We start from the raw sequence: 119,929 nt of genomic DNA, 5'->3' as shown, positions 1-119,929 counted from the left end.
ATGAAAGACCTAATTGACGCAGTCTGGCTGGCGCCTAAAGGGTTCTGTAAGTCAGTCTCACTTGGATAGCGTTGAACTGATGTTAACCTTAAATTGTGTGGTCCATATCAATGGCCACTTTTTCCTTTGGAAAAGAGTTCTGGTTTTATATACTTCATAACCCCTCCCACTTATGCTGCGTTTTTTGTTCAAGCGTGGAAAAGCTGGGTCTTAGAGTACTATAGACATTTGATACCACTTGATCGTCTTGGCCTTTGACAGCATTAGAGGACAATCCGTTCATCATGGCTGTCAGGCTAGATGAGGTCCACCTTGAATTTACTGTGGGTGAGTTAATTTGAAAACACACTAACTTTATGTACAGGGTGAACGACAAACAACTAATGAAGAAAACAATATGTTAGTTTAATAAATGTGTAAAGTTGTAGGAAGCAACCAGTGAAGTATCTGTCAAACGCTTCCCATATCAAACTAGAGCCTTCTGAAATCTCACATTTGAGATCATGCTGTAGGTTTAACTCGGATCACAAAAATAAGCATAAGCCTTGGGGAAATAGTCAAAAATCTGCATAGTGAATTCCTGAAGAGCCCTATAGCTGGAAGCCAGCGTCAGACCTTAGAGACAGACGTTCCAAAGAAGCGTGTGTAGAGATCAGTGCTGGTGAAAGTGTCCAATAATCCCAGAATAGTTTAACAAATACTAGTCTTTTGCCACTGATTTTGCGGTCATCTCTGTTAGCGGTCAGACAGGGCCGGATTAGGGATAAGGGGAACCAAAGGACACTTTACGCTGTTGTCACAACTCACGTCCATGACACCGATGGCAGCCACGCTTATTCCTTTGCTGTGAACTTTCTCTTTTCATTGCTTTTAGCTTGATATATTGTCTACACATTCAGGTAGCTGTAAATTGGTCGTTCACCCAAATTGCCTTTTCTGTTACTTCAAGCACATACTCTTCTAAGAGGAAGGAGTCTGATTCACCTTTGCAACCAACCATTTACCCATTTATATACCCATGTAACATATTATTGTTTATTATATCATACTAACTAATTCATCTACTCACCCATTTATCAACCTCTCACCGACTCACACATTCATCAATCCACTCACTCATTTATTAATCAATTCGTCCGTTTAAACACCCACGCACCCATGTTGCTTTGTTTATCTTTAAAGCGCAAAACTTTTCAAGGTATGAACAAATAGTACAAATAATATAAAAAAATACAAAATGGGTGAAAGACAGACAGAACCCATCCATCTAAACAGTCTAAAATAAGCTAACCAATCTGGATACTCGGTGTTTTGATAATTAAGTTCCTCTCAAAACAAATGTTTAAACAATGTTTAGAAACATGAAATCATGCAAAGTACTGGTTTAAGCAATACTAAGAGGGTCACTTCCAACTCTCAAAGGTTTACCTTCAAATGTTAAACGAGAATAACATGGAAAGCACAAGTTGGCATCAGAATAGACACCTAGACATCTAGTTGGGGCACTAAAACTCTGTCCCAGCTAGTTGCTAAACCAAGCACTCTCTCTTCTATTTGAACCCTTATTTGAAACCTTGTACTATTGAGACAAAGATGGGTAAAGGTGATCATTTCTGCCTATCCCCGAAGCTTTAAGAAAGGCCCAGGTAGGATGACGTGGTACTGTGTAAAAGCTAGAGCTGTGGCCTGAACTAGCAGCTGTCAATGTACCACAGATGACAGCTCTTGGAGTGAATAGGACTGGAAGCATGATGCTTGTGTCAAGAGATAGATCTGAGGTTCAAAGACGGGGTTTCTGTCAAATATTACACCTAGATTTCTTACAGACTTTCCCAGGGTTGGAGTACCCCAAAGCCTATCAAGCAAGAGAAAGAAAGGTGTGCCCGGAGACGTACAACCCAAGAGCAGGACTTTAGAATCTGTACGGTGTCAGGATGACTCCGAAGACACGTAATGTGATGACCCAGGCAGTGGGGAGAGCACGGATTTGGAAAAAATGCTGCGGACATAGTGGATCTATGCAGGATGCACTTCACAGGTGTGTGATAAATGCGGTTTGCTCTGCATAAACGCGTAACTAATGCAACCTGTAAACTGATATGTCTAACGCCTGGTAACTGGAAGTTCCTGTTCGCAGATACGCCGAGGAGCAATTTTTGCATCTCAATGCATGAATTTTGAAAAATGCTGTACTTGTAAAAAGGTCGTGTACTTGTAGATACATTAGAAGGCCATCTGTGTTCCCATGAGCTCACCCCTGCACCTGCTTATACTAACATCAAAACGTAGAGATATGCAACTGTTTCAGAACTTTCTGAAATGTGGTATAATGTGTATGCTGCTTTTCCCAGGGGCCCTCGAAACCAATACAATGCATGGGGGACGCCCTGCTCGTTTTTTATGGGACCACAGTTTTTTAAAATAAATCCATTACAGACTCTACCAGAAACAGAATTCTGAAGTTGTATTCAACACTGGACCCAAGAACAAATCATGCATGAGTTTCAGCATTGTCATTCCTAGTGGCACTAAGTAAATTGTGCAACCTCGACACCCCCTTTTTAAACTGGCCGTGGTATACCTCTGTTTTTATAATCTCTCTTTGGGCTTGAAACCACGCCCATGCCACGTCAGTCACTTTCATTGGTTCGTGGGCTTGCCTTTTAAAATCTGCTTGCTTTCATTTGTGAAAGGCATGCATACGTCATGCCTCTTCCGGTGTTTAGCCCACCTACACAGCACCGGTAAACTACTAGCAACATACGAGGCTCGATGTTTTCAGCCTGGAGTCCGGACTACTTTATCTGTTTATTTTCCACGCATCGCGATCGCATTGCATTTTACATAGCGCGATCTCACTGCATTTTTTTTTGCTTTAAAACGCTAATAGCTCTAACTCGAACAAATGCGAGACCCGTTGCATTGAAAATGCTTGTTTCTTTTGGCCATTCAGTGAGGTGGTGAAGCGGTAAATAGTCTTCCAAGATTCAGTGCTATGGACTTTTCTTAAAATGGGTTCAAAATGGCACTGTTCCATACTGCAGGCAGTGTAGAAGGATGCATGTCTCAACCAGTGAGTTCATTACTGTTGCCCACCACCACTGATAAGCTTCTAGTGACACAACAGACAAACAAACTGGTGGTGCCTCAATTTAATGGACTCCCTAGTATTTACGCCAAGAACTAAAGAGAAGCATTCTCACATGGGAGGGATACACTGAAAGTGCTGCATATATGCCACCACCTCCTGAGTCCGAGATAGCCCACAACATATTTAATCCAGATATTATTGCTGATTACCATCACTTAAATATGTACTGCTCCCCTATTTGCTGTGGTAAAAAGCACCACCAGCTAACACCATGCTTCATTCCTTTTTATGATTACCATCAGTGCCCCATTGCCAGTACCATCCAAATTAGCACTGTCTGCATTGCAGACAGTGCACATTTCGAGGGTGCTGTTGGGCCACAGCATTGGCCTTGCTCCCTTCAGAGACCCGGGGCTGATGCCATGGCACTGTTTCCACCGGTCTGACCGGCAGAAACATCATAATAGGATGTTTCCACTGGTCAGCCCAGTGAAAACACCGTAATACGACTGGGGGAGCCCGCTGGTATGACGGCAGCCTCCTCCCCGCTGCTTTGGAGGTCCACTCATTCTGACAGCCAAAGTCGTAATGAGGCCCTAAATCCATTTTGCTTAGCTTGGCATTTCCAGCTTACAAGCTCCATACTCATGTGTTTCAGCTGATCCTTAATTATACAAACAAATGTGACCATCAGCATACTTAGTTCATTATTTTCCTCGCTAAAGCAGTATACAAGCACTTCCGCCCTTCATTTAATATCACCTATTACAAAATCTGGCTTTAGCAGCTTGAAGCAGGACTTGGTCTATTCGTACTAAGTGTGTCATTTTTTTTTTGTTTTGTTACAGACTTAACAACATTGAGGCAGGAATTGGCCTCATTTCCCAGTAAACCTGAATCCTGCAGTACCTAACTGCAGCAACCTGCATCATAGATGTCCATGGCTCATCTTCAGGGTAATTGGAACATTAAGATTTGTTTGAATTTCAAGAGCGCTATAGCTTCGGCTTACAACTCTATGCTTTCTTTTTTAACAGAGAGAGTGCATATCCTCTTTAAAAGACAATTATTGAGGTATCTTTTTAATAGGTTTCCTTCAAGATATGCTCATCAAGTAGTCATTCCAAACTGTAGTCATCACAAATCTAGGTAGCAGGAATTCCACATTGGTTGGTCAAGGATTGTCATTTTCTGCTGCCTGTGACCAATTTCGTGCAAATCAAACTTTCGGCAGACCACCTTCATCTCTGTTAGACTAAAGGAAATAATCCAATATGCTTTTTCGGCTATCAAGGATTGCTTTTCCAGCCCTTAATGTGTTTATGGAATGGATGCCTAATTTGAACCCAATAGGAAGGCAAACAGTAGCACTATTATCCATAAAACCATTATTATATCATGAAAGGGTATCACACCATAGATCATTGTATAATAATGTTTAGCCTCAAATACATTTAGAACAGGGACAGTGCTTGGCAAACTCTTCTAAAAGGCAGACACAATATTTCCAATGATAACTGTGTTTGTCTTCAGCTTCACTAACTGATCCTTGATTCCCAAAGGTCAGAAAACCCAACCTCTAAGTACTCAAGACTTTAATGAGGCTACGTCCTTGTCTTCCATAAAGATGTTTCACTTGGGTTCCTCCTTCTGATTTGGGTTTTGCTGAGAATGACAGTGTTTTGCAGACATTAAATTAAGCGAAATTGTTTAGAAGGCACTGTAATATGTCATGACATATACATAGCTGCTGAAAAGGTTTGGTGGGATTGAACAGATCACCTCCTTTCTAGTGTTGCATGCAGTTCTGCCATGTAGAAGTAAACCAAATGGGTGCTAATAAGTTTGTTTAAGAGGGCGCTTTAAGGGATACATACTTTCTGTCCTGTGTACCTATCTTCACCCAAGTCGGAGCGCAAACACTGCTGACTACCTCCAATAAAACTGGCTCAATGCACCTGCTTTTAAGTTTAAACTAGAGGATACCCTGGCCTATTCTATCAAATGCTGTGGAGTAGTGTAGAAAGCATTGATGAAGCATTGAGCACTGGTGCCTCACAGCTTCGTTGACCATAAATGACAAGCAAGGCTTCTGTTCAGAGTTTATCAGCCTGCCCTGAACCCCGTCTGTCTCACAGGTAACAGGTTCTTCCTCAGCAAGCCCTGCCTCTACATCTTAAAGCAAAGGATTAGAGAAGATCTTTGCACTGGGATCAATAAATGTTACTAGCCTATAGGTGGGCAGGTTCCAGTGGCGCCTTGTTTGTGAATTGGAACCAGCATTGAACCCCTTGCCATCCTCTACAGTGGTAACTGACCTGAACACCCCTCTACCATAGAGATGGGGTAAAATGTGAGCCCACAATGCTTCTGTGGCTTGATCATGCTCATCTATTAATCTCTAGTGGGTCTCTGTTCTTTTCATTATTTAGAAATATAGGTCCCAAACCTCTCAATTGTCTGCCGATCACTGACCCAATCTAACATTCCTTCTGTGAGACATCTGCTCTAGGAACAACTATTCCTGCTAGTTTACTTTGCACACAACTCTCCACATTTGCATCAAACCTAATTCCTACTTTTTTTTAGAAATATGAACCCGCCTTAACCGGGCAGCAATAAAGGCCTTGTTTCTTATATCCCTACCAACAGTCCAGTACACCTCACATTAATGTCACAACATGGAAAAATGTGCTCTTCTGGATAAAGTTTGTACTTGTTACTAGCTGTTTTGATTTACTTCAGGGGACAGAATTTCATTTAGTGGCAAAACCTGTGGGAGATGGCAATTGATTAGAACATATGTTTGCTGTGGAACTATTTCAGAATGTTATATTGGGGATGAAGCACCCCCTGAAGTACAGGCTAAGAATATTGCAAGTCACTGAGGACTTCCATAACCATATAGAGGAACAAGGCTGAAGGCTGAGTTCCTTTATACAGCTATGGAAATACTTATGTACAACAGGGTGTACTTTATCCCATATAATACATGTTCACACCATCATCTTTCCCACAAACCACCCAGAACCTTGGTGTGTAGCTCTTTCATATGAAAGAGAGAGCATGTTTGCAAATGTGAAGAATACAATAGAACCTCTAGTGCAGATATTAGAAACACTTCAATATGTCAGATTTGTTTTAACAAAAACTGAAGCAGCTCAGAATGTGTAGAAGCATGCAGAAAGATTTTAACGTTTCTATAATTATCTAAGAAATGCAAAAGAAAATCATGTTCAAACCTCTAATTCAATAATGCTGATTGACAGGCCGCACAATCAAATTTAAAACCATTTTAACTATTCAAAATGCAATACACAACAGAGCTCCTGAGTACCTTACAAAAGCTTTTTTAAAGTGTTGCCTAATTACCACCTGAAGCAATACTAGTGCCACCCTCTCAGTGTTGCCTCTCTTTACTCTCAATGAGATGTAGTGGTTCAAGGGGGGATCTATGCTTTCACAAGTTCCAGGCCCCCTGAATATGTGAACTCTAACCTAACCGACTCAAGGAAGACTTCAAAGGTGTCCACAAACAAATGAAGACACCACATTTTCTACCAAGCATATGGTTGCATTGTAGTTAAAGCCTTCTGCATTCTTTTCCTCCTCTCTTCTTCCCTGCCTGAGCATTTGAGAGCCCTCTTTTGACTGCCTTAGTACGTACAAACACAACAAATACAATGTAGGAAAGTGCCATCTTTCTAGCCTAGTTACCCCCACTTTTAGCCTGATGTCAGTGTGTTTTGACTGCAGTTCACTGGGATCCTGCTAACCAGGACCCCAGTGACTGCTCACTCCTCTAAATTTGGTTGCTGGTAACCATTTTACTCCCACAAAATGCATACTGGTGCCTCGGTACAAGTCCTTAGTATTCAGTACTTAGGTACCCAGGGCATTGATACACCAGGGGTCCCCCATGGGCTGCAACATGTATTGTGCCACCCATGGGAACCCATACAAACTGTGTCTGAAGGCCTGCCATTGCAGCCTGTGTGAAATGGTGCATGCAGCTGTTCACCACCAAACCTGGGAGCTGCACATTATAAGTCACCCCTCTGGTAGGCCCTTAAGACCAACGGCAGGGTGCATGTTAAGTGTGAGGATAGCCCTGCATGAGCAGGGTGCCCCTACAAACTCCAGGCCAATTCCTGGACTTTGTAAGTGTGGGGAAGCCATCTTAAGGTATTTAGTGGACACTGGTCAACACGAGTGGTCCAACTACATAATGGCTTCTCCGAACAAAGGCATGTTCGGTATCAAACATGTTGGAATCATGCAACTACACCTAATCCAGTGTTAGTTACACGATACCATGTACTCTGGTTCCTTAGAGGATCCCCCCAGTATTGCCTGTGCAGCCATAAAAGGTCTAGCTTCCAGTCCACGCTGCTACTGACCCCAGACACTGTTCTGCCCTCCTACTGGTGAGCCAGGCTCAGGCCAGAGAAGCAGAAAAAGTATTTAGTGCAAGGGAATGGTGTGACCACCACTCCCTGTGTATTAGGTGTCTAATGCCTGGCTGGGGTGGGCTGAGCACCACTAGACTGCTTTGAATGGCACATTTGGTGCCCTCCTTGCATAATCCAGATTGCACAATTTCAGGAACTTCCATTTCCCACTCTTGTGTGAAACTACACAAAGGGCAGGGGAGTGACCACCACCTTATACAGCTCATCCCCTAGAGAGCTGCACAGCGCTCTGCCACGAGGCTACTTTATTCTGCCATCTTCAAAATAAGATGTGCAGAGGCCCCTGAGAGCATCTGACTGGTTAGGCCAGGAAGATGACTTCCCTGACTCCCTCTGATGGGTGGGTCACTTCAGAGAGTTACCAGTCCCCTTTTAGGGTTACTTAAGGGCTTCCCCATGGATGGGTCCTCAGATTCATTACATAAGGCTCTCCAAGAAACTCTCTGCAAGACATCCTCTGCTCCTGGCCTCAGGAACTGCTGCTGGTCTGCCTTGGAACCAAAGCACGTCTGCTTCTGGTGTGAAGTCTCCCATTGCAACATTATTTCTCCGTATCCTCCAAGAATTCTGCAACATCTAAGGCTGAGCATTCTTCAGGGTCACATAGACATTGGTTGCACCTGTAATCGCAAAGGAATTTCTCTTGGAGTGAAGGAGTCACTCCCTTGCATCCAAGGCGCCTCAAGCCAGTGTCAACTGGCCGGTGGGGTCTGCTGTCCACGGACATCTGAAGATTCTTCCTCACAGTTTGTGAGACTGTGGCTTCCTCTGGGTCCTGCTTGTCTTTATAAAACCTTGGAAGGCTTTGGGCCTATGCCCCAGCCCCTGCCAGTGGACTGTAACCCCTGTGCACCACAACTGTTGCACTTGCCAAGGCTTGTTGGCACGTCCTCCAGGAGATCTTCAGGCACCAAGAAGCCCCAGGCTCCAGCACTGTCCTGCTTGAAGATCAGCCCCTGTCCTGCAACTCCTGCGAAGTGGGACTGCTGTTTTATCATGCTTGAAGGCCTGTGTCCTTTGCCTGTGGGTCACTTATGGGGGCTCCATCAACTTTCATTGGCCTTCCTGTTTGCTGAGAGCCAGTTCTGACTCGCCCTCAAGGGTAGAGTCTCCTGGACCTTGCTGGTCCCCAAAACTTTGCAAATAGTTTTTTTTACCTCCTGCTTGCATTTGCCAGTGCTTGTTGGTGACCTGGCTGGTCACTGACCCTCCTGCAATCCGTTGACCATCGAGGGACAACTCCTGGGTGACTCCTGGGATCTTCTGCAGCTCCTGGACCCTGCAGCTGGACTTCTTCCACCGATTGCAGAAGCTTCTTCAGGAAGGTGGGCATTGCCACCTGCACCACCCAGGCACCTCCAAGGGTGCTGGACTCCACTGGAATCCCTGAGTTTCACTGTCCTGGTCAACGGGTTGTGACATCAGCTGTACTGAGGCATCCACTGACTCCAGAGAGCGTCCCTTCTGCCCTCTGCATCCGGGTCCCTGGTGTAGGTACTCCTGTCTTCTGGGTATTCTGGGGTAGGGGCACACTCCATCCATCCTCTTGTCTGCTGGTTTCCTCGGGGTCCACCAGGAAGGGTCCTGAATTTCACCACTCCAACCACTAATCTCTGTTTTAGCCTATGGGACAACTGGATTGGCAACTACCTTGCACCTGGTTGCTTGGGACACTTACTGTCCTTAGCCCTGGTGTTTCTATCTGCCCCAGCCCCTAGCTAACTATCAAGCTTACCTTGGTTGGGATCACTATTTCTCATTCCATTTTTTTAGTATATGGTTTGGCTCTCCCATTGGGCCCTGTGTATTTTCTTATGCTATTTCTGATGGTTATTATGTGTACAAATTGTGTGTAGATATTGCCAAAGGGAGATATACCAATGCTAGTCTAATAGCAGTGCTGTAATAAAGCATCCTTTACTTTTGCAACACTTGAATGGTTCTTTCTTGTGAGTGAGTTACTGTCTGACTACTGTGGTATTGCAAGTGTTTTACATTCCTCCTGGATAAGTTTCAGCTGCTCACATCAGCTACCCCTAGAGAGCTTTTGCTATCTGGACACCTATTCACTATCACTAAGGATTACCTTGACTCAGTATAGGGTGTCACACCATATGTGTACACCATAAACCGAGCCAGCCTCCTACAACAATGATTTGTCTTTGGTATTAATTCTTTCTCATCTCTCACAGCCTCACTAGAGCTGCTATCAAAGGACCATTCCCCTACTTTATTAGCTCTCCATGTTCATCACAAGGCATTTTCGTGTTTTTTTGGCTTGTCCTCATAGTTTTAGATGCAAGGTGCTACTGAGTACTAGTGCCAGGATGTCCTTGTTGGGAGATACTGGATGTTGTAAGATAACACACCATTTATTCTTCTTCAGTTGGAATCATGAGTACAGTAAAAAGCATTCCTGTACATGTCTTTGGGGGCATTTGCAACATCTATATGCACTGGTTCGTATTGGGCTGTTGATAGCATGAAATACCTCAGCATGATATGTACCTGTGTAAGAATGGGAGCTGTTGACCCACTTACTCTTACAGTTCCAAATACTCTCTACCTAAGGAGGGGATGCTGTAGTAAGTACCCAGAGACCTACTGCACAACCTGAGCTGGTGTCTGCCTGACATCCAGCTTCCCAGAGGTCAGGGGGCATCACCTGGGGTATGATGGGGAGGAAAACCTGCCTGTCTGATTCTGAAACTCCTGGAGAGTCATGCCTGAGTGAAAAGGTAAGTAGCCAGACAAATCTGAAGGAGGAGATGACTGCTTGTGCATACAGAAGTGGTTGACCCTGATGCTAAGGTCTCTCCACCAGATTTATGAGAAAGCATGACTGATGCTCTCCCTTCTTGAAGCCAGTCATCGAGTTTTGAGGTAGAACTGCAGCACCTACGAAGTATTCCCAAGAGGATCCTGCTATAATCTCTACTGTGACCATGGCACTGATTCAAGTGTGCCCAATCTGCGTGCCTGAAGAAAGGCTTGATGTTGTCTTATGGCACCTGGTCGTGTGTCCGAGGGACAGTTTTTAGCATAAACATGGCAGTGGTTGATCTGTCCCAGAATGGTCTCGGTCACTGAAAAAGGATCTGGCAACCTGCTGCATCCAACCAGGTCCAGCCATTATTGTCCAAAGTGCCTCAAAGCTGCCAAGTTGCCACCCTAGGAACTATGCCTAGAAAGAGGACTACTTTATTGCTGTAACGCAGGGAGGCGCCAGTAATCGGTATTAAGACTCACAAGTTAAGAGGGAGTAGGCCACTGCACTCACAGGCCCTACCTGTTGCCAACCCTGTCAAGACTGGAAAAGCCCACTGTCTCAAGACAGATGCCTCTGCTGCTGCATCCAGGGCACAGCAGCAGGTATAAATCCTCTGAGCATAGACTGTGAGATGAAGGTCAACCCAAAGCCTACCACTTCTCACAGACAGGTGAGAAACTGAATTGTGAATAGACCTTATAGATACAAGAGGGGAAGCGCAAAACCTGCACTGGTTAATTTGCAACTAGGCCCCCAGATTTCAGGAAACAGAAAGGGGAGGGATTGAGTGAGCGGGGCCCTCCCTTCCTTGCTGCAATATCCTCACATCCTCCTAGCGGGTATCTGATACTCCTTTGATCTGTGGGGTATTGTGTTTGTAGTACAGTAAAGCACTTTTCTTTATTAAAGAAAAATATTGGACTGGACAATTATTTTATTGCATTGCTGGGTGTTTGTTTCTTTCTGAGCTTGTCATTCCTTGTCATGCTCCCACATTAACCTCCCTGAGCAACCTGACTACTCGCCATCTTTATCACTAAGACTCACGTTCTGAGGTGTTGACTTGGCCTAATTTTGTAGTGCTACAGAACAATCAACCCCGGGTTAGTAGAAGCAGATGTGGCCCAATTGATCCTGCCAGCAATTTGAACCACCAGTCATGATGACAGTGCCAACTTAGGTCTCAATTTACAAATCTTTTCTATTGGGTTGGCGTCACAAAAGGGATGCACACCCATGCAAAATGTTTTTGATTTATTTACTTTCCAGTGCAAAACATGTTTGCGCTAGAAAATTGCCTGAAAGTGACACAAAGCAGTGCAAAGCACTGTTTTGCGTTACTTTGCATCAAAGGGGTGTTCCAATCGGTGGTACATGGGTGTTCCCATGCAAACACCCATGGTTTGTCATGCAAAATCTACCTACCAACAATAGTGGACACAGTTTTGAAACAAAAAGTGACGCCACTTGATGCAAGTTTTAAAAAGGAGATATGCTTTTATTTATCTTAGTTTCTCCCATTTTGCATGTATGCTGCACTATGTAGGACATATCCAAAGTAAGAACAGTATTAAAGTTAGTCTAAGCGTAGTATTATGTACTAGAAGGGTACCCTTCCAGTACAAAACCTATGCTAAACTCATGAAGAAACCTCAATGGAGCACAGGTGTGTGTGTGGTGCTCTGCGGCTTGATTGTTCACCAGTGCTAAGGAGAGAGCAGGATAGTGCCATATCTCTGTAGACATGGTGCTTTCCTGCTTTCACTCTGTCTTGCAGTTCAGCACAGGAACTTTGATTGATGCACTGCGTTGTTTTACAGTTTGGTAAATTGGAGCCGCAGTCTCCAGTTTGACTGGATGCCATCTGCAACTGCAGTGGGTGTCCCAGGACTGTAGGCTCCCTCACCACTGCTTGTAGGTTCTGAGATACTGACTACTGATTTGGCCAGCACTTGAAAGGGGAATGCACATGAACTAGCTCCCTGATCAGGTACTGCCCCCAGCTAGTAGTCCAGTGGCTACTTGGTTGTTGGACTTCAATAGGCTGTTCTATCACAGCAAGAACTGGACACTGGGCACCAGTCCCCTACCAAACGACACCAAAAATATATAAAGCTTCTATTGGGAACTTCGTTCTTTCATAGGTGGGTTCATAGGGACTTCAGAGAGGCCAACATAGGTTTGTAGAGGTGCTTAAGAAACCAGCCCTTGTATAGCAACACAAATCTTTGGAACCCAACTCCAATGACAATTAATTTAGCCTTGAAATGTAGCTATGAAACTGTTATTTTTTTTTGTTCCCTTAACATTGGAAAAGATCTTTAATTTTGTCTTGCACTGCGGAATGTCACAGGAAATTCACAAATATTTTTCATAGAGCAACATGGACCATAGACCCCAGGGTTAAATGTAATTATAGTGTTTGGCAGATAGGAACTATATTCATGTTGGGGGACGGATCTCTGTCTAGGAAGGTGCTAGAGACTTCTGATGTTCGTTACATATAACTTGTGTGTGATATTAAATGCATAGTTGTATGAATGTCCTTTTCAAAAGTAAAGAAGCAATTGGACATTTTTTGGGTCATTATGACCCTGGTGGTCCTGCACCATCACGCCGGTGGTGGAAGCCAGACCGCCGACAGCGTGGCGGTGCAGGACCGGCAAATTATGAAAATGGAAATGAACTGGCTGTTCACCGCCTGTACCACCGGGGATAGGACCGCCTGGCTGAAGGTGGACCACCTTCGACCCGGCGGTCCACCTGACACCACCTGCAGTACTGTGAGCATCCTCACCACCAGGGATTCCGTGGCGGCAGCCCCACCACGGAATCCCTGGCAGTAACGATACTGGTGACAAGAATACTCATTCCTGTTGCTACTGCAGGACTCCCCAACCACCCCCCTTCATCTAGGACCCTGGCCCCACCCCCGACCCCATCAGAAGCCCCCCACCCTCCCCAAGCAGTGACACCCCCTCCCCGATCCCCATTCAGAACCCCCACCCCCTGTTCCCCAGTCAGAACCCCCTGCCCCAAATCCCCAGTCAGAACCCCCCACCCCTGTACATCCACACAGGCACACATCACACATACATACATGCACACTTATTCACACACACATGCACACACTGCCACCACACCCCCTGACCCCACACCCCTACATACACGCATTCACACACGCACACATACACTTGCATACACACAAACACACACAACATCCCCCTCCATTCACACAAACACTCCCCCATTCACGCACACAACACTCAACAGCCCCCTCCCACTCCCCATCCCCTGTCGTCGATGACCTTACCTGGTGGTCGCGGTGGTCGTCCGGGAGGGAACGGGGTCCATGGCGCTTGCTCTGCCGCCAGCGCCCTGCCAAGACAATACCACCATGCCTATTCCTAAGTCATAATAAACGTGACAGTGTTGTGTTGCACCGCCAGTATGGCTGCTGGCGGCTCTCCACCCAATTTATGGCGGAGAGCCGCCAGCAGTCATAATATGGTGGTCTGATGACCGTCATCACTGGCAGTCTTGTGGCTGGCAGTACAATGTAGACCGCCGAAGTCATAATGAGGGCCTTTGACTATTACTGTTGGTTTAAACTGCCTTCTGAATGTCTGACCTCAAACCACCTCATTGAGTAAGCGTTGGGTGCTCAAACTTACAACCCTATGAGAGTCCAGCGCTGAAGGGGTGTACTTGACCAGTCAGTGAGAGTGTATTAGCATTGTGGCCCCAAGTGACCAATGGAAACAGCCTGAGGTTCATTAACCCCTAGCACCCTTAAAATCCAAATTAAAGGTTTCACATTTACGGTAAAGTTGGTACCTTGACCATGGCCAACTTATCCATCCATCCTTAGACATCCCTAGACAACACAAAAAGATGAGATAATTATTGCATTGGAAATCATTTTCCAGGAAAACCTCAATGGATGCATGCATGACTGTTTAATAATGACAGGTGATTTTAATCTAAATGTGACATATAATCTATGAATATGGAGAACTAAGATACGCACTGGCCAAGGTTGGTACATTCTATTAAGTATGGACCAAATCAAATAAAAGATGATGAAATGATGAAAATGTCAGCATTTGTAAGTTAATTTAACCTATGCACACATAGTGGCAGTAGTGAAACAAGCATTTGCAATTCAATGGGTCTCGCATTTGCTCGAGTTAGAGCTATTAGTGTTGTAAATGCCTAACTGGACTTTTCTTGCCACATAAATTGAAAATGAAAAGTAAGACATTAGTTGACATAAGCGAGCCGATTCAAAGTGCCCAGGCCGCCATCAGCGTGAGCCTGATAGTTTTGGCTCCCTGCATGAATGTCTAGAAAGGATAGCAGCTGGGATAAAAAGGCAAACCGAAACTGGAGGAGGGGCCATCACACACTGTAACAGGAGGAAGCGTGACATAGTGTGATGGTCAACAGAAATGTTCACTTAGTTAAATCGCCTGGGGAGGGAACTCAGCACACAAAGGAAGGGAATTTCACAAAATGCACCTATTAAAAATCAAGCACTTAAGACAAGCACAACAAAGAATGAATATCAAGAGTGGGTGTGGTCAAAAGCCCACACAAAGAGATTACAACAGGCTAGAGAGCTTGTGCGCTCGACCCTAAAAACAGCACATACTTTCTCTTTATAATAATTGTGTACTACTATTCCATGAATATTCCAACTTTATTCCCATTGAAGATCATCTGTGACAATTCAGAATAGATTGTAAATCTTGTAAAAGAGTACTATAGGAGTACTACTTTACATAATCCTATGTGGCTTTATGAAGAGCCGTTTTGTTTTAGCTTAGAAAATGAGCTGATAACACGTTTCTTTGTTAAATTTATTGATTTAATTTCAAAATGCACTTCTTGTAAATGCTGGGTTGTTTCGACAATAATGGGCCTGGTGGGAAGGTGTTTTTAGTTTATGTATTATAGGCTTGGCAACCAGGGTGCTGCTTCTTTTATCTTTTCAATCCTATTTTACATCTATATGGTTAAGATTTTAGGCTATCCACAGCAATACAATTCTTCTTCCTTTTTCCGTACAAGAGCTGTTAGTACAGAACTGATGTAAATGGGGCAGCAGAGTGCTGTCTGAAGCACACTGCAGTACTGTACAGTCCTGGAAAGCAGACTCCAAATATCTTGATTTTAGGTTTTCTTGGTCCAGAGCAGCATTGACCGCAGTCCACTCTCCCTGCATCTTTGTAAGCATTGCCATCACATACACTGAAACGCCCGAGGAAAAGACCTGTGGTCTATAATGAAATGCTCAGGTGTGTTTTACTGCTGCCTTTGTTGTAATTGCAGTGCTATGTGAGCGGAAGGCACTGCTCCTGCTTATTATTGTATCGTTAACCTTTTGACTTCTGTGGACCCCCACTGAATCATTGCTGGAATCCGAGGACCTCAGCTGAGTCATTACTGGAAGGTGGGAATACCGGCCTAAGAATTTTCAATTATTTGAACCACAAAACAATAAACACCAACACAGAACTAGGCATTCATCAAACAAACATGCAAGTGATGAAACATATGCAAATGTTAAAAAAATCCAAGTTTTAATGGTAAGGTTGATGCTTTTCTAAATTCAATTGCTGCCACCCATCCATTCTATAGTCTGTTTGATGCACTGTTCCTATTAATTACCCTGTGTATAGTAGGGAAGCCAACTCTGCTGCCTGTACTGTTCATCTGTGCTGTGCTAGTGAAGCTTGGTAAAACATTTTCACTATACAAAATTATATTTTGACTTAGTTTGACTTAGTACCTTGCAACGAGTTGTGGGAAGTTCTCTCTGGCTTCACAATGCCTCCCTGCAGTCTTTCCTTACTAGTGCATCTTCATGAGGGCACCTTTGCACGTGTTAGGTGGGGCAGCTTACTGACAAACCCTCAGTGCAAAGGGGAGTACGACAAGGATGTTTCCTTGCTCCAACTTTATTTTCATTGGATACTGTCCATTTTTTAGCCAAGGTGAAGGCAGATGCACCATTTATAGGCACATGTAAAGTCCCTATATTGTTGTTTGCAGATGACACTCTTCTGATCTCTAAGACCCTGAGTGGCTTACAGAAACTCCTAAAGCATTTTGAGGAGCTCTGTTTCTCTTGAGGACTTGAGATCAGTACTTCCAAAACTAAACTGATGACGTTTAACCCCCACAGATCATTCAAAGGGAAGTTAGTACTTGGAGGTACACCACTCGAAAAGGTGAAATATTTTGGTTACCTTGGCTTAACCATATCAGAGAACCTGTCTTTGAAATCCCATATCACAAAGGTGTTGTTGAGGCAAAAACAGTGCACTGGGGTCCTAGTAAAGGACTTTGATGTTTCATATACTAAACCGATCTGCCCGGTACTTCAGATCTACAAGACTAAGGCTGTTAGTTCTGCCCTTTATGGTCCAGAGCTACGGCGTCACCTTAAAGCTCAAGAAATATAAATAGTTGAAAATACCTTTTTGAGGAAACTTGTTTCTCTTCCATTGAGCACCCCGTTGTTCCCTCTTTTTAAGGATCTGGGTATGAAGGGAATAGGCCCCAAAGCCGGCTTGCATCCTCTCTTGTACTGGAGACGGCTCTGGACTACTCCGGAGCTTGCCTCATATACTGAAGTCCTTCAGGCAGCAGTTGAAGTGGGTTACTTTCTTAGTGTCCCTTGGCTCAGATATGTTAAGGCACCATTGTATTCGCTTGGCTGGTGCGAGTTTTGGGTCAACCAGCTACTGCTGCCTTTCCTTTGAAGCTTGACTTTAAAAATATGTATCGGAGGATGGTCGATTCTGAGGAGTTGCATGTAGCAATTCATTCCAAGCTGTCTCATGATGCATGCAGATATGAGCCATTTCGAGATATAATTTTGACCCCTAAGGACAGGAAGCTGTACTTTCAGTTTCATGTAGGAACCCTAGCATTAAGATCATTCACTAGCAGTTGGTTATCTGATGGGACTACTGTGTGTCCAGCTTGTAATGTCCCTTTTGAAAATCTGACCCATTTATTATTTGTCTGTCCTGCCTATGCAATTCCTCACAGGAAGTAGCTTACTTCTGCCTGTAGACTGCTGGGCATCCACAGGAACCCAATAGCTCTTCGAATTCTTAGGTCAGACACCCACCATGTCTTGGTTACTGCTGTCACTAAATTTCTTGGAGCTATGTGGACCAACAGAGCAAAGGCTTTACCTTCACTTATGTGAAACTACCTTGTATGTATTGCTTCATATAATTGTAGGCTGCTCTTTCAATGATGAATGTAGTTCAGCCCATTCCCGTGAATTGAATTGTTAACTACCACTGCGCTGTTGTGTATTTTTACAGAGGGGGTCTGGGAGTGGGATATCATTTTAGTTCTTGTGGCTTTTGTCACGAAATTTTGACCTTCTGTTTAATCCTAAAAAGGGTGATAATGCAGCTGGTTCTTTCATCATAACTGTATCCCTTGTGGAAAGAGATCACTGTTTTTATTGCATTCGGGCCAAAGAACCTGTGCACTGATTATGTTGAATCTACGGCCTATACTGTGAAATTTTGTAATCGATTTCGTAAATTATCTGGGAAAGTGCTCGCTGCTTTTTCTCTAGTAATGTATTTGGCGTTGAACTCTGAAAAAACTATTACGGTTTGCACTGATTTATAACTTTTAATATTTTAGTTTTATGTGTATTGTGCTAGAGTCTTCTGTGCGCAAACCTCATGTCTTAGGACTTGGGCCCAGTGGTATTTGTTATTGCATGGATTTTATTTTTGTTTTAATTTATGTATATGTTTATGAAACGTGGTGTTTTTATGTCTATGTTCTGTGCTTTTATGGTACTAGTTACTGAAATTAAGTTTATTTGTATTGGGAATTAGGAAAAAAAGTGGATTTGTCAATGTGTGTTGCTTTAGCGTACACTAAGAACTGAATCATCTCCAAGCGCTAGTGTGAATCTATGTTGTGGAATGTAAGGGTGGAAAATGTGATGGTCAGGCACAACAGAATGTAATAACTTATTAAAAAGGCAAAACATTGTATCATTAATTTATCTCGTCATTTTAAAGCCTGGTCTTGTAGAAAGCAATTCTGCCTCTAGTTTTATTTTGTGGATTATAAAGTGTACAGAAAATGTATTGCACCATTAAAATCTACCAAATGAAAATGTAGCAAAACGTCAATGCTAGAGAAATACAGATTTTTGACAATTTTTAATTTTGACAATGAATAAAACCACCATTCCACAAATGCCACTAGTGATTCGAGATGCACAAACAGTGCTAAAATACAGCTTAATCTGTAAGGTGGGCTTTACACTTTATTGTCAATAAATTAAAATATATGGATGTTCCATTGTTCCCATCGAAACCTGCTTGCTAAAATAAATAAACTATGTTTCAGAAAATGGGATGCATGTGTTGTGTTGTTTTACTTGCTGGATTTGAAAGTGCTATATAAATGCCAATACAATACTGAAGGGCAAACATTTGCTTTTGCTTAGAAACATCAGTCCTTACTCATCCACCATCATTAATAACCCATCTGGGCATCACCCCACACCCCCCCAACCTTGTTGGATTGTTTATATAGACGGCATGAGGTCGTTCCATACCCTTTTAAACAGCATTTGAACTGCACTTTGAGTGTGAGCTAGGCCTGTATATAAATACATACATATACACACACATATATATATGTGCCCCTTCTGGCATGCTGCTACATATTCTACCATTGCTAGTCAATGAAAACAAATCCACTAAAGAATTCACATCAGTAGAGGTACCACCCAGGCATAACTCTACTAAAGTAAAATAGCAGGGCCACTAGAATTATTTGGCAGACCACAGTTTTTGACAGAGTTGACTAAATTATGCAGCAAGAAAAGGTAATTTATACAGCACATTTTGTTATAGTATTGCTTCCTCATATTCTCATTTTTACGCCAGTTAACACTGTCTGGGCAAAGGTTGCACCTAGTACCAGTTTAAGATCTAAATACAGCAATAGGCCACAGAAAGTGGAGCAGTTAAACTTACACTGCGCAGCAACACAATTTGCTGTGTTTTAGTAACTTTTCGTCTGTTGGAGCAATTAGTGAACAAGATAGCTAAAAAAAAGTAGCTCATATTTGCAAATCAGAATATTTTTTGAACCTGTAAAGACACACTATATGGGTATTTGTAAGGTTTGGGAGACTGCATGTATTTGTTTTTTATTGTAGGCAATGTTTGTGTTAATATCAGGGAAATCAACCGTAAAAACCGGCCTACCTGGTCATAAAATATACCCACAAACTGTTAAAAAACGCCCCACACACTTATTTGTCACACCAGCTCATCACACACCGCATGATTACCCTAAAGGCCAGTCTGACCCCGGGCAAATCCATAATTACCCAGAAAACACCGAGTCCGCATAACCGCATAATTCTAGTGGCCCTGCCCTGAAATTACTCTCCATCCAGTCACAGAGCTTTCAACAGAGCAATGAATGCGGCTGTGCGGGAATGTGAAAAAACAAGGAGGAGCCTAGATAAGTGACAACTGATAAATATAGCCACACCTTACCTCTTCAAAAGCCACAACTCGCAGCTTTGAACCGGCTTTCCTGCCTTGTTGGCGACATTGTCCGACGACAAATTTAGTTTTGAATTCAGGCTGCAAAGAGATACAGAGATAATCAAGGTCTGCACCTCCCAACCAGCAGCTACCAGCTTAAAACAGAATGGACAAATGGATTTTTCATTTCAGTGACTTTCCTCATCCAGCCCGAAATTTGTCGGTGCCAAAGACAGGAGAAGCTTTAAATGACTATTTTCAGAGTAATTCGTTTTTGTCAGTTCTTAGCCCCGCATGTATCAAGGAAGTGCTAAAATAAACCTTTAAAGGTGCAGCTGGGAAAAGAGTTTGTCTTGGGTTATTGTGGGTAATTTAGAGGTAAACACACAATCAAAAAGTAAACAATGCCGTCAGTTTACATGTGTGCACCACATCGCACTGCGAATTCAGTTGTTTTGGGGGAGGGCATGCACCGGTGTTTGTGGACTGAATTTGAATCCAGTCAGGCGAGTGGGGCTTAGAGCAGATCCGCCGAGGCGTGTTGTCAGAGGGGCTTATGACAGCTCAGCTGAAAAGTGCAGTAAACACGAGATGTTTGTTTTTCCCTAAAACGCAGCCTTCTTTGTTTGGCCAACTTATCAATGGACGAGAAGGAGAAATGGCTGCAGTCATATTTTCAGTGCCTAACATAATTTTTTTACAATTATTGGAAACGTATCTCATTATACCAAAAAGATCCACAGCATATAGTCATTAAACAACAACTTTTAGTAGGTTTGCATGAATGAAGAATTCCCATACAAATGAAAGCATACAACTAAGAATAAACGCCAAACGGTATTGTATTTCAAATACACCCAGCAATCTACAGACCTCAGAAACGTTTACATGTAAAATGTAGAACAGCCCATAACCTGGAAACGAACTGTAAAGCTCTGTAACTCAGACTCTGGTGGGTGGGTAGCTATCAATAGGGCAGTTGATACTAGGCTCACTTTAGCCCAATACTACCTCTCTTTTAGTGCCCATAAACGGTGGAAAGTCCCATTTCCCTTGCTTGAGCTAGGGCTCAGGGTACCCATTCTACCACTCTGACCACGGCGGCCAATGAGAGCCAGAGACGTAAAAAGTTTTCTGAATAATCACTGACTATGTCAATTACTTTTATTTTATTGTAATATGTAGCTAATACATTTGCTTTGGATGTACCGAAAATCTGGCTTGGTGGCAGCCTTCTCGCCCAGTTTATTTTCTTGTAGCTGAGATTAATCCGAGCATTAATACATCAACTTTTTTTTTGCATCTTGTCTATAGGCAGCTTTGTTGTCGAAGACTGATTGTCTACAATATTGTAAGAAATTGTTGTGCTCATCCTCCTGGTAGCCTGGCACAGAGCAGTCATGTTTAACTTAGAGACAATGTAGGAAGTATTTGTGCAACACTTTAAACAGTAAAACAGTGAAAACACCACTGACAAAGAATCACACACCAGGTTAGAAAAACAGAGCTTAATTTAATAAATAAAACAAGACCAATACAACAAAAATCCAAGCAGCTTGAAGTGGAGTTATGAATTTTTAAAGTATATAGTGTAAAATAGTACTTAAAAATAGCACCAACTGCTGCTATTTGGTCGTGTTAGACTGGGTCAAAGTCAAAGGTTCATGCTAACTGCGATCAGATACAGTCCCAGATTAGTCCCACTGAAGGTTTACCTTCTCAAGTTTTGGGCCAAGAGTCCCGTTTGCGTTGAAGAGGGTCACAGGGAGCAAGGGTAACGTTAAGAGCGGCGGGCGACGTGGCGCGAGGAGCAGGCCAGGTGTCGCAGATGGGTGTGCTGGTACTTTTCACTGGCAGTCCTCCATGGGTGGTTGATGCTTGCTGTGTGACGAGATGGACTGACGAAGGCTCATGCTGAATTTCAGTGTGAGCGGCAATGTCTCGGAGTAAACAGGCCTGTTCGCAGTTGCAAAGAGACCAAAAGGTTGATTTTAAGAGCCTATGAGTAACACCATGGGTCTTGGACCTGGGATTCAGGAACTTGCTGTAGACCGGTCCATGAGCTTTTAGGTCCCTTATGCTCTAATCAGGAGGCCAGTATACTATCTTTGGATTCACTCTGGGGTCCTGGGTTCAAGATGGGTTGCAGGTCCAGTTATTCCTCAACCAGGCAAGAGGGTATCAGGTCAGCCCAGAAGGATAGTAACTCCTTCAGAGTAGCAGTCCAGCAGAGTTGCAGCCCTTATGGCAGCACTGCAGTCCTTCCTCCTGGCAGAATATCACAGGTCCAGAAGTGTACTGAAGAGTTGGTGTCTGAAGTCCTGTATTTATACCTAGTTGTGCCTTTGAAGTGGGGAAGAAGCTTCTACAGGATTCCCTTTGAACTCCCCAGGCTTTTTGCCTTCCCTGTCCTGGCTCCAGACTAACAACAGGGGGTAGTTAATCTGGAGCCAGTTATGTGGAGGCAGGACATATCGTATTCAGGTGCAAGTGGGGCTGTGTCCAGCTCCTTCCTCTCATCCTGCCAGTGATGGCCCACCAAGGCACACCAAAGGTCCATATTGTGTTTCTGGCTGTCTAGGAGAAATACATGAAGCTCAGCTGTCAGCTACACCCAGTCATATGACCAGAGGCAGGCTACATTCACTAAATGGCTACGGTAAGAAAATGCCAACTTTCTAAAAGCGGCATTTTCAGAATTGAAATTTAAAATCTGACTTTACTGTATGTTTGGATTTTAAATTGTGATTCCAGAGAAGTGGTTATACCTTCCCATGTGAAAATTACAGTTATAGAATGTAATAAGGCAACTTCAATGTTATCCTATGGAAGAGCTAGACCTTGCAGTTGTGAAAAACACATTTAAGCGTTTTTCACTACCAGGACAAGTGAAACTTAAAAGTACATGCCCTACTTTTTAAATACACTGCAACATGTCCTCAGCGTTCTGCACGGCCTACTTAATGGGTGACATATATGCTAAAAAGGAAGGTTTGGATCAAGCAAAAGGTTTATTTTGCAAGGTCGAAATGGCAGTTTAAACTGCACACAGAGGCTCTGCAATGGTGGGTCTGGGACATGCTTAAAGGACTACTTAAGTGGGTGGCAGAATCAGTGAGGCAGGCCCACTAGTAGAATTTAAGTTACAGGACCTGGGTACATGTGGTACCACTGATGCACTTGCCATGCACTGCTAATCACCCCACACATTGCATCACTCATAGCATCTTCTATGACATCATTGATAATATCACTGCAAAATTTGCTGTAAAATTATTGTTGAGAAAACTGCATGGCATGGTCATGAGTTATTGTTACCTTAGGGCTCGAGTTATGGTTAGTTGAGCTAACTATAACTATAACTGCTGAATCTCTATGTTTTTTGCATGTAAAACAGGATCCTAGCTACAACGTCCTGGTAACCTTTGTTTTTCTAGTGAATTTCTAAGGTTTTTTAAATTATATTCTCTAACTATAATGCCCCTGTAACCTTTGTTTTTTTCAGTGAATATATAAACGTTTAAAATGTTATGTTGTTTCTGAACATTTCACCTAACTATAACCTTACTTGAACCTACATATATATATATGTATATATATATGTATGTACCTTTAACTTGTGCTCACATTTTTTATTACTTTTTGTCCATGCTCAGTCTGCCATAACGCATTTCAGCAGATTCCCACTGCCTTGATCACATAGCGTTGTGGCATCATTACTGGCCCCATAAGTATCGTACAAGTCTTAGACAGTGAAAACATACTTTAGCATCAACGTGTGTTTTATCTTTCTTTTACAAAATTTCAATTCTCTTCTTGTTTTCTTTAATTTTGTCACAATATTTGGTCTATTTACAAAACAATTCACAATTTGTGTAAATAACCATTGCATTTCTCCTAATTGACACATGATTGAAATTCCACATGTTATATCATTTTCACTAAATTACATTTTACATTGGTGGGCTATCTTCACCCTTCACATTTCATTCATTCAAAACTTCCTATCAGTCCAATAACTATCAAAGAATATTTTTCTTCAATAAAAAACTGAACAGTGAAAAAAATCATAATATATGTCAAATACCTAATTCATTCTGCATGTTATGACTTCATATTTAATCGCATAGCATGGTATTCATTCAGTTTTTCACTCCTGATACCAACCTGTACACTGGGGAAGGAGGATCAAATTACAGCTCAAAGCATATATACGTATGTAAATCTTCTTCTTCATTAAGACCATTTGAAATTTTACTGTACACATTTAATATAAATTTGGTCTCTAAGTGCCTAAGGGTTCTTTCTCGGTTACAGCCTCTGTATAGTCCTTGAACTGCATCTATTACAAAATACTGCAACTGTGTCACATCATTCTCAAGGTGTTCATCGAAGTGTCAGACCACTGGGTATGTGAAATACTTGTGTTTAATGGCCCTCATCTGCTGCAAGATTCTTTTGTGCACCTGGAGTGCTGTGCTACCCACATACATTAAGTTACAACTCCATATTAATACACAGACTGCATGATCCACTTTATAGTTGTACGCTCCCCTTATCTTGAATGATTTACTATAAAAGGGAGTTACATACTCTGTAGTGTTAATCCCAATTTGACAAGCCTGACATCTTCCACACCTGTTGAAGCCCTTGGCTTGTTACAGCCATGTGCTTTGCTGTTTCACTTCAGGACTGCCCTTCACTAAAGTTCCTCACATGGAGTATTGTTATGTTTTAATGGGTTTTGTCATGCAGCTGCGTGCTGCAGAATGTTATGTATTTGAGCAATACAGCCTTGCGCTGAGAATGTTACAGGGGATTCGAGAAGGAGACCTCAGCAGTTGTGGAGAGTCTCCCTCCCGTTCAGTCTTCAAATAAACTATTTCCTATTACCTGCGTTGTGCCTTGGAGATTACTTCAAGTATGCTCTTGTCTAAGTGATAAAGGGACTTTCTGGCATCAATCGGCCTATTACTGGATCTCCTTTTACCAAATGCCAGTGTTTACTGCTAAGTGATCTCAGTGCATTATCTAGAGTGTTATATAAAATGATCAACCTAATGGCTGAGTTCTTGCGATCATTTCTCTTATCTGCAAACAACGTGAGAGCCCTCTCTTTGTGGTTAACTGTTTCTTTTGCTGTTTCTAGGAGATCACTTGAATATTCCTGTTGTCTGAATCTCATTATCAAGTTTTTCCTGGCGTACTGATCTGTATTCTACGCAGCTACAATTGTGCTTAATATGCAATATCTCTCCAAAAGGGATACTCACCTTCAGAAGTTTAGGGCGGAAACTTGTAGCATTTAAGGTTGGTTGCCTGCTGTCTTCTTCCTGAATAATTGTGTTCCCATCCTACCCCCTTCTATGACCAACTCTGAATCTAGAAAACTGACACTGGTTTGACATATCTGACTTGTAAAATGTAAATTCAAAGCATTGTTCCTGATATGTTTTACAAATAAACTTGTGCTTTCAATTCAATTCAATTCATAAAACTTTATTCAGCACATATAAATGACCATAAAAGCATGAACAAAGAAGAAAAAAAAAAAAGACAACAGTACATATTTACAAAGACATTGCAATTAAAACTTACAGTTATTAATTATAGTTAATGGCTCATTGAGTAATACATATGGTCATTCATAAATATATAAAATGAATAATGAAATACATTAAAAACTCATACTTTTCCTGGAATTGATGCACTGATTTAAAAAGGTGGCAGTATAAAAACAAATATCTGCCGATTGCAGATTAAAAATTAAAGCCATGGCATGTTTAACTGTACGTGTTCCGTATTTAACAAACAGAGGTTTCAAAAATACTATACGAAAACATGTATACAGTTTACAGAACAGCAGAAGGTGCACAGTGCTCTGTGTAGATACATTATCGCACCTACATGGCCCAATCGGGTGTTTCTTAATGTTTGGATGGGCTACTAAACAATGTGCCATCCCAAATCTTAGTCTGGTTAGCACAAATTTATGTGAATTCCTAGTCACCATAGTTAGGTAAGATGGAAAACCCTCCATTAGATTGTATCTATTATAAAAAATGACGGAGGACAGTGATCCGGCTATGGTTGCTCGTTTCCTTTCTGCATAAGTTAGAAATATACTTTTCATTTCTGATTTGGAGATCGTGGTTGCTGCACTAGGATTATTTAAAATATTCAGATTAAAAATGTCTGAAAAACAGACAACAACATATTTAACCCAGGGAATATCTCGATATTTATCCAAACGTAGGCAATCCTCAACAATAGTTCTGTTAAGTAACTTCTCATCGCCAAGCCAAAAAGACCGCCAGATCATCAATGGTTTAAGTGATATCAGATCAGTTAAATAATTAATGGCTAATTCGCGATGGCTTAATTCAGTTGAGGCAGAGATGGGCAAAAACAGGAGCTTTTTTAAAAACATATTTTCCTCCAACTGTAAGTTGTAGGTACAACTATAACCCCATACTCCTGCCCCATACAGAGCAATAGTCACACATCTAGCTTGGTAAATCTTGAGCATATCCCTGGTTCGACGATCCCCAACTTTTGCAGCAAATCTATAAATACCATAAGCATTTTTTGCCATTTTATTCCGGATGTTATTAAATTCATTGTTCCATTTCCTGTCGTTAGAGAAGGTAATACCTAGGTAACAACATTTATCCACCTGTTGCACCTTTTCGCCGTCTATAAAAAAGGCATTTAATGTTTTGGCTTTAGCTCCGCAGGTCATGGTATGCGTTTTTCCCTTATTAATTACTAGTTTTCTATCTTTGATAAAGGAGGAAAAACTATCCATTAGTCGTTGTAGTCCGACAGGTGTTCGAGAGAGTAAAACAGCGTCGTCGGCATATAGTAATACCGGCACCGGAACACCCTTGATCTGAGGAGCATCAGCATTAACCTTTTTTAAAATATCATCAATTCCATTAATAAATAAAATAAATAAGAGAGGTGCCAAAACGCAACCCTGTCTAATTCCTCGTGTAACACAGATTTTTGGAGTACATTCTCCTCTGGTTCCAAAACGTACGTTGGTTTTCAATTTCTCGTATAACCTAGCGAGGAAAAAGATTATGCCTTCTGGGGCTCCTAAATTTAACAGAGTTGGCCATAAAATGGAATGATCTACCATATCGAATGCGCTGCTCAGGTCAGCAAAACAAAGATACAGGGAACCGGGTTTCGCTTCAGTATACTTCCCGATTAGTAGATCAAGATTGATGCACTGGTCGAGCGTACCTCGTCCCTTCCTAAAACCATACTGGCTATCAGCCAGTATGCTATCCTGCTCAGCCCATTCCTCTAATCTTACTAACATCACTCTACTCATAACCTTGACTGAAGAGTCAAGGAGAGAGATCGGGCGGTAATTCTTAGCATCAGATCTACTTCCCTTTTTATGAATTGACACAATGATTGATTCACCCCAAGTTACAGGGGCCTCGGCACACACGGCAACATTAAAAACAATGGTTAAAAGGGGGCCCCAGACATCTGGCGCAGCTTTGTAAACGTCTATAGGTACCCCGTCCGGGCCCTGAGCTTTCCCTCCTTTGCTAGCCCGTATACCATATTTGACCTCACTAACAGATATATCCAAAGGCAGAGTGGGCCACTTATTGGGACTAGGATCATTGTCTTTATCAGAGTCAAAAATGCTGGAGAAATGTGCAATCCAACCCTCGCTAGAAACATTAGAAGTCAACTGTGGTGTTTTTTCATCCCTTAGAAAAGGCGAGTTGACCGTGGCCCAAAATAATGTACAATTTGATAATTCAGCAGCTTGGTTGAGGGAATCCCAAGCCTGTTGCTGCAGTTCACCCTTCCTCTGTTTGAGCGCACATTTATATTCCATTCTTAATTTATTTACCAGTTTTTTTGTCCCTGGGCCTCGCTGCTAAAGCCTGCTTGAGGCCAGTTAGTGCGGAAGTGCAATGGTGATTAAACCATCTCGGTCCGTTCCTACTTTGCCTACTATTGCGACTGGTAAACTTGGCATCAATAGCTTTATTAATTTGGTTAAAACAATATAAAACCCTCTCAGAGTCAGAACTATTTTTTAAAATAGAAGCAATGTCCAACAGGCTCTCATTAATTATGGAGCTAGTTAAATCATCGGCTCTTTCACCAATCCATCTTAGCCTTACACCGTTAGTCCTATGTGGTTCTACATTAGAAATAATAATTCCCACATCCACCGAACTACCGGCCCAAAGGGTAGTGTCCAGAATAATACGGTTGTGGTCACTTTGGGTAGTTACTTCAATTCTTTCGGGATCACAGTAAGAAGTAATATTAGAAGATCTGATCACATGGTCAATGACCGAGCTGGTGTGCCAATTTTTAAAAGTGGGAATGGGTAAACCATTAACATCTTTACAGCACTCCACTATTTCCAGGTCATAGCAGCCCATGAACTTATGCAGTGCTTCCCCATAACTGTTATGTCCAAAATGCGGGACATCCCAGCCGGCACTGTTAGTAACCCCACAAACCCTTTGTGTAGACAAATCGCACAAAGTAGTATTGAAGTCCCCTACCCAGATGAAGTCAAATACAACATTCTGTTCCAGACATAAGTTTTCGACAGCGCCAGCTAAGTCTGTTACTACTTTGACCCGGGTAACATCAAAAATGTTATTATAATAGTTAATCAATAAAACATTATGGTCTTTGTCATCCACAAGCCAGAGGATCTGCACAAGGTCCCCTACAGGTATATACTTTTTAACCACAATAGGACGACAGATCATTACAAGTATAAGGAGACCGCCTTTCGCTCTACCTATACCACCTCCCAACGCCGGTAAATTGTAAGAAACGAATCCCTCATAGTTAACTTCATCTTTACACCATGTTTCTTGAAGACATAAAATGTCATGGGCATTAACAAACGTTAACCATCCCGGATCCCTCTCCTTCGATTTCAGCCCTGCCACATTCCAACAAACAATAGTAATAGTATCCTTACCCCTAACACAATTACTATCAGGCGCCATACCATTGTTTCGTCCCCAATTCGCATTCTGGTTTGAATTGCTTATGTCCCCACAATCGGGCGGTGCCCTTATATCCACCGCCAATTCAATTTCTGTGTTGTTGGGCATCTCTTGGGCCATGGTATTGTCTATACCGATATCCACACAGGGAATAATAATCACCTGGGGTAAGAACTGCCCTCCCTCATTAAGTCAATCATTTGCATCCAGAGAACTTAGGGGTTGAAACCGGTTTTGCATTAAAATATCAGGGTATAGCCTGTGTGTAGCAGGGCATAATCTACTTCCTCTACTCCCATAAGGGGCATTATTATGATGGCTGTAAAAGAAAGCAAGCGAGTGGGCACACACATTATTATCAGTAATTGGTAATGAGGCAGCTCTTAATAATACAGTGGCAGCATGTTCAGGGTGTTTAAAGTTTATAATGACACAGTCACCACTAAAACTTTTCTTAGAGCTCCCTATCCAATTTACCCTTCTGGTAGTCAGAACTTGATCTGAGAGTTCAGTTGGGAATCCACAATGCCTGTGCATCCAGGAAACGGTTTTATTTTTTAAAGACTCGTGGGTTTCCTGATGATTCCCCTTTGCAACAGGGGGAACATTAGCTAAAACTACCACATATGGTGCGCAATCAGGAGGGAGATTAATGGCGCGCCTTCGCCTTACCTCAGTCCAATCCTCTTTTCTATCAGGTATTAAAACAACCTGGCTATCATTACAGGCTAAGGACTGTGCTGTCGAGTAGTTCTGTACAACACTCCTACTAATATCTAAACCTGTAACATCACCGGGGGGAGCAACCTGAGTATCATGATTGCTCATTGTTATTGGGGCTGACACACTATCTGCTTCCACCAGTGTTTTTTTGAGGAGATCGCCTAATCTATTAACCTCCGCGGTTAGCTGATCAATTTTTACCATAAGGGGTTTGACAATACCCTTAATCTTTAAGTCAATAATACTTACTAAGTTTTTTGTTTTTTCTGCATCTAGTTTAACGTCGTCGATATTTGCCGTATTATCCTCATCCTTATCTGAATTCTTGAGGGGGCTAACTAATCTTTTTTTTGCGGGCCGAGCACCCCCACGTTTAGTCTGGGTCTTTCTACATGCTCTAACCACTCTAGGTAGTGGGGTGGGTGGATGTTGCACTATGGGATCAGTGGAAACCTCTAGATCGGCTAAAGTAGAAGTATTCTGCATAATCACTTCCCTATCAGGAACACCGGAATTAGTGCAGACACTACTACTGTCATCCACAGCCAATGGAGCAGGTGAAAGTTGCACACTAGATAATGGGGGAGAGCTGCTAAGCCCTAGGGATTGTCTCCTCTCGCAATTAATTTTACTAACAATCTTCACTAAATAATTATCCAATGTCTGGGGTATAGAGGGGACTTTTTGCTTTGACATGCTTAACAGTCACAAATTATCACTTTAAAATCGAATAAGGCTTTTCCAAGTTACACACAAATAATAAGATAATAAGGGCTGCTTGAAAACAAAATGTGATATACACAACCTACATACAGTCCCCTGGTCTCGGCAGTATACAAACACCGACAGAGCCCCTTGCTCTGCTCCGTCTTTGCTCTGTCTTTGCCTCCACACCTCGTCACTGTCTCGCTTCCCCTGCTCGGAGCCCGCGATCCTCGCAGCCAGCGTCGTGTATGCAGGTGCACTCAATTAATCCACCGACTTCCGGGGCACACCATTTGCCGGGGTCTCCGGGCTGGGGCTCCTCGGTGCCGCGCTGCCTGCCGGGATACTAACGGAAGCCGCAACTGATTTATGAATACCTTGGATAATATATTCCAGAAGCCGATAGGCCCTAATTGAAAGGTAGTGCGATATAGGTAAGGATGTTTATACTTAAATAAACCCAGACGCACTACTTTTAAGGGGCATCACATTTGAGCCTACCTAGTTTAAAACATTAGGGGGGTGGCCCTGCCCTGGCTCTTCCTGGCAATGACGGGCAAGGACGGGCCCGCCCTTGGCCCGGGCTTTGCCCGGGCGCCGCCCGCGCGCGTCCCGCGCAGCGGGAGCGCATTAATGTTTTTAAAGGGCTCCTTGCCCTAGCGTGTGGTGGATGGCCCCTCCTCCTGCTTCACAGAGCGCTACCCGCGGCAGCGGGAGCGCGTTAATGTTTTTAAAGGGCTCCTTGCCCTAGCGTGTGGCGGCTGGCCCCTCCTCCTGCTTCACAGAGCGCTACCTTGTGCTTTCAACTGGGCCCCTCCAAATAACAAATACATCATCAGCAAATTGTGTTCAGAGAATCACGTGTTCATTCCAATCTGCTTTGTGGTCATGGAGGAGCACTCGTTCCTCCTACCAGCCCATAAGCCAACAAACATAGCTGGGGGCAAAACAGGTACCCATCGCCGTGCCTTTTACTTGATGAAATATTTCCCTGTCAAACAGAAAGTAATTGCTTTCTAGACACCACTTAATAATTGAAAATAACATCTGGATATGTTCATACAATTTTAGAGGTCATCCCTTGAGGAAAAATGTATGTTCCAATATATATATATATATATATATATATATATATACTGTACACATGTATATACATATATATATATATATATATATATATATATATATATATATATATATATATATATATATATATATAATATATATACGCACAAAACCATAGAAATTCTTCTTGAGATAAGTATAGCTATAATAGCTGAATTTCTAGGGTTTGTAACAGGGAATTTCTAGGTTTCTATTTTAACGTTAAGTAAGATGCCCATTATAATGCATGGTGGGTGGTGTGTGGGACACAGAGCCTGGCCTGGCTTTCTGCTGCCCCCTCAATATTGCAGCTCCTTTCCCCCTCCTCTTTGGCATCCATTGTCCAAGTCCATTCCCCTGCCCCCCCATTAAAGTCCTGTGTGGCTGTTATTCTGCCACTGCCCTTCCTGCCTGTCCTGAACAGTTAGCCTGCTGCTCCATCTACCTCCTCCTTACCCGCTGTTATCCGAGTCCATGCACCAGCTCCCTCCCTCCTACCCTGTATGGTCCGTTGGGCTGCCACTGCCCCCCATTTACCCTGATGTCCCTGCTCATTCCTCCTGCCCTCCATTGTCCAATTCTATGCCCCATCATTGCCCTCCTGCTTACCTTCTGTGCATAGCTTACTGTCCCTACCATCCTTCCCCCAGCTGTCCGATGTCTGTGTGCATGCCCCTGTTCCTTCCTTTTTGAGCACCATGTTCCATGGACCTGCCACTGCCTCTCCTATCTAATCTGTTGAACTACCCTGCCTGTCCAAATTCCATGCCCCAATCTTCTCTCTCCTGTCCTCCATGGCCCATTTGCTGCCACTCCCCTCTGCCCTCCATGCTCTGTTGTGCTGCAACTGCTCCTCCTGCCTGTCCTGTGTGGTCTGTTGTCCAGCCCCTACCCTTCCCTTCTTTCTTCCATGGGCTTTTCACCATGGACTTACTCCCTCACTCTTGCCCCCGTGGCTGTTGTGCTGCCACTAATCTTCCTGCTTGCCATGCCTGGTTTTCTGTGCTGCCATAGCTCCTCCCACCTGTCATGTGTGGTCACCTTGCTGCCCGTAACCTCCTCCCACCTTCACTCCGTTGTCTGTTTGTATGCCATTATAGTCTCATTGTTGGCCCCATGGTGTGTTGTGCTTCCAGTGCCCATCCAGCCTGCCCTCCATGGTCAGCTTGCTGCTCCTGCCCTGTACCCTTGCCCCTGTCCTCTGTTTTCCATGTGCAGGCCCCTATCCCTTCCCTCATACATTGTCCAGTCCTTTGTCGTGCCCTTGCACTCGCCCTCCTGCTCTTCATGTTCTGGTATGCTGCAACTGTCCTGTCTGTCCAGTATGGTCAGCATGCTACCCTTGCCACTTTCCCCTCAGCTCTCTGTTACCTATGTGCATGGCCCTGTCCCCTCCATTATGCTTTCCAAGGTCCATTGTGCTGCACTGCCACCCCACTTGCCCTGTGTGGTGTACTGTGCGGCTGCAACACCTGACGCCTGTCCTGTAAGGTCAGTTGGGTGCCCCTGCCCATCTACCTCCTGCCCTCTGTTATCTGAGTCCAAGTCCCTACCCCATTCCTCCTGCCCTCCATGGTCCAATGCACCATACTTGCCAACATTTTAAACTTGGTAAGAGGGTAAGTTTGAAAAACAACTGGTGAATTGTTTTTCTCCATTTACTTATATTGAAAAAGAGGAGATTTTAGGCAGGAGACAGATAGGTGTGTGTGTGTGTGTGTATGTGTGTGTATAGCTCTCTGATTGGCTAGCCCTTGGAATGCTAGAAATGAAATTGCCCCCAATACTGTTTACTGTCAAAAATTGGAGGTGTTGTGGAAATGAAGTAAAACAGCTATAGGAGGAACAGCAAAAAGGCATGTTGCCCCCTTAAATTTAGAGAGGCGGTGTCTAGGGGAAGATGATAAATGTAAATTGTTTTTAACAAATATTTATAATCTTGCTGGCCTCTCATGGGATTGTGAATACTGAAAAGGAGTAGATGAGTTATCAATACACTGTATAAGGAGGAATGCATATTGTGGCTCTTAGTTTTGAGAGGAAGTGTGTAGGTGATAAGTACGGTGATGAGTAGATGGTTAATTTTTCTTGCGAGACACTCGTGTGATCATGAAAAGTAGAAAGGAGTAGGTGATCTTTGAATACACAGTAATATACACACTTGCTACTGTAGGAAGGACTTCCCACACACTACAACGCACACCTGTCACATAAGAGAGAGGTTTGAAAGGAGAAGCCAGTAAATCCACACAGGCTACTATGCGCACCTGTCATCTGAGAGAGATGTCTGACAGGAGAAGGCAGGTTCTCCCCACAGACTACTACACACACCCATCATCTGAGAGAGAGGTCTGAAAGGAGAAGCTAGTCTCTTCCTACACCATACTACACACAGCCATCACATGAAAGAGAATACTGATAAGAGAGGCCAGTTCCTCCCCACACACTACTACACACAGCTGTCATCTGAGACAGAGGTGTGAAAAGAAAGGTCTGTCACTCTCCACTCACTACTATGCGCACCCTTCATCTGAGACAGAGGTCTGAAAGGAAAAGCCAGTCCATCCACACACCCTATCATGCACAACCGTCATCTGAGAGAGAGGTCTGAAGGGAAAGGCCAGTCCATCCACACTCTGCACTAAACAGACCTGCCATCTGAGAGAGAGGTCTGAAAGGAGAGGCCTGTCACTCCACACAAACTACTATGCACACCTGTCAACTGAGAGAGAGGTCTCAGCGATGAGGCTAGTCTCTCTCCACACATGCTACCATACACACCCGTTATGTGAGAGAGAGGTCTGAAAGGAGAGGCCAGTCCTTCCCTACACCTTACAATGCACACCTGTCCTCTGAGAGAGAGAACAATACATAATTCATTTTTCTGCCTTAAACAACATGTCTAATGTTTTATTTTCTTCAAAATTACAGTAAAACACTGTAATTAACTTAATTCTAAATATACGATCTTGAAAGAGGTTTGCCAGAGCTGAACAGGAAGTAGACCCCCACGGAGTCCCCGCAGGGGATTGTGCATCTGACTCCGGTGAGGGTGTTGCGAGAGCCATCACTTAAAAAAAATATATATATCCAACAATCTCTTATTCAGTACCATATCATAGATTAGCATTTGGTAATAACTGAAAACACGATAAAGAACCATATACAACAGATGACAATGAAATTTAGGACTTTACGATCTTTCAAATCTCTCGCAAGCGTCTTGCGAGAGTCATGCTCCACACTACATTTTGGTTCTGCATAAAAAGTTTCCAGCAAGAGAAAGATTCACTATAGTAGATACCAACTTTTGTAAGCAACCCTGAGTTATTGGAGAGAATTGTGTCAGCATGATAATTTATAATTAACATAGAAAACTGTGTGCACCAGGTACTAACATATATATGTGGGTGCTTGTTTTGCTTCAGTAAATAGACATGGGAAAGTTTTCACTACAGTATGAAGGCTGCAGGTACTATCAACTTTAGGACCTTCCGATTTTTATTTTTGTTAGCAGCTAGTGTTTTTTGACAACTGTTGCATAGATTGTACACTGTTCTTAGTAGATTCTTTTTAATACTTTGTGGTGTATTTCTCATGAGATTTTCACTTGTTCCAAACAGTGTGAAACAGAGTAAACTCTCTCTTTAAAGTGAATACTGTTTACAGTACCTACTTCTTTAATCATATTAAGTTTACTTCTCAACATAGGTTTAATGAGTGTTATGGCTTTGATACAGATTAAAGGTGTATGTAATCGGCTATTTTTTGTTAACTGGCATTCACTATTTTGGCTTTCTCTCAACAATTGTATTGCTATTGAACACTGCAGTCAATGAGTGTTTCTCATATATCTGCGATTGATCATTAATTTGATCGATGCTACTTGTACAGTGTATGCTATAGACAAAAAGTGGTAATTGTGAGAAGGTAGCCTCTTTCTAGCCTTGTTACCCCCACTTTTGGCCTGTTTGTGAGTGTATGTCAGGGTGTTTGTCACTGTTTTCACTGTCTCACTGGGATCCTGATAGCCAGGCCTCAGTGCTCATAGTGAAAACACCATGTTTTCAGTATGGTTGTTATGTGTCACTGGGATCCTGCTAGTCAGGACCCCAGTGCTCATAGGTTTGTGGCCTATATGTATGTGTCACTGGGACCCTGTCACACAGGGCCCCAGTGCTCATAGGTGTGCATGTATATGTTCCCTGTGTGGTGCCTAACTGTCTCACTGAGGCTCTGCTAACCAGAACCTCAGTGGTTATGCTCTCTCATTACTTTCAAATTGTCACTAACAGGCTAGTGACCAATTTTACCAATTTACATTGGCTTACTGGAACACCCTTATAATTCCCTAGTATATGGTACTGAGGTACCCAGGGTATTGGGGTTCCAGGAGATCCCTATGGGCTGCAGCATTTCTTTTGCCACCCATAGGGAGCTCTGACAATTCTTACACAGGCCTGCCACTGCAGCCTGAGTGAAATAACGTCCACGTTATTTCACAGCCATTTTACACTGCACTTAAGTAACTTATAAGTCACCTATATGTCTAACCTTTACCTGGTAAAGGTTAGGTGCAAAGTTACTTAGTGTGAGGGCACCCTGGCACTAGCCAAGGTGCCCCCACATTGTTCAGAGCCAATTCACTGAACTTTGTGAGTGCGGGGACACCATTACACGCGTGCACTACATATAGGTCACTACCTATATGTAGCTTCACCATGGTAACTCCGAATATGGCCATGTAACATGTCTATGATCATGGAATTGCCCCCTCTATGCCATCCTGGCATTGTTGGTACAATTCCATAATCCCAGTGGTCTGTAGCACAGACCCTGGTACTGCCAGACTGCCCTTCCTGGGGTTTCTCTGCAGCTGCTGCTGCTGCTGCCAACCCCTCAGACAGGCATCTGCCCTCCTGGGGTCCAGCCAGGCCTGTCCCAGGATGGCAGAACAAAGAACTTCCTCTGAGAGAGGGTGTGACACCCTCTCCCTTTGGAAAATGGTGTGAAGGCAGGGGAGGAGTAGCCTCCCCCAGCCTCTGGAAATGCTTTGTTGGGCACAGAGGTGCCCAATTCTGCATAAGCCAGTCTACACCGGTTCAGGGACCCCTTAGCCCCTGCTCTGGTGCGAAACTGGACAAAGGAAAGGGGAGTGACCACTCCCCTGACCTGCACCTCCCCTGGGAGGTGTCCAGAGCTCCTCCAGTGTGCTCCAGACCTCTGCCATCTTGGAAACAGAGGTGCTGCTGGCACACTGGACTGCTCTGAGTGGCCAGTGCCACCAGGTGACGTCAGAGACTCCTGCTGATAGGCTCCTTCAGGTGTTAGTAGCCTATCCTCTCTCCTAGGTAGCCAAACCCTCTTTTCTGACTATTTAGGGTCTCTGTCTCTGGGGAAACTTTAGATAACGAATGCATGAGCTCAGCCGAGTTCCTCTGCATCTCCCTCTTCACCTTCTGATAAGGAATCGACCGCTGACCGCGCTGGAAGCCTGCAAACCTGCAACATAGTAGCAAAGACGACTACTGCAACTCTGTAACGCTGATCCTGCCGCCTTCTCGACTGTTTTCCTGCTTGTGCATGCTGTGGGGGTAGTCTGCCTCCTCTCTGCACCAGAAGCTCCGAAGAAATCTCCCGTGGGTCGACGGAATCTTCCCCCTGCAACCGCAGGCACCAAAAAGCTGCATCTCCGGTCCCTTGGGTCTCCTCTCAGCACGACGAGCGAGGTCCCTCGAATCCAGCCCCACAGTCCAGTGACTCTTCAGCCCAAGTTTGGTGGAGGTAAGTCCTTGCCTCACCTCGCTGGGCTGCATTGCTGGGAACCGCGACTTTGCAAGCTTCTCCGGCCCCTGTGCACTTCCGGCGGAAATCCTGTGTGCACAGCCAAGCCTGGGTCCACGGCACTCTAACCTGCATTGCACGACTTTCTAAGTTGGTCTCCGGCGACGTGGGACTCCTTTGTGCAACTTCGGCGAGCACCGTTTCACGCATCCTCGTAGTGCCTGTTTCTGGCACTTCTCCGGGTGCTACCTGCTTCAGTGAGGGCTCTTTGTCTTGCTCGACGTCCCCTCTCTCTTCAGGTCCAATTTGCGACCTTCTGGTCCCTCCTGGGCCCCAGCAGCGTCCAAAAACGTCAAACGCACGATTTGCGTGTAGCAAGGCTTGTTGGCGTCCATCCGGCGGGAAAACACTTCTGCACGACTCTCCAAGGCATGGGGAATCCATCTTCCAAAGGGGAAGTCTCTAGCCCTTGTCGTTCCTGCAGTATTCACAGTTCTTCAGCCTAGTAAGAGCTTCTTTGCACCAACTGCTGGCATTTCTTGGGCATCTGCCCATCTCCGAGCTGCTTGTGACTTTTGGACTTGGTCCCCTTGTTCCACAGGTACCTTCAGACAGGAATCCATCGTTGTTGCATTGCTGATTTGTGTTTTCCTTGCATTCTCCCTCTAACACGACTATTTTGTCCTTAGGGGAACTTTAGTGCACTTTGCACTCACTTTTCAGGGTCTTGGGGAGGGTTATTTTTCTAACTCTCACTATTTTCTAATAGTCCCAGCGACCCTCTACGAGGTCACATAGGTTTGGGGTCCATTCGTGGTTCGCATTCCACTTCTGGAGTATATGGTTTGTGTTGCCCCTATCCCTATGTTTCCCCATTGCATCCTATTGTAACTATACATTGTTTGCACTGTTTTCTAAGACTATACTGCATATTTTTGCTATTGTGTATATATATCTTGTGTATATTTCCTATCCTCTCACTGAGGGTACACTCTAAGATACTTTGGCATATTGTCATAAAAATAAAGTACCTTTATTTTTAGTATAACTGTGTATTGTGTTTTCTTATGATATTGTGCATATGACACTAAGTGGTACTGTAGTAGCTTCACACGTCTCCTAGTTCAGCCTGAGCTGCTTTGCTAAGCTACCATTATCTATCAGCCTAAGCTGCTAGACACCCTATACACTAATAAGGGATAACTGGGCCTGGTGCAAGGTGCAAGTACCCCTTGGTACTCACTACAAGCCAGTCCAGCCTCCTACATTGGTTGTGCAGTGGTGGGATAAGTGCTTGAGACTACTTACCACTCTTGTCATTGTACTTTTCATAAGAGAAAAATATACAAAACAAGGTCAGTGTATATACACATAGCCAAAAAGTTTTGCATTTCCTCTTTTCACTCTTTTCTAAGTGCTGAAAAGTACTTCTAAACTTTCAAAAAGTTCTTAAAAGTTTAAAAAGTTTTTTTCTGTCTTTCCAAAAAGTTCTGAAAACTTTTTTCTCTTTATCTATCACTTTAACTCTCTCTAAAAAATGTCTGGCACAGGCCAAAAAGTTGAACTGTCCAAACTTGCATATGATCACCTTAGCTGGAAAGGAGCAAGGAGTCTCTGCATAGAGAGAGGTTTGAGTGTAGGGAAGAATCCTTCCTTAGAACTGTTAATTAATATGCTTAGAGTACAGGATAAGGCCATAAGTGCCCAATCTGTGGAAAAAGTAGCTAATGGTTCTCAATCTGATCCAGGGACTCCCCCAGGAAAAGGTTCAGGAAAGAAACTTCTCAGCCTGCCCATTACTAGACAGTCTAGCATAGTTGGTACAGAGGTTGAATCACACCATACTGATGGTGTGCTCTCACATTATACTGGTAGCCAAGCTGTTAGGGTGCCCTCTGTAAGGGACAGGTCTCCTTCTGTTCATTCCCATCATACCTCTGTATCTAGAAATGTCCCTCCCACCCACCCTGATGACAGATTGTTAGAAAGGGAGCTCAATAGATTGAGAGTGGAGCAAACCAGACTGAAGCTCAAGAAGCAACAGCTGGATTTGGATAGACAGTCTTTAGAAATAGAGAGGGAAAGACAGAAAATGGGTTTAGATACCCATGGTGGCAGCAGCAGTATTCCCCATAGTCATCCTGCAAAAGAGCATGATTCCAGGAATCTGCACAAGATAGTTCCCCCTTATAAGGAGGGGGATGACATTAACAAGTGGTTTGCTGCACTTGAGAGGGCCTGTGCTGTACAGGATGTCCCTCAAAAGCAGTGGGCTGCTATCCTATGGCTATCATTTAGTGGAAAGGGTAGGGATAGACTCCTTACTGTGAAAGAAAATGATGCCAATAATTTTACAGTTCTTAAGAATGCACTCCTGGATGGTTATGGCTTAACCACTGAACAGTACAGGATAAAGTTCAGAGAGACCAAAAAGGAGTCTTCACAAGACTGGGTTGATTTCATTGACCATTCAGTGAAGGCCTTGGAGGGGTGGTTACATAGCAGTAAAGTTACTGATTATGAAAGCCTGTATAACACAATCCTGAGAGAGCATATACTTAATAATTGTGTGTCTGATTTGTTGCACCAGTACCTGGTAGACTCTGATCTGACCTCTCCCCAAGAATTGGGAAAGAAGGCAGACAAATGGGTCAGAACAAGGGTGAACAGAAAAGTTCATACAGGGGGTGACAAAGATGGCAATAAGAAGAAAGATGGTGAAAAATCTCAAGATAAGCATGGGGATAAGGGTAAAACCAAAGATCCCACTTCAAATCTTAAACACTCTTCAGAGGGTGGGGATAAAACAAATTCTTCCTCTTCTTCCCAACCTGCACACATTAAAAAGCCTTGGTGCTTTGTGTGTTAAAACAGAGGCCATAGGCCAGGGGATAAGTCCTGTCCAGGTAAACCCCCTGAGCCTACCACCACTAATACATCAAGCTCTAGTGCCCCTAGCAGTAGTGGTACTAGTGGTGGGACTGCTGGCAACAGTCAAGCAAAGGGTGTAGTTGGGTTCACTTATGGGTCCATAGTGGAAACTGATGTAATCAGTCCCAAGACAGTTTCTGTCACACCTAGTGGCATTGGCCTTGCCACACTGGCTGCTTGTCCCCTTACAATGGATAAGTACAGGCAGACAGTTTCAATAAATGGTGTTGAGGCCTTGGCCTACAGGGACACAGGTGCCAGTTTCACTTTGGTGACTGAAAACCTAGTGCCTCCCGAACAACACATCATTGGACAACAGTATAAGATTATTGATGTCCATAACTCCACTAAGTTTCTTCCCTTAGCTATAATTCAGTTTAGTTGGGGTGGAGTTACTGGCCCTAAGCAGGTGGTGGTATCACCTAGCTTACCTGTAGACTGTCTCTTAGGTAATGACCTAGAGGCCTCAGGTTGGGCTGATGTAGAGTTTTATGCCCATGCACCCATGCTGGGCATCCCTGAGGAATTGTTCCCTCTCATTTCAAGTGAAATGAAAAAGCAAAGGAGAGAAGGCCTGAAAACTCAGGATCCCTCTCCATCAACAGGTAAAAAGGGTATCACAGTATCCCCTAACCACCCTACCATTCAGGATACCATTCCTGTGGTGGGAGAAACCTCTCCTGGGGTGGCACCTGTTCCAAGGGAATCATCAGTTGGCAAAACTGTACTCCCTGAGGTGGAAGTACCTCTCTGTGGGATAACTAACATTGGTGAGAAAAAGAGCACCATTTTAGTTAACATGGAGCATCCCTCCAACCCTCCCAGAGAAACTTTAGTGCAGAAACTCTGCACTGCCTCACAACACTTAGGACAGCATCCCTGCCCTAGTGTGGAGCTGATAGGACAGCATCCCTGCCCTGCTCCAACTCAAGAGAAACAGCATCCCTGTTCTCTCTTCCAGCCAAATGGACAAAGTTTTTGTCCAGCTATGGCTTTACTGAGACAGCATCCCTGTCTGGCATTTCCATCATTACAAATAGGTTCAGTGGATAATTCCCACTGCTCTAAACTAAAACTTACTGATAGAAACTCTGAAAATACATCTTCACATTGTTGCTTAGCTAAAAAACTTCAAACAGGGTGGTTTACATCCCCACAGGGAAGTAACCATATAGTGGATGATAAAGGGAGTAACCAGTCTATTGCAGAGCTACTCTCTACTTATCACCACTTAGACAATAAAGTCTCAACTGGCCAAGGTTAGCCTTATTGTCCTTCGTTTGGGGGGGGGTTGTGTGAGAAGGTAGCCTCTTTCTAGCCTTGTTACCCCCACTTTTGGCCTGTTTGTGAGTGTATGTCAGGGTGTTTGTCACTGTTTTCACTGTCTCACTGGGATCCTGATAGCCAGGCCTCAGTGCTCATAGTGAAAACACCATGTTTTCAGTATGGTTGTTATGTGTCACTGGGATCCTGCTAGTCAGGACCCCAGTGCTCATAGGTTTGTGGCCTATATGTATGTGTCACTGGGACCCTGTCACACAGGGCCCCAGTGCTCATAGGTGTGCATGTATATGTTCCCTGTGTGGTGCCTAACTGTCTCACTGAGGCTCTGCTAACCAGAACCTCAGTGGTTATGCTCTCTCATTACTTTCAAATTGTCACTAACAGGCTAGTGACCAATTTTACCAATTTACATTGGCTTACTGGAACACCCTTATAATTCCCTAGTATATGGTACTGAGGTACCCAGGGTATTGGGGTTCCAGGAGATCCCTATGGGCTGCAGCATTTCTTTTGCCACCCATAGGGAGCTCTGACAATTCTTACACAGGCCTGCCACTGCAGCCTGAGTGAAATAACGTCCACGTTATTTCACAGCCATTTTACACTGCACTTAAGTAACTTATAAGTCACCTATATGTCTAACCTTTACCTGGTAAAGGTTAGGTGCAAAGTTACTTAGTGTGAGGGCACCCTGGCACTAGCCAAGGTGCCCCCACATTGTTCAGAGCCAATTCACTGAACTTTGTGAGTGCGGGGACACCATTACACGCGTGCACTACATATAGGTCACTACCTATATGTAGCTTCACCATGGTAACTCCGAATATGGCCATGTAACATGTCTATGATCATGGAATTGCCCCCTCTATGCCATCCTGGCATTGTTGGTACAATTCCATAATCCCAGTGGTCTGTAGCACAGACCCTGGTACTGCCAGACTGCCCTTCCTGGGGTTTCTCTGCAGCTGCTGCTGCTGCCAACCCCTCAGACAGGCATCTGCCCTCCTGGGGTCCAGCCAGGCCTGTCCCAGGATGGCAGAACAAAGAACTTCCTCTGAGAGAGGGTGTGACACCCTCTCCCTTTGGAAAATGGTGTGAAGGCAGGGGAGGAGTAGCCTCCCCCAGCCTCTGGAAATGCTTTGTTGGGCACAGAGGTGCCCAATTCTGCATAAGCCAGTCTACACCGGTTCAGGGACCCCTTAGCCCCTGCTCTGGTGCGAAACTGGACAAAGGAAAGGGGAGTGACCACTCCCCTGACCTGCACCTCCCCTGGGAGGTGTCCAGAGCTCCTCCAGTGTGCTCCAGACCTCTGCCATCTTGGAAACAGAGGTGCTGCTGGCACACTGGACTGCTCTGAGTGGCCAGTGCCACCAGGTGACGTCAGAGACTCCTGCTGATAGGCTCCTTCAGGTGTTAGTAGCCTATCCTCTCTCCTAGGTAGCCAAACCCTCTTTTCTGACTATTTAGGGTCTCTGTCTCTGGGGAAACTTTAGATAACGAATGCATGAGCTCAGCCGAGTTCCTCTGCATCTCCCTCTTCACCTTCTGATAAGGAATCGACCGCTGACCGCGCTGGAAGCCTGCAAACCTGCAACATAGTAGCAAAGACGACTACTGCAACTCTGTAACGCTGATCCTGCCGCCTTCTCGACTGTTTTCCTGCTTGTGCATGCTGTGGGGGTAGTCTGCCTCCTCTCTGCACCAGAAGCTCCGAAGAAATCTCCCGTGGGTCGACGGAATCTTCCCCCTGCAACCGCAGGCACCAAAAAGCTGCATCTCCGGTCCCTTGGGTCTCCTCTCAGCACGACGAGCGAGGTCCCTCGAATCCAGCCCCACAGTCCAGTGACTCTTCAGCCCAAGTTTGGTGGAGGTAAGTCCTTGCCTCACCTCGCTGGGCTGCATTGCTGGGAACCGCGACTTTGCAAGCTTCTCCGGCCCCTGTGCACTTCCGGCGGAAATCCTGTGTGCACAGCCAAGCCTGGGTCCACGGCACTCTAACCTGCATTGCACGACTTTCTAAGTTGGTCTCCGGCGACGTGGGACTCCTTTGTGCAACTTCGGCGAGCACCGTTTCACGCATCCTCGTAGTGCCTGTTTCTGGCACTTCTCCGGGTGCTACCTGCTTCAGTGAGGGCTCTTTGTCTTGCTCGACGTCCCCTCTCTCTTCAGGTCCAATTTGCGACCTTCTGGTCCCTCCTGGGCCCCAGCAGCGTCCAAAAACGTCAAACGCACGATTTGCGTGTAGCAAGGCTTGTTGGCGTCCATCCGGCGGGAAAACACTTCTGCACGACTCTCCAAGGCGTGGGGAATCCATCTTCCAAAGGGGAAGTCTCTAGCCCTTGTCGTTCCTGCAGTATTCACAGTTCTTCAGCCTAGTAAGAGCTTCTTTGCACCAACTGCTGGCATTTCTTGGGCATCTGCCCATCTCCGAGCTGCTTGTGACTTTTGGACTTGGTCCCCTTGTTCCACAGGTACCTTCAGACAGGAATCCATCGTTGTTGCATTGCTGATTTGTGTTTTCCTTGCATTCTCCCTCTAACACGACTATTTTGTCCTTAGGGGAACTTTAGTGCACTTTGCACTCACTTTTCAGGGTCTTGGGGAGGGTTATTTTTCTAACTCTCACTATTTTCTAATAGTCCCAGCGACCCTCTACGAGGTCACATAGGTTTGGGGTCCATTCGTGGTTCGCATTCCACTTCTGGAGTATATGGTTTGTGTTGCCCCTATCCCTATGTTTCCCCATTGCATCCTATTGTAACTATACATTGTTTGCACTGTTTTCTAAGACTATACTGCATATTTTTGCTATTGTGTATATATATCTTGTGTATATTTCCTATCCTCTCACTGAGGGTACACTCTAAGATACTTTGGCATATTGTCATAAAAATAAAGTACCTTTATTTTTAGTATAACTGTGTATTGTGTTTTCTTATGATATTGTGCATATGACACTAAGTGGTACTGTAGTAGCTTCACACGTCTCCTAGTTCAGCCTGAGCTGCTTTGCTAAGCTACCATTATCTATCAGCCTAAGCTGCTAGACACCCTATACACTAATAAGGGATAACTGGGCCTGGTGCAAGGTGCAAGTACCCCTTGGTACTCACTACAAGCCAGTCCAGCCTCCTACAGTAATGTACCTGCAATTTTCTTCAAGTTCCATTTGATGATACCCTTTGTTCAGATCAAAACTAGAGAGGACTTGCAATGTAATGCAAAGTGCGTACCTGGATGTCGTTCTCTTTCAATCACTTTGTTAGCTTGACACATACCAACACAAATGCATACAGCTCCTTCACGGTCTTATTTGAGCATTACTTCTATGGGTGAAACCAGTAGTTTGCTCAATGATACCATGCTTTAGTAAAGTCCCAAGTTCCTGTAAATGAAATACAATTCGACAATGTCTTTGAGCAACAGGACAAACACCCTCATTAATATGCAGCTGTACTTTCATGGTCTTATGTTTTCCTAATCTGTGAAACGATAGAAACTGACTCACTATTTCGTGACGAGCATTTATGTTATGGTTTACAGATATCAGTAACATTAGCAGCAGTACTGAAGCTGCTGAAACAGGCACTTGGCGCAATACCTTGAAGCATGTAAATAGGTGCTTGCACAATTGTCTTTTTGTGTGTCATAGTTGCTAAGAATGAACCTTGACTTGTTAATGGTGTTTATGCAGCCCACGTATACACTTTAGTCTTTGACGGTGTGAGACGGGGCATTGGAGTCAGTTTGTGGTACTTCTACTCAGGCATAATGTTTATCGACGCACCATGGTCTATAATAAAAGGTATCGCGCAACCGTTTACTTCTAATGTAATTTTAGGTAAATGTGTAAATTACTTTTGTGATTTGACTTGTCAACTTTTTTCACTTATCTTCTTCCGTTCATGCTGCCAGTCTTCATACACCACTTCATCAGCATGTGGTATTTTCTTTATTACTTCCTTTACTCCTTCACCTACAAGATTCTTGAGATTCTTGAGATACTTAATGATCTTTTTGTTATCCACTTCTTCGAGTGCATTGATGGAATCATTAAATGTTTCTATCCAGGCAATCCATCTGGCACCAATGTTCTGCTTCTTTGCAGTATTGAATGGAAGTGGTGGTTTCAAGAAAACAGTGGTGTTATAAGCTGTGGAGCTTTCTGCTATCGAGAGCAGAGCCGGCTCCAGCAATGCTGGCTGCCCGCTCGGACTCGTCCCATTTATGCCATCTCTAAGCCCCTGTGACGTGCTTGCATCAGGGTCATAGCAGCTGATCTGAGAATCTATGGCCTCTTTTGCAGTAAATACTTGTTTTGTCTCTTTCAGGTTTTCATCAACATTTTCAATCTTCTGCACTGTAACTGGTTTCTACTACCTTTAGTGCTTCTCTGTCTCTTCTAAAGCTTCCTTGCACATGGTTTTCGCTGGCTTTAATATTTAGCTTTTACTGGTTGTCCCTGCCTTTAGCTTTATTGTTCCATGTAGCTTATGACTCTGTGGTGCATTGTGGCACAGTACCTCTTTCACGATTTCACTAGCAGGTTTCTGACCAACAATACACAAATTTCTCTGTAAGGTGTTAGTCTCCTTCAGAAGGTTTGCACTAGCTGGAGTGCTGCTTTGACTACACATACGCAGATCTTCAATCTTTACTTTGACTGAGGTGCGTTTGGCACACACAAGCAGTTTGCTGGACCATGGCAAACTCTCTGGGAGAGCACTGTCAGTTCTTCACGGTATGTATCCCCTATCTTGTTGCCAGTAGTAGTGTCCTTCCCAGTCCCGGTACTTGTAAATTATTATGCCACACACGGAGTTTGGTATTACACATCTTTATTCCTCAGGGTGTTACTGCAAACTCAGCATTCTATCATGAATACTATTCACCACACCTGAATACTTACTTCACAGTTCTACGGAGTCCATCAGGAACCAAAAGGGTCCTGTCATCTCTAACTCACAAGACTCTAAACCCAGCTCAGGTTTTAGTGGAGAAATAAGGATCATAAGGCAATGGTGCTTCCTGTACCAGGTAATAGCTGGAACCACATTTAGAAAGTCCTAAGGTCAGACAGAAAACAGGAAGCATGGGGCTTGTGTTACTGTGCAGTCACCAGGTAAATTTGATGGGATTTTGTATTAATATCAACACACCGAGGACTCACTTCGATCCCCTCCCTATTCACTCCTGTAATGGAGAGCCAATTGTTCAATCCAGCAGTGGACCCACTATCTTTACAGGCATAGACATTAGCAAGATGTTAAGGGCCAGATTTAAGAAAAGTGGCGTTGGATTACATGTAGCGCCACTTTTCTTGCAGCCCCTTGCGCCCCCATACTGCCACCATGTGTGTGTGCTCCGTATTCAAACTACGGCACACCATGGTGCAGGGTAGGGGGCAATAGCGTCAGAATTTCTGACGCTATTGATGTACTGTTCAGGGTGAGCCCCAAAATGTTGGCGCTAACGCTGAACAGTACATAGGGGCCCACTGAAAACAATGGCATGCCCCTTCTTAACACCTGCTCTGAGGAGGAATTAAAAATGCCCAAAATAATGACACAAAGAAATCTTTAAGATTTATTTGTGCCATTTTACGGCCCCCCTAACGGGGGAACGCCCCCCCCTTGCTTACATTATGCCTGATGCAGGCATTATGTGGCTCAAGGGGTTCCAAAGTGGTGCAATGCATGCATTGCACTACTTTTTAAATATGGCGCAGCGACGTTGGCCACATTAGCGTCATTTATTTTTATGCTAATGTGGCTCAATGAGGCAAAAATGGGTGCGCCATATATACAAAGTGCTGCAATGCATGCGTTGTGCCACTTTGCGACCCCTTGTGCCACATTATGGCTGCACCAGGCATAATGTATGCAAGGGGGGCGTTCTGGCATTAGAAGGCCCGCAAAAATGATGCAATGAAATCTACAAGATTTTTAATGCTTGCTCAAAGCAGGCGTTAAAAGTACACACCCATTGAAGTCAATCGGCCTACTTTCACTTTGCTGCATTGGCTTCAAACGTTTTTACACTAGTGCAGCAACGCGCCACAATAGCATCAAGAATGTTGATGCTATTGGCCTAACGTGCACCATGGTGCACCATATTGTTACTATGGCACACCCATTGTGTCGTTCGGTGGCGGTGGGGGGGAACAAGAAATCTGGCGCATCAGTACAGATGCGTCAGATTATTGTAAATCTGGGCCTTAGTAGGTTGTTCAAATTCAACAGCTATTGTTGTCATAGCCCTGATAACTTAATGAATGGGATACTTATAAGTAGGATAGATGCTGGTAGGATTACAGGGCAAGGGTCACCAGAACTAATCTGCTGTCAGAATACCCAAAACTCCAGTCATACACAAAAGACGTCTTGAATGTGATGGACCTCATGTTTCACACAACCATACGTAGACTTCCTATATGTACATTGCTCGTTACACGGATCAGGCTCATATTTCTATTGTTTTCATTAGAAAACAAGCAGATGTCATTGGTATTGTACTCAGCATGGCAGGCCACCACGGCCCTATGGGCCAAAGCAGGACCATCAAATGTCTCAGAATGGCTACATTTATTATGAGATGTGCTTGGAATGGAGAAGTTAAACCTTGTGATTGCCAGTGATGACGATAAATTTGGATTTCTGAAATGGCTGCATAAATACATCTTAAGCAGACACGATTAATCCAGCTGTGATGATGGGGGGAGGTGAGGACTTGAGGGGACATAGCCAGGCATACAAGACTTAATCAGCGCTATTGTTTAGCAGAACTAACTCTGAGTGAAAAATCATTGGCAACTAGCATTACGGGTGACGGTAGGCTACATAAGGGATACATAATTAGTGTTTTCTTATGCTTTCAATTCAGCACTCTGGGTGGTAGGCTTCTCTTGTGATGTAGTCTAAATTTTAGTGGTGTCCCTCATTTCACAAAAGTCATCAATATGTGACAGTTTATGCCTTGTTAACCAAAGCACTAATGGTTGAATGTAGAAATTGCACTGACACGTTTTATTAATGTGCATTTGTTTACACTGTAGAGTTCGACATAGGTGGTATTTGAATGAAATAAAATGTTAGAAGGATTAAACTGATATTATGATGTAATTTAGACTCTAGACTGACAGAATGTATTGAAACGATATTGAATTTCTAGTGATTAATGAATAAAATATGCATGCACAAATGAGAGAAATGTACTCCTTTGTACTTAATGAGATGCATTAACAAAGTATTTTCTCATTTAAAGTGAATTTTACACACATATTAATGAATTATTATTAATCTTAAATTCATAAGTGTGCATAGTACATGTGTTTTATTAAAACTTAATAATCAAATGTATTGCTATAATTCTCTTGTGTAAGGCCTGCTAAGCTTGTAATTTGTGACTGTGTATGAAATGCTGATTCATTCCTTAGTGTGAGCTTGCTTGGAGACATCATTCCCACAAGAATACTATCTTTTGGTTATAGGCCCTATTGTTTAGATCTAGAAAGAAAGTGTAACAGTGTCCTTGACTACAGAACATCATAGAGCATGGACTGCCTTAGTATACAATTGTTCCTAACTTGCGTAGAGTCACGCAGATGGAAGATGTTCCCATGACAGACTTGGGAAAAGATGTGGATGTTTCAATTTGGAGTCTTGTGATTGATTTTTATTGGATGATACCCTTTCACTGTGGTATGGACTGCTACCTGTGGCGAATCAGAATTCCGTATGAACTTTGATATATCAATGACCAGTTGGACTTTGGTCAGATGCTTTCCAGATTCTTCACTCTGATGTTGTCAGAGATCTACAGATGCTTTGCTGATTAAGAATCCCATACTGTGTCCCATTGGAGAGGTATCTTCCTCCCTGCCGTTTGCCCCATTAAAATGCCCCATTGAGACTTAGAAACCTGTCTTCTAATTCCTTTCAGAAGACTCTTTAAAAAAAAATATTTGTATTGCCATATCAATCAAAAATAAACCAGGTGACTTTAGGTACAGACATAATAGTACCCAGTACACTGGTATTGTGCAATATGTATCCAGTAAACATTCACCCATCCCCTTCGCTCCCTCCCCCACCCATCGCCAGTGATCCTCACATTGACACTCATGTCCAACCACCCTCAGTCCCAATCATTGCAAGTGGTATCCAATATAGGAGAGTACAAGTGTCCCTGATACTCATTCCATATCCCTCACACTTTATTCCATTTGTGAAGACACCCTCTACTTTCAAAGACTGCCTTCTCTGTCTGGATACAACAGTCCATATCTTTCTTCCACTCTCCTAGTTGTAGTGTAGCATCAATTCCCCAAAGCTTGGCTATGTTCCGCTTGGCCACCATCAGTCCCAGGGTGACCCTTAGGCGGTCCATGTGGGTGAGATCTGTGTCTCCCGAGATGTTCAAGAGACATTATTTTGCCCCCAGTTCACCTTCACACACTCTCACCATACAGGCCACCACTCTCACCCCATATCTCTGCAGCACTGGACAGTGGTAGAATGTACCTGTAGAATGGTAGAATGTACCTGTTTGTCTACATTGTTTGTGGCAGAACACTGTGTCAGCTTTAACCATTTTCAGTAGTGTTGTAGCTGCATAGTAACTTCTGTGGAGGATCTTAAGCCATATAAGATGGAAGCGTGTGCATACTGCCACTTCGCACGGGGAAGCCAGGGCTTCTGGCCACTCATCCTCTTCCATGCCACCCAGGCCCCTCTACCAGGCCTCCCTCAGTCGAGTTAAAATGTCAGGAGAGTTATTTAATAATTTTTGGTATGTGAGGTCGATTGCCTTTATGGATAAGTAGTCAACAAGCAATTTATCCTCGTAGAGGGGAGGATTTAGCGATGTCCTTTCCCTTAGGTATTACTGTGTATAAGGCGTAATGGACCTGCAAGTATCTGTACACCTCCGTGGGTGCCAATTGATAATCTGTTTGAATTCTGGGAATGGGAACACCTCGCCATTCTTCCACAGATCACCCACTTGGGACAGGCTCACTAGGTCCCACTTATCAAATTCCTGTAGGAGAGCCAGGCTGCCTGGACGTGCTGTGTCCCATAGGGGAGTAGCCTGGGTCACCTTTCCCTCCCAGTCCATGGCCACCAATGCGACTCACCACATAGTAATAGTGATGGCTGTAGGGCCAAAAAGAGATTAATGGTTTGTCCACCCATAGAGGGCTCGCAAGTAGCCTACCATTGAAAGTTTCTCCTGTCCATCCTGTAGGTTAATTCATCTCCAGAAGGTGCCTCCAGTGATTGACAACAATCAGCGGGGACCCCCAGTAGTATTTCTGTATGTCATAGAAGGCTACTCCCCAATCATACCAACCCCTTGTTAGTTTCTGGAGCATTATGTGAGGGGGTTTTCAGAAGACTCTTGATTGAGCTTCTGAATACTGTTGCTTTCTCTTTTTACCTATCTTTTGCCCACCTTAGCTAGTATTTTGCAGTCCAAGATTATCTTTTTCCAAACTATTTTTGGTCTTTTTGTACTTTGCTTTTGCCCACATGTTTTCCGCCCCACCAATGTATTTTCCTGAATTGGCTAACTGTAAGGTTTTCCCTGCCCAGCTAAATTTTTACTCTGCAAAATTGAATTGATTGATGATTGCAAAACATGAGCAACACTTAATTGCTGTATTGCATATATTTCTTTTGATGATATGCGTCATTCTTCTTGGATGCTTAGTTTTCTTAATGTTAGTTAGCTTGAACATATTTCATTGTCTTGGGCAACCCCTAGTGATTATGTATCTTTATAACCTGGTCTTTCAAATTTCTACATAACTTTAAGGCCCGTATTTATACTTTTTTTAGCGCCGCATTTGCGCCGCTTTTTGACGCAAAACGGCGCAAACCTACAAAATACAATGGCATTGTGCAAGTTTGCGCCGTTTTTGCGTCAAAAAACGATGTAAATGCGGCGCAAAAAAAGTATAAATACGGGCCTAAGTTTATAATAAATCCCTTAACTCCACTTCCTTACTGGAGTTTTCCTTCTGTGGCCACATTGGTCATGGTGTGTAAATTAATTGGATTTGTATTGAAATTGTGTTCATTATTCTATTACACCCTGTCACAGGGTATAAAGATTAATTCACCTCCGATGGCATGAAACTTTGCAGTGCCGAACTAAGACAAAAGCCAGGCCCAGCAACAAAATCAAAATGGCCCCGTTAGTGAGCCAGATAGCTAAAAAAGTTGGCCACATTTGCAAATCAGGTCAGGTTTTCAACTGAAGACAGAGGCCTTCATTACGAGTCTGGCGGTCGTAGGACCACCAGACTCGCAGTGATGGTCACACTGCCGTCAATGCGGAGGTCCAGCCTCCATATTATGACTTTGGTGAACGCGCCACTGTCAGACCGGTGGTACCACCACTTTTTCACCATCCAACAGCCTGGCCGTGCCAGCGGTCTTAATCCACTAGGGCAGCGCTGCCCTGGGTTTATGAGTTCCCTCTCCGCTGGCTTTTACATGGAGGTTCCACGCTCATGTAAAAGCTGGCAGAGATAGGTGCAGGGGCCCCCATGTATAGCCTGTCACGCTTTTCACTGTCTGCTTAGTAGACAGTGAAAAGCGCGGCGGGTGCTGTTGCACCCTACCCAGCGCAACACTGCCGCCGGCTCAATTACGAGCCGGCGTCAATGTTGTGGGCTGTTTCACACTGGTCCAGGGGGAAACTCGTAATAGGCGCCGCAGGAAAGTCACTGCTCTGGCGGTGACCTGACCGCAGGAGTTTGGCGGGCAGCCTTTTCCGCCCGCCAAACTCGAAATAACGGCCACAGTGTATGAGTATTTTCAAGGTATGGGAGACTACATGTATTTGTGTTTGTTGCAGGTAATGTTTATGGTAATATGAGGGATATCAACAGTATAAACTGGGCCACCATACCATAAAACAGGCCCACAAACTGCTAAAAAAAAACAGCCCACAGACTGATCTGTATGGCCACCTGTTGGACCTGGCCCTTTCTACATGGTCATTCCCCAAACTTTTTGCCTTCTTGTTCTGATTTTTCTGACCCGTTTTGGCTGACGTTATGACTCTAGGCACTTTACAACTGCTAATAAGTGATAAAGTGCATGTGCTCTCCCTTGTAAATTGGGTATGATTGGCTTATACCTGACTGGAACATTTAATTTACCTGTAAGTCCCTTGTACAGTGGTATTCCTATACCCAGGGCCTGTAAATTAAATGCTACTAATGGGCCTGCAGTGCTGCTTACGCCACCCACTGAAGTAGGCTATCAAACATGTTTCAGGCCTGCACAGTTTGCTGCCACAAGGACCTGGCATCTAGATCTACTTGCCAGGCCCAGAACTCCCCTTTTACTACATGTAAGTCACCCATAAGGTAGGCCCTAGCTAGACCTACGGACAGGGTTCTATGTATGTAGAAGGCAGGACATGAGCCCAGTAGCATGGCCTGTCCTGGTAGTGACAAACAGCCTATTTGGTTTCTCACTGCTGAGAGTGCTGCCCTCTCATAGGATTGCATTGGAAATGCCCTGCCTTATGTCTAGGGGTATTGCCTGATTTATGAGGGTTAGTGTAGGCATGATTGGTATGGTTGTAATGGTAGTGAGAAATGCTGCTTACTGGTGTAAGTGGATTTTTTATTACTATTACAGAAACGTCACTTCTATAAAGTGAGCATTTCTCTGTGCTTATGACTCTGGTGTTTTGCAGCTTTACTCCAATCCACGTCTGGGAAGAGTGACAGTTGGGCCTTGTACATACTTCTCAGACAGCCTGTACACAGGGAGGGTGGGGGTGTCATAGAGGTGCATCTACATTTTGAATGGTCTTCCTGGGCTGTGAGAAGGGGAAGGCAGGGCACACATGCATCTGTAAAGGCTGTGCTCTGGCCTCACACAAAAGGGCCGCTTACTCCAAAATTTGGAGCCTGTGCTGGAGGAGAGAGGGGACAGTTGTAGTTGGTTAAAACCCCCTCTCCTCTTCATTGGAAATGCTTTGCAAAACTGAGTATAAGTACAGGGGATTTTTCCCCACATTTTAGAAAAGAAACATACTTGAAACTGGACACAGGACGCTGCTGGAAGGACCCCCCCAGGAACCGCCTTGGACTGCTGTTGTGCTGACCTGTGACCTGCTGGGTCACCAGGAGGACTTGCCACTGACTTTACCTTCCTTGCGCTGGCCTGTTGCTGGGCCCTGCCGCCTGTACTTCCATTTATTGTCTCCAGGGGTTGGGTGCTGTGGCCCCTGTTTCCCCTGCATCCCTGTTTCCCTGATCTGGAATAGTGCAGGAGCTTCATTTGCATTGCAGCTAGTGCCTGGAGAGCGCTCTACACATTGGGCCTCCAAGCACCATGAAAGCGTCTTACTCACTTTTATAGTGCCTGGGGGGCGATTTGTCATGTGGATGAGAGGGACCCAAGGGAGAACTCAACGCCACGACCCGGGCGTGTGTTAAACAGGAGTGCGGCGAAAGCACGCCGTGTCCGGCGCCTATGTATTAGGTGACACGCTAGGGTTCTTTGCATGGACTATACGAGTGGTTTTGGGAGAGTTCACCCCGTCTGAACCAGAGGACTGTGATGATGCGTTTTCCGCAGAGCCAAGATAGCTCAGCCACCTAGAATAATCGGTTTGAATTAAAAGACTTTTCGTCATGCTTTCCCTTTAAACAAATTCTGTGCAGAGCTGTTACTATCTAAAGATAGGCACATCGAAGTAGTATTACGGATTCTATGACTATATATTAAATAGATGCGAACTCTTTAAATAAACTATTTGAACCCATGTCTGCTGGTAACATCAAAGCTTAGTAAATATAATGAAATGTCTTTTAAAGATCAACATGTAAGTACCAGAAATTAAATACGAAATTAAAAGCGAAAGGCTCGAGTTCTGGTCAGCCGCCAGCTTCTTCACAACATCTGTACAGCTAAAGATAAATTAGCTTGCTAAGTAAAAAAAACACTGTATGCATGGAAAAATATCCGACATAATGCACTGTCGTCATTTTTAAAATGCTTTCCAAGATTCCATTTTACCTGACTTAAATGCACCTTTTCATGTATTTTATCAAAACGGGGGGTGTTCTGTCCCTAAACCAAAGTCGGCTCTCGGTGATGATTTTACTACATTCAACAACTAAGATGATTTGAAGTGCATGTCTCTTCAATTACCGTTGGTGAAGATGACATTTCTGTTTTTTTCCCTTTTTACATTCCTAAGCTCATGTTGTGAAGACGTGCTCACGACCAGTATTACTTGTTTCCTTTCCACAGAGAGCGCCCTCTGATTGGCTAATACTGTAGTTGGCGCAGTGAGAATGCCTGAAAGGGTCAGAAGGCATGAGGCCTGTAGGAGGTGGGTACAAGCTGGCCCCCTCCCCCACTCTCCTCTACTAAAGAACACAATCCAGATTTTTGCGTAACTGGCAAGAACAGCAAGCTTTATGCCTGGTGCAATAAAAACACTAAAATATTTAAGGTGCATAAAACCCAGACACGAAATTTGAACTGTGATTTTTATCAAGAGGCCTAGATACATTTTGAGGATCTGGTTACTCACCTCATCCTCATGTTTCCATCCCCAATTAAATTCCTGTGTTTTCAAGCTCAAAAGCGATGTTGAACCTACCAATTCACCCACACTTAGGGCCTGATTTAGTGTTTGGTGGACGGGTTACACCGTCACAAAGGTGACAGATATCCCATCCGCCATACTAAGATTCCCGTGGGATATAATAGTGATATCATGGATGGGATTCATCACGTTGGTGATGGAGTATTTCCCTCCACCAAGATCTAAATCAGGCCCTTAATTCTCTCTGATCGCCCCCAGATAATATTATACTGTACTAATAAGCATATGTTACTCTGATTTTCAGATCATGGCCAGAACCATTCATCAGTAGCCATAAAAAGTTTAACTACGCTGATCATTCCCTATTAGTATTCGGAGTCATAATTTCCCCGCCTTTTCCTGCAATACCATGCCACTGCCACCACCCATCACCATTGCTATGACATGTTACTAATTTGTCAAGCTCATGACTAGCACTGTATTGGACTACAGTGGCAAGCACAGGGGAGATAATAGAAGAGGGTAGAGTGATAAGGGAGGATTACCAGGGAAAAGCATGGATTTCATCTATAGTCTTTTATGTGTAGGAAAGTTTTTATTTTTTAATTAGCTCTTGTATCTTGTTGTTCGTGCCTTTTTAAAATCAATTTATTGGCATGCTGCTGCTTCCATCCTGTATATAGATTATATTGAAGCCCATCAAGTAGTACAATATCTCTTTCAGCATATCATTGGGGTATAAGCGGTCACAGGACATATGATACTAAACCAACAAACCCTATTATTTTGGTGGAAAAAATAACATTAGGCAAGAACTAGGTTAGCCAAACTCAGAGAGGTCAGAGAACCTCCTGTGCGCCCAACTGCTGTAGGTATTGAATTCAGTAATGCAGAATGACTGGTGGCCTGTACAACACCTTAGAATATTAGGCACAGGCAGTGGTCTTAACTTGCTACATGGCATCTTGAAGATCTGTTAATATGGAATATCAACGACACATATAAAAAACTATTTATTGACAGCTTTTGAGCACATTGCATACCCCCTTAAAATGAATATTTTTGGGTATCAGCTACCAGTGTAGATATGTCCACACTGGAGAGATGTCTTGATGCTTTTTAGAATATACACTCAGATGGGCGGACGCATTTTGGATGTGTTGCATGAAGAAAATTTAAAATTCTTGTTTATTCAGATCCAGGATGTTGCCTTAGCTTAGTAGGTTGCCATTGCTATAATAACTGATGAAAGCAGAGCAAGTTCTCCATAGAGAAGCAGCAGATTAGAAAAACCATGGCATTAACCTGACTAATAACCGCTGATTGTAAATGGTCATATCCCTTTCCAGTGCACAATGGCCTTGTGAGCCGTCTCAGAATTATGGACCACAAATGAGATTGGCACTCTAGCCTTCTCACTTAAAACCAAATCTACTGCGATCATGTGCAGTTAAGTCCTTTTACCTGCCATCGCAGGTGGATTGGATTGAGTTGCACCCTCTATTTTTATGTCAATGGCTTCCAATTGGTATGCAATGGATGGGTCTTTTGTATGACCTGTTTCATAAGTGACCTGTGAGAGAAAAGGCTGTTTATCCTATACAATGAACACGTTCAACAGACATACAAAGAGAATACATAGCAAGTGGAGGGGAAGACCCAAGCAGCACCCAAAAACAGAGTGCCACTGGCTGTGAAAGAAGAGCATCTGTGCCTCAAAAGCACCTGTTTTAGGTGGAGTAGAAGAACAGATTCCCCAATGGTATCAAAGGCAGCTGAAGAGTTAAAAAACAATGATGCACGGACCGCACCGCAATTCACTCTCCTGCAGTAATCAACGCTACATCCAGCAGCACAAGCGCTTTATAAGCTGTTACCTACTTACTTGGCTGAATATCTTTGAAAATTATCCTCTGTGTGTCCTTCACTTTAGCTTTAGTCACGCGTTCTTTTGGTGCACTTTTTCTATTTTTGTTTATTGATGTATAACTTTATCCCTTTGTTATCTTGTTACAGTTTATAGCCGTTGGCCCCTGACAAACAACATGTTTTTCTTTTCTTGTTACTGTTTGTAGGTAACTGGCCTTGAAAAACACCTTTATGCTCACTGGGGAAAACAACTCCCTTGAGAACCATCTCCAATCTGTAACCAATAATGTTTACGTTTTCTTAGCTGGAATTCGTATTGTCGATTTTTCCTTCAGGTCATCTTTGGTCAGTAAAACATAAAGTTTAAGAGGGGCCATTTAGAGTTCACTGGAGAAGGAGATCTGGTCATGCCCGCCAAACCTGTTGCGCCCCATCCAGATAGAAAGTTGAGAAATCCACTGGGTTTCAGATGGCGGGGCCTCAGCTTTCTCGGGCATTGGAAAGCCTTGACCCTTGACCCTGCAGTTCATCCCGGACACTGACTCACAGCGGCGATTGCCCCACGCTAATTAGATTGAGCCAACGCTGATTTTCCCTGCCAGGGGCACCAGGCATGTCGAACACGGGCAGTGGATAACATTAATGTGCCAACTCACAGAAAGAAAAGTATGTACTCTCAGGGCCACAGTTATTTTGTTTTTCAGAAACAACAAGCCACCCACTTGAAAGTTTGTTTCTAAAAAGCAACATAAAAGGCAGAGCGGGGCCAAAAAATGTGGGGCCCACTCAGCATTTCACTGATCCATCATATATAGAGGTCTCATTGTTTTTTTCTGCAGGCCATTTCTGGGAAGCAACCTATTTGAGTTACCCGCAGTCACAGAGATCTGGATTTCTGTGTCCCTGTAGCTCAGAACAGGAGACTAGTAAACTAGCCCTTGGAGTCACTCTGGTAGTTCTGGGATCAAGCAGCAAGTCAGGAATCAAGCAGCAAGACAGCCCTCTGAGGGTACAAGGCAGCCTTCAAGCAGCAGGGCAGTCCTCTGTCACAGCAGGGTAGTCCTCTGGGGAACAAAGCAGGCCTCAAGCAGCAGGGCAGTCCTCTGAAGTACAACACAGTCCTTCTAAGGGTCGTACGCAGGTCCAGGAGAGACCTGAAGACCTGAAGAATTGGTCTGAGGGTCAAATAGTTATATCTGATGGCAGTCTGTGAAGTGGGAGCAACTTCTAGAATTCTCCTCACATCAGGTTCTGGAATTTCCTTCCTTCCTTGTCCAGGTCTAGAGTGACAAAGGATTGATGTCAAGTTCTTTGTGAGTGTGCTAGAGGCAGCCCCTTTGAATTGTAATTGTCCCAGCCTGCTAATACATAGACCCCATGTGTCTCACTGTTTGGGAGGAATATACAAAGGCCAACCGCCAACTACTCAGTCATGTAACCCAGGACCCAGGCTGCAAGCACCAAATGGCTAGATCAAAAACACTTTCTAAAAGTAGCATTTTCATAATTGTGACTTAAAATATGATTTTACCATTAAAGGGGGTTTTAAATCACAATTTCTTTGAGACCACCATGACATTTTTACTTGTCCCCATTCAAAAGTTAGCACTTATTACATGTAATAAGGTAACTCAGTGTTTTCCTATAATAGATGTGGGCCTCACAGTAGTAAAAAACGAATTTGGGAGTTTTTCACTTCTGGAACATATAAAACTTAAAAGTACATGTCCAACCTCTTAAATACACTGCACGTTGTCCTATGGGATGTTTAGTGCCTGTTTTAGGAGTGACGGTTGTGTATTAAAAAGGGAGGTTTAGGCATTGTAAAAGGGTTATTTTACCAGGTTGATGTGGCAGCTTAAAACTGCCACAGACTGCAATGACAGACCTGAGACATGTTCTAAAGTGCTACCTAAGCAGTTGGCACCATAAGGGCTGCAGACCCCCAAGTATCATTTCATTTACAGGCCCTAGGTATATGTTGTACCACTTTACTAGGAACTTATAAGTAAGTTAAGTGTGCCAGTTGGGTTTAAGCCTATTTTACCATGTTTTAAGGATTGAGCACTATCGCCTTATCACTGTTAGCAGTGGCAAAGTGCACAGTATCCTAATACCAGTATCCTAAGGCCAACAGAAACACACTTCAGCAAGCAGGAGGTGCTACGTCAAAATGTTTTAGGGAAGACCACACCAAAGACTGTCAAGTCTCAAAATGGCCCATTGTCCAACATTTCCTCCAATAAGCACTTCCATCACTAAAGCATCCTGGGCTTTCATTCATGGACACCACCCTGACCCAAGCCCTGCAAGCAGAAAACCAATGACACAACATCAACTGACCCTGAGACTCAGAGTTCCAGGGATGCTGAATATTGGACTAGCTGGGAATTTGGGATTCCCTGCTGAGGAGAAAGGTCTCAACTGTTAATTCCATGCACCACTAGTAAGTAAATTACATTGAGTATACTCCTGGTTTGGGTGGACTTCCCTTGTGCAAGCACCTTTCAATGGGATAAACTAATTGTCTCAGTGACATGTCTGATTTCAGAGTTTAGAGTGAGGACATGTCTGTATTGAAGGTACATGGCCAGGGGCATCGGTAAGCCCCCCCCCCCTTCAGCAGCTATAGCTGTGGTGGTGTTCTTTATGGGGCTCTTCTGTCTGCAACTCGGCAAACAAAGGCTGATCAGTAACGCTGGAATACAGCCTCAACAGAAGAACAAACAGAAGGAAGAAAAAAATACAGAGTGAATGAGTGACTGAAAGGATGGTTAAATGATAGGTGGATGGACAAGTAAAAGGATGGCAAAGTACAGGGATGGGTGAATGGATGAGTGAATGAATGGATAGGTGAAGGTACAGATCAAAGGAAGGCAGAGTAAATGGACAGATGAGTGAATGGTTAGGTGCATGAACAGGCGAAAGGATGGGAGAGTAAATGGATTGATGGATAGCGGATGGACAGGTGAAAGGATGGTAGAGTGGATGGATGAGAGTGAATTGGTATGTGGTTGGACAGGCGAAAGGATACCAGTTTAAGGGGATGGATTACTAGGTGGATGAACAGGTGAAAGGATAACACAGTAAAGGGATGGATGGATGAGTGAGTGAAAAGATGAGTAAATAGATGGCAGAGTGGGTAGACGGAAGGCAGAGTGGATGGTTGGATGATGGATGGATGGCAGAGTGGATGGATGGACGGCAGAGTTAATGAATAAATGGTAGGGAGAGTGGATTGATGCATGGCAGTGTGGATGAGTTGATGGATGGATGACAGAGTGGAAGGATTGGTGGATGAATGGCAGAGTAGATGGATGGTAGAGTGGGTAGATGGCAGTATGGATGTGTGAAAGAGTGGATGGATGGATGAGTGATTGGCAGAGTGTATGGGTAGATGGAAGCATGGACGGATACAGTGGATGGATGGAAGCATGGATGGATACAGTGGATGGGTGGAAGCATGGATGATACAGTAGATGGATAGATAGCAGAGTGGATGGATAGATAGCAGAGTAAATGGGTGGCTGGTTGGATGGATGGTAAAGTGGAGTTATGAATCGCATGGTTGGATGGCAGAGTTGAGTGATGAGTGGATGGATGGAAGAGTAGATAGATGGATGGATGGCAGGGGGAATGGGTGATTGGATGGCAGAGTGGGTGGATGGGTGGCAGAGTGGTTTATAGATGGTAGATTGGATGGATGGTTGTATGGACAGATGTACAGATGTATGGATGGATGGTTGGGTGGATGATGGATGGGTGGATAGCTGAGTGGACAGATGATGAATGAATGGCAAAGTGGATTGATGTCAGAGTGGGTAGATCGATGGGTGACAGAGTGGATGGATAGATGACTGAGTGGATGGTAGAGTGGATGGATGGCAGAGTGTAAGGATGGATGGAAGAATATGTGATTGGATAGCACATTGGATGGATAGATGGATGGGCAGACAGATGGCAGGATGGATAGTTGGATGGAACTGGGATTGAATGATTGATGAAAGAATTAATGGATAACAGAATGTAATGGTGATTTAGTGGCTATCTGCAAGGTGAAGGATGAAAGAATGAATGGATAAATGCATTGATTGATGAGACAAGGAGGATGTTCTAGGGAAGGTTCGGTTCACTTGCTTTGGTTGCTTGGTGGCATCAGTGCTTTAGTTCAAACTGGGGTGATTTAAATTTTCTTGCTGCTCACTTGTGCATAACATTGTGTATCATTGGTTAGATCATTTACTTTACTTTACTTGGTGACTGATATAGCGGGTAAGATAGTGGTTGAACATCAAGAAACACTTTGGTTGGTGCTTTTCAAGACAGGAATGGTGAGAAATTCTAACAATATATTGTAGTTATAATGTGCTGCCACTGAAAATGTCAATCACTTTCAGTTAAAATCTTCCTTTTAAGGTCTTGCCTAGACATATTGCTGGCTTACAGTGGGCTTAGAGCCTGCCTATTGCTCACAATTGTTTAGCTTCCTTGTCACTCCCATTTGCTTGTTCTTATTCTTTGCTTGTGCAGGTTTGTCCCTCCTCTGGAGAATGGACTCATTACTGTAGCCTTCCAATTCTTGCTTTTTTAGGTGCTACTTTTTTTCGCTAAGCACTTTACAGAAGTACATATGTTTTCTAGCTTTCTCCCTAGTGTACTTCTCTCCCCCTGCTGTGCTCTGTTCCTCTCTTGTCTGTGTGCTTCTTGCCAATACTCCCTGCATTGATATCTCACCCGTGAGCTCCTCCTTGCTAGATCCACATTGCTCTTTCACCCCCTCATGTGCTCAACTTAGCTGTCTCTCTTTTGTATGCTTATCCCAACCAGCTTCTCTATGTCGCTTCCCCCACCCATGCCCTCCGTGTCCTTTCCTCCAGCAGCACCTGCAAATTTGTTTCCACACCCCACTTACACCACTCCATGTTGCTTCTGCTCCCTGTCTCTATGTGGCCTCTGCCCCCACCCGCACACCATGCTGTTTTTACCCTTCTTCTTTTCACCCCTTGTAGTGCTTCCTCCACCTCATAAAAACATGCATATGTGTGGTGCGTTCATCTATGAAACGATATGACTGGTCGCGTCAAAAGCTTTTTTCTTAAAATCTTTAGCTATGCTGCATTGGAGATGTTGTGTGGCATGGCTCAAAGACATTGGCAAAGTCAGTAGGTCCCAAAGACGAGACCTATTGACTTGACCAATGCTTGTTTAATGTTGCATGTTGTTTTTCTTACTCTTCCCCACTTCCAAGAGCTGTGCTGCTACCATTAAATCTTTCTTTGATCATGTGGTCCTCCTTTCAACATGCCTTAGGCTCAGAACACACAGATAGGGATTGTGCTTAAATGTCTCTGCAATCCTCTCTAATATACATCTTCTCTTGGACTTTCTTACCCTCACCTCTTCGTCTCCTTCCACTCCACTCTCTTTACATCTTACCTCTGCATCATCTGTAAGATTCAGGAGCATAATACAAATGGTTTTCAGCTAACTAATAACTTAAAACATTTCCACTCACAAAGTCTCATTCTCAGTCTCATCCACACCTCTGCCTTTATAGCTCTTTAGCCCCCATCTTTGCAATTGTTCCGCTGACCTCTATCTATGTTACATCTACTACCCCTTACACTTTATCAACCTTATTTTTCCTACTTACCCTCATCTACCAAGCTTCTCCCCCACCCCATTACCAAGAGCTCCATTCACCTCTACCTCTCATTTATACATCTCTCTCTCACACAGGTTTCCCAGTACTATTTCAATACCTGTCTTATTCCCTCACCTTTATTCTCTAATACTCATCCTTCTCACTTTCTTACACATTTTTCCCCATTTTCCCTCTTGCCTAAATCCTTCTCCCATTTTCTCCTCTGTTGCGCCGCGGCCCGCCGCAGTGCGTACGGGGAGACCGGATCGGGACACGGCTGGAGCCACAGTGCATCTCCTCGGCCCCGGGGCATGCAGTGCCCCTTTTTTCCAGCCTTACCTCGCACGAGGCCCTAGATTGGGCATTGGGCCTCGGCGAACTCGGGGCGCGGCGCGGCCTTGAGATTTGCAGTGGGCCCCATTCCCCCCACCCTCTCACTTACCTGGTCTTTTCTGTTCTGCTCTTTTCTGTTCTTCTTCTTCTCCCAGCATGTCTTCCTCTTCCCTGCATGCATCAGGATCCCTTTCCAATATGGTGTCTTCATCCATGTTCCCTATGGTAGTTTTCCCAATCTAACATGGCGTCTTCTTTCCTTCCTGAATGTCACTTCCTGTTCTTGGGTATAAAAGGAATGAGACTCTTGGTCTCATTGCGCTGCAACACTTCCTTTAGTGGTAATCACGCTCTGGCTATTTCCAGCCTTTTCCTTGCCTTTTTCTGGTCCTTCCAGTTATATTTTTGTTATTTGAAGGCTTATCTTTGCCTGTGCCCATTTTTTGTTCCAGGGAATTCCAGCCATTGAGGTTTTTTCCCCTTGGGTTTTTCCTCAGGGACTCCTTCTGGAGGGCACGGACTGCCTTGACATTCCCTTGTCAGCAGCACCTTGGCTACCAGAAAGGGTCGCCCATACCTCGGTCAAGGCAGGACCTACAAGAAGCAAGACCATCCTGCAGTTCCATCTGGTCCTCTCTGTAAGCGCTGAGTAAACCGTGACACTCTCTGTCTCTTTCACTCTGTTTGCTTCAGTCACTTCCAGTTTCACACTTACTCCTACCTCCAATTTTCCTCTTGTTGCCCCCAAGTGGATACACTTCTTGTAGTTCATCTATCTATGCTTCCACCTAGCGTTATGTAGCCCTTTATGCCCTGTATTCCTTTTATCTCTTCCTAATCTGTTTTCTCCCCATCACACTCATCTCTTTTCACAAATCTTATCTGACTTGCTGTGTACCCTGATTTCTTTTGCTGTTTTACATTTTTTGTTTTAGTTTCCTTTTTTATTACATCTTACTCTTTCTTTTCCCTTTTTCTTTCTTTCACTCATTCTCATGTTTTATGTCTTTCATTTCTTCTCTTTCTTTCTCTCTGTCTCTTATTGTTAATCTTCACCTTCCTTTTCCTAAATTACATTTCAAGTTTTTATTTTTCCTTTGTGTTTCTAATTTCTACTACCTCTCCAGTTCTATGCATTCATTTCTTTTTCTCATTCTTTTACCCCGTCAAAAATCATTTTACCAGCCAAAGTTTCTTTCCATTTCTCTTTTTCTTTCTTTTACCCTCTTCTACAATTGTTCTTACTTTCACTCTTTCTTTTGTGCACCATTTGTTTTTGTATTGTTGCTTCCTTTCTTTTCTCTCCACGTTTTTATGGCTTTTCTCCCATTTCACTCGTATTCATTCCACTTCTCTTGAACTGTCAGTTTCTGTATGTCCCCTTCCTTTCTGTTTTGCTCTACACCCAACATTTTTCCCTCCTAATCTTTGTTTTTCCCTTCACCCTTATTTTCCTTTTCACTTTTCCTCTTTATTTGGCTGTTCTTTCCCATATAATTTCCTTTGTAGGTCTTGCCTAAAATAGTGCATGTGTAACCAGTTGCAACTTGCAAGACACATTGTTAGCTTACAGTGGGATTAGAGGCTGCCCATTAGTTACCATTGGTTGGCTTTATTGTCACTCTCATTTGCTTGCTTCTTATTTGTTATTTTCTGTGGACTTTGCTTCCTCTTCTGGTGTTTGTCTCTCGCCTGGTCCAAGGACCCATTACTTGTGTCACTCCACTGCTCCCTTTTCAGGGAATATTTGTTTTGTTTTTGGATAAGCACTCTATGAGAATGCATTTTGTTTTTGTTAGAAATGGGGTTTCTGGTTGGCTGGGGTACACACCCAAGCCAGGCAGAGCCCACCACTCTAGTCAAGGGCAAGAAAGTTACACGCTAAAGATAACCTGTGCCCACCCTCTGGTAGCTTGGTGCAGTGCAGGCAGGCATATCATCAGAGGCAATGTGTGAAGTATTTGTGCAAAACACACACACAGAGCAATCACAATGGAAACACCACAAAAAAACTCCACAACAATTTAGGAAAAACAGAAGTTATTTATCTGTGTAAATCAAGATCAAAATGACAACAAATCCAATAAAAATCAATAGCAATTTGCATTTCGAGTTTGTCAAAACAAGAGCGCTTTATACAGTACTCGCTTTAGGCGATTTATGGGACTTGTGGAAACACAATGTTCTCCTGCGAGAAGACTTGTGAGGTTTGGTTGCAGCCATTCGGATCCGGCCCAAGTGTTGAGGTAAGAAAAAGTAGAATTGAGTTTGTAATCCAGTCAATACTGCTCGGGTCTAATTGGCCTGTAACTACACCGCTGCGGCTGTGGGCCATGAACAAGAGAATACCTGGGGCCGACGTGTGGCAGGGATCCTGGCATGTACAATGCGTCCCTGTTGCTGAGGCAACCAGTCGGGCACCACAGATGGCAGTGCCAGAGTGAGAAACAAAGGCTCCGTACACTTGGAGACATCCTCAGTGTGGGGCATGCAAATCAGATGGGCGTCGCACTCTGGCTGGGCGCACACAAAGTCTTTCCTCCAGTTGTGAGCAGGTCCTGTCTGATATGGCGAGCGTCAGTGGGGGCCCCTCACATAGCTGTTGGAAAGTGATGAGGCAGGTTAAGGTAAAGCCCTCACAGATCTTTGCATGTCAAGTCGTCAGGGAGGAACGAAGCCGTTCTCGGAGTTGTGGTTGAACAGGTGTGTCAGGTCCAGATGAAGCCGCTCCCAGGGGTTGCAAATGGTGCGGTAGTTCCACAGATTCTTTTACGAGGTCTTTGATGTCCCTGAGACCTCGGGGGAGAACAAGAGGCAAGCCAGCATGCCCTTGGAGTCACTCTGGGTGCAATCTGTATTCTCTCTTTACAGGGCAGAGGTCAGTCGGCATTAGGGCAGTGCAGCAAAGCAGCCAGCAGTCAGTCACAGCGCTGGGGCAATTCTTTTCAGCACAACAGCCACTTCTCTAGCAGATGTTCTTCCAGTTTCAGGAGTGATCTACTTAAGTGGGTCAAGAGACCCAGTGCTTATATTGACAATTAACTTTGATGTGCGGGGTGACTACAAAATAATTTTTGTGAAGTGCACAGGTCTCAATTTTAGGCCAGCCTCGGCTCCAGACAGCCAGCGGGAGGTAATCAACACATTTGTGGAGACGCTAGTCACTATCCTTTGAAAAGTGTGAGCCCTTCCCAAACTCCTCCCCAGGACAATCAATCAGTATGCAGATGAATGCAGATGTAGTTGAGTATCCTGTGTTGTGGGTATCTGAAGGGAATGCACAAGTGTATCTGTCACCCAGCCCAAGCCAGACATGTATTGGAGATAGGCTGTTGGCACACAGGGTAGAAAGTTCAGAGAAATGTCCACTTTCTAAAAGTGGCATTTCCAAAATAGTAATAATAAATCCGAATTTACTAGTAAAGAAGATTTATTATTACCATTCTAATGGTACTAATCATGATGCAGCTACTCCTCTCAGATCGGGAATTACAGATTAAAGAGTTTAGAAGGAATTCCAAATGCTGGCCATTGAGAGGAGCAGGCCTCACAGAAATGAAAAATGACTTGAGGAGTTTTCCATTACTAAGACATGAAAAACTTAAAGGTGCATGTCCTACCTTTTGCTTACATGGCACCCTGCCCTATGGGCTACCACTAGTAGCATTTAACTCACAGGCCCTGGGTATATGGTATACCACTCTACAAGAGATGTACAGGTACATTAAATATGCCAATTGTGGATACACCAATGTTATCATGTTGGGAAGAAGTACATGCACACTGTTCGTGTGCTTCCACATCTCTGCCCTCCATTGTGTGCTTTTCTGCCTGCCCTCCATTGTTCATATGCTTTCCCACCCCCACTCAAACTCCGTTGATAGTGTGCTTCCCTATCCCCCTCCTTCTGCCGACTCTGTGCTTCACAACTGTTTTATCTCACTTCTCCTTCTCTGCCCTTCCTGAATCCTTCTCCCCCACCCTCCTTCCCTCTATGCTGTCTTGTTCCCCTGCTCAGCCCCATCCACAATCCTCAATCCACATCCATTAAAAAAAAAAAAGCCTTACATTACCGTTATGGCATAAAAGCATATTTCGCTCAATGCATATCTTGGATTGAAATAATAAATGCTTGGCTCATAATGAAGGCATGCACATATGTGTTGATGTGCCTACAAAATGAGATGATAGCCTTATCATAGCACTTTTTTATATTATTTCAGCCATGATGCACAGAAGAAGAGCATGGCTAAAAATCATTGCCTAAACAAGATTCTAATAGGGGAGTCTTATTGGGTTTGCCAATGCTTGTTTCATAATTTTCTGTTTTACTACTTGCTCAGCCCCCACCCCTCTGACCTGCCATGCTATATCTTCTCTGTGCTATTCATTACCTTCTTCCTCTCCTGGAGACTTTGTAGGACTCAGGTTTAAGTGGGAGCATCTGTAAAGAGCACTTCAAGATTTAATGTTTCACCAAAGCACTGAATCGGGAGGGCGTAGTCCTCCCAAAGCCCTGTCTGTGTGGGTAAAGATAAAGTTATTATCATGGTTAGCGTAACTGCAGTGTTAAATCTGGGAATGATGTGTTACAATTAACCTACGGTTTGGTTCTGGAAAAAAGCTAGTGTCGTTGAGGACTAGTAACAATGTTTTTTGTTTCACCAATTGAATTTGCTATAGCCTGGTGATTAAAAAAACACTTCAAATTCCACTTTCTTAGATAGCACCATCTTAACCTTGCTAGTGAGGCGGTTTCAAAATGTGAATCAAATTGGAGTGGTATTTTGCTTTAAGCACAAGAATTCATTTTGGTAGGCAGAGGTTTAAGTAGGCTAGGCTCCTTCCCCGGGTCTCAGACCAGTTGGTGATTAAAAAAACAAATGGTCATTGAACCGGGTCTGAATCAGGCTATATAGTCATGACAAATAACACTGATCGATTTCTGAACAATTACATCCTGATTACTAGTGAATCGGTTAATTCTGACCCATGTGTGTACCCCTGCTTAAGCATGGGTCGAAATTGTGACTTTAACGTGTATTTAATATTTCTGATCATAATTTGGGGTGCGTTAAATCTCTCAAGCTTTGTTAAATTTGGGCAGTGTTCTTTATTTACTGGACTATGTAGAATTTGATGTGGTAAACTCCAAAAGCTGCATGTTATTCTCCACAAACTCATAATAGGTGCTATTTATCATACCCTATAAGCAACGTACTCACTACATAGCATTACCAGGGCCGGCTTTTGGGCTGTGCGAGCAGTGCGACCGCACCGAGCGCTGACCTCTGGGGGGTGGGGGGGGGGGCACTGTGTTTAGCAGTATCTTCTGAAACTCCAGACTTAAAAGCATCTGCTGAAAAGTTCCTTGTGCTTCAGCCTTCAAGAAACAATTAAAATGTCAAGATACCTCTTGTGATTAATGTTCCTGCTAGAGAGAGAGATGGGAGTTTTGCCCAGTGGCAGCTTTGACTCAACATAAAGTAGCATAGAGGGTTAATATTCCTGCTGCAAAAAACAGAACTATGGGGCATATTTAAGAAAAGTGGGCTGCACACAGTGCACCACTTAGCGCCCCCTAACGCCACCATGTATGTATCATATTCAAAATACAGTGCACAATGGCAATAGTTAGGGGACTAGCGTCAGAATGTTTTACGCTAGTCTGACACTTTGCAGGATTAGCATAAAAAATGTTGATGCTAATCTCGCAAAGCACCCAGAGGCCCATTGTAACCAATGGAAGCCTCCTTTTAATGCCTGTTCTGAGCAAGTGTTAAAAGTGCAGGGAAAAAAATGACGCAAAGAAATCTGACAGATTTCTTTGCATATTTGTTTTGGACTCCCTAACAGGGGGAAGCCCTGTTTGCATACATTATGCCTGGCGCAGGCATAATGTAGCGCAAAGGGTTACAAAGTAGCGCAATGCATGCATTGCACCTCTTTGTAAATATGGCACGGCGTTTTTGGCCTTCTTACGCCAAATTAGTGTAAAAAAATGACACTAATGTGGCGTTAGAGTGGCACTAGAGGCTCTTAAATATGCCCCTTTGGCAGTGCTTAATTTGTGCTTGATGTTTCTGGAACGGAGCACCAGCACTTATTTTTGAGGGCCAGCGCTTATTTTTCTGCCTCAAGCATTTACTGCGAGAAAAAGGCACATACGGAAAAGACGGAGGAAGAGAAAAACGAAAAAGTGTCACAATGGGAAAAAGCAGAAATCTGCAAGAGTGAGCTGAAGGGGCAGGGAGTGCCTGTAAATGGATTGAAGAGGCCAGAGATGGCTTCTGGGTTACGCTGCTCTGTATTTCGTGTTCACACATTTAATTGTAGCAGCCGCGTGTTTAAGAGGGAGGCTTTGGGCACGTCACCTTTTTATTTACAAATTAAGCACTGCCCTAAGGGGCATATTTGAAAAAAGTGGCGCTGCACACAGGGCTGTGCCACTTTTCTTGTGCCCCTTAGCACCCCACTAACGCCACCATGTGTGCGTCATAATTAAAATATGGCGCACCATGGTGGTAGTTAGGGGACTAGCATTAGAATTTTGTATGCTAGTCCGGAGCTTTGCAGGATTAGTATAAAAAATGTTGACGTTAATCCTGCAAAGTACCCAGAGGCCCATTGTAACCAATGGAAGCCTCCTTTTAATGCCTGCTCTGAGCAGGCATTAAAAGTGCCAGAATAAAATGACGCAAAGAAATCTGTCAGATTTCTTTGAAACATTTTTTTGCCCCCCCCCCCCCACCCCCCAGTGGGGGAAGGCCCCTTTCCATACATTATGACTGGCGCAGGCATACAGTAGCGCAAAGGGTCATAAAGTTGCGCAATGCATGCATTGCGCCACTTTGTAAATATGGCTCAGCGTTTTTGACCTTCCAACGCCACAGTGGCTTAAAATTATTTACACTAATGTGATGTTAGAATGCCACTAAGGGCTTTTAAATATGCCCCTATGGGGCATATTTGAAAAAAGTGGCACTGCACACAGTGCTGCACCACTTTTAATGCCCCCCCTTAGTGCTCTCCCATTGCCACCATGTGTGCGCTGTATTTTAAATACGGCGCACATGGCGGTAGTTAGGGGACTAGTGTCAGAATTTTTTACGTTAGTCTGGCACTTTGCAGGATTAGCGTAAAAAATGTTGATGCTAATCCTGCAAAGCACCCAGAGGCCCATTGTAACCAACAGAAGTCTCCTTTTAACGCCTGCTCTGAGCAGGCGATAAAAATGCCGGAAAAAAAGGACGCAAAGAAGTCTCTCTGATTTCTTTGCACCATTTGTTTGGCCCCCCCTAACAGGGGAAATGCCACCTTTGCATACATTATGCCTGGTGCAGGCATAATGTAGCGCAAAGGGATACAAAGTTTTAAATATGGCACAGCGTTTTTGTCCTTCTAACGCCACATTAGCATAAAAAAAATGATGCTAATGTGGCGTTAAAATGGCGCTAGGGGCTCTTAAATATGCCCTTATATTTTAAGTGGCTAGCTGAGTGGATTAATAAAGCCAGCCTTTACAAGTGCTTTGAAACACATGATTGTATGTGAAAGGGGAGCGATAGAGAGAGGAGGGGCACATTTGGTGGTAGTGAGTGAAACCGAGGAGGAGTTCATGGGGTGGGCAAGTGCCACAATAAACTGTAGCACAGGGCGCCACCAGTCCTAAAGCCGGCCCTGGCAGTTACACTTGGAATCAGTGCCTAAATGTAAAAAAAAGTTCACTTAATCATGTCACCAATTTAGTTCCTATTTATATTTAATGTTTTAGTTAATCTTGCACCAAAATACAGATCCAGTGGCACACTATAGGGAATTACAAAAGTTTAGTTTACATTTTTAAGCCATGCACTTAATTACATAGGGCATGCCCCTTTTAGAGCCCCCAACAATTTTTCATCCCACTTAAAGCCCTGTTAGTGAAACACAATGCAGAGAAAAGCTCCTTTCAAAGTTTTTCCGTGTGGAAAATCTGTGTTATGAAACGCGTAAATATGAAATCTTTTGCGCGTCAAGTCCAAATTTAAATATTTTATTTACATTTTCATATATTTTTAAGTTAAGTTTAATCTTTAACATATATTGATGTCACTATGGTGCAGCTTCCTGTCGGTGTTTGCGTAGCATGCCTTAGAAATTCTCAGCAGTAGACGAAATTGTAAGTCATTAAAAACCACTTCTCTGAATACAAAATCTGCCTTGTTCTTGCACCTGACTACATCTATTCGGGGATGTTTTGAGAACATCAGTCTTGAGGTTTCTGCTTTAAGTTAATTTTACATGTACATATCCTGACACTACTTCCATGCTGCATGCATCCAGTCACATCATTTGGACAATACGTTCAACGTAGATACGGTCCATACAACATTGTGAGAAAACTGTGCTCAAAGCCATTGTTTTTATGATTAGAAAGTTGTATGACTATAGTTTAACGGTAGAGGCCAACTAAGTACGGTCATAAATACTTTTCAATATATTTTAATGGTAAGTCAATGACTGAATTTAGAATTGACAATGCACACTTGGTTTCTATTGTATCCTGTTGGGATACATGGGTTTAGGCTGCACTGACCAAACAGAAAAAGTGGGCTTTACCAAAGCATTTTGCTGATGCTGTTCAGCATTGGCAACTATTGGTGATGCATATTGCTGATGCTGAACCGCCTCAGCACAAAAAAGCCACATGATGACTATACACAAGTATGCATCATCATACAGAACACATATATGTTATGATGTGACAGTGGCCTCAGCCTTTTGATATGTACTAGCTCTTCTGTTATCACACATGCCTTGTGACGCTGTGGTATCCTTTAATTTTCTTTTAAATTTACCATTCCAGATGGGCCATCATGCCCTGCCATGCACAGTGTTGTCATTAATGTTGTCATTTCAGATGTCATTGAGGATGTTATCAATTGACCATGTGATGAGTGATGTAATATGTTAGAGTAGAAGTAGTGCATAGCGAGGGAGTGAGTCATATATATTTTAGGTCACAAGTTATAGTTACTTGAGTTAACTTAAACGGTAAATTTCAGTAGTTTTGTTAGTTTAAAATGTTGTCTCAACTGATATTTTCACATCAATATAACATCCCTTTAACCTTTGTTTTTGTTACGATTTCTTTTTCAGTGAATTTCTTTGTTTTTAATGTACAGTAGGATGTATAAGGCTGTGCGCAGTGTGGGGTTAAGCGCACAGACTTGCTTCTTGTCAGGCCCCACCCCCAAACCCTCATGGGCACCCAATCCACTGCAGGGCCAAAACCCATAGAGGTACCCAGATCTCACAGGTGTGGGGTTGGCCCCTGGGCCTTGTCCAGGCGCCCAAAACCTTTTTGTATGTGCTTTTTTAGTGCTGAAGATCTGCAGTTCCACTTTGATTCTGCAGGAGGCCACATTGATCATCGCAGTGGATCCACAGATCCCCAAAACAGCAAAACAAATATATGTATATTTTTCGTAGTTTTGTCTGGTTAACAAGCTGAAAAGAGTGTTTAAGGAGGTGCGCTACTTATAATAATTTGAAGGTGGTGGATACATTGTAAATGAAAGTTCTAACTATAACTTTAGAATTCCAAAAGTTTGTGTAGTTTACGTTTGAGGAAAAACACATTTTCCTAAGTATAACTAAGCTTTAACCATTGTTTTTTTCATTGAATGTTAATGTTTTTTAATGTATTTTTAATAAAAACGTGTTTCAAATCTTAAGAGTCCAGTGCCACTGAATGGAGTGTCGTTAGGCAGAGTGTCATACAGTACAGTGGTGTAGATTGTTGTAAATTCAACTGTCATAGAATGGAGGATTTTAAAGTGTAATGGAGTTGAGTAAAGTAGAGTGGAATGGCATATCATACTGTGTAGTGAAGTGTTATATAGTGCAGTGGTATGATGTCTTGTACAGTGGAGTAAAGATTCATAGAGTGGAGGGGCGAGTTGTACAGTGGACTGGCGTGTTGTAAAATAGAGTAGGGTGTTTTAGACTGTAATAGGGTAGAGCAGAGTGTTTTAGAGTGATGTATGATGAAGTAGAGTGTCACATAGTGGAGTATCATCAAGTGGAGTGTCGTTGAGTACTGTCGAGGAGAGTATTGTAATTGGAGTGGCATGTCATATAATGGAGTGGTGTATCATGGAGAGGAATGGAATGGCTTGTCATCGAGTGTCATACAGTGTTGTACGGTGGCGTAAAGTGGATGGGCGTAGAATGGAGAGGTGTCATTGAGTGGCATAGAGTGTAGTGCAGTGTTACAGAGTGGAGTTGCATACACTAGAGTGGAGTGTCAGACAGTGGAGCAATGGCATAGAATAGGATAAAGTGTAATAGAGTGGAGTATAGTGGAGCAGAGTGCACTATAATGGGGTAGCGAAGAATAAAGTGTCATAGAATGGAGTGGCGTGTCAAAGACTATGGTGGCATGGAGTGCAGTAGAGTGGAGTGGCATAGCATACAGTCGAGTAAAGTGTCATACATTGGAATGCCGGGTTGTACACTAGACTGTAGTGGCATGTCATACACTATTGGAAATTGTTGTAGACTACAGTAAAGTAGAGTGTCATACCACTGAGTAGTTTTTTGCAGAGTAGAGTACAGTACAGAGTTGTAGATTGTGGTGGAGTGGATTAGCATAATGTGTTATAGAGTACAATGGCATTGAATGGCGTAGAGTGGAGTGGCATACAATGGAGAAGTGGAGTGGAGTACTGTGTAATAGAGTAGAGTGGAATACAATGGGGTTTAGTGGCATACAAAGAATTTCATACAGTATTGTATAGTGGACTAGACTATCATAGAGTGGCATAGAGTGTAGTAGAGTAGTGTAGAGGGGCATACAGTATAAGCACATTGTTATATAGTGGAGTGTGGGTGTATAGACTGGAGTAAAGTCTCAGAGAGTGGCATACAGTGTAGTAGAGTGTTGTAAGGTGGCGTTGCATAGAGTACAGTAGTGTGTCAAATAGTGGAAGAGTGGATTGTTGTCCAGCAGCATAGAGTGAGGTAGTTTAATACAGTGGAATAGAGTTGAGTCAAAAGGCATAACATAATGTGGAGTAAAGTATAATAGAGTGTTTGGTGAGTCGTAGAGTAGAGTAGATTGGAGTGGGGTGTAGAGGCCAAGCATAGGTAGTAAATTGTTATAACTTGGAGAGCGTCTCGTACAGTGGAGTGGATTACTGTGTCATAGAGTACAGAGAAGTGTCATATAGTGAAACAGAGTGTTGTACAATGGAGTGTATGGGCATAGAGTGGAGTTGCATAGAGTGCCATAAAGTGTAGTAGACTTTTATAGAGTGGAGTTATATTGAGTGGAGGAGGGTGTTGTACACTGGAGTGGAACAGAGTGAAGTGGCATACACTATAGTGGTGTAGAGTGGATTACTGTACAGTGGACTAGTGTACAGTGGGACAGCGTACAGTGGAGTGTGAGAAGAGTGGAGTGACAGAGTAGAATAGCATAGAGTGGAGTGGTGTAGAGTGCAGTAGGGTATAGTGGATTGGAGTAGAGTGGAGTGGAGTGGCATACATTGAAGTGGAGTAGCACTCGAAGAAACTTATAAATTGCAGTGGTGTCTCATACAGTAGAGTGGAGTGTTGTGTTGTACAGTGTTGGAAATTGTCATAGAGTGGAACAGAGTGTTGTGCAATAGAGTGTACAAGCATAAAATCTAGTACAATTTTGGACACTAGATTGTACAGGGGTAGAGTACAGTAAACAGACATAGAGTGTAGTAGAGGTTTGTAGAGTTGAGTTACATATAGTGGAGGAGAGTACGCTAGAGTTGCATAGAGTGGAGTAGCATAGAGTGGAATAACATAGAGTGGAGTGGCATATAGTGGAATAACGTCTAAGGAAATAGCCTAGAATGGAGTGGCATACAGTGGAATGGAGTAGAGTGGAATACCATACAGCAGAGTGGCAAAGATTGCAACTGAGTACAGTGCAATAGTGTAGAGTGGAGTGACATACAGTGGAATGGAATACAGTGGAATACCAGAGAGTTGAGTACAGTGGAGTGGCATAGTGTGGAATGGCATCCACAGGAGTGGCGTGGAGTAGCATGCAGTGTAGTAGCACACAGTAGAATAGCATTTAGTGGAGTGTTGTACGGCGGAGTGGCATACAATTAAATAGTATAGAGCAGATTGGCATACAGTGGAATGGTGTACAGTGGAATTGGATACAGTGGAGTAGTGTATAGTGGGGTGGCATAAAGTGGAGTGGAGTACACTGAAGTGGGGTAAGGTGGAATCACATGCAGTGCAATAGCGTAAAGTGGACTGGTGTAGAGTGGTGTTGTGTATAGTGAAATATCATAGAGTTGAGTTGGGTAGAGTGTTGTACAGTAGAGTGGCATAGAGTGTTAAAGTGCTTAGAAGAGTGACATACAGTTGAGTGACATTCAGTGCAGTGGTGTAGACTGGAGTGGCATACAATGGAATAACGTAGAGTGGAATGGCGTACAGTGGACTAGCATACAGTGGAATAGCATATAGCAGAGCAGCATCCAATAGAGTGGCGTACAGTGGAGTGGCATAGAGTGGAGATGCGTACAGTCTAAGAGCATAAAGTGCAGTGACTTACAGTAGAGTTGCATACAGTGTGATAGCGTAGAGTGGAGTGGCATGGAGTAGAGTGGCATACAGTGGAATACAGTAGAGTGGAGTGGTGTACACAGGAATAGTGTACAGTGGAACAGTGTATAGTAGTGCAGCTTCCAATACAGTGTTGTACAGTAGACTGAGGGACATAGAGTGGAGGTGCATACAATGTAAGAGCATAAAGTGCAGTGGTGAACAGTGGAGTTGCATTCAGTGTGCGTACAATATAAGAGCATAAAGTGCAGTGGCGTACAGTGGAGTTGCATACAGTGTAATAGTGGAGAGTGGAGAGGCATAGAGTGGGGTGGTGCAGAGAGGAATAGTATATAGTGGATTGGTGTACAGTGGAGCGGCTTACGGATGTATTTGAAATTTAGCAGCAATGTAGATTATGGTGTACAGAGTAACGGAAAGCAGCAAATTGTGCTGCCTTACGTTTCTCCAGTTTTACTAATAAATGCAGGGCCACGTATGGTGCCTTGGTTGCTTTGTAAATCTGACTTAAGTATTGCATTGCCAGGGCAAAACCATATGTGACGCAAGTGTACTGCAATACTATAATACAGTTAGGCCTTAGTTAAATTTCAGGCCACTGTATATCACGGTAACTTTGTAGTATATGCTGGTACATGGCGATGACAAGCCAGTATATAATTGGATAATGGCTGGTTTAAAAAAATGAAAAGGCAGCCATATTGTTTTTACTATGCTATGTTTGTGTTAGACACTTAGTTATAGGTAACTAATATGCTTTATTGAAGTTCCCTACCTATCACCATCTTTTTAAAGTGGTAATAAGTAGAGAAATGTATTTATATATTTTTACATGTTTTAAAATATGTTTACGGAGTACTGTCCTAGTACTTAGTAATTACCTTATTTTTTAGGAAATGTTTTATTTTTTACATTCTTTCAAGGTTGTGCGGTATTTGCACAATATATTTTAGATATTTCTGCAGTACTCTGTCACTTTTTTACAGAATTAAATAAGTTACAAATTATAAATACTCTGTACTACACTAGATTTGTGAAATATAGTATATTATAGTGCTTTTTCATTTTTTTTAAAATTTATTTAAAATACCACTGTACATCAAGGTACTTTGTAGCATTTTTTTAATAATAAATATATAAACGTATAATTATTTTTCCTACTTATTATCACTTTACTAAAGTGGTAATAGGAAGGGAAAAATCTAAAACCTAATACTTACCTATATCAAAGGCACTAGGCCAGAACACTGGCAAAGTGGGCTTAAAACAACATGGCTGCTATAACCTTTTGTAAAGGCAGTCATTATCCGATCAGATAATGACTTGTCATTGCCATGTACTGCAGTAGTTAAGCGAATGTTTGTGAAATTTACCAATATTGCTAAGCTTAAATGCCTTATAACTTAAAAATATACATACCTGCAGTCCTCAAAAATGATCTTCTGCACATCATAATGTATAATCCTGCCAAATCTCTTGAAATTCGTTCACCCATTATGGTGCTATGTAAAATAGAATAGTCTAAGAAAAAATGCACTGGTGGAAAAACACGTTTTGGGACTCCTCCCTTTTATCTTTGCACCTCATTAACAATTCACCACAAAAATGTACATCATCACAAAATGTAGAAAAAATGATCTAGGTCTGGAAAGTTTTGTGGTGATTAGTCGAACAGTTTGAACGTTATTAGGGAGCAAATATCAGAGGAATTCCCATCTCTGGTAACCTTAACAATAACTGTAGAGTGGCTACTGCCACTCTTTATTTTATATATGTATTTGTAAAAGCATGTATTACCTACTGGCAGTCGCTAGTAGGTAGTTATAGTTAGGACCTAGTTTCCATAGAAAAATAATTTTTTGACTTGGCTATATCTCTGGTGCCGTTTGAAGAATCCTCATGAAATTTTCGAAAATAAGTGTCCTCTTGGGTTTTGTTGTACATTGCAAGTTTTCGGGTGATCCGTCAAGCGAGGGCAGAGAAAAAGGGAGGTCCAAAAAGTGTATTTCCCATGTTATTTCCCATAGAGATTTTAGACACTGCTACAACCCGAACCACTGGATGAATTTAAACCATACTTGGCAGAAAGGTATCTCTTGGTCCAGAAAGCTCCCTTTTTGTTATTTGGTGTAAATCTGTTCAGTAGTTTTTGAGAAATTAATGGAATTCCAAATTTGTATATTTAGAGACGCGGAGGCTCCATGAATCCCAGAGATCTCATACTGAGATCTGATTGGCTGCCAACATGTCAACCAGGAAGTATTGGCAGCCATTACGGGACCCGGCTTAAGTCGAATCCTAAAAGAAAGCTGTGGAAAAGGCCCTTTCTGCAGGGTCAGCCCCAGACTTTTTGCCTTCCTCCTCCTCTTTTTCTGATGTTCTTTTTGCTGGATTTAGTACTCTGTGCACCTTTCCAGTGCTAAAGTGCTCGTACTCTCTCCTTAAAACATGGTAATATTGACTCATACTCAATTGGCATATTTAATTTATTTATAAGTCCCTAGTAAAATGCACCACATGTGCCCAGGGCCTGTAAATTAAATGCTACTAGTAGGCCTGCAGCACTGATTGTGCCACCCATTTAAGTAGCCCTTAACCATGTCTCAGGTCTGCCATTGTAGGGCCTGTGTGTTCAGTTTACTGCCACTTCGACTTGGCATTTAAAGATACTTGTCAAGCCAGAAACTCCTCTTTTATTACATATAAGTCACTCCCAAGTAGGCTTTATGTGACCAACATGTCAGACTGCACTGTATTTAAAAGGCAGGACATGTACTTTTAAGTTTTACATGTCCTATAGTAAAAAACTCCAAAAGTCGTTTTTCGCTATTGTGAAGCCTTCTCCTCTCATAGACTACCATTGGGAATTCCCTTATACACTGTTAAGTGGTAATTTCTGATCTGAAAGGAGTGGCATTGTCATGCTTGGTATGGTTGGAATGGTAGTGAGAAATCCTGCTTACTGGTAAAGTTGGATGTAACATTAGTATTTTAGAAATGCCACTTTTAGAAAGTAGACATGTCTCTGCCCTTACTGCTCTATGTGCCTTACAGCCTGTCTTCAATCCATGTCTGGTCTGTGCTGGGTGACAGCTCCCCTTGTACATTCAATCCAGACAGTCATAAACACAGGACACTGCATACTGTTGGGACTTCCTGGGCAGGAAGGGTGGAGGGGCTCTCACTTACACTTCAAAGGGTAGTGGCTTGACCCCAGACAAAGGACTGATAACCCTCCACACATCTCCTAGTAGACCAGACTGGGCTGAAAGGGGAACTTCCAAACCACTCTTTGAAGTCTCCCCCATTTCAAAGGCACATTTGGGTATAAGTACTGGGTCTTTAACCCTCTAAAATCAGATGCTTCTGGACCTACAACTGGACTCTGTGCTGTTCAAAGGTCTCAACTGGACTGCTTTTCTGAAAGAACTGCTGTTCTGCTTGTTGCCCTGCTTCCTGCTGCTCCCTGATTCTGCTGGAAGGACTCTGCTTTCCCACCACAAGTGATCTCCAAAGGCTTGTTAGCTTGCCTCCTGTTCCCAAGTCTCAGGGACATCAAGGACTTGAACCATCTGCACCTGGACTCTACAAGCTGTGAGTCTGCCGTGCCTTGGAAGTGGGCCTAGCAAAGCCTCGCCACGCAGCTGGCAGTCTCACAAGACTCAACGCCGGGTGGCGCAAAGCCCTGCAAAGCCTCGCCACACAGCTGCCAGCCCATCGGAACCGATGCACTGCAATGCCAAGCCCTGCAAAGCCTCGTCGCACAGCTCCCCAGGATCAACGCAAAGCAACCCCAAGCCACGCAAAGCCTTGCCATACAGCTCCCCAGGATCAACGCAAAGTGACACCAAGCCCAGCAAAACTTCACTGCACAGATTCTCAGAACCAATGCCGGACGTTGCGAAGCCTTGAAAAGCCACACCGCACAGACCGTGCACCAGGATTTAAGGTATTGTGTTCAGTGGGCCCAAGTGGTCCCTGTAGCTGGCCTGTGCTCCTTGTGGTCGGCCTGGACTTGTAATTTTGTCCCGGTCCAGCACAACCAGATAACCATAGTTAGCGATTTGTGCTTCAATGCGCTATTTTCACCTAAATCTTTAAAGTTGCATATCTCAGGTTCTACATATTGAATTCTTGTCATTTTGATCTTGTGTTTTATTTATAAAATCATAATCTATTTTTCTAACCTGGTGTGGATTCTTTTTGTGGTGTTTTCACTGTGTTGCTGCATGAGTTATTGCAAAAATACTTTACGTGTTGCCTTCTAAGTTAAGCCTGCCTGCTCTGTGCCAAGCTACCGGAGGGTGAGTAGAAGATAATTTACGCTGTCTTGTGACTGACCCTGACTAGGATTGTGGTCCCTACTTGGACAGGATGCATACTGCTGCCAGCTAGGGACCCAATTTCTAACAAAAATGTAAAGAAAAGAAAAGGGGGCAGGATATGAATATCCTAGACCCCTGGCCTTGGTGCTGGGGCCCCCCTGGGACCCACCAGGGCAAAAAAGCATTGTTTAAAAAATCTTCTGCAAAATCTGCAGAGGATCGGCCAAAATAAAAAAATAAACAATTGCGAACTTCCGCGCTTGGTGTTAACTTAGCGCCAGGGTGGACCAGGTCCCGGGGGGCACACTGTACATAATGTCAGTGGACCACCACCTCCCCGGAGCTAATGTGAAGATTAATTGGGGGACTCCATGGACTCCCCCGGGCCCTGGAGACCACCACCTCCCCAAGGCTAAAATGAACATTATAGGGGGGGAACGTCTGGGTCCGAGCCCCAAGGACCATCACCTCCCAGAGGCCAATGACTTATAAATAATAATAATTAAGTATGGATACGGCCCTAGGGCCTGCCACCTCTCTGGGTCCAGCCCATGGAAAAAACGAGGGGGGCACTCCTCCCAGAGCCATTTATGGCCCTGGGGACCACCACCCCCAGGACCAACTCCTGCTATCTCCTGAGGTGCCCACCATCGGGAGATAGCTGTTTGCTTTTGCTTGAAGGGAGTTGTGACAGTTCCCGCCAAGCAAAAACAAACATAACTCCACTACCAGCAAGCAGGAGCATGAAAACTGCTCCCGCTTGGTGGGAGCGGAGTTTTCATCTCTTTTCCTGCCCACTGTCATGCAGGCAGGGAAAGAGATGAAAGTATTGCTCTTGCAAGTAATGCAGGAGCTGCATTTTTAGCAGCTTCTTGCATGCAGGAGCAATACTGGCTCCCTCAGGACTCCCACAGGAGGAGGGACTTTGCGCTGCCTTGCCTTACTCCATGTCTAGGAGGGCATGCAAAGCCAGCCTGGGTGGCTTTGCATTGCATCATAGATATGAGTGAGAGGCCCGCGCCACAGGAGCATCTAAAATAGTGACGCTCAGGCAGCGCAGGACTCTTGTAAATAACCCTGTAATTTACTGTCTCTCTTTGACTCACTCAGTCTCACTAATTCACACAGTCTCACTCATTCTACTCAGATCCACCCTGTCTCACGTAGTGCCACTCATTTTCACTCATTCTGAATTACTCAGTCTTACTGTGTCTCTCACACACAGTGACACTGTTACACTCACTGTCATTCTCCCTCACTCACTCACATTCATTCTTGCACATACCTATCCTCACTCACTCTGACTCACTCCATCAGTGACTCTCTCTCTCTCACTTTAACTCACACACATATTCACACCGACATGCTCACAATGCTGGAATTTCACCAGCTCTGAACAGTATCTCTGATAGCTGGGGCACCCACCTTCATGCACCTGTATCAGCAATCAAACAATGTCACTAGCTGCGGCAGTTTGTTGCTGGTCCCAAAGCCGGCCTGCATTTTATTTTTATTATACCAAGAATGAAGAATTATTAACTATTGATACAATATAAATGGACCATAAAACAAGGAGGGTGTAGTGTAGTTATGGAGCCCATAAATGAGAGCTGCCACTGGTCCAGGGACATCCGTCCGTCAAATCAATCCATCCACTCAATCATCCATCCAGTCATCCATCCTTTTAATCAACCATCCATCCTTTCACTCATCCATCCACCCTTTCACTCCATCTATCCATCCTTTTACTCTATCCATCGATAACCCCTTTAGTTCATCCATCTATCCACCCTTTCACTCAGCCATCCATCCTTACACCCATTCATCCACCCTTTGTTCCATCCATCCATCCACTCATACATCCCTCCATTTACCATTTAACTCAGCCATCCATCCTTTCACTCACTCATCCATCTATCATATATTCATCCATCCATCAATTCACCCCTTCACTCATCGATCGATCCATCCATCCTTTCATCCAGACATCCATCTACACTGTCTTTCACACATCCATCCATTGTTTTACTGATCAACTTTATATACATCCTTTCATTCATCCATCCTTTTGCTCATTCATCCATATTTTCACTCCATCCATTCATCCACTCATCCATCCTTCTATGCTTCCAGTCATCCATCCATCCTTTTACTCATTCTTCCATCTATCCTTTCTCTCATCATCCATCGATCAATCCTTTCACTTCTCCATCCAGTCACCCTTTCACTCATCCATCCATCCATCCATCCAGCCATCCAGCCACCATCCCTTTCACCCATACACCCTCTCTCCATTCCACTCCTCTATTCTTACATCTATCCTTTCACTCATTCATCCACGCATCTATCCATCTACTATTTTCATCATCCAAACATACATCCACCCTTCCTTTCACTCACTCACCTTCCCAAGTTGATTATGAGCCTTTGTCTGCCGATTTGCAGACAGAAGAGGCCCATCAAGCACCCTACCCGTAGCTGCTCAAGCAGGGACACAGGTGGCGGGGGAGGGGGTGGAGTGGCGATGCCACTGATACAGAAGCTTAACTGCAGCTAATACAGAAGCTTAACTGCATACTTACCCCTTAGACCACTAGTGAATGCCATATTTACAACTGGTTCCTTCCTTCTCTTGGGCCTCTACAGAGTCGAGATAAGGAGCACTCAGTCATGCTCAGCTTTTTATTTCAAAGTGAAACCAAATGCAGTACTAAACATATGTTACTGCACCCCTCCTACAGCCTACCTATCTGTGATGATCAACAAACCGTTGCCACCCTCACCCTTCTTGTTCTCATCAGCCTGCCCCACCCCTAGCCATTAAAGTGAAAAGATCTTTGCCACCTTCTCCCAGAGCCACTGTTCACATGCCCCAAAAGCAACCGGAACACTTGCTTTCTAATCCAGCACACTCTCCGATGATGTCACAATCATCTGCTGTAGCTTGTGCCTGCAGGTCAAAGAAAAACTTGCCCGGTGGGCACTTGCACAGTAGCACATCTGCAAATTTCACTAGAGTTCACCCAGGAGATTCAGCACACTGTCTTGGAGCAGTGATTTCTTTTCAGCTGCTCTGTGTTTTTTTCCCTGTTCTTAACTCTCCCCAGAGTGTGGCAGGGAAGCGCCCCTTGTTCTCATGAACATCAGTTGCCCCTGCTCCTCACACAACAGCTTTTGTATATATTTCTAGGTAAATTATGTTGAAAAAATGCTCCATTTTTGTTGGGCGGAAAAACGTAAACATTCTTGAGAACAGTCAGGCTTGCTTGGCACACCATGCAGCACTGGAATATTTAATGAGTACCTTATCAGAGCCTATATCATTTTACCAAATTTGTATAAGAAATATGGTGTATAATGTGGCCCCATTTTCTAAACCATCCTCTGGCAAAACCTTTTTGAACACATGGAGAAGGCAGAGCTCTTTCACAGCTATTTGGGGCAAATATAAGACCTTACCACTTTTAAAGATCAGCAGCCATGACTGGGCAAGGTTATATGCAATAGTTCCCAATGTGGGGGGGGGCAACATGTAACAAAATACTTCCGTAACATCCCCTACCTTTTATTGAAAAAATGTAAGCAGCAAGACTCCAGACAGGAGGAGAAACTTCCCTAATTTGAGAAGATAAGGTGCGTACGGCTGGGACGGCTCCTCCGCAATAGAGGAGGAGCGTCGCACCACAGGCTAAGAGCCAGCAAAAGAAAAAGAAAATGATATTTGAATATCATTTTATTTTTCTGTTGCTGGCTCAGCCAGCAGGTGCAGGGAGGGGAGGGGCTGGGCCATGGGAGGTGGGATGAGAAATTGTGAGCACTAAGGGGGTTATTCCAACTTTGGAGGAAGTGGTAATCCGTCCCAAAAGTGACGGTAAAGTGACGGATATACCACCAGCCGTATTACGAGTCCATTATATCCTATGGAACTCGTAATACGGCTGGTGGTAAATCCGTCACATTTGGGACGGATTACCACCTCCTCCAAAGTTGGAATAACCCCCTAAGTGTGCATTTGTGTTTGGACGGCCTAAGATGGCCGTCTAAACACACTTGCACACGTAGGTTTCTCCAGTCCGGGTGTGTACACAGCCGGACTGGAGAAAGGGCAGAGGCCCCAGGGTTGTGTCTGAGAGGCAGTCACTGCCTCTCAGACCACTTCTAACACTGCTTACATGATATGTTTAGCATGTAAGCAGCACCAGGATTGCTGGGGAGCCTCTTCTAGAGTCCCAGCAAATGCTGGGACACCAGAACAGGACGAACATGGTGGCAGGAGAGGATGCCAGCGGCGACAAACTGTACGTTTTCTATGTATGGACACATGCTTTAGGGCTTTCAGGCTAAAACAGCTGAAAGAAATTAAGAATTGAAAAAAAATGTTTTGAATCAGGCCAGGAATCCTAGATCTAGAATCTCCTTATCTGTGTTTATTAACGTGTATTGATTTCAGTTGGTATTTATTAACCAGTAGTGCATCCCGTTTTTTCTGTCTGAAATGTATACTCCAATGTCGAAATGCCCATATGCCACAATAGGACCCAATAGAAATAATTTATCCCTGGTTAATTGGAATTTTCTCCTTGATGTGCTCTGAAATAGCTTTGATATTTGTTCATGGCTGTACTTGTTTGAACTCCAGATGTAGTGAAGCTAAGCTCATGCAATTGCGTTATTATAAAAACAATGGGGCATATTTATGAGAAAGATGCACCACTTCTCTTCCGTGACCCTTGCCCCACCTAATGACGCCGTGGTTGTTCTACAATACAACGCTCCATGGCAGTTGTTACTACAACAGCATCAGAACTGTTTATGCTGTTGTGGTACTTTGCTGCACTAGTGTGAAAAACCTTGATGCTAGTGCAACAAAGCACCGGGATGCCCATTGTTTTTAATGGGTGTGTCATTTTAATGCCTTCCCTGGGCAGGCATTAAAAATGACAGAAAAAATGGCGCTGTGAAATGTAGTAAATTTCAGTGCAACATTTTTTCCGGCCTCCCTGCTTTCGAACGCCCCCTTGCATACATTATGCCTGGCGCAGGCATAGTGTGGTGCAAGGGGTTACAAAGTAGCGCAAAGCATGCACTGTGCCACTTTGTAAATATGGCATGGTTGAAAGGCCATCTAAACACCGCCTTAGCATAAAAAAAATGAGGCTGGGGGCGCATGACAGCGGTAGGGGCTTGTAAATATGCACCAATGTATTACTTGAACACTATTCACCATATTGCAAGATTTCTCCGCAGCTTAGAGTATGTCCACGTCTTTGAGCAAGATGCCATCACATGCTCTGTACAGACCGGATCCACGTTAAGAGAATGCTCATATGCTCCACAGGATCCATGCTGCTTGGAAGTGGTGCCAGGACATGTGCGTTTAATATTTAAAACAGAGATGTCAAGAATGACGTTCTCGATTAAAGACTCACCATAGAGAGGTGACCATATGCAGGAAGAGGGCAGATTTTGTACCCAGAAAATTAGTTTGGTTGGATGTGAAAATCCATCTCTGAAAGGCACATTAATGTACAGTAAACGAGCTAAAGGTCTGGCTCCATGATATGTAGCTATTTATGCACTTAATGGTAAAATTAACATATTATGAAAACGTAAATAAAATACTGGAGTGGAGATTGAAATAAAAATATTAAATTAAAGACGAATACCCCATTATGAAACGACTGTGGCAGAGACCCCGATTTTTATGGCTCCTTTTCACTACACAGACCTCCGCCAAAATGGATTCTTGCACAAATTGCAGCGTGAAATGTCAAAATCATACTTAGACAAAAAACCTTAACTAATTACCCATTCTTCAGAAATCCTCACTATGTCTTGTCATCTGGACAGTATTTTTTCTGACCTTTGAGGAACTTTACTCCTCATCCTGCATTCTCAAGCTGAAAAGGAAAAGTAGCATAGACTAGTAGACATGTTACTTCAGTGGGATAATATTTGTTTCTGTGTCTTTAATTGAAAAAAGTCTTTAGACCAGGTTGTGAAAAATATGAACTTCATGTTTTCATGCTACATTGGTGACCAAAATATTGTACACATCTGATGCTTTCCAATAACATGAAAGAACAACAAGGGGATGAATGGAATGCTTGGATTAATCTCAGCCACTGGCGATCGTTTGGCGCCGCATCCCAATCCATTGTTTATTGCCCACCATGCCATCTCAATGTGGACTCAGCCGTATGAAAATCAGTCTTGACCCTGCTCCTCCTAGGACACTTCAACCCGAACTACTAAGCCAGGTCCTTCCTTAACTGGAATGCAAGCAACCTACTACCGGTTTCGCCCTGATAAGGGCTCATCAGTCAGGTATAGCTTTATGACAGTAGCACAGTGAGCAAGGGACTCATGTCTGGGCATACCAGTTGCACTTGGATCCTATAACAGGAGCAAGCGTCACATAACAAAACATTTTAATTACAGAATCATTGCACCAGCCTTCACCAGTCAGCAGACTTCAAAATGTCTAGTAGTCCTCAGGCGCAGCTCCTCCGTTTGGGCGGAGAAGCGTCCCCCCCCCCCGCCAGCAGCAACCACTGCAAATCCTTTTACATGGAAAGGATAATAAATTCTGTTTCCATGTGAAAGAGGCAGGGCATTTGGGATGACGAGCTGAGGGGAGTGCACTGTGCACTCCCCTCAGAGCATATGTGTCTTTGGCTGGCCGTCTCGGGCCGGCTAAACACACATGCGCACAGGGCTCTCTCCAGCCCAGCAACACATTTGCTGCTGTAGGCACTGGCTCCCAGTCTGCCTGGGAGTACCCTGGCTGGGCGCTCCTAGCCAATCCTGGCGCTGCTCTGAGCAGCATCAGGATTGGGGGCGCAGGGCAGGCTGGGAGCCTGTGCCTGCAGCAGCAACGGGAGAGGAGCGGCGTGGGAGCAAAGCGGGTAAGTGATTTTTTTTTAAAACTAATTTTCTGCCCAGCCCCCCCCCCCCCCCCGCACCTCCACATCCCCTGCCCCGACAAAACCACACAAACTGCTCTTGGTAGTCCTCCACCCACCATGAAAGGTTTAGATTCTGTTAAACCCCTAGTCAAACTCCAAAGCGCTAATCTCATTCTCCTTTATCACTATATCCATCCAGGGCCAATACAGGTACAGCCTTTTATGGGTTTATGAAGCAAATTAGTAGTTGAGAAAAGAAGTTTCACATCATCTATTGTGACCTGCTCTTACATTCTTTTAAACACTTCACCACGCACCATTCATGTAGTTAGGAAAAAATGTAAAAACATACCTGTAGATATTGTCTTTGTACTTTATGTTAAGTGAAATCACACTCTCAGTTTAAAAAATGTTACTCAGCATCTCTATCGCTTTTACATATGAAACCAGTCTGTAAAGTAACAGATACAACATTTTCAATTTTCTGATCAACATTTTCAGATACAACACCTCATTCATCTCCTAACTACTGAACAATATCACCACCTTATGTACATACTTCTTTAATGAACCACCAGATCAACGCTCTCCCAATGCGCTATGCATTGCTCTGTGTCTACCTCAAATGCCATAGCCTTCAATGGACACTTATCATTTCAAAATTAACCCTCATTTGTGGCCCAATGACCATATCCCCAGAGTAACTAGAGCTGAAGTGTCACACCAGCATTTGCTCAAAGACAATGTGTCCCTTCAACTTTATACTCAGTACAGTGGTACTTATTCTGTGGGAGATATCAAGCCTAGTGGGAGCAGAATGAGTCTGTGCTCTGACGAGATTTGGCAGCCATCTTGGGTGCAGTAGAATTTAAGCTGCACCAAAGGCCCTACTCAGGTTCAAGTAACAGAGGATCCACTGCATACCTGCTTGGTGTACACCTCTATTCCCTCCATTCACCACTTCCTCTGGCAGCTTTCATCTGCTTTTTAAAACTGCTGAGCCCAGTGCAAAATCCACCACATCAACACATTTAAAACAAAAAAACAATTTTATAGGGTTAGTCAGAAGTTGTGCACACTGTGTACAAGGACTACTACAGAGTATCAAGACAGGTTTTGCCAACACACTTGACACTAGTTCCCAATAACCCTGAGACAGTTTAAACTTTAAAAAGATTAGTAAAATCAATAAGTGCCCAGCAGATTAGGACATGTATGGTTGTGAACAAATGGTGACATGGATCTACAAATAATCAAGGTATCATAAATGAACAGTTATTAGGAGGCTCATCTAGATATTTTAGGATTTTGTGAAAGTAGAACAGTTGGAGGATAATTTCTAAGCAACTTCAATATTTTAGAAAGGTATTTCATGGAATACGTTTTTTAATCTTAATTTGAAAGGTGCTGTTGTTCCAGTTATTGGCGAGTGAACATATATTCAGTGGTGTTAATCACATTACTCTCTAAACTCTTTTTGCAGGAACTTCATTAATTCCTTGTTCATCAGCCTACCCAGAGGGTTTTGTACTGTTTGGATGGGACCATTGCTTGGAGCCAATTATCCTTTCTCCAGATCCGTCTCCCTTTCCCTAGTAGTGCCATCATCATTGACGACAATCTGCTGTGGTGAAAGGTTATGATGAAGCCTTGGAAGCAAACAGGTTAGTGGCCTTGACTGCTACAAAGAACATTGCTACCGAATAGGGAATTTCATCAACATTCCGATTCTGATTTATCTTTTAATACACATTTTGTTCACTGGATAGTTAATCAACAAATGAATGGATCAACAGAATAGCAAATAAGGGGCACTTATGCTGCAATGTTTATGGCCCACCATCATAGAAGATTTTCAAAATAATATCATAGATAGCAGGATGCCATTAGGGAGTTTCTGACGCACCAAGCGTATTATGAGCTGGAATTAAGACAGTGAGGATGTAATGTGAATTGGTAGTGAGAAGCCTTAGGTAAATCCATCATCAAGAATCACCACATCAGGGACAGAAACAAATTGGAGGTAAAAAGGAATGTGTTACCCAATTCAGGTATGAGGAATATACCAAGTCCTCGCTGCCCTCTTCAAAATAATTCAAGTGATCTTACCGGGTATTCAGATTTCTATATGACTTAAAATATAGCCCACCAGCCTGTACACAGAGACCTAAGGTTTGCTACTTTGTTCCCTTCATCAGATTCCAGTGTTTGGGCAATTGTGAACTCATCAGTTAAAGTTACCAAGAATGACCAAGGAAGGAGATGTAAGTAGGCATAAGACACAGGTGCAGTGGAAGGCCTAAGTGAAGGAGATCACAGCACTAGGGTATGTCTGACCTGACATCCTTAGTGTGGTTTTCCCCCAACCTTTTGCCTTCCATCCTCTTGTTTATGATGACTTTATTTTGGCTTGCTTTAGGACTCTGCACACTTTACTACTGCTAACCAATGCTAAAGTGCTTGTGCTCTCTCCTTTAAGCATGGCAAAATTGGCTTACACCCAATTGACACATTTAATTTTCTTGTAAGACCCCTAGTACAGTGGTATTATGGATACCTAGGGCCTGTAAATTAAAATCTACTAGTAAGCCTGCAGCACTTATGACCCCCACTTAAGTAGCCTTTTAAACATGTCTCAGGCCTGACTTTGCAGGATGTGTGTGCAGTTTTAAACTACCATTTAGATCTCACAAAATAACCCTTTTATCACACCTAAAATTCATTTTTAATAAATATAAGTGAGCCCTAGGATAGGCCTTAAACAGCCCAGAGGGCAGGGTGCAGTATATTTAAAAGGTTGGGCATGTGCTTTTAGGTTTCACATGTCCTAGTAGTGAGAACCTCTTTGATTTGTTTTTCACTACTGCAAGGCCTACCTCTCCCATAGGATAACATTGGGTCACCTTATAACATTTAATAAGTGCTAACTTTCAATTATGAGCAAGTTGGCGTGTCAAGTTAGGTGTCTAAAGAATTGTAATTTAAAACCTTCTTTAGTGGTAAAGTTTGATTTTAAGTCACAAATCTGAAAATGCCACTTTCAGACACTTTCTTGCCCTAACCATTTGATGCATGTAACTTGTATCCCGGGTCACATGACTAGGTGTAGCTGGCAGTTACTCTTTGTGTATTGCTCCCAGGCAGTGAGACAAAGGTGGAATGGGTATTGCCCATGTCTTACTTGATGGGGGGGGGGAGATCTGCCATCTACCACATTTACACACCACAAACCCATGTGAGCACCCTCACAAATGGTTTGACACCAGTCTTTTGTGCCTTCAGACAAGCTGGGGCCAGAGCAGGGAGGCAGGAGATTCCAAGCACCTTTGGTGTTGGAAACCTCCATAACCTTCTCTGACTTCAAGTTGGCACCAGATGTAAATAATGGACCATCAGACCCAACTCTTCAGGACATCTCTGGACCTGTGAAAGACTCAGAAGGACTGCTGTGATACTGTGATGCAAGAAAGACTGTTACCCTGCTGCCCTGCTACTCTGCTGCCCTGCACCTCTGCTGTCCCGCATCCCTGCTGCCTTAGTGAAAAGGATTAGACCTGCATCTTGGACCCAGGACTACCAGCGTGACTCTGAAGGCTAGTTGGCTGGCCTCCTGATCAGAGCCCCAGGGACATAAAAGGCTTCACCCATCCTGAACCCTGCATCTGGAGTCTGTCTGCTGTGAGTCTTGACCCTACATGTGGTGCTATCTCAGTCACGGACCCTTGGAAGTGGGCCTGAAGGTGCTCTGCCAGCCCAACTGTGGTCTTTGGGCAGAGCTAATGCAGCGCAAGGCATCTCCCCGCAGCTCCGCATTGGAACTGCCGCTGCATGACGTGCCCTAATGCAGGAACTTGCATCGCAGCCCTCAGCTTTTCAGAACTCTCAGTGTGTGATGCATCCTCTATGTGAGATCTGGGAGGAGAGGATTGAGAATCCGGTGAAGTAGGTAAGAGCCAAAGTCATCATTGCAGGCTGATCTCGTAGTCACGTCTATCAACATGCACTGCTACTCAGGATGTTACCTAATGCAGAATACTGGTGGTTGAATCAAGGAAGGCTGGAGCGTGACTTAATTCAAGTATCAGTCTCTGGTTCAGTTTTATTTTTCATTTAATTGATGTGCAAAACCTGAATGAAGCCAGGTCACTTGCCCCTACCTCTGCTTTCCAATGCAGTCTTGATAAGAAGGAAAATGGCCACATCTAGCTAAGTGAAGGAATGCTGCTGTAACTTAGTTTGGACATGAATACAATTTGAAACGTGTTTTTTCTGTTTGCACCAAATTACAGCATGAATTAAATGCAGTAAAAGAAAGTGAAAATATGGTAGTGGCTGCAGCTGAGTTGAATTTCACAAATCTGTTCCTCTGAGAGCCTGTATTCTGAGAACAAAGTTCCTGAACCCCCTGGGACCCAACTGACTCGTTGACCTCTTTTAATGTCTCTGTTTAAATGTTATCTGAAAGAAGGTTTGACGTACTACCTTGTAAATAATGTGCTCAGAACCATCATGTTTAACTTTGTATTACAGAGAACATAAATGCAGCATTTTAATCAATGGATTGTTTTATACTTACTTTAAATGGGTTGTCTTTTATGCAGTTGTTCTTTCTAAGTCTGCATCGCAAGAGTTTTAATTTAGTGATTGGATGATTTTGCTTGTGGTTCTTTACTTTGCAAGAGAACATTATCTTACACAGTACACGCCTTAAACTCTTTAAAGACAGCTCTACATAGAGTACTTGCATCTGATGTAAACCCGGAGGAGGAGATAACGTCCTGTGGCTGAATTTTAGACTGTGTGGCGTAGGAAAATGTGCTCAAATACTGCCTTCCCCACTTGCCCAACCTGTGTCCTTTTGAGAAAAGCTCTACATTACTGTACCTTATTTTTAGCTCCGACCCAGAGACAGCTGTGGCTCTCTCACTAGCCTCACATTTTCCAAAAACATCATAATAAACGATGCATCCATATATATATATATAAATATATTTTCGTCCAATCGTCTGTTCTTTCATACTTTGCTTCTGCCCACCACAGGATACAGCATGGCTCAGTGAACCAACCCACTTCCTCCCTCGGCTGTCTTGCACTTTGGTTAATGGCATTTTGCCTGATCACATGGGCTCAGCTGCCTGAAAGAGGGCATGTCAGTGCTATGGCTGGTGTGCCTGGGCTAATGGCAGCTCGTTTATTGTTATATTTCATGAATGTTTGGACATTGCTTGAGTTGGTAAACTAAAATTGCACACTTGCCTCTGCTAGTCGTATTGGCTTTAATTTGTGGAAGCACCTCTATGTGCTGCAGTTTATACTGTGCACAATTCAAAAACATCCACTGATATCTGGTTTAGTTGGCCATAATTTGTGCCATATGCACTCACACATATTTTTTAATTTATAAAGTGGAGAAGAAAAATGTGGGTTCCTTGGCTCATCGTGGCAATGCCATTGGGAATGTTTTTCTTTAAGTTTCTAAGTTCATGTTTAGAAATTCTGAACTTTAATTCACGAGGCTTAGCCGTGTTGTGTTAGTGTCTTAAAATAAAAAACCTACAAAAGTCAACAAAATAAATTATTTGGAAATTTTTACCATATTTGTATATGTCATCTGTTGCATGAATTATTTAATTATATTGAAGGTGCAGCTTATGAATTTTGAACCTTCACCATCCTGACTGCAGGGTACAATTCTGCTATGGCAGTTTATACTGCACTATTGTTACTTCTGTGCCAGGCAATACACTTTGAAGGACTAATCAGCAGAGATAAAGCTGTAGGCATTGTCAGACTGCAAAGTAATTGACTGGAACTTGAAAGTGTGGATGACAAGGGAAGCAACACAGTCCTCCTTTGTTAGGTATTCAACGGAATAGTGGGGAAGGCATAGGAATGTATGTGGAGACAGTGTGGAGTGGAGATTAGGCTATGATGGGTGGTCATGTGTGCAAATAGAATGATGTTTAGTGGGTGTTGGATATTTGCTCTTTCCGCAGGGTCACTCTGGATTTTTTGCCTTTTGCCGGATCCCTGCGTAAGCGCTGTTGCCCCTAAGGCAGGGTGCATGATATTTAAAAGTAGGACATGTAGGAATTTAATGTTAAATATGGCCTTACAGTGAAAAGGCACCAAAAGCTACTATCCAAGCTGGTTCTTGCATAGAAAAACACTTGGTTACATTATTACATTTAATAATTTTATTTCGGCTAGGAAACAGCTAGGAAAAGATTAAACACTATGTTTCAATAGTTATTAAACATCCAATTCAATTGTGAAGTTGGAGTTTTGATAAATATTAAAGAAAATGCATTAGATAAATAATTTAGGAAAAAGATAAAATTATCTTTTCCTTGCATAAAGCTTCCAGAGGCCCATTTGCATTTGCTCTGTCACTTCTGCCAGCCAGTACATAGCATTTGAATAGGTGTAAAATGCCTCCCAGGAGCAAACAATAGGCTGCCCTGAATGGGCAGAGATGACCCCTGTGAATCTGACAGAATATGCAGGGTCGGACCTGTGAGCAACCTTTTTGACAGTGTAGTGTCAAAGGTCAAATCCTGCTGGATTTTCAAATCCTGCTTCACAGGTCTGCTGGGGTTTTACATGTAATACCTGGGCCGCACTCTAAAGGGCAAGAACAGGATGCCAAAACAATTCTTATGTCCCCACTTGCTGGCTGCTGGAAAATCCTGTTTTGTTCTACCAGACTTCTGTCCTTTAAGTTTATTGTGGGTACAGTGGCTGCCCCTAAATAGATATTAGTGTTAGATGTGAGAGATCACTAGGATTATCATAGCACACCATCCACACACACATCCCCAGCCTTCAGGGCTCATATTTAGTGTGGCTGAAGACTTCTCCAATCTTGAGTGAGTTGAGTTGGCACTAGGAGCTTACACCCCATTGGTTGGGGAGTCCCACCCCCTAGCTCATGCCAGGCATAAATGTGGCACTTCTAGGCACTCACTTCAGAACGCCTCTGAACTAAGGAAAATCAGAAGTGGACTAAACTTGCTATCTGCAACCTGAAAAGTGCCCTGTAAGGACTGACTTGTTCTCTCTTGTACCCAGGACAAAGAAGTGGACTCCAAGGGTCATAACGCTTACCTCCTGTTAAAGCTACAGGGACACAACAAGCTACAAGAGGCCTTTACCTTCAATTACCCATCTGACCAGTGGCAATTGGACAAGGACTCAACCCTACTGTTGGCCTCTGCCTGACATCCAGTGAGCCTTTACTTGCCTCATTTGAGGTCCTGGTGGGCTTAGAAGTGTACTCCTAGGGTGGATTGGGACTTAAAGGACTAAAGTCATAAGGGAAAATATTTGACCAGGATGAACCTGGTTGGTTATCTGACCCTCGCACCATTGCTATCAGCATCAAATTGCGCCTAGGTCCCGGTCTATAAAGACCATTGACTGGCATTGACACATTATGCTTCTTGGCACTAATCCTACTTAAAACTTTAAAAATGTATATCTCTGGTTTTGTTTATACCTGTTACTCTATTTTTTAATTCAGTTTTTATTGTGCTGCATTTCAACTCTATTACTCTTCTGGTACTGTATAAATACTTTACGAATTGCTCTAAGTTAAACCTGTCTGCTCTGTGCCGTAGTTACCAGGAGGTCAGGCTCAGGTTAATTTACTGTCTTTGTGGATTCACCCTAACAAAAGTTGTGATTATTCCTTGAGGTGGGTAGTCATCCACCCCAAATAATAATCCAATTTCTTACTTTGGGGAAGTAGCAAAGTGCAACATCAAAGTACCTGTCTGTTGTGTGGTAGTAAAGAGAATGGCGAAAAAGGTAGCAAGTGTGTAAAATCTAGACGGAGGGTCTTCACATAGATTAGTCTGAAGCCCTCGGTTTTAAAGATAGTGAGTTTCTGATTGAATGTGTTGTTCTGGGTCCACCAACATTGAAGTTTGAATAGCTTGTGGTCTAAACCTCTCACTCCTTCCTTTGAATGAAGTCAAGCAAGACTTTTAGACTTTATAGCGTTTTGATGCTTTTGTGTTGCTGGTGTGCCTATTCTTCATATTTCATTTGTTTTCAATCAATTTATTCAGGATGTGTTTTCCAACAGTGAGCATTTTCATTTTTGCAGAAAACAGTTGTCCTTGAGACGCAGGTCGGGATCACATTGTTAGTAAACAGAGGGTTACAGACACTGGAAACTTGTCAGGAGCCCCTGTGCATTAAAACTAAGAAAAACTGAGGGTCTAGACACAGGAGGTGTTTCAGAACTCCGCTGTCAGTAACGCCAGACCCTAGCAGCAAATTAAACTGTGTCAAATTAAATCCAATTATATAACGCATATGCACCGGCCAAGGCCCCACTTTTATTAAAACTGAGGGCCCCAGTCCTTGCAGCAGGCATGAGTCCCACTCTCCTTAAAGGTTTCCCATTGTCATTAAAATTGAGAGCCAGTGACGTGGCGCAAGGCCAGAAACATATTATCATTCAATCTGAGGGGAACCAGCCACTGACAGAAGGCCATAAGCCAAACCGAGGGTATCAATACAGGGAGAAGACCATGGGCCAGATGTATGAAGGTTCGCATTTGCGAATACCAAATAGCGATTTTTACCAAATCGCTAACTGGGATTCGCAAAATGCGATGTAACAACACCATCACAGAATTGTTTACCATTACTTCAAATTTGCAATCGCAAATAACGAGTACCAAATAGCAATTCTGTAAAATGGTGAATCAGTATTTGGAAATCGCAAATTGCGATTTTAGTATTCTGGAGCAGCTTGATGACATCACAAACATAAAATGAGTCAGTGCATGCTGTTAGGAGAAGCCTGAGCTAAAGTAGCAGGCAGAGAGATCCAGCACAGCACCAGGGAGGCACTCAGGAGAGTCAGCCAAGACCAGGAGAACACAATGGCCACTGATGGAAATGGCAAGGACACAGGAGGTAGAAAAAGAAAACTGAAATTCAGTGAGCAGGAACTGGAGGTGCTCATAGAAGACGTGATCAGGAACCATGACCAGTTATTTGACAAACACTTACTACAGGTCCTAGAAAGTGGGAAGAGGAAAATGTGGACTGACATCCAGACCAAGATTTGTGCAGTGGGTGTTGCACAGCGTTCAATTGAGGAGATACGCAAGCACTGGTATGACTTGCGATCACATGCCAAAGAGAGGGTAGCAAGCAGGCTGAAGGAAGCAAGGAGCAATGGTGGTGGACCACCCATCCAGACACCGTCCACCTCCTTGGAAGACATGGAGTCAACACTGCTGCCTGAAGCAGTAGGTGGTGTCACTGTCATAGACACCTCAGGCACACCTGGCACCAGCAAAGGTAAGGGCAGTAATGATTCGAATCACCATATGTGCATGTACAAATGTCCATTTGAAAATTGCAATGGCACTATGCACTGTGATAAATAGTCCATGCCACATATTCCATTCAACACAACAATGCCTTACAGGAGTGGTACTCCATACACCAAAAGTGCATCTACTACATAAATAGCAGTATAGCGTAAAACCAAACAGAGAAACAACACAACAGCCAAATAGAGACACTATGCCCGGGGAAATGTTTATCATGAAAGTAAGTGTAAGACTACAAATGCAAGGTGAACATCATGAATGACATGCTGCACATTGTTGTTGCAGATGTTCCGGGCCCTGACGTAGCAGAAAGTGGAAAAGGTTGGAATAACAAAAGTCAGCCACAGTCAAACACCAGTGTGTCCATCATACCAGCACCAACCAGGCGCAGGGCAAGAGTGCAACCCCTCCCTGAGTTCACTCTGGAGTCCGATGAATTGCAGGAAGATGTACCCGCACCACCTTTAGAGGGTAGAAGCACCCACAGACAGCAGTCTTTGTTCCAGCATCAGTCTCCGCCCCTCAGGAGGCGTTGTGAAGAAGGCAGACAGAGCACAGAAGAAGATGAGGGCCCATCACTGTTCGGTGGTCTTGAGGCATCCATGTTGAAAGTGCAGCGCCTGCAATGTAAACACGTGAGATAAATGCACAGGCAGTTGGTGTCTCTCAATCACAACATGTGCAAGCTGCATGAGGGACAGCAAGCTACAGCAGAACACGTAAGGGAGATGACAAATGCCATTAAGGAACTCTGTACTGTAATGTTGCAGGAGCATGTCACCCACCGAAGGTGCCATCCCCAATTGATGGGTAGGTTGGATGGGTTCAGCAGATCTGTCAACCGGCTCACTAACACAACTGCTTTGCTGTCACAACGTGCTGTGGACATGCAAGTAGAAATGGCACATTGAAGTCAGGATGTTGCACGAGGATTGGTGCAAGTCACCAGTGTATTGGAGACAATGCAGACAGCCCAAAGTGCTGCAACAACGATCTGGGTGGTGGGGATAGTGAGGAGCTCTCTTGCTTCAGCAGTGTCACAGCCCCTGTGATGGATCCTAGGCATCGCAGTTCCAGACACAGTTCTGTCTCTGAACCTGCAACAAGAGGTGCCACTTAGCCTACTGAGCGTTCAAGTGGAGTGCGTGGACATAAAAAGTAATGTTGAGAAGCTCAGGGCCTTGCATATTATGTAGCAAAGCATTGATACTATGATGTCAATAGTGTCACATCTGCAATTCGGACCTGATTGTGTCTTTGTATACCTATGTCCTATCCACACATATATGTCCTGAAGTCAAGGCAATAAATGTGATACCTACAGCAAAAAATGAAAGTAGACGCGGTGTTGTCATTATCTACATCAGAAATAGCTGTGCGTAATCTCAGCTTTGCCTGCCCTCTGCTGCTCTGGTTCTGTCTGCTGGGTGAAGGGGTGGCAAGGGGTTGTCATCATCATCGGAGGCTGTCTTTGTGGGTTTGACTGGTATGCCTCTTGTTGTTGCACATGTGGCCACGATCTTGCAGGTGGTTTCCAGACTGTGTTGCAGTGTGCCCCCTCTCTTAAGTAGGTATCGGGAATGACTCTTCAGCAGGCTGAAGGTCCTCTCAATCACGCTTTGTGTCCTCCTGTATGCTGCTGTGTATCTCCATTCACTTGGAGTGGCAGGATTGAGGTATGCTGTCAAGATGAAGGACCGCACTGCATATGCACTGTCCCCTGAAATAACAGGAGTGTAAAATGAGTTTTTGTTATCTGTGACATCAAATATACGTTATGCAACATTGTTCACTGTTATATTACCAAGTAGGTATCCTTCGTCAAACTCCCCAGCAAGAAGTCTTGTGTGTATTCCACTGTGCCTGAAGATGTATGAGTCATGTGTGCTACAAGATCAGTTATTATGTTGGAGGCATTGCATATGACCTGGATGTTCATAGCATGTGTACTTCTCCTATTCCTATAGACATACTCTGTTACCGATGGTGGACAGATTGCTACATGTGCCCATCAATGCAGCCAATGACATGTGGAAATTGGGCTTCCTGGTAGAAATCTAATTTAGTTTTTTGCAAATCCTGTGGGGTGTTGGGGAATTTTATGTACAGATGAAGTTTTGTGAACATAGCATTTAGGAATGCATTAAAGAAGCGTGAAAGCACACTTTGAGAAACACATCTAGCTGCTGCTATGACCCCTTGGTAGCTTCCTATGGCTAAGAGGTGCAGGGAGCATAATACCTGCACATGAATGGGTATGGCATTGGTTCTGTGTGTGTGTGTGTGTGTTGCTGCAGTAGGGGTTGTAAATCAGCTATTAAGTAAAGTATAATGCCAGAGTTCAACCTGTGCTTGTCATAAATCTCCTCCTCTGCCTGATCAAATGGGGTAATGCGCACTCTGAAAATGCGCTCCTGTCTCCTCCTCCCTCACCTCATACCTGCCAGGATCCTCATCCTCCTCGCCCTGACATAGAGTGCAGCCATTGTTGAAAAGGGCTGATGCATCCAGTGCCTCTTTATATAGGTTGCACCTTTTTACCGCCTGATTTCAATTTGTGGTAAATTGCACATGCAAAAACCTATTTTGCGACTAATCACAATTTGCAAATGCTTGATACATTGTATTGTGATTCGTTATTTGCGAATCGCAGACTGTAATTCGCAAAAACTAGTCCAATTTTAAGGAATCTCTATTTTAGCAATTCCTTAAAAATAAGCTGCAAATGCCTTTCATACATTATGAAAGGTGATTTTGCATTCGCAGATGGTGGAATATACCGGAAATGCACCGTTTGCAAATGCAAATTCCATTGATACATCTGGCCCCATATCTCCTCTGTCATAAAAACTAAGGGTAGCCTGATTCTAGTGAAGCTCCATAATTCCAATGCAAATACCAAGTGTTCGTCCCTGTGAGGTGCTCAATGCACAGACAGGTCTCTGTGTGCATGTGAGGAGGCTCAACCTCACAACCCAACAACATCATTATAATTTCCCCTGAATCACCCAGTGGAGAAACAGTACAAGACAAAAGAAATATAGACTTTCACATGTATGGCTATGCCCAATGTCATTTCTTTATTATGGATTGAATCTCTACGACAAAGTGGGACCACCATGGGTTATCTCACTAGCTACTGGAAAATGTACATATCTTCAAACAATCTGAAGGGAAATTTACATAAATTTGGGAAACCTGGATGTTTGGTGATGGAAGCAAATAAGTCATTTATACTAGGGGTGAAAAGCTTATGACCAGGCAGATTCTAGCACTAGTAACCCTTTGAATCTAAGAAATTAGGTTCCTGATGAGTGTTTATTTTTCTACACACTGGGACAAGTCGACACTCCTGCATGTTCTAAAGGGTTCTCTCACCTTTTGCCGACAGCTGTAAAGGACTGGCATACTCACATCATGGTGCAGACAAAAAGCAAAGGAAGTGAAAGGTATTTCATGACTCGGAGTATGGGAATACACCTCTTGTGACCCTGTGGGATCAATCCATCTTTGAGTGAGCTTATCCTCTATGTCTAAGACTTTGGGGTATCCCTAGCTTGTTGCAAGGCCCACCCAAGCATGACAGGATCACTTTGACACTCAGCAACAACAGTGTCTCTTCCTCCATGAGTACAATCGCTTTGCATTCATTCAAAGGTATGGGGGGACACCATACTCCCCCAGACCCATAAACACAAGAACTGTTCTCCAGACATGCTCCTCTAGGAAGTGGTCCCTAATTTGGCAATATGTCAGAGCACATTGTCATAACTGAGGCCACCAAACTATGGCACCAGGTCAGAGCTCCACTTTCATTAAAACTTAGAGGCTTCTATGGGGGTGGAGGTGAAAGGATTGTGTTTATTGTTGGGCAGTTACAGTGCGGACGTTAAGAATCTCAAGGGGTCATAGCCATATCATACATAGGGCCCCCATCCTCTCCTACAAATAAGGAAGTATCTAGTTCTTATTAACAGGGAGGGCAAGTATTGGGGGACCAGTATGAACAGCAACTCCTGATGTCCTTTCAGGATCTCAGTGAGAGGTATGAGATTCATGAGGGCCAGTTTTTGACATACAATGCCCTGTAGTGACTATTGGGAATGTGCGAGGGCTGGGGCATACTGAACCAGTCACGTCCTTGGTGCCATAGGTGTTGTTAGGACATGGTTTCAGTAAGCCAGAAATCACACTTCTCTACGGCAGACTGTTGGAGCTTCGTGTGCCGCACCTCCTGGCCCTAATGAATAAATAGACTCGGTCTCTTGGCAAGGACCTGGTGGACAGGCAGTGGACCTGTGTGCTGGAACAGGTGTGGGGAGTCTCTAGGAACTCCTGCCTGAAATACAGTCAATTCAACTATGACCCCTAGACATAGCTGACTCTGATGCGTCTCCACTGTATCTTTATGGGTGTTCCTCCAAGATGACCCGTCGCCTCTGTCCTGAGGCTGACTTTTATTACACGGAATAGGACTGCCTGGAGATTGCCCGCTACTTGGGGCACGGCGTTCAGATCCTACCTGACATTATGGATTGCCCTCTGCAGGGTGATCCACTTCACTGCCTCCTAGGACTGACCACACAGACGCGCAAGAGTAGATACGTTGTCAGGTTCCTCGACTTGGCACGTGTTCTCCTGAAGCTCCACATAGCCATGGCTTGAAAGTCTGCTGTATCACCATTGTTATCACTTTGGTTGAAAGAACTTTTTTAATGGGCGACTGCTATCGTTCCCCTTCCAGCGGTGGGGTGGCACCCTCACTAGGGTGACCACCCGTCTGTAATTTTGATGGACTGCCCATAATTTCGCCCTGCCATCCGTTGTCCATGAAGGATTACTTAACGGATGGCATTTGTCTGTGATTTTAGCCTTTGGGCAAAAGCACAAAACTTAATTTAAGTTTCCCCAGCTGGAGTGTGAGGGAGGGAGTCTCTGTACTTTGATCCCTAGGGAGAGACAGACAGATAAGAAGCAGGGGCTTCTTGCCAGGGTGCCTCCTTCCTGAAAGAAATGCAAATGTGAGCAGCTTGTGAATCTGCACATGTAAAGGGGCCTGGAAGCCTGTATTGGCTTCAAAGGAAGGAGTCACTTGAAACTTTCGGAGGGCAAAGATATTTTCTTTTACAGAGGTACTGAAAGGGTGTTGTTCCAAGCTGAGCTGTGGAGTGTGTGTTTTTAATGCACAGTTATAAAAGATATTGAAATATATAGTTTAGAATCACTTTTTATGTTTAACCTAAATTCATATACACATTTTGTAGCAGCCTACATTATGATGTGTGTAATACATGTTTAAAATAATTACTTGCACATTCACAGTGCTTTCAGGGACCTCAGGACCCCATAGTACTAACAAATATTGGCAAAGCCAATAGGTCTCTTCTATGCAAGAGTTATTGGCTTTGCCAATGTGTTTTAGCCATGTTATACACCAGAGTGGCTACTGTTTAGCATGGCTAAAAGTTAGTGTCACAGAGGAGAGTGGGGCAGAGTATCGTAGAGTGCAATGGTGAAAAGTGGAGTAGAATGTTGTGGCGTGGCAGAGAGTCTTGTGTTTAGGAGTGGCATACAGTAGAGTGGACTGGTGTGGAGTGCATTGGCATAGAGTGTTGCAGAATACAGTGGTGTAGAGGTATTGAGTGCAGATGCATAGAATTCAGTGGCACACAATGCAGCAACAGAATACAGAGGCATAGAGTGGTGCACAGTAGATTGCAGTGGAGTGGTGCAGAGTAGAGTGGCATAGAGCGCAGTGGCACAGAGTAGAATGGCGTACAATAAAGTGGCAGTGAGCAGTAGTGTGAAGTGGTGTATAGTGCATAGGCACAGAGTAGACTTGAGTGGCATAGAATGCAGTGGCGTAGAGTGGTGCAGGGTAGAGTAGCATAGAGTGGAGCAGCTCAGAATAGATTATAGTGCTGTAGAGTGCAGTGATGTGGAGTGATCCAGACTAGAGTCTCTTAGAGTGCAGCGGCGTAGAGTGTATTGGTATAGAATGCATTAGTACAGAGTAGAGTGGTGCAGAGTACAGTGACGGAGAGGGCTGTGTTGCTGAGTAAAGTGGCATAGACAGATGTGGCATGGACTACACTGGTGCAGAGTAAAGTGCTAGGACGTACATTGCAGTTGCTTAGAATGCATTGGCGTAGAGTGCAGCGGTTTAGAGTGCAGTGAGGCTGAGTGCCATGGAGTGCAGTGGCGTAGAGTGGAGAGTTGCAGGATAGAGTGCAGAGGCCTAGCATGGAGAGATGCAGGGTGGAGTGCAGTGGCGTAGAGTAGATTGTTTCAGAGTAGAGTTAAGTGGCATAGAGTGGAGAGGTGCAAGGTAGAATACAGTTGCGTAGAGTGTCATAAAGTGTAATGGCATAGAATAAAATGGTATAGAGTGCAGTGGTGCAAAGCAGATTAGAGTGATGTACAGTGCATTGGTGTAGAGTGCAGGGGCACAGAGTTTAGTGTTACATAGTAAAGTGCACTGGCATAGAGTGTATTGGCATAGAGTGCAGTGGCATACAATACAGTGTTGCAGAGTGGCACAGAGTGGAGTTCTGCAGACTAGATTGGTGTGGCCTAGACGGGAGCGGTGTAGCATGCAAAGGTACAGAGAGCAGTGGTGTTGAGTGCATTGGTAGCGAGTAGAGTGGTACAGAGTAGAGTAGAGAGGCATAGAGTGATTGGCATAAAGTGGAGCCGTTTAGAGTGGAGTAGAGTGAAGTGTCCCACAGTGCAGTGGCATGGAGTGGTGTAAAGTGGAGTGATGCAGAGTAGGGTGCAGTGGTGATGAGTGGTGCAGAGTGGAATGGAGTATGCATGGTGTGGTAACACACTTGCATTAGAGACAACATATTTTTGATTGAAATGACCATGACATTGGCACAGACATACAGTTTTACTAATAAAACTATACTGATAACAGACGATGATGTGTGGAAATTGCATCACCCGGTGTAATTATGTGTTTTACTCATATTAAGGAATTTGTTTCCAGCACAGGTCAGAATTAATAAAACTGTGCTTCATTTGTGTTCCTAATTCTGACTTATTCTGAAATCCTTGCAAAGTTCATATAAATGGTGTCATGTGATAGAAAAAACTCTTTCCTGCCCACAGTATCCAGCAAGATCGTCACATAAATCCTCTCTCTTTGAAGTCAGAGAGAGAAAAATAAACACCAAACTCCCACCACGACAGAGCCAGACAATTTACCATGTTCTCTGAATGTGCAGCAAATTAGGTTGGGCAAGGGAAGGGATGGACTCAAGCTGGACAGCCTAAAAACATATAAATCCAGCAAATTGAAAGCAAGGATGGTGAGTTACAAACCACAAAGCCAATGGCAAACAATAGGCAGAATGTATTCCCAGGGAGGCTCTCTGAATGTACTTAAAGTGGCAGCCACGGGATACTTTGTGGGGAAAGTGCAGTATTTTAGCCCACTCCGTATCTTGCAGATGTTTGGCCACATCAGTCTCCCAGGTAGTATGGCGAGAAGGCCTGCTGTCGTCTCCATGTTGCAGGAAGGCCTGTAAACCCATCTTATCAGTTTGCCATCAGTCCCTATGGTGTAGTGCTTCTGGCACACCTTATGTGAGGTTAGTGATAGGTGGCGGGCAAGAACTAGGGCATTTCATGATTGCTTAGGGTGTTTGTAAGCAAGGAGTTGACCTGGGTGTAGATGGTAGTCTGCCACAAGAGTTTGAAAATCTAGTAGCTCACAGTCCATAAACAAATCCCCCAATTTCAAGTCACCTGTAGCATGCCTCTGATGGAGTTGACCTGAGCACAGCCGTCCTGTGCTTGTGGGAAGGCCTAGCAGAGGTAGTGCAGGAGTCTAGGGTTTCTTTGTGTCAGTGAGTTTATAGGTTCTAGCAAGGCAAGAAAACATGGGCAGGATAACCCCGGATGGTGTTCTGTAAAATGGTCCATAGGAAACCGTGATTAGTGCATTAAGCTCTCCTTAAAGTCTTTATGGATAAACCGCATCTCATGCATGGGGCGGCAAGACAGCCAGAGAGCCACCTGTTGGAGCTGTGCAGCTAAATAATAGTATTCTAAGTTCAGAAGGCCTAATCCACCTGCAGTCACAGGTATCTTTAGAGAGGAAAGAGTTACCCGACTGCGCCCCAGTGACCAAATCTGATGTGTGGTGTGTCTGAAGAAGGAATGAGGGATGACCAGGGGAAGGTTTGCAGAATAATATAATAACTGGATAGCACACCATTCTCATTAGTGCCACGTGGTCCATTACTGAAAGCGGAACAGAAAACCAAAAAGCAAACTGGGTTTAGGGGGACAATGTTTGTCTGCCCAGATTTCCATTGTGAGGATAAATGGGGATGTAGATATTAATCCCTAGGTATTAAAAGGTAACTTGTTCCCAGTTCAATTTGAGGTCTAATTGCACATAAAGGGGAAAACATTACCATATGTTAAAAACACTAATTCCATTTTAAAATCTTTCTCATTTTCCTACATTTTGTTTGTGCAATTTACCCCCCAAATGCTTTGAAGATTCTCTGTGTACTTTGACACTTAGGGACGGTCCAGATCACTGGTTTGGCTTTTGCTCAATTACAAAACCATTTTAAGACATGGGCATAGTCGGCAATTGCCTAGCACAGCCTTGCAAGGGGTATGTGCCCTGCCTACCCTTTACAAGCACAAACCGCGGACTTGGGTACAGTTGAGGGCTTCGACACAGTGATGAAGGGCATTAATTTACTACTGAACAAGGATGTAATGTGACACCTGAATGAGGCATACCAGGAGGCAATCACCAAAAAATCCTAGTGAATAAATAGAGCTATATAGAAAATAGTAAATAAATGCACATTGTTTTTTTAATTGTGTCCTGAATTTTGACCATTTGTCCGGAATTTTTGTCTTGAGTTTTGACCCTTTGTCCTATTTAACAGTCCTGTCCAGAATTTGCCTCCATGCCAGGTGGTCACCCTAACCCTCACTGGGACGCTTGGAACTCCTATATTGACAGACCGTCAGTTAAGAAAGTTGAGAGGACCCCCTGAGAGCTGAGTCTTTTATTGCAGGCACCAACTAGTCTTGTGGGGTGGGCCTAGAAGCAGGCTATACGTATTTCCACCCTTCCTGGACTTAAGGCATCAGGACTGTTCCCCTACACATGCTGATCTTTCATCTATACTCCCTTTGGCGGCAGTGCAGGGACTGTTTCCCTTGGCTCCCCAAAGGGGCTGGTAATTGACTACTTGTTTTGGCCCCCTTTGCTCCACCTTTAGCTAACCATCATAATCCCACAAACATCCACAATCCCATCAAGTGGGATATTTGCTCCCCTGCTGGGAGCTACGTATACACAGGCATTTTTTGGATATTTCTTACTGTTTGGCTGTGTTGCCCTACTACAGCTCCTTCCTGCGGCCACCAGATCCCTCCCAGGAGCCCTATGTGGTCTCTCTCCTCACTGCTGCTCTAGCCGGACTAGGTAGGTGGGAGAGAGGTTCTTTGATATTTCAGCTGTCCAGCTGAGCACAATGCATGTATGTCAGACGTGTATTGTATTGCTGCATTATTCCATTATCGGCACTTCGAATCGGATGCCTGACATTGTACGCTATGTGGATTATATAAACCTGTCCTCCACAGCATGGACTCATTTAGGGTTCGCCAGAGGTCACAGTTGTGACCCCTGACCTGCCCCTTGAGACCCCTGACACTGCATTTGCGACCCCTAGCCTCAGAGGTGGCAAAATCTGTGCCAGACGCACAGCAGCAGCTCCTTCCAATGGACATAGGTTGGGGCGCAATCTCCTTCGTCAATTTGTATTACACTAATAGTGAATAACATATTATTCACTTTTAGTATGTTAAAAATGGAGTACAATTAGGTGACCATCCCTAGCAGTTGAGGTAACTGTGTGTCTAAGCATATATGTGTGTGAGCGAGTGTAACGGTCAAATGGCGTGTGATGTCACTTCCGCTACCCCTGGCCTTTTGGTGAATTGACGTTCATAGTCCACAGGAATTTTTGTCCTGACCGAGATGTTTGTACAAGCACTTAAAAATGCAATAAAGAGCTACTTGAAAAAAACAGGGAAGCCAAGTGTGATTACACCGCAAGGACTGGATTAGCAAAGAAATGAATTAGGTTTGCTTTATGCACAGAGGATATATCACGCAACTCTACTGTGGCGGCAGCATTGTGGTGTATTCAAATTTAGTTTAGTGGAATATAAAATTAAAGTAAACCACTGGCGCAGATGAAGGTGTCAGTTTGTTATCGAAAGCGCATGTGATGGTAACAGATAGTGCTGAAAATATTCTGACCACTTCCTTTGTATTTTTATTGGGTTTCCTTTACAGTACTTTTCCCCCTTTTTTTGGTTTCTTGTGGGCTGACAATGTCTATTAATTCAGCACGCTGTTGAGAAAGAGTACACAAAAGCAAGATTTTGTTCTGCTATTTATAAAACGTTCGAGGTCAACCTCGAGCTTGTTAGAAGATGTGTGATATGATAGCGTTGAGTACTTTGCCAAGTCCAATATGTACACATTGTAACGAACCTGGATGCGGTTAACATTTTAGATTTCTTTGTGGAGGGGCTTGAGTAGTTCAGCTTCTAAGGTTACCACAGAAAACATGTATTTTCGTGTAGTTGGGGCCCTTAAAATCAGTACATATTTATGTTACAGCACATATCACGGTTTGGGACTTTTTTAAAGGTCATGTATGATACCTTTCTGGCAAATACATTTTTGTTGAAAAATCTGTGAATAAATAATTGCTACAAGAGCATGAAAGAATTGTGAGAAGCGTGGCACTTAGTATCACTCAAGTGGCAATCACCAGTTATTGTTTCAAATATAGAAAGAGAGCAGTATGTGCGGTTGTGGCAAATGGAATTCCACACCGCACAACATTGTGCTTTGCTGAAATGGCACATTGTATTATATTGTATTGTAATCGTATTTATATAGCGCTTACAACCCCTGACAAGGCGTCAAACCGCTTTTCGGTGAGTAGCACGCTACTCTGGAACCCAACAAGAATTAGTGATGGATTAGTATCGGGAAATAATGATTACAGTTTTAGTATTATTATGAGTTAATTTAAGCCGCGGATATCAGAGTTTGTTCGTTAGATTGACTGGAGTAATGGAGGGGTGGAGGAGGAAAGAAATCCAGAAGTGTTAATTGGGAGTATATCCTTAATTTACTCAACCCAAAGGCATGGGATGAGTAAAGGGGGATGGAGGAGGGAAGAGTATGTGGAAGGGTTAGGGAAAGCATAGTAGCAGGGTGAGATAAATGCTGGAAAATTTAGTAGGGTTGTGTGGGAGGTCACGGTAGTAGAGTGAGGTTTGGTGAGTTAGATGTGGAAGCGAAGGGAAGAGCTTAAGGAGAGTTATTGAGGAGATGAAAGTAGTAGAAAGGATTCGGGATGAGTCAGAGTGAGAATGGAGGACAGTTTGATAGAGGCATGACATATGATGATGGGTAGATAAGTGTGATAAGATGAGAGCACAAATTCATAGATATCTAGTATAACAACCCACCCAGGAGCCATGCAATGACCAACGAACATGCCAAGCACAGAAACAACATATACACACACATACATATATATATATATATATATATATATATATACATACACACATACACATACAAACACACATTAATACACACACATATGCACATACAATACATAATTAGAACCATGGGTAAAATATACTTAGTCAAACAGGTTTAAAGAGTGTTTGTGTATTTTATTGTTATGACACAGTAGCAATACATATTTTCTAAAGAACTATACATAACTAGAAATATACACATAATCTGAAAAAAATATTTATCAACATAGGCATATTGGAGGTGTTTTGGAGGTATTTAGTTTGAGATGGCTCCAGGTCATCCACTGATCAACGGCTCTGAGGAAACTGAAGATTTGCGAGTTTTCAATGTTTTTGGGGCATTCTAATTTAAGTAGTATTTGTGTGTCATCTGCATAGTTGTAGCATGTGAGATGGAAATCATTGATCGGTCTGGTAAAGATATCATGTAGTTGTTGAAAAGCAAAGGTGAGATGATTGATCCTTGGGGGACCCCTCCTTTTGTGAATTAGGGTTTGGACAAGAAGGGGGGCGAGTGGATGATATTAGATCTTTTATTGGAGATAGGAAGTAATCCAGTCGAGAGCAATCCCTTGTATGCCGGCTTCGTGGAGTCTTTGAATTAGGTTGTCATGGTCAACCGTATCAAAGGCAGCTGAGAGGTCCAAGAGAAGTAGTGCAGCAACTCCATTGCGGTCGACTGTGTTTTTAAGATCATCCCAGATTGCTATGAGTGCCGATTCAGTGCTTTTTCCTGGGCGGAATCCATTTTGGAAGTCTGAAAGTATAGAATTGTCTTCAATGAATTGTGACATCTGGGTGAATGCTGCTCTTTCTATCAGGAAAGGTCCATTTGTGATTGGTCTGTAGTTGTTGGGGCCTTGCGGGTCTAGGTTTGTTTTCTTTAATAATGGTCGTATGTATGCTTTTTTCAGGTCTACAGGAAAAGTTCCTGAGGTTAAAGAGTTGTTGATGATTCTTCTTACAGATGTGGCAGCAGAATTAGATAGAAGAATGTTCTTGAAGATTTGTGGTGGGCAAGGGTCAGAAGGGCAACCAGAAGGTCTGCTTGCTTTGACCAAATCCATAAATTCACCCTGGGGTATTTGTTTGAAGGACTGTAGAGGTTGGGTTGGTTTATTCTTAGAGGGTATTTTAGGAAAGGGGTTGATGCTGATGTTTTTCTTCTGTTTTAAAAAGGAGTCCATTGTGTCTGCCTTGGTTGTGTAGTGAGTTGCCAATTTGTTTGTGAAATCTTGAGTAGTGGGATGACTTCCTTCCATGCATGTAGGTTTTCAAAATTCATTGAGAATTTTATAAAATTCCTTGGTAGTAGATTGAGTATTTTGAATTCTGTCTGAGTAGTACCTTTGTTTTTAGCTTTTTTGATTGATGATTTGTATATCCTATTAAGTTTGTGTAGCTACAGTTTGTCTTGACTGTTGTTTGTTTTGAGCCAGGTCCGCTGCAACTTTCTGATTTGTTGCTTTATCTTTTTAAGTTCTGTGTTTCTCCAAGGTCTTTTGTTGTGTTTAGTTTTTCTGAGTGATATTAGGATATCAAAAGCTTCCTCTAGCCACTCACAAAGTTTTGGCACAGAATTAATTGTATCTAGATCTGTGTTGGCTGTTAGTTGTGTTTCTAAGTCATCCAAATTGAGTTTGCTCCATGGTCGATAGGTGTATGTATGCAAGTAGTTGTGGGGTGTATTGATTTGTGGAGTTGTATGTCGGAAAGTTATCAAATGGTGGTCTGACCAAGTGATTGGCGTGATGCTATGAATAGTAACTAGTTCAGGCTTAGCAAAAATAGCATCTAGGATGTGTCCAGTGATGTGTGTGGGATTGTGTACAATCTGATGTAGGTTCAATGCAACTACGCCAGTGGTGATAGCTTTTGGATGGGGCATATTGGGTTTGTCAAACCAAATGTTTAGATCCCCAAGAATGCATAGGTTGGAGTATAGTGTAATAAGGTTTGGGACTGTGTCTAGAAAAGCATCTGGGAATGTGGAGTTGTTAGGTGGAGGTCTGCAAAGGAGGAGAAAGTTACAGGAGGAAGTTGAAGTAGGGTGGCATCTGGTAAGGAGGGTTTCACAACCTTGTATGGAGATGTTGTCTGTTTTAGTGAGGTTCAATGCCTGTTTGAATATAATAGATAGTCCACCTCCTCTCTTGCCTATACGGTTTTGTGTGATGGTTTGATAGCCTGGAGGAAGGGCTTCGTGCAGCACTGGGGCCATGTCATCTCCCAACCAGGATTCAGTTATGAATAGTAAGTCAGGTTGTGTGTCTGTCAGCAGGTCGTAGATGTGGTGCTTGTTTTTTGAGAGTGATCGAGCATTTATGAGCTGGCAGTTTAGAAAAGGTGTGTTAGTGGTAGTGTTGTTTTGTTTAGCAGAAGGGTAAGTAGTAAAATGTGAGCTTGAAGCAGGAGTGTTGCTGGTTGTGATAACTGTTTGAGGCTCACAATAGTCTTGCTTTTCAATATACTGTTCCTCTTCCAGCATGTTAAGGAGGCATTTTGTTGGGTCTGTGTTTGTGGGTGGTGGACTTGGTGGCTGAGAGAGCCATGAAGAGTGTACTGTTTTTTGTAGGGTAGTCTTATTATGTAATAGACAAGGGGATGCGAGGTTGCTATTAGTGGCATGTTTTTTATTTTGTTTGCGTTTGTTTAGTGTGGATGGAGTATGGGTAAGGGGTGGTGGAGGAGCATGTGGATCATGATGTAAGGCTCTAAATTGTGCAATGGAGGAGAGGCGAGTGAATGAAAGTTGCTAGGTTGGGGTGCTTGTGGTAGGTGTTTGTGAAGAGTGAGAAATTAGGGGTGGAGATAGGATGGAATTTGTATTCTTTGTGTAGTTCTGAGGGTGGGAGTGGGTATGACGATAAGTGTAATGTAAGTTTGTGTTGCTTTGATGTGCTGATGTTTGTGGTTGGTATTGTTTTTGTGGAATAGTGAGAGGGGATATTGGTGTAGTTATTTTTGGTGAGGGATTTGTATGTGAGTTAGTGCTGGTGAGTGGAATTTGAGTGTTAGATGGGGTGTTGATGTGTTTTGGAGATGAATGTACGAGGTGTGTAAGAGGTGATGGATGTTTGTCAGGGGAGTTAGCGTTAGTTGCGATGACTGGAAGAGGTAATATGTGTGGTGGAGTGAAATGTGGGGATTGTATGGTTGTGTGTAATTGGTGAAAAGAGGAGAAGAGTGTTTGTAGATGGTGTGTTTGAAGGTAGGGTGTGGGCATTGTTACAAGGACAGGTGGTCTGTGTGGAGCGAACAGCGGATAGTGTTGTTGGTTAGTATGAGCAGAGAGTGTGTATCTGGAAGGCTGAGACTGAGAGAAATGTATACTGTAGTTTTGTATTGTGTTGGTGATGGCAGGTTGTGTTAGTGGGAGTGGACAGAGTAGTGTTTGCTGTGAGAATGCAGGTGTTTGACTGTTGTAGTTGTGGGGGATATGTGTATATGTGTTGTATGAAGGGCATTGTGTTGGGTGATGGGACAATGCAATCTGTCTGTGGTCAGTTTGTGATGCATGAGTTGGATGCCTTTGTAGAATATGTGTTTGCATGTTGAGGGATGTGTAGGGGCTGGAACCATTCTTGGTCCATTGATAATTGGGCAGCATTTCTGGCCCTAGGCCCTACCAGTCCCCAACAGGCCCCAACAGGCAGCTGCCCTTGTCCTCTCCGCCCTTTGCCTCGATGCCCGGGGTGAGACGCCCTGAGTCCTAGCCTTTAATAGCCCTACTGGCCAATAAGAAGCTGGTCCTAACCCTAGCCAATCCAATTACAATCCCTGATTCAAACAACTAATGGGAGACCCAGCCCTAATCACCAATCATAGCCCTATTCCTGACGACCAATCACAGCCCCAGCCCTAAAACCATCAACCAATCAGAATCCCAGCCCTATCCACCAATCACAGCCCTAGAACCAACAGCCAATCAGAATCTCAGCCCTATCCACCAATCACAGCCCTAGAAACAACAGCCAATCAGAATCTCAGTCCTATCCACCAATCACAGCCCTAGAAACAACAGCCAATCAGAATCTCAGTCCTATCCACCAATCACAGCCCTAGAACCAACAGCCAATTAGAATCTCAGCCCTATCCACCAATCACAGCCCTAGAACCAACAGCCAATCAGATGCTCAGCCCTGTCCACCAATCATAACCCCAACCCTGGAGCCAGCAACCAATGGAAAGACCATCTCCCAACAACCTATCACAACAACATATGCAACACCCAATAGGAACTTATATAAGGAGCAAGTTAACTGAAGTCCAGTCCCTGTGGTCGGGGGAGGCAACTGCTGCTCTAGTCAGAATCTCCTTGGATACAGACAGGCTGAATCCACACTTCCTAGCTAGCAGAGTCTACTTTCCAGGTAAGGGAGAGATTGTTTAAGAAACAAACACTGCATACTGCTGGGTGTGCACTTTGAAATTGGCTTTTTTAAAGGCAAAAAAACAGGGGGGCAGACAGTTTTTAAGCACAATTTAAATCACAGAAACAAATTAAAACAGTCTCCTAAAAACACACTCTGCAAGATGTATGTAGCCTTTTTACTTAGAAGAATAAAAGGGTGGTGGGGGGGTTATGTGCCACAAACTAGCAAAGCAATTCACACAGTCACGGCAAAAACACATTAAAAAAAAAAACACCACTTTAAAAGAGGCCAGGGTGCCTGAAACACAGAGAGTCCACAGTAAAACAGACACAGGTAGCTAAAATAAACACTTTTGAACAAATAATACTTTTTACCCAGAAATATCTCAGGGCTCCTTACTAAGGTCTTTTTGCAATCCTTGAACACTGGGCTGTATCAGGACACAGGGGAGATGCAGAGGCTCACAAAATGGAGGAACACCAGATAATGAAGGGCCGTTTATGGTACTCCATATGATGAATGACTATTTATTGATGGTGTACTACATGGAGAAATGAAAATGATTGCATTCCCCAAACAGAATGACCACTGGCGATAGAACTCTGTATGTATTTTTTGTTGTTGTATTTTGCAGGTTCTATAATGTGGACAAACCGTTGTGGGGCATTATAGCATTGTATTGTTGTGTAGGCAATGAATACAGATTATGATATTGCATATTTGGTTGGTAAGTAATTGGTTGGTCTTTTTGATTGGGTGGATGAATTTGACAGAGAGCAATCAGTGGCAAAAGATGTGAAGATGTAAATAATGCCGATTTTCCAACAGAAGTTATTGAGGTTTTGGGTATTGAATTGATGGAATTTCTGGTAAAGCTACTTTTCCTGCCAAAGTGTTTTGAGCCTCCTAATAGAGGCAATCTGCTTGACAGGTACTTTTGGGAGATTAGGTGAACTCCATTGTAGGCCACACAATTTTGAAAATGCATCAAACCTTGATTAGGATCTAATGCAAAGCATGGTTAGTTTTCTGTTGGTATGTCAAATTTAATGCAGCTCTAAAATGGGAAGCAAATGTAAACGGGTGGGTCAAAAATATTTGATATGGTAATAACTTTGGTACCTTATCACAGATCTTCGTGAGATTTGACAGGACCTCCTCATGTTTAGCTTATTATTGATACATTGTGATTCATGAAAATCCCAAAAAGGTCTAGTCGGACGATGAGGCTCATTATCACCAGCACATCTAACACAGTATGCCTCGAGGGTATCAGAAGGGACAGCAAGACATGCTGACATAAACAACCATTATTTTTAACAAATCGTAGGCTCGCAAAAAAATGTAACTTTATTTTCAGGTATAAATGTGTGTGCAAACATTGAGCTTTGGCATTCTGCCAAGTATTTATGTTGAACAAATGTCTTGGTATATGGAATGTTAATTATCATATATTTGAACATAACAGAAAATTAAAGCATTTGCAATGTTTTAATGTTTGCATTTATTACGACCAACAGCGTGTCTTTCAGATGTTGTTGACCCTGCACTTCCTCCAACTCCACAACGAATCATACTGCGCTGTAGATGCACAGCCTCTGTCACAGAAGCACTGTTCACACTGAAGAGGTCTGAACTTTCTCCAGCTCCAACTTGTCCTCCACTCGCAATGTGTCAGGTTTGCTAACTTTCTGTTGCATTCGTCACTTGTACAAGGCCACATGCAACATCCCCATTATAGTGACCCTTTTCTACTTGCACACTTACAGTCTGGCGAGATAAGGTTGAAGTCAACTGTACAAGGCAATTTTTAGAGTGACTCAAACTAGCTATACAAGCAAATGTTGCCTATGTCTTTGTGTTCCATTTTCCTGCTGTAACTGCCCGTGTAAATGTCTCATAGCCTCTGGCATACTCTCTACTTTCTCACTGATGGACCTTTGGCTTTCCTCTATAATATTAGCCAGATGTTGCAGGGCATTTTTGATGCTTCGTTCAATGCTCACCAATTTAGTATTCATACTTTTTATTTGTTTGTGTTGTAAGTGCTGGATCCTCAAAATTGATGCATCTGAACCTTCAAATAACGATGCATTTCTCCACTGTTTCTAATGGGAACATATCTTGTAGATTGAGGACTGAAAACACTGTGATGCCACACTGTAATTCTCCTGCACAGTTGTCAGTGTTTCACTGCTGGTTCTCCAATTTCACTTTTTGTGCATGGCCAAACAGCTTCCTCAACAGACTGTGTCTGAGTGCCAACGCTTGGACTGGAACATTGTGCCTGGGGTAGTGAATTCTGGGAGTTAGAATCATTTCCTACAACAATGACTATTACTGTGTCTTCATGGCCCCGTCCCCCCTTCAGAGTCATGAGCTCCTTGTGCAGGGATATCTGTTTAAAAATGCTTAGAAAATGAATTTGATGATATATAGAAGACATGTATACCATGGACATTACTTTTATATTTAATTACATTTTACTTTGCTAAAACTGTTATTGCTATGTTGAACTACACCTCCTATAATGCTATACTAAAGTAACCTTAACATTTATACTAGAACTGTTGAAATACACCGTGCACTTTCCTTAGGAACATTTACTGATAACCATTTACAAATGTATTTTAAGCATTATGTGTTAGAAAAAGTGAAAGTAATGTATCGGGTTTATCTTTAGACGTTGCTGAAGACAGACAACACCAAAGGCTCCAGGGCAAAACTTTAAGGCTCCAGAGCAGACTCTATTGACTCCTCAAGAGGGGTCGGTGCTGAGTGTGGGTCCCTCTACCAATTGTTCTCTGATTGGCCCCCAAAAAGTTAACCCTGTCCTGCATTTAGAGCCATATATTCCTTTTTGGGCAATCAGGCACAAACAGTGATAACTTCCCAAATAAATCATCATGATGTGCCACACACTCCTTTGTTAGAATTTCCAGTTTCTTTCCAGAAAAAATAACTTTTCTTTTCCTAGCTCCTGCACCCTTATCATGGTTGTGCCGAGACATGTTGCTGGTTTCCAAGGGTGGATTGCTCAAAATAGGGAAGAGGTTTGGTAGATTGTGAAATCATTCTCCAACCTGAGTGATCTCCAGTAATTTAATAAGCATGTGGTGCAATAGTTCCTGTTTGTGAGGTCATCATTCACTGCCAAAAAGTGACTTTTTTAAAATTGCAATCCGTTCACAATTTACAGAATCGCAAAATGCAATTTGATAAATAGTGAATGTGATCCATACTGATCCGGTAAACATTTCACAAACTCTATTGTACATACAAAAGAGTGATCCCCAATTTATGAAATATAGAAAATTACATGTGTAGCTTGGTAGTTTCAGATATCTAGTTCTTAGTGCTCCTTAGCCCCCATTTTTTACAACATTCAGTGAAGTCCATGATTTAGTCATCTCTGTATTGAACTTGTAGGTCGACTGGGACTGGTCTAGTCAGATAGATTTGGGTCCAGATAGGTATAGGAGTGTATCTCAGAGTGACAGCTGACGCTTATACATATAATTGTGTTACTCAACTTTCATGACTTTGATCCACACTGACATAATTGCAGCTACATGTTGAGATAACATTTGGATTGCGGATTTTGTAAAGTGGAATAGGGCCATTAATGATATTGGATGTATCAGTTTTTTAATTAATCAAGTTACTTAATCCATTCCAAATCCGATGTCCGTGGAATAACAAAATTAAGATGTGATGCATAGTAAAATGTTGGGAAGCCTGGAACCATCATACCTCCCTTCTCCCTTGATAGCCTGTGTGTAGGTAATGCTATTTTTGCCAGTCCCCTCTCTCACAAAAAGATAGAATCCAAACTTTTCAAACAATATTTTGGGAACAGTATGGGACTATGTTTTAATATGGTCAGCTGTCTCTGTGTTATTGTCACTTTGGAGAGCACTATGGCCCTCATTATGACTGCGGCAGTCTTTTTTCCGAAGACCGGCGCAGCCACCGGAAGACCGCCGTATTATGACTTCCACCGGATATCCGCACCGCCGGCCATCAGATATCCGGCCGCATTCACTTCGGCAATCGGCGGCGCTTCCACTGCTGGCACCCCCACCCCAGAAAAAGACCGCTCACAGAATTACGACCAGTAATTCCGTGCGGCAGTCTTTTTCTGGCATGGCGGTGCCGGCGGTGGGAGCGCCAGATCCCGTCCCCTCATGGAGGAGCACCTCGTCGGACGAGGTAAGTGTCGTCCGCAAGGGGAAGGGGTGGGGGGGTGAATAGGTATGTGTGAGTGTGTGTATGTGTGTCATGAATGTGGGGGGGAGGGAGTGGGAGTGATTGTGCGTGCGGGTCTTTGTGTAAATGTGGTGATGTGTCTGTGTATGCATGTGGAGGGGCAGGGGATATCTGCATGGGTGACTGAGTAAGGGGTAAGGGGGGTGTGAGTAATGCGTGCATGCAGATGTGTGTATGTTTGTATGTGTATATGGTGTGTGTGCGTGCAGTGAGGTACGATTGGGGTGGGTGTGTGGTTATGTGAAGCTGAGTGGGGGTTGTGTATGTATGTATGTAGTGTAGGGGATGGGGATAGAGAGTGTATGCATGGGTGATGTGTATGGGTATGTATGCATGTCTATGGGGTGAATGTTGTGAGTGCGTGTGTGGGGGTATGTCTGTGCATGATTGTGTGGGTGCACGCATGCGTGGGTGGGGAGGTGTTTGGGAGGTATCACGGCAACAGCAACGCAAGTTCCTTTTGTCGGGATACTTTTCTGCCAGCATTTTCATGGTGGTGAGACCACCAGGAAAATGCTGGCGGTGTCCCTAGTTGAAAGAACCTCAGCGGTTTATAAACTCCCGTCGGGCTGCAGGTGAAAACCTCCAGCCCGTCAGGCCACGGTAAAGCGGCAGGACAGGCGGGGACTTGGCAGTGGCCACAGTTATAATATGGCAGTCTGCACGTCCGGTCTCGCGGCAGTGGAACCGCTACCGCAGCTCTGGTGGTTCATGGCCTACCAGGGTCATGATGAGTGCCTATGTGCTCCATCGAAGATATTATGTATTAAAACCAGGGGCAAAGCAAAGTTATTAACAATCTAATTCACAGTTTTGCTCTACATCTCCACAGCTTGATGGCTCAGGTACATACTTGGGTATTTAAAAGGGAACGTGTACGAGTCATTAGGGCATCAGTCAGGGTCTTCACAACACCATGTTTCATATGATATGTTATGGATTTTGACAAGGTAGGTGAAAACCAGAGTGCAGACCTATGTCTTTCATAGCTGTGTAGGTATGCTGCACTGCATTACCTGCATCAGAATGCATTTACATCAGAGTATTATCTCTTCTACTTGAAGCCCTGGTTGTGCCTGTCTAAGACGCAATAGCCTTCCCAGTGGTTCCAGTGTAAGGTGAAAATCAACAGCAATAGAGAGCAACCTGCTTGGGCTCCCTATATTACAGGACAAGTGTCCGATACATTGTACAAGTCTTCATCCTACCTATTGCCCCACTGTACAGAAGCATGACCCATCTTGTGAATGTCTCGCGAAGTCTGTATCTGAGAAGTATCTCTAACATATATTCCTATTTTGTTGAGTCAAACACCTTGTGGGCATCTAGGAGAACTACAGCATACTGAGTATAGTATCTCATAAATGTTTAAGTAGTGGGAAAAAAATCTCCCAATGTTGCAGGTATTTTTCTCATTTATATAAAGCCTGTCTGGTCGTCCACCTCAAGAGTATGCATGCTTTAAGATAACGTCTCTCTTATAATTTTGTTGTGGACATTTATCATTGAAAGGGGCCAATAACAGTTAAACATGAGTGGGTCCTTACTTACTTTAGATATATTTACAATAGTAGCTTCCTTCTTAGTATGTGGCAATTTGTGAATATACAATTCCAATACCGAAGTGATTCATAGTTAACTGTATTTTTTATAGAATTCTACTGGCTTCCATCACTACCCTGGTTCTTGATTGATTTCAATTGTGCAATTGCCCAACCACCATGCAGCTTACAAAGGGTCTGTTCAATATTTCATATTAATCACCATCTATTACTGGTAGTTTCACTTCATCCAATAGAGACATCATGCGTGTTACATCCCTGAATTGTACCGGTTATATAATTCCCAATAGCATTCTGTGAAGCTGTCGTTGGTCAACTTCTGATCTGTTCATATTTTGTCGTTGCTATCTTGTTTGTCTGTGATGGATTTTTGCTCTTTTTCTCTTTTAACCAGCCATGCTACCATCCTCCCTGTTTTATTTCCTATTTCAAGCTGGGTTGCAGTGTATGTTCGATGTTCATGTTTCCCAAGCAGTCTGATGCTTCCATTACTTTTCTTTTTTATCTTCAGTGCTGGGCCCAGGTTTGCACCCCAATCTAGTCTCTTTTCAAATTTAATATCTCCTTCTCTATTTTCACAACTGTGGCAGTTACATTTTTCTCACCCCGTATGTGATGCTGATACTTTTAATTCCAATATTCACCTTAAAGACAACTCATATCATACCCACCAAGTCTACAGCATTTTTGTTTATCTCTAAGAATTATTTTATTGTTCTTTAATGGAGCTGTGATATAATGCATCCAATAGCACAGTAGAATGCAGTCTCCACCTTGAATTAAGGGTGATCCTTCACCCAAGATGCAGGTTATCCCCAAAGAAGCATTATTGGTATGGATCTTTTTAAATCTATTTATGCAATCGGCTTGGGTGATCACAAGAACAATGTATGCATGAGAATCATGTGTGTGTGTGTGTGTGTGGGAGGGGGGATAGAAAGAGTATACCCTTATATTACCATGAACCACACACAACATTTCTACTCAATTATTTTAGTGATTGTTTCTGGAAGGGATCTAGACACTTTTCCCAAAGGTTTCCCAGATGTGCAAGGTTGCATTGACTTTGTGCACAGGATTCAAAGGAAACAATGCTCTTATCTGGCTCTTACCAACCCCATCAATGATCACATAAACAAGGATATGAGGACTAGTGGTAGAAGCAGGAGAAATGGATTAAGTGGATATGACTGCAACCAGAAACACAGGACTTCACCACTCTGCCTAGTCATTTCTCTCGGCCAAGGATATCTGATGGCTTTAGTGGATCTCTACAAGGCAAAGGGATACCTTAATTAAACACTGTCTAATGCAATTTCCATGTGTCATAAGACATTTTCGAGTCCTTGTGAAAGATCATTTTTAAGATTCTGACCATTCCAATCATAAGCCTCTCGAATATCTCAGGTGTATGATAAAATGACTACAAACCAACATAATGGTGTACGATAAGGGCCACTGGAATTACGCTGCAAAGAAGGACCAAATTATGCAGCAGGAATAACTAAATGTTGAGGCAAGAGACACATATTTTCCATCATAATTTAGCACATTGCATGGTTGTGTGAAGTCATTATTTTGTCATTTTAATACGCCTTAGGACTGCGTGGGCAACAGTTTCACACCATTAACACCAGTTTAACACCTGGGGACAACAATCAGCAGCTACAAGGTGACCATTTTACTTTTGCAAATGGTCTGCCACTGCACACCAATATCTGTAGCGCTTTTTTGTAATTTGTGATCTGTTTGAGCTAGAAACATTACTTAGTTGAACTCTAGCAGATTGTGAATTATGTAGAAAGTGCAGTAAATCCATAACTACATAGAAACTGCACAGCTGCAGAGTCACATAATTCGAGTGGCCCTGACAATAGTACTCCAGACAACATATAAGGGGATCACCTGTCTTGCTCTATGCTCCACAATGCCATCTGTCCTATGCGTCTACGTACAGTATGCAACTATGCTATTCAGCCAGTGAAAGCAAATTAAGCTTTGTAATTAAACTGTAGGCTTTCACTACTGTCCGATTATTTGATGGTGGGAAAC

The 119,929-nt window shown here is 43.5% G+C and overlaps 1 long non-coding RNA gene across 1 annotated transcript; it reads left to right on the top strand.

Annotated features, from left to right (window-relative positions):
- Positions 1 to 3,945: 3,945 nt before the first annotated feature.
- LOC138259148 (uncharacterized) lies at positions 3,946 to 114,915 on the top strand. The gene is made up of 3 exons (XR_011198648.1): positions 3,946 to 4,047; positions 88,185 to 88,365; positions 113,567 to 114,915. It is a non-coding gene; the product is annotated as an uncharacterized lncRNA (long non-coding RNA).
- The last annotated feature ends 5,014 nt before the right edge of the window (positions 114,916 to 119,929 follow it).

The sequence above is a fragment of the Pleurodeles waltl genome, chromosome 2_1, assembly GCF_031143425.1.
Source record: "Pleurodeles waltl isolate 20211129_DDA chromosome 2_1, aPleWal1.hap1.20221129, whole genome shotgun sequence".
NCBI lineage: Eukaryota > Metazoa > Chordata > Amphibia > Caudata > Salamandridae > Pleurodeles > Pleurodeles waltl.
This window is presented reverse-complemented; position numbering and strand designations above follow the sequence as displayed.